Source organism: Cottoperca gobio, chromosome 21, assembly GCF_900634415.1.
Source record: "Cottoperca gobio chromosome 21, fCotGob3.1, whole genome shotgun sequence".
NCBI classification, from domain to species: domain Eukaryota; kingdom Metazoa; phylum Chordata; class Actinopteri; order Perciformes; family Bovichtidae; genus Cottoperca; species Cottoperca gobio.
Window position 1 is genome coordinate 19,643,541 of NC_041375.1, and position 123,548 is coordinate 19,767,088.

At 41.7% G+C, this 123,548-nt stretch overlaps 4 protein-coding genes across 4 annotated transcripts; 2 read left to right on the plus strand and 2 right to left on the minus strand.

Moving 5' to 3' along the window:
• Positions 1–21,647: 21,647 nt before the first annotated feature.
• Positions 21,648–25,902, minus strand: zic2a (zic family member 2 (odd-paired homolog, Drosophila), a). The gene is made up of 3 exons (XM_029459636.1): positions 24,218–25,902; positions 22,861–23,024; positions 21,648–22,662 (listed from the first exon to the last, which is right to left on the minus strand). Exons 1-3 carry the CDS (start codon positions 25,188–25,190, stop codon positions 22,462–22,464), a joined length of 1,338 nt encoding a protein of 445 aa, XP_029315496.1. The 5' UTR covers positions 25,191–25,902; the 3' UTR covers positions 21,648–22,461.
• A 4,641-nt stretch (positions 25,903–30,543) lies between these two features.
• Positions 30,544–34,574, plus strand: zic5 (zic family member 5 (odd-paired homolog, Drosophila)). The gene is made up of 2 exons (XM_029459738.1): positions 30,544–31,748; positions 33,084–34,574. Exons 1-2 carry the CDS (start codon positions 30,704–30,706, stop codon positions 33,518–33,520), a joined length of 1,482 nt encoding a protein of 493 aa, XP_029315598.1. The 5' UTR covers positions 30,544–30,703; the 3' UTR covers positions 33,521–34,574.
• A 15,309-nt stretch (positions 34,575–49,883) lies between these two features.
• On the minus strand, positions 49,884–105,254 carry clybl (citrate lyase beta like). Its single transcript, XM_029459113.1, has 8 exons — positions 105,210–105,254; positions 75,720–75,930; positions 65,199–65,387; positions 57,368–57,469; positions 56,379–56,472; positions 55,632–55,799; positions 51,558–51,682; positions 49,884–50,199 (listed from the first exon to the last, which is right to left on the minus strand). The coding sequence occupies exons 1-8, from the start codon at positions 105,251–105,253 to the stop codon at positions 50,095–50,097; spliced, it is 1,038 nt and encodes a 345-aa protein (XP_029314973.1). The 5' UTR covers position 105,254; the 3' UTR covers positions 49,884–50,094.
• Positions 105,255–119,197: 13,943 nt separating this feature from the next.
• On the plus strand, positions 119,198–120,762 carry LOC115026589 (G-protein coupled receptor 183). The gene is made up of 3 exons (XM_029459459.1): positions 119,198–119,546; positions 119,853–120,367; positions 120,445–120,762. Exons 1-3 carry the CDS (start codon positions 119,198–119,200, stop codon positions 120,607–120,609), a joined length of 1,029 nt encoding a protein of 342 aa, XP_029315319.1. The 3' UTR covers positions 120,610–120,762.
• The last annotated feature ends 2,786 nt before the right edge of the window (positions 120,763–123,548 follow it).

Below are 123,548 nucleotides of genomic sequence, written 5' to 3' on the forward strand. Positions count from 1 at the left end.
ATAATGTTGTCGGTCTTAAATACATGCCCTGCTAACCAAAGCTAGCAGTAATTATTTTTCAGATAATCAAATGACATATATATTCTTAGGAAGTCTGCTTTTGTATAACTGCAACTTTACCTGCAGGAACTTGGCTGCATCCGTGATAAATATGCAATAATCCATAAGCATAAAAAAGCTTTTTTGAAGTGTTTGAAAAGCTAATATTTGGTGGTGAAAAAAAGCGACAACACAAAACATTAGCGGTTTTCAATTGATCCGAAATGTGGATATTCTCTGTTATCTCGCTCAATTGGTTCTCGGTGATGAGGATGTTTTTCTTCATACGCCACCATTGTTTTTAACCCATCCCCCATGCCCGAAATAAAACCATCCTGCAGGCCAGAGAACAGAACTCAGTGGCATATTCATATGGATGAGTGTTGCTAACAGGTGATGAATGTCAGAGCCGCTGGAGGCCTATTGTCACCAGGGACAAGGACAATAAGAGGCTGAGATGGAGAGGTCAACACTGGGATGTCTGCAGCTAAAGTTTAAGCCGTAGCTGACTTGTGTCATCCGTCAATGCAGACACATTAAAAATAAGGCAACAGCTCCCCAGGCTATGATTAATTCACTTATGTCTACATGTGTAAAATGTGCTCTTCAAACTGACTTTACACATGTGACAAGGCTTCCAACGATGGCATTTTATAAAAGACACATTTTGATGGTATTTCTTTCCCATTATTATTTTTGTGATATTTCACCGGATGCGTTATTTTTAGTTTGTTGACGTGAAGCTGCCGAAGGGTCGAGTGTGCCTGAGCACAAACACTCCTGGGGATTCTAAAAACAATGCTGCGGTCCCGGGGAGTCACAGAGCTGCTAGAGCTGTCAGGCCCTTTTGTTTCAAGGGGCCACTCATTACATTACAATCCCAAAGATAAGGCTCTTTCAGGAGGGTTACAGAAGGCCATGGAGGAGGAGGTATTGTTCTTCACTCCATGCACACCTCTGCTTTTGCCAACCTACAGGAAGTCTTCTGAGATGAACGGAGTTTTCAAAAGGATAAATGCTCTCAATAAGGAGGATGTAGGCAAATGCTCACCTGGTGAGGGGAGGAAGAGAGGAGAAAAGAGGAGGAGGTGAAGAGAAAGAAAATAAACTTAGCTTTTTAAGCTGCCATTTTCATAAAGGTGATCATTACGCTGCCAGTAGGAAACCTGTGGGATGAGAGCTAAAGGCAGAACACAAAGCTCTCATTTGAGTTTGCTTGTTCTTTACAGAATGCCTATGAGTTTTGAGGAGGAGGTGAAATGAATGGTGCTTTTGGGGGGCTTGTTTGGTGTTCAGGTTTGACTGCATCTCACACATCAAATTGAAGTGTAACATGTGAATGTTGTGACAAATGAGACACACATGACAGAAAGCAGAAGTAGGTGAGAATTGGAAAGTGAAGGGAAGGCTTCCCTGGGGAATATGTGTGAGTGTGTGTTTATATAAATATATATATGTGTGTGTGTGTGTGTGTGTGTGTGTGTGTGTGTGTGTGTGTGTGTGTGTGTGTGTGTGTGTGTGTGTGTGTGTGTGTGTACATGTCCTGCATGTATGTGGAAAGTTAACAGCCATTATAAATTATTAAAGCAACATACAGGGAAGCATTGGGGAGACAATTGTAACATTTAAAGAGTTCTTCCTGTAATCGTAGTAATAGTATTAATCATCTTTAAGAATTAACAATCCAAGTCCCTAACTCTTTAAGGTTACATACTCCATGAAGACAATGGAGCAAGAAGTTATCAGCTGTTGGCACATTGGCTGTGAGGAGTAAAAAGCGGATCACTTCTTCTCTATTTGGCAATGCTGCTGAGAGAAACCCTGTCTTCTAGAAATGGCATTTTAATTCTACTCATTTGTTTATCCAAATGTGACAGTTGGACAGGAATGTAATTGCTGCTTGGATTATGTTTGGAGGCACTTTTTTCTTTGAGTGAAGTAAATGCGACAGCTCTGTCATAAGGGGGGAGGCCGAGGTGAATGACGTGCGTATGAAACGCAGGACTGTGACACAGAGACCTGGGTGAGCATCCTGAGAGCAGTGTTCGCTTATGTTCAGGCAACAGGAGCACATTAGTGGATGTTAGGAAGAGATGGGTTCAGTTAAATGTAATAAAGTGCCAGTGAATGTTTTGCAGAATCTTTTGATTGGCAAATATGTTGAGTAAAAATGTTTGTTGTTATTAAGCTAGCAAAAAATGCTGACAAACATATTTTTAGTATTATATAAAATGATTTCTTGGAGACGAAGTTGCTGATAGTGAAAGTGAGTACAAACGGTGGGAAACTGAGAAGTGACATCTGGCTGGAAGTTTATATACCAATGCAGACAAGCATGCTCGTGTATGTATACATGGTCGAATAAATGACAAATTGCTAGGTGTGTTTTACTGAAGAGGAGATAATGAGCCTTTTTTTATTTTACTTGCTTCATGTTGTGTTCATCGTGAAAAATCCCAGTTCTCATCGTATCTCTGTAGCTGCTGAATTTGCTCATCTTTGAGGAGGCACACATCTGCTGTAGAGCCTACGCACACAGTAAGTCCGCCGTGGCCCTTTAACTCAGAAGTACAAATAAAGTTTAACTCCTAACATCCCCATTATTTCACCTTGAAAATAGAAGTACGCCACAAATGCAAAGCCTGTCCAGTTATACATATGTGTTTATTTGAACAATGAGGAGATGATATGGAAATGTAAGAAACGGACAACATATCAGTGTTTATAACACGGCGGTCATTATGGTCTAAAAGATCAGTATCTGATGAAAGAGGGTGAAGAAATATAGCTTCGTGCTTTGAACAACCTGACTACACTTTCATTAGCTCCCTGTCTCTTTCTTTTTGGCGGCCCTTTAATGTTCCACAAATGCCACCAAGACCATCCTTTACCCAAAGATAAAAAATGGACACGGCTATGAGAAATGTTTGATACATTGATCTTTTCATTTGATACATTTGTTTGAGTCTGCACGTTGGCCTCTGTAGGCCTATGTGATCTCTTCTGATATAACGCAGCCAATGGATATAGTGAATGTTAAAGATATTGCATTAATGGTTGAATAAAAATGTTATTTGTTTCGCGTGACATTTTCATTATTATAGAATATGTAATGAGCTTGAAAACTCATTTTACAGCTTTTATAACTTGTTTGTTCTCGTCATACAGCGCAAAACCCATTCCTTTTCTTCCTTTTCTGTCATTAAATCTGCAACACGACATGAGACGTGGAAAGGTTCTTACTCTAGACACTAATATAGCTTAAGTTTGCATCTTCCCTCAACAGGGAATTAGATAGGGGAATGTTGAGCCGAGACCAGCAGAGAGCCTGAGGGTGTCCACCTGAGGAAAGGACTGCTTTCCAAAAGTTGAACGTAAAATGTGTCTCAATAGCAAACGTGTTGGCCTGACACTTTTCTCTCCACCCCTCGCTCTGCTCTGCTTGGACGGCCATTTAAGTTGTCTAATTATCCACACAGAAATAATTGGTCCTCCTCCATGTACAATGACCCTTGTGTTTTGTGCATATGCGTGGGCAAGCACACACGTGAACGCATGTATATGTGCAAATCAAGTTTTCACCCTGACAACCACAGCTTTAATTAAATTAAAGCAAAGGTGTTAAAGCTGTTGATTGTCAATGTGAACGGGTGAGGAGAACATAATACAATGCATATCAATGCAGCCATGAGTGACTGCAGTCCCCCAGGTGTCAGCCAAATGAGTGTGAATATTCAGCTTTTTCCCCTCCACTTAACTCTCATTTCACTCTGATGACATTTTATTAGCCTTCCCTTGGCAGTGCTGGTGGGTAAGCGATCTGCAGAAAACAGCTTCTTTGTACTGTTCATCCCGTCCAAATACAAAAAGATGCAAACACAAACAAAAGACGAACTTCCGTCCGGGCTGGCTGGCTCATTTGAGCATTGTGTGACCAGTGGAAGAGAAATATAATATATTCCAGATAATAAATGGAGCATCTGTAAGACATTTTCATTATTCAAACCAATGATGTTAACTTGAAATGTCTTAAATGAAGGCATCCGTGAGTCGACGCACTTTCCTCCCTCCGCCTCTTCCAGCCGTCGATGTTCAGCCGGTGTTCCTCGTGTCGGGCACTCACTCCCGATGTCCACTGCCCTCCTCAGTCGACTCCCTTTTTTTTTCACTGTGTTGCATATCGATTCAAATGAAAACAAGTTGCCAATCCAAATAAACACCGTGTCAAGGAGTCATCCAAGCAGACAGAAATATCTGCCCAGCATGATACCATAGGGCAGAAGACCACAGGGGCACTGGTGCTCCTGACCTCACGGGGGGTCCGCAGAGGCTAGTGAGGTGTGTGTGGACACATGCGTACACTCATATGGGCATGGATGAACATATGAGTGGCTAATCATGTGTGGGCTTGTGACTCTATTCAAGACATGTATCTGGTCAATAAGCGCTATCAATGTTATTGCAGCCGCTGCATTGTACCGTAAGCAATTCTGAAAAAGGCTCTAATATAGATTTGCTCATATAGAAAACTACCGCTGACCAACTTCCATGTACCAACTTATGCCTGTAACATAATATGAGGATAATGATTTCTCAATTGTTATGACGTGCCATGTGATTCAGGCATCAACCTTTATTGAAAGCAAGGACTTTGAGCATGAAGCTTTATTCTGGAACTTCAACCCTGTCTACTACAAATGATGGTTTCCCAATCATGTAGAAAATGTAGTAAAAGCAGCATTGAGTTTCTTACAGAACGTATATAATGTTACAAAAGATTAGCACAGAGTTGTGACATTTAGAAACATTATGTGTAAAAGGTTCAGGCGTCTTCTTACAAGTTCTTTCATAAATTTGAGTTTAAATTATTCCGTCACAGGAGGCTAACATTATTATTCTGCGCTGAAGGCGAGCTGCGAGCATTTATTGCTAGCAAGTAATTTCAGGGACGTTACAACGGGCTGTGGCAACCCCTTTGGTGCTTCGGAAAATACAATTCAAAATGCCTTAGCATGACTCAAAGTGGAGCTATCAGCTATACAGCTCAAATTTGAATCTAACAGCAGTCGCCTCCTGCGCTTCCCATTTGAGTAATGATGATTTGGGGTTAGAACACAAGGAAGCTCCCTCAAGGAACCTAGGGAACCTATGACCTCTACCTGTGTCCTGATGTGGTCCCTCAGGGCCCCGTGGAGCAGAGGGGCCACAATAATCGGTCGGACCCCACTGAGCGTGAGCATAGCCACGGCACACCGGGGTCAGAGAGAAGGACAGGCAGAGCCAGTGGTCCACAGGGCAAAGGGGAATGTGCGGGGGGTGAGTGCCAAGGCTCTCATGGTGTTTTTAAGGTCATGCTAATTGCCACAGATGTACAGCATGCCTTCAGTTAGCCCTGGCTCTGCTGAGGAGGAGGGGGTAAAGGATGGGGGTTGAGGAGGTGGTGGTACAGGTGTGGACCTTTAATTAAATACCACTGCAAAGGTTAATGCAGAGAACCAGGAACTGTAGCCACCGTGGCTGAGAATATGCCCCACACTGTGAGTTTGTGTGTGTGTGTGTGTGTGTGTGTGTGTGTATGTTAGTGTGCGCGCGTGTGTGTGTTTGTGTATGAGTACATGAGTGAGAGCAAAGATGGAAAAATTCAAAAAGAGCAAAATTCAATCCATTATCCTGTGGAGGTGCAAGAAGTTGAGTGGCTGACATTGCAGTATAATGAAACGTGATAGCGTTCGCACAGAGATGGAACCAAATTCAATATATCGAGGGCGAGTAGTTAAAGAAAATATCCAATGCTGTAAATTAAAAAGACTGCTAGCTTGCATTTTCTCTACAGTGTGATCAACTAATTTCCTTCTCTGTTACGTGTGAACTCTGGCATCTGCAGAATCTTTTACAGAATACATTAGAGGCTATATTAGGAGGTCTTGTCACCATATGAATAACCTTAAACACTTTGTGTGTGTGTGTGTGTGTGTGTGTGGTGTGTGTGTGTGTGGGTGCATGTGTGTGACCCTTGATAATTAGTACCATCTGCCATATTAGAACACCTCTGGAGAGACAGGTTATCTTCACAGAAGCAAGACGGACAATTTGACGAGAACTTCCCTGCTACCGACAAAGACAACAACGATGACGCTGGCTTATCACTGAGGAATTTGACTAAATAAAAGAGGCAGTCTACCTATGCAGAGGAAAACTAAATGGTTCACAGCTGTACATGGAATCCTCCAATGTTCAAATCACTCAAAAAAACCACCAAAGATGTCTGACCCCTATTACAATTTTGGCTCAAAATCAGCTGCAGAATTAAAAGCATTCGTTCACACAACTTGTTCCTCAGAGTTATCGCCAGGAAACTGCAGACTGGAAAAAAAAAAAGAGCTTAGGGACCATTTGAGCACAACAAAGATATTCGTAAAGCCAAAGAATACACACAGCCCAAATCCACCAATTCAAATATGTCCTCCTCCTCGGAGAGAGAGAATGCTCTTTCATCTCGCATCTCAAATTAGACAAAACACACGTCTTTGCAAAATTTCCACGTGAGGCACTTATCGTGGCACCAGAGTGGTGTCGAGTCTCTGCAGTGCACGAGCCCCCAGTGTATGACGAACCGTGATGAGGCCAAGCAGCGACTTTGGTTACTCCAAACCTACCCAAACATGCTATTAGGCCTTCACTCGCGTGCACTAATTGGGTATTCATGTGGTGTTTTGTTTGTTTATCACCGTGTTACCGCCACAAGTCTTGGTTCAACACATCTCATTTTCATCCTCTACATGAAAGACAGAGACAGTGGAAATTCTGCACTGTATTTTAGCCACGGAGCATAATCTCAGTTAACACAAGCCGGTCCCAGTTCTCTTTTGCTTTGAATTACCACCCGCAGTGGTTTTGTTGTCCCCCCCCCACCATCCCCCCATGTTTTGTTAAATAATTTATTCTCCCTTTAAAATTCACTCATAATATATACCTTTTTGTATGCAGAGGAGTGAGGAGCATAACGGCAAACGTGCTCATGAGTCTTTTGTAATGAGGAGGTGGCAGTGGTAGGCTTGACGCATGACTATGTGGTAAGGATTTCCATTTGACTATTTTAATTTTTTTCACAGCTTGTGCTCCCCTCCATTCTCCTCCTCCAGCTCCTCCTTTCGCCTCCACCTCCTCCGCAGCCTCCTGCTTCTCCGAAGCGTCCGTGTTGTGGCAGCCACGAGAGGTTTTTTGGGAGAGGGCCAATCCCAGCAATCATTGCCGCCATTTTCCCAACCACTGAACGTGATGTCCATCATACATTATGTATGTGTCAAAAGATTACTGAATTCTATTGCAACTCAATTGCAAATTTATACTTCTCATATTCAGTTTTGACTGAAACATGCAGCTGCAGCCAGAACCAAAAGGCATGAGTGTACATGCAAACTGTCTTCATGTATTTCAGGGGTTCTACTTTGAGTTTAGGGTGCTACATACGACACTAGAGGCTCTCCATGCACACGCCTCTCACCTCTGACATCATAAGCAAACACGTGGGGTTGGCAGAGCTGAAATGGTGGCGGCTAGCAGTGCTAGCAACGCTAATGATGCTAACAGTGCTTACAACGGCAACTGTGCTGACAGAGCTAACGCTGTTAAATGAACAAGTGGGGGGGACACACGCACTAACATGCACGCACAGCCGGCCGGCCCGGCTACCGAGACACAAGGACAGAGAAGCTTGGATTACAACACACACAGAGAGAGAGAGTAACTTCATTATATATGGACATAATTACAAGTGAATGCCGTAAGATGAACGTCATTCAGATTCAGTCAGATATTATAAAAGAGGCAGCAGAATGCGTTCCGCAACTGTACGAGAGGATCAACTTTGAGAAGAGGTGACGAGCAAACAACGGTAATTAATTACAAAATACGTTTTAAAATCCATCAGTGATGCAGCCGCGCAATCATAACATTTTCAACTCACTCATTTACGTAAAAGTCACGATGAATTAAGCCATCGATGTTATGTATTCCATGTCTGAGAGGAGCTTTACTGTCTTTGTTTCACTGCAGTTCAAGATCTGAACTCCCGAGCAGAAAAATAACAGCTTTTAAGTGACGAGAAAAAGAGCTCTTGAACTCACTCATTTTCACTCACTTCGCCACTTTCACATCAAACATTGTGCTTGCTGCTGCCTATGTGAACATTACTGTCTAGACTTATTACCTATTTGATTTGTTTTTCTGGAATCTAATTTGGTTTAGGTGTGTACACGTGTGAACTGAACTGAACAGCGGGAACACACAGACGTGAAATACAGACAAGAGAGGAGGACTGTATGATCTCACGTATGTCACAAAAGATGCTAACGCAAAACAAAAAAAATCTTGTCACTGATAAGTGTGAAAGCAATGTGTTTTACTACATCTAAAAAGAACTAGGGGAGCCTTTTAATGGTTACACGCTCATCTCCTCTCCACACTAATCCCAACTGCTGTTTCCTCCCAATTAACAGTGTTTGTGGGGAGGCCTCTTGCCATTTACTCAACACGTGGATCAACTTAGTTCTCCAAGAAAACTTAGCTGCTTCTTCTTGCACATGGGATCACACAAACACACATTCAAGTATATGTAATGTACCAGTCTGATGGTCATCTAGGCTCCTCCGGGCTGCTGACATTGTTTATACATGCAGATTGAAGAAGCAAGATTCAGATGCTGCTCTGCGCTGGCACCCTGGGCAGAATGGCATAATTAAATGAATTGACTAAAAGGGATGCAATGAATATCCCAACACAGTGTCAGGTCAGCCTTGCTCACAAATTAAAGCCAGGAGCCAAAGAGGGTAAACATTAATTTATCTGAAGTGAGAAAGCTGAAAAAATGCATCCAGGCTATGTTTCATTAACTGCATCCATGATATTCATTCTCATGGAATAACTTTGATTTGTTTCCGTCAGAAAGCAACATGCCTTCTGCATTGCGATTTTTGCTCAAGATCTGATATGTTTCAAAATGTTTTTGTGACAGAAAATATGATTTTAGGAGTGATTTACACACGGGCTCATTTATTCAATTCTCGAATAAGATGAAACGCCTAACCGACGTTCTGTAGTCTCGCTTCCTTTTCACACACACACATAAGATACACATAAACAAATATAAACACAACAATTACAATTTACAAAACGAACAACACCTGCATTTGCTTTCTCAGCTGCATATGCACACAAACACAATCGCATATACCTGAGGAGCATGTGGTGCTAAAACTGGAGGCTAATTAAGTGACAGACAACAGCACGCGGGGGAGGCATATTCTGGGAATCCTATCACCTATTGCGTCAGAACAGCAGCAGGATTATAGTACGGAAGCTTTTTGAGCCACTTGTTGTCAACTTGTCTTTTTACTGAGCACTTAAATATTAAATGATATTAAAATATTTACTCTGGAGAAGGACTATAGGGACGTAAAGTCATCCTTGTAGGTACTGCACAGGAAGCATTATGAAATAAAAATCAACAGACTTTTTCATGGCCAACATGATCTGTTTAAAATAAGATGTGTATCTAATAAAAAAAGATTTGGACAGTTATAATTTATTAATATACACAATATCAAATAAGATGCTCTATATCTATATAGTATATAATTTATTTTAGCAGGTTCTCCAAAACTTAAAACACCTGCATATACATGCTTATTTTGGTGGGAAGAAAAGGTATTATTAAGTTGCAGACTCTTATTTATTTATTTTTCAACAGCCGTCCTTTGAGCTACATGCTAACGTCATCGTGCTCACAATGACTATGCTAACATGCTGATGTTTAGCAGCTAAGGTTCAATATGTTTAGCATCTTTGTTTAACATGCTAACATTTGGTTATTTGTACTAAACTCAAAGTGCAGCTGAGTCTGATGAGAGCTTCATTAGTTCTGCAGAAGTGCGATCATAAACCAAAGTTTTGGACAAACTACACTGTTAGCCTCGTGGCGGCACTAGAAGAAAAGTCAAATATGTCAATCCATCCAAATACGTTCAGATATTTTACAGAATGAGTTGAACATTTTGACCTGCTAGTGGCGCTACAGGAAAAAGTCAGGGTATGATCAAGGTTATTAACATTCATCCGCCGGCCACCAGGGGTCCACCTCATGGTGGGCTTGAGGAAAGGTGAGGTTCATCCTCTGGGGACCATAAATGTGAAACGAAATCATGTAAAATAGTCCCGTACTTGTTATTGGTGGACCGACCAGCTGACTGGCATTGACATTCCTAGAGCCAGTGGATGCATGGATAAAATTGAACATAACTATACTCAAACATCTTGCAAGCATACACATAATGATCACAAATAAACTCCTCCTTCATCTGTATTAAAATGCCATCCAATTGCTATTAATCGAATTTGACAAAACAGGAAGCAAAGCAGAATGTGACACGTTGCTCCACTAATTGTATCGCTATCTGAAGAGTTCCTAAATTCAATTCAGTTGAATTAATTCACTTCATTAAATCAAATGTGTTGAAGTCAATACGAAAAGCTTTGCATGAAGAATGTGATTAGCTTGCAGATGACACCTCGCATCTTGACACCAGGCCAGCTACACACTTCAACCTCACAGTAGCTGTAGCTACATAAAATGACCAAACACAGCAGTATGTTCTGGTGTCTGATTGATAATGACCCCTTCTGTGAGGGTAAACTGGTGCTCCATCTGTGGCAGGAAAAAAAATAGCAACACAGCGTGTTCTAAAACACTCCCCGTCTCCACGCGCTACAAGAAAAATAAATTTGCATTGTGTGCCCAACGATGGCTGTATTGTGATGTAAATACTCCTGTGCATAGACATGAATCTAAATCCAACAACAGGCAAATTGTCCAATTCCAACTCTCTTACAGTTTTGCATAGCTGGTGATTTAGAAAGCATCTGCATTACAAATGCTTTGGATTGCTCAGGTTAAGAAACACTTGAAGCACTTCTGGATTACTGTCTATTGTCGAAGTCATGCAGTTCCCTATATTCAGCCTGGCCCTATAGGTCAATAGAAAAGTGTAGAAATGTGATTTGCTAGCACACATCTCCCTCCTAGACTTCTGAGGCCCTATACTGTAAGTGTCCCATTAATAGCTCCTGTAGGAGATTGGCGATATTGGCTTTCAACAGGTTCCCTTTGTGTTTCTAACCTATGGCGTTTTTGTTGGCTTAGCTAGAAGGTAATATAAGACGTGGCAAGGCAATCAAAACAATCAAGCGTTCAAAAGAAAGATAGATAAAAGAAGCAAATACTTTACACTGTCTCTGTAGTAATAAAAAAACGGAAATTCAATCAGACAGGATATGAAAAAAATAATGAAATATCTTGAAGCGCACGTAGCTCTGACCGGAAGGTTGGATTTTAGAACGTCAAAGTGAAGAGGCTGGTTACAATTCTATTGTGCGTTAGGCATGCCTCTTATTGGTGAACAGAGCCTCTGCATGTCAGGCAGAGGTGGGGCACTGTCCCTGGAGTCCACTATCACAGCAGGTTAACCTGGCACTGCTTTTCTAAGGACTGATTGCCAGGCCCCCTGCAGCTCGAGGTAAACTGACAATTTTCCATCAGCAGGGAACATGGCTTTATTAGTAAAAGTAGGGGGGATGGTGGGAGGTAAGAGAGAAAAGTGAAATCAAGTTCACGGAGTAGCTGTAGTTGTAATGTAGGAGAGCAATAAAGTGTGATCGTAATCGTAAAATTAATTGTTATATCTGTGTCTAATGTAAAACAATGGATGGGTGGTTTCGGAACAAGATTTCACACGTATGACCTTTAAATAAGACAATAAAAAGCAGCTGACAGTAAGGCTTCCGTACGGAAACACTGACTTCATGGAGATTTTTTGAGAAATTGTTGCAAATAAGCTCTAGGGTATCTTTCAAAAGTAGTCAAATAAAACTGTAAACAAGTCTGTGTGACTTACTTTATTGTCAAGCTTTACTTTCTGACAGGTGGGAAAACATTCACCTGAATAAAAACTGCAGGCCTTGTATCAGAGATGAGACAGACTCTGCAAACAGCAAATCAATATCATCCCCAGGCTGCGTGTGAATATAGAAAGGGCCAACTCTGCCAAAGATATTACATTTCTAAACAAAACACAAGTAAATCTACAAACAAACACAGGGCCAAGAAGGTATGGGTACAAAAAAAAATGCAACTTAGAGGGCGAACAAGCAGTGCCTTATGGTTTTCAAGGTCTCCATTTGTTTTTCCGTGTTCCACTGTCAGGTGCAGGGAGAGGAGAGAGCAGTGGAGAGAATGGTGAGCCATAGAGGGTTAAAAGGCCATGGCTGGGATTATAGCACAAGTAAGGACCCCATACTGTGGCCTGACATGCCTACCAGCTTACAGTGCATTTTTCTCTGACAATGCAGGGTCACACACGGTCAGAAAGCATGAAATGTTTTCACACACATGTTGAAAGACAAGTGAAACGCTCAACGTTGACGAGCCTCCTTCCCAGAGGTTATCTGTTATCTGTTAGCATTATGCTTTTTTTTTTTAATAACAAAGTCACGTTACAAAGTCAAAATCAAACGGTGGAAAAGGCGGGTTTTTTTGTTGTTTTTTTGTGACGTGTGACCTTAAAAGGCAGTGTTACGAAAAGTTTATGATTTATGCTTTTTTTTGTGTGCATGACTGTCAAAAGAAAACGTCAAAAATGTAAAAAAAAGAAAAGAAAAGCCACGTCATTCATCACTAGGCAAATATTTCATCATGCAGGATTCACTTTCAAATCATTCTGAAAGAAACTCTATATGTACATAGACCAGTACTGTCCCTTTACTTTTAATGAGAGGCCACTGTGCATGAGGACATAGTTAGGGCCGGGTGGTAGTTACCGATCAGCATGGGGGCTAGCTACCCTGCGATTGATGAACTCATCTGTCTGTCCACTCCACCCTCAGACAAGTGCTAACATGCCATAATCGGCATGATTCTTCTCTTGTCATGGGCTCTATCATCTCAGCCACCTGATTAGAGCTCGAGTCCCAAAGGTATCGGTGTTAAAGCTTTAGTAATTCCACCCTTAGCTTCACACCAACCTGTCTGTAGCCTTTCCATTAAATATAGCATATCTAAAATAAGGCAGTGAGAGAGTAGTGTTAAAGCACAGGGAGGGGAGAGGGGCTGTTATTCTCAGCGAAGCTCTCCGTACATCTGACAAAAAATAAGGACGTTGCTCGATGTGTCATCTACATTGCTACCTGATGCCGCACAGGATTGTCTTTTATAAGCAGCCAGCAATGGCACTTTCCAAATATTTAACTCATGGGGGGATTTCTCATTCAATCTGAGAGTGTTTAAACGGCAAACTGTTTTCTCCTTCAAAAAAAAAATACAAATAAAAAAAGCCCCTCCTCCAAATCTTATTTTTTTCCTACCAGCCGTGAAAATATCTGTCATGAATACCGCTCTTTTCATGTAATTCCCCATCCTCCTGCTTCACTGTAAGCGGCTGTCAACAGTGTGTCTGATTTATTTCTCAAGTGTTGGTGGGACAGGGTCTCCCGCATGGCACTCCTGGACCAGGAGGAGGAGGAGGGGGGAGTTCCAGAGGGGCAGGCAAAGCCTCCGTTCCCCCCCCCCCCCCCCCCCCCCGACTCAGGAGACTCTAGGTGGGAAGTAAACTTAGCCAACACTCCTAAAACAGGGGATCACACACCCATCAACGCCTCCTTTGCAGGTGAGTGGAGAAAAGCAGGAGACAGGAGAGGATGTCAGCCTGCAGCGGAGCACTGAAAGGAGCCACGCGTGAGGCGTTTTTTGGAGTCATGTTTATATTCATGTTCTGCAAGACAAATATGGATCCTTTTAACAAATATATGCATAAACCTGTCATTGAGAAGAGTAAAAGCACACTGACGATGTGTGGTACCCTGACACTTGTGTATCACACAGACATAACACACACTGCTATCCATCAGTGGGATGCCACTCAACTTGTTTGGCCTCAGCTATTGTAACTGGCCTTTCACTGGGAAAAAAACTTGTCTTAAAACTTTCACAAAATGAATTGCAACTTCTTTTAAGGTGCATGTTTACACTTAATACCTCACTAGCAAAGTAACCAAGAGCATTTGCGAGTACATTTTCGAGTCTCGGCTCAAAGGAGAATCTGACAACCTTTATCAACATGAGCTTTTGTTGTCCTGGGGGCACAGGGGAGGTCAGTTGACTTTGGTTTTACATTTTAGTAGATTAAATTGGAGCCGGATGTAGGAAAAGTAACAGCTTTGCATTACAAAGGGCAATCAGGGTAGCAAATCTCAACAAAATGCGCATTTGTTATTTAACCTCCTGCACTTTATTCTGCTATCCCTATAAATAAATGCCAGCTAACTGAAAGGAAAATAACAGAACAAAATAACTATTAATGTATCCACTGTAAAAGTCATGCAGGGTAAAATCTTTAGCAGCATTACACAATGGATAACCTGTTAGATTGCTGGCGAATAAATCAATATATATATATAGAAACACCTAGAATCTAACAGGACTGGACTGGGCATTGACATGTCAGGTGCTAACTGACTGCCAGTCAATACACTCACTGACCAGAAAGGGCTCTGACTGTCAGGGGACTGCCAGGTGTAAGGGAGAGAGAGAGTTTTTTAAATCAAATTATCTCCTTCCAGCCCACTAAACTGAAGAACTAGAGGCGAGCAACCAGAGTGTCTTGTGAGAGAACTTACCATGTCTATGGGGTGCAATCTGAGCGGCACCCTGCGGAGAAAGGCTAGCACTGATGAAGATGGAAAAAGAACTGCCTGACCTCTTCAGATTTCCAATCAAATATAATATTCAGGAATATTTAGAGACATATAATCAATAGTGTGTACCAATCTAGTGACCAAATGCTGGTTTTCAATGGAAATCTGACGGGGGGGGGGGGGAACTTAAGCGCTGCTGATTTGCATGTGACAAAGCCTCCACCAGTGTGCTATTTGTTTGTCTCTCCCCCAGAGAATGAAACCCTCTGGAGAGAAGCAGACAGTGAAAATGCTGTTAGGATCAGAGTGATAATGATTTGCCGAATAAGAGTCTGTATCATGGGGACTGCAACTGGTTTGATCCCTGTCCTCTTTCATTTCTGTCTCATTAGATAAACCTGTGGAAGTCAGACAGCCTTTTACCACTGATGTGTTTTAAGACATTAAACATTCGACACAGTCATGTCACAACACATCATAAATTAAATCATCTCAAAGAGTGAAGGGAGATTCACAGGAAGCTCTTGTCACTGTTTTCCTTTAGATTAAGCACGTGTCAAGGGTTGTCTTGTAAGATTGTAGAAAGAAATCAATAACAGTTTCTGGAAAGAAGAGAAAACAGAGCAGGTGACAGATGGGAGGCTAGTGTGTGTGTGTGTGTGTGTGTGTGTGTGTGTGTGTGTGTGTGTGTGTGTGTGTGTGTGTGTGTGTGTGTGTGTGTGTGTGTGTGTGTGTGTATGTGTGTGTGTGTGTGTGTAGGGGGGGGAGTAGTAGGGGGCATATTCAACTCATTCCTGTGTCATGTCATATAACTCTATTTGAATGTGAGCAGTGACTCTTGTTTTCTGATCACTCCTGAATTTAATGTGAGTGACAGCAGAGGGGGGCGGGAACATCACGCTCACACTAAGGTTCACTGGCATGAATGATAAAAAAAAAATCAACATTCAAACAGTCCTTCTGAAACTTTTCTAATGTGTCACAATGAATGTTCAGACAGAAAGATCAACCAGGAGCTGATTTGCAGATTACATTTTCACATCTTTATAAGTGTTTTGTTGTCACTGTCAGAGAAAACAAATCAGAATGCGCTTCGCTTTGTGCAACATGCATGATGAAAAAGCACACATTTGCTTTTTTTTTAATGGGTTTGATAAATCTGTCTTTTTAAATAAAGATTTTGACTATGATCACATTTTCACACAAGAATGAGCCAATACTCTGTCAAAACAAAGCACTGGTATTCACACTTCATTTTGTTTTTATTCTTATTTTGCTCTCATACATTTTTTTTTTCAACTTTAAGAAACTGTTTTGCCAACGATATATTTTTCTGACTGTGTTAGTCTTTTATCCATATTTTTAGTTTTCCTGTAAAGCTGAAATTATGGCTTTGGAGCTAAAGCGATTTGTAATTTAGTTTCCAGTGATTTCCATTTTTTGAACTCTGAGCCCTGACGTCGCTCTTGTTTGGGCGTCGTCTGTGGTGGCCTTAATGATGAAGAATGTATGGCAGACTTTTTTCAGCTTGAGCTTTAAATATGAAATGCAAAAATGGCCAAGAGGTATGTTCCATTACTTTCCAGCGTCCCCATAAAACAGAAAGCACACACCACCCAGTCACCTTTCTGCACTGTGTCCCCCAGGGCACAGCTCTGGCCTGTTTGAAGATCAAAGGAGCTGAGGTAAAACAGCATGTTGACAGGTGTTAGGAAATTGAAAATTTCCTTGGCTGAGTGTGGTTTTGAATGGAAGAGGAAGTCTACGCTCTTACGTGTGTGTGTGTGTGTGGGGGGGGGCATGTTTTCTTATATGTATTTTCAGCATCTGCACTCTCAAAACAACTTGTCACACGTTCCACATTCGGTTGGCAAAGATGTGCAGAAAATGTGAACACATCAACCGAAAGAAAGCAAAGCGATGATATTAGCCACTGTGTGCCAGGTTGGTTTTGTGTTCTGCTTGCAGATAATTGGTCTTTGATGGTACACCTGCTCCCGTCTTGAAGAGCCTTGGCTGCAGCAGAAAAGACTTACCTGAAAACGCCTCGTATTAACAGCGCATTACCCATTGTGGCAAATACAGAGAATTGGCAAGGTGTTGTGTAGGAGCCATATTGAGAACCTCACTGCAAAAGCAACAGCAGGGGAGGATGCTGAGTTTGTGAGGGATTAGTTGAATTCTAACACTTTTTTGGGGGAGACCACAACAATGAGCACACCTCAGTCAAGCTTGAGTATGTCATTTACTCTGCACCTCTCCACTTTGTGTTACTCTGTGTGCATGAGAAGACCAGTCATGCCAAGCTTTCTGCATGAAAGGGAGAGTGTTAAGCTTTTGAGGCTATTTGTGCTTCTGACTCTGTACTGTTTGTGTCCGATGGGAGGTGCCTGCGCCAGCTTCCTTAAAGGAGTAGGGGGTTTTGTTTGTTTCTCTGCCGTGCCAGGAGAAGTGACAGCCATTCCGGCTCTTTCACAGAAACACATTCATCTGTGTGAGAAAGGCGGCCGCTGAACTCAGATGAAAGGCTGATGGGGGCTGCGTTGCACAGGAAGGCAGACTGTACATCGACTTCAGTACAAACACAACACAAGCCATGTCACAGACAGACAGACAGACAGACAGACAGACAGACAGACAGACAGAGAGATGAGTGAAGAAAGAAAGAAAGAAATGTTTATTGTTATAAAAGAAACAGACGCAAACAATGAATATAAGAAAGAAAAGACTACAGTTATAACACTTAACTAAAGTTAATATGTTGTTATCCTAATTATGTATCTATTTCACTAAGTAAAAAGCTTTACTATACTGGTCTGCTCACTGAACTGACAGAAGTAGAGATATTATCATGAAGGCCACAAACAGCCTACTTTAAAGTGTGCATGCATACTCATCAAAATCAACACCTGGCATCAACATTACATTAAAATAATATCAAGCCAAAAAAAAAATCAACATTTTCTTTTTAGTTTTTTTTATAGATACTACAGGAAAAAATATTCTGCATTATGTTTGTAACATTTTTTAAATGTAATTTATATTTGAATAGTTTTATGAAATATTTTGTAAAGTGTATTAACTATATTCAAACAGCGTTTTGGGGCGAGCAGGCCCGCTATTTGATGTGATACTTGTATACTATAAATAACAAAGGCCGGCGAACGGACACATTCATTTCATTAGAGCTGTTCAAATTCAATTAGAGGATATGGCGTTTGTTTTAAAAGTGTTCTTTCAATACACGGTTGCCGACAAACTCTTCGCAGTGGCTCTGTTATTTCTGCTGAGGAGGCCCATTTGGGAAGTATCACATTGAGAAACGAATTTGGAAACATGTTTTCAAACTGCATCATTTAAACGTTATTGACATAATTCATAAGGGACGCAGCTATTCATAAAAAAAAAAAGGCCTGTGAATAGTGTGTGGATTTAAAAACGTCTCAAACATGTAGCAACTACTTCACGTGCAATGTAATCAATTAAAAAAAGAAAAGAACAAAGCGTGTCCAGAAGAAATATGTAAAGGTTTATGTGCATTATATAGTTTGTAGGTATTATTCCACATGATGTTTTGTATTTGTTGATGTGTTGTTGACAAGTAAATCATTTTTGTTGGCCTTTACAAACTTGTAAGCACAGTTTATTGTTGTTATGATGCAATGTAGTCCGTTTATTCATTTACTAATTTATGTATTTACATTGTAATGATTCTTACATCGTGTAAATATAACATAATAATTATAATTCTACAGCACTATTTTGATTATTAAAGTTATCTGTCATTTAAAAGTCCAGCAGGCCTATCTAGTCCTTAAATACGGCCTTCATAGTGCGCATTATAACACTTCATACCTCAAAGCAAGTCTGACGTGGCTGTCTAGAAAAGGTCAAATATCATGAAAAAAAAAAAAAAACAGAAAACAAACAAACTGTGTTCCTTTAACAATATTGAAAAAACAATTATCCTGCCATATATGATTCAGAACGACTAAGAGCAATAATCTATGCTGGAGGTAAATTAGGCCTGCTGCTGGTGCTGTAGTTTAATCTCTCCAAACATTAATCGTTGAAATGAGGAACATGTATGCAAAAACACGCTTCTTTTTTTTACAGTAATATATCAATATGGATTTGTCTTACGTTACAAAGAAAAACAAGTTAGCCGCAGTGTGTGTGTGTGTGTGTGTGTGTGTGTGTGTGTGTGTGTGTGTGTGTGTGTGTGTGAGAGAGAGAGAGAGAGAGAGAGAGAGAGAGAGAGAGAGAGAGAGAGAGAGAGAGAGAGAGAGAGAGAGAGAGAGAGAGAGAGAGAGAGAAAGAGAGAGAGAGAGAGAATGAATCCATTATTATAAAAACACAGCCAAAACCACACTGATCACTGCTGATGCGAACATTAAGCCATTACAGCAGATACATTCTCCTAAAATGACTGACAGGTCTGATATGTTAGTAAATCCTGGGATATGCACACACACGGGCGCGCGCGCTCTGCATGTGCAGCATCCCTTGAACGCACTGATTTGATTTGATTCCCTGGAGGCCTACAATCATAAGCGCTTATTTCTTCGCCCTGTTACTCAAACTCCAACCTCACCCCTATTGATAAAAACTATTTCAGCTCGTCAAGTGAACTACAACTACAGTGGAGCTTTATTTAAACAATGTTGTCCCACATATCGACATGCTGGCCCCTTGATAAAGAAATGTGCTCTCTCTCTCTCTCTCTCTCTCTCACACACACACACACACACACACACACACACACACACACACACACACGCACCATAATTTGCTCATGCTGTACTGAACAAGTACACACTGTGTCTCGCTATAAACTGTTAATGAATTGTTTCCATGAAGTAGCGAAGGCTACATCATAACTCCAGGTAAAAAGCCTGCTGCTTCCCTGTTGTATTCCTCTTATTGAAATAACCGCTCATAAAGTATTGGGCGAGAGAGAGAAGATAAACATCACTCTTAAATTTGCATCCAATTACTTTTGTTTTGCAAATACAAATGTGGATAAGGTAAGTTTTCACGCAGGTTGTCCTCTCTTACCCACCTGCAGCATGCGCGAGCAAGAACACCACTTTATATACGCTCGTGCAGAACGCTTCAAATTGGTCAGTGAACTTATTACGTGATCTCAAAGATTTATTCCTGAACTTTGCCCTGAGTCCAAGTGTGACTCCTGATGAACAACACCTATAAGCCCAAGGCCCAGTGAAGCAGGTTGGGTGTGATGCGTCAGTATAGTAGGCTACCCTTACAGTACGGGCAACAATGTACTGAGAAGGAATAAAGCGCTTCCTTCTCCGCGGATCAATATCAGCGCAGCTGGAGCCGAACAGGAACCGGCATCGACACACTGTGTGGAGCTGACCTTTTCCACTCCCCACAGGTCAGACCTTCCTCCGCCGGAGAGGTCACTGGGCCAGCCACCGAAGGGGGCATTATGAAGTGATTTCAAGTCGTAAATAAGATGCACATAAAGCAATATTTATTTGAGACAGTACGATAAACTCATCTCAGTGTACACACTTTTGCAAAAAACAAAGATATTAGCCTTTACCACGGGAAACGAGCTCCCCCCCCCCAAAAAAAAAAAATATTTTTAACGAAGGAAAAAGGTTTTTTTTTATTTACTGTAACATTCTGCGAGACAATTAATGTGAGCAGCCTGTACAATAAAAGATAACGTTTCCTGCAGTCAAAGTAGCTCCAGAAGACAGACAGACAGAGGGCCACTTGCTGCTACAGCGGAGAGTCGGCCTGCGGCGGATATCCAGCATCACTAGCAAGTCCCACTACGTGTGTTCTGTGTTCATGGACGTCTATGAAGCACGACTCATAGAAATACAATAATGATAGAAACGTATTCACACACAAGCATGCGCAGTGAGCAGAGGCCAGCACCTCGCAGAAACAACCAAGCAGCTGACAAACAATTGTTTTAATTTTTTTCTTAAGCCTATTTAAATCATATATATCTATATATATATAGCCTTAATTATTTATTCTTCAAAGAGCGTCAGATCTGTATGAACAATGCAAGATATCTACGCCATTTTCTGTAACTTGCAGCACTACTATGTGTCAAATTAAAAACAAACTACGCCTGAAGCATGTTCTTAAAAGCATCGAAATTGATAAGTGAACTGCAGAGACATATGGCCAGCTCCCATCACAGGTTACAACTCCAGCACGAAGAAGCTTTTCCCAGACTATAGGACTAAGCCGAGTCAAGTTCAAGTTCATCAGCTCCTGTGCAGTGAAGAGTCCAGAGAGAAGGGGGGGAGGGGTCACGTTTACGAGCTGCGTTTTCAAATAAACTCAGTAACTGATCCTTGGAAAATATATAAAGTGACAAGATATGATGTATGGAGGAGAAAGCTTTGCCGTTTTTCTCTCAATGAACACACTTGCAGAATGAAAATGCTTAGTTTGCTTGATTCAAATATGTGAAACTCTGCTCCAAATGATTTGAACTAGTTAGAATTCACTTCTCCCTTATAGGGTAGGCTATAGCTTATCTTCAATAAAATTCTGACTGTGTACACACTTCACTTAAATTCCCCCAAATCTCCTTGTTTGATTTAGCACCACAAACAGCCACATTGTTTACTGCCTGCTTTAAGCATGCTTTGCAAAGCTTGAGGTAAAACACCATATGTCCTTCAGCCTGAGGAACGAGAGCTGAGTGCACGAAGAACACCTCGAGAGTAGGTGGCTAAGTTATTAAGTCTGAGACATGAGATGATTAATTCCAAAAAACAAAACTACAGCCTGTTTCCCAAAACAAGATGCAACTCACTAAACTGCACCAGCAGCCAAACAAAACAGAAAGCATGAAAAAGCAAAGCAAATATTTAGCACTTGCAACACCTTTTATTATATTTGTATGCAGTAAAATTCTTATCACAATTAGGAAGAAAACACCTCTTAAAACTTTGAACAAAAGCACATAACGAAACAACTGCCCATGTTTAGCTCATAATTGTACATATTTATAGTAAAGAAACATTCTTTATAAATACTGTTTCATCTGTAGCAAGTAAATACCATAATTTAATTACAAATGGATAAATATGGCAGTTGATATTTACAAAAGGAAGGGTGTAGTTACAGAAAATCGAACGGCACAACGTTTATTTTCCTCACAATCTTCCAGATAGTATTTCACAATTCAAACTTGCAAAGCACAAAACATCACAAGTTAAGCCCAGCAAACTAAAATATACATTCACAAGCATAATATTGTGGTCTGTTTGAGTTAAATGTTAACTTTGGCACTCTTTCCAGTTTATAGATGTTTAGTATAGTACAATCAATTTGCCTTGGGATCACAATATTCAACATTATAGTACAATTTTATCGTAATATGTGCACTAAAAGTCCAGTTAGAGAAATAGCTACCATTGAAGGAACATCTATACACCAAAGACTGACAAACTATCACAACCAATGGGAAAGTGGGCTTTCAGTAATTATTTACAATATGAAATACACCTCGACTATAATACATATTTTCCTCTGTTGGTAATCGTCATCTTCCCTGGCGAATCAAAAGTAATAAAATAAAGAAATGTTTGTGTGCCTCTTGTGTGCACGTGTCCCAATCTCCTGCTGAAAGGTCCAGTGCTGTGAAATGAGTGTGTGTTGCTTCACTTCAGCTTAGTCCTAAACATACCATTCACTGAAATTGGAGGATAGGCCACTGTGGCTGGTGGTGTTGTGCACAGCTGAGGCTGGGGACAGAGTGGTGTTGCTATGGGTCTCGGTGGTGGGAGACACCAGGCCTGGAGGTGTGGAGGATTCATAACCAGAGCTGGCTGCTGGTGATGAGTCTGATGGTGGTGGTGGTGGGGAGGCTTCATGCACCTGGAGAAAATAAGACAAATAAGTATTTACAATCCAAAAAAAAAGAAAAGAAAAGCCTTTGAATTTAGATGAGAATAAATGATGCACAATATAAAACATAATGAGGCCTGACACACACACACACACACACACACACACACACACATACATATATATATATAACTATTCAGCACACGTTTCCTGACACAATGCATTTACCTTCATGTGTTTTCGTAGAGAGCTGGGATGAGTGTAGGACTTGTCACACATTTTGCAGAGATAAGGCTTGTCCGACGTGTGAACGTGCATGTGTTTCTTTCGGTCGCTGCTGTTTGCAAACCTTCTGTCGCAGCCCTCAAACTCACACTGGAACGGCTTCTCTCCTGCAAGGAAAAAAAGAGAAGAAGAAATGTATTCAGATATTTTTTTTTCTTTTTTTTTTTACAAAGAAATGCCTCGGGCAAGGAGATGTGCGGCTTATTGGATGCGTGCAATTCAAAATGCAAAAGTTGGGTTTACAGTGATGTAACGTGTTCCCTAAAAAATCACAGCGTTCATTAACAATTTTAAAAACAACGATTAGCATGATCCCAATTGTTGTATTCAAAGTTTACAGCTTTTTTTTCTTCTTTTTTTTTTAAACGAGATGGGGGAGTTAATAAATAATGCGCATAGTGATTTGGAGGGGGTGGGAGAGGGGGGGGGGGGGGGTAAGGCCGTCCTCAGTAGGCCTACAGAAGGCGTACCATTTGCTGGGGAGACAATAAAAATCTAATTAGCACCTGACCAATTTCATGGCACGGCACCATAATGTATTTCCCAAGAAAATAAGTCCAAATGTGAAAGGCTGGTAATGGCCCTGTCTAGCACCTTAGCTCCTTATAAAAAGGGACGCATGACAAAACAAAAGACATTCCTCACGCTTAAACAGTACTACTGCTGCTGTCCTCGGCTAAACCTACACCACAACACACAACTTCTAAACAAACAGGAATTACTAATGGATTAGAATATTTAGTGTGAATAATTGTTAAGGCCAGAGAAAGGACAACCTATATGAAAGGGGAATAATATGAGCGATAAAAGCTCACTATGGAGAACAAACTATACATTTAATCCAATTGATATGATTTACTACACCAGCCTGTCTGCCCTACGATGCACGCAACGCGCTCCCACTGTCCCCTTTGACCCATTTTTAAAGTTAACCCCAAACAGTAAAACACCAACAGAGGCGGTGAAATTGTTTTCTACACGTTTGGAAAATGTTTTTTTTACGCCAGAAGAATTGTAGCCGTGTAATGAAGAATAAAAAAGTATTCCACGATTATAAACCAATTTGCTCTCTCCCTTGGATTTGATCCTAAATCTACTTGGTCTGTTTGTACGAATACTATCGACTTTAGCAGCCGAAAATAGCCAGTGATAATTAGATCTTAATTCGTGTTTGCGCTTGGCAAGGCACATGTTTACAACAGCGAAATAAATGCACATACCGGCTTAGTAGCAGCAATAACACCGATCTTATTATTTAAATAAAATCAATAAAAAGCCTTCACAGAGTTTTGATAATTACCTGTATGTGTTCTCTTGTGTATCTTCAAGTTTTCCGACCGTGCGAAGACCTTTCCACAGCCTGGGAAGGGGCAAGGAAAAGGCTTCTCCCCGGTGTGCACCCGAATGTGGTTCACCAGTTTGTATTTCGCCTTGAACGGTTTGCTCTCTCGGGCGCACTCCTCCCAGAAACAGACGTGGTTCGTCTGCTCTGGTCCACCGACATGCTCCACTGAGACGTGCGTGACCAACTCGTGCATGGTGCTAAAAGTTTTGTTGCAACACTTCTTTGGGTTGCTGAGCTGCTCGGGGTCGATCCACTTGCAGATGAGCTCCTGCTTGATGCACTGCTGCCTCATGTAGCGGAAAAAGGCACCGGGGTGGTGGTGGGCTGCCATGTTCATCCCCATGTTCATATTCATGGAGCCGTACTGGTTGTGGAGCTGCGCGGCCGAGTACGGGTCGGTCCTCGGGCTGGAAACCTGGTGGTACTGGTCGGAGCGTCCGAAAACTTCCCCGGGTAGTCCGAGCCTCATTTGCCCGTTCAGGACGTTCGGGGATCCGTGGGACCCATGCTGGTCGTGGATCCCGGGGAACAGAATGTGGCCTTGAGTGTCTGTGTGGGAGTGATGGAGGGTTCCTGCCGTGGGGCCAAAAATAGTGTGTTGGCTGCTCGCCGGAGAGGATTCTCCGAAGCCACGACTACGAAAGAGAAAGTCCCTGGTTGAGTTAAAAGGAGAGCTTGCATACGACGTGACATGGGCGGCGTGAGCACCCAAAGCCGCAGCGGGGTAGCCGGGCGCCTGGGTGGTGAAGGCAGAGCTCTGTCCCGGAGAGAGATCATGGTTCAGTTTAAACGCACCCATGTGTGCGGAGTCTACAAAGCTATTTTGTGCCAAACTCAAGTCTCTCTCCTGCATCTCGCTCGCTGAGTGATGCCTTGCAAATGACCCCACTCCCAGTCCGGGGAACTGGTGACCAGCATCCAGTAACATGATTTCAGTTAGCGATTTTTTTCTTCTTCTTCTGTCTGTTTGTTTAAATTAGCACAGGGCTACAGCGAATAAGTTAAAGAACGAAATCAAATGTTGATGCTGGCAAGCAACGATTCAACTTCCAACCTTGGAAACACCATATCAGACGTGATTCAAAACGCTGCTCCGCTCCAAAAAAAAAAAATCAGCTCGGTTTATCGAACACTGGATTTACTTCTAGTTAAACTTGTGCCGCAAAAAAATCCAAATGTAACGAAATGGAGAGTTTCATTGACTCCTCTTCTCTTGACTGCGACAGTTGGCTGCGTGAAAATGCACTCGAAGAATTAAATAATTATCTTACTATGTGTCCTCTGCGTGCACAGAGCGAGAGTAGCTGGAGCATCTCAAAAATCGCTGTTCCGATTGGGTATGTATTTATTTCTCTGGCTCGCCTGTGTTTATCGCGGAGGGTCCCTGTTTCTCCGTGGACTGGCTCTACCTCTTCTTCCGCCCCCTTTAACTGGAGCCCGTTCATTCATTCCTCGCAGTCTCATTGGCTACTGCGCCTCATCAATCCCAGGTGGCCCTCCAATAGCAGGTAGCGCTTTGGCGACTTAATAGCGCAACGCCATTTTCCACTAATAATTACCGCCTACTTTTAGGAGAAGATTTGGGGGGTATATACAAGCGAAAGGATCACGACCAGAGAGAGCAGAGACCATGTTTTTGTTGCTTGTATTCCGTAGGAACCAAGATGCAGTTTAAATCAAATACATAAATGTGGCATTTGTTGAGAAATAATAAGATTGGAGATAGATACACATATGTAGATCCGGGGAAAGAAAGAGAGAATATGCTACTGGTTATTTACTTAATTTAAATATAAAGCAACAGCTCTGTGTATTTTGTACATTTGGAATTAAACAGTGATCACGCTCCTTCATCAGTCCACACAGAGCCGTGCATTTAAATATACGAGTAGCAATTAAAACACCGTGATATTTAAAATCACACTTTTTGCGCAAGACGTTCAGTACGCATGCCAGTATGACTGCAGAAGAGGGAAGAGTGTACAAAAAGGATTTCCGGGCATCTTATATGGCATCATGCATTGATTGACTATTAAATCATTTTATTGAGCTCCAAAGTCTGCAACGGGTGCATTAATGTCTCTGTCATAAAAAGAAAACACGCTAAACATAAGGAACTAATGCAGAACATTACTTGTTGTTTAAATGAGCTGAATGTAATGCTGTAACACACACCCCTCCCCTTTTAATATAAAAAAAAAATCAGACCGATTATAATAAATTGCCACATTTGTTCAATTATACATTGTATATGCTGATATAATATTGTAATAATCTATCATTAGGTGAAGATAAAGTTCACAGAATCATTCAAATCTGACGAATCTCTCACCACTTAATTCCCCACAGCTGAAAAAGCATGTGTGTCTCCATATGGAGTGCAGTGGTTTTTCACTGGTTGTAGAACCACAACTGGGCCTTTCGCGGTGCTGCAGTGCTCACACTGGCAACCGCCACTGCTTGTTGTTGGTTCTTTTAATGGTCCCATATGTCGTCGGTTCGGTTTCCTCGGTGGCTCTCACATTCACCGCAGCAATTAAGTTACATGTTATGGTGGTGAACTGCGCTTAGATCCAAGTTAACCATTAGTGACCTGTAAGGTCGAGCCGATGCTGAACTCACAATCATAAAGCGTGAGCAATAAAAGTCGCATGTTTTTCAGTTGATATTGTTCTCTATGTGTTTTTGTTTTAGCCTCACAAACGATGCAATCATAGGCAAACAATAGGCTGCAGCCACACAGCCACTGTTTTTTTTTACACTATTAAACATAATGTTTTTCTTAATGAGATTTCACTTTTGGTTCTCTTACAGTTATAAAAACAACAACACGTATAACTGACAGATGGAAGTCATTTTTTAAAACAAGGATTTGCTTAATTTACTGGAAACTTTTCATTACAAGCACACACTGAATCTGTGTTCAAATGTGGATATAATGCACCACAGCTGCTCATTCACGTACAAGTCAAAGGAAGTTTACTTACAGTTTCACCATATCAAAATCCCATTCCATTACACGACACATTTCTCTGTCTGCCTCAGCTCTCCGGTGCTATAGGCGACACATAATTGAGAAGGCGAGGGAAGCGTTTAAAAACTTTTTGAATTTGTGTGTCTCTTAGCTCGGAGTGGGACAGGCTGAGCGTTGTGTGCCATTCTTCCAAGTCTATTTCAACCCGCACCACAGGAAACGCAGGAGCTGATCCAAGTTCAAAGTCACGTCTGCCGACCCCTATAAGAAGTTCTTTATTTCTCTGGAAAAACACAAAACCTTCCCTAGATAGAGAGAAAAGCAAAAAGGGAAAAAAAAATCTATCGGGTAGAGAGGCACATGGTTGAGGGTTTACCCTTCTACTTCGAGAAGAAAGGGGGTCTAGCCTATTGAAAGTCCCCCAAAGACCACTATTTCAACAGGTTTTAGGATAAGCAATACGCATTGAGACATGGCCCACATATATAAAATATAAATAAGATGAAATGTCTCAGAGTGGGATCTGAAGTTACAGCTTTTACATTGTAAGTATGACGCACAACTGATCAATAAAGTCAGTAGTGTTGATCACATAAGGGAAATGTGCCTGTGTATCATAGTGGGGGCCAAAGGCGTATTTCTCCTTTCTGTTATCTGACAATATCAATATGTTGACACACTGGAAGGTTACTTGTGTGGCTTCCGTGACCTTGTGTTTCATGGATGTTTGACCTGTGAACCGTTAAGACCACATATGTTGGCCTCTTGACTCCCTTTGGTAAAATAACCCTGTTTATGACAAAGCGTCTTTGTTTTAAAGAGAGAGAGAGAGAGAGAGAGAGAGAGAGAGAGAGAGAGAGAGAGAGAGAGAGAGAGAGAGAGAGAGCTTTAAGATGTCCCCCTCTTCCGTCTGAGGCATCGACAGCTTTGGGTAATTTGGAATCTATAAGTCAATAAAAAATGATCCAATTCCTTCAAGAAAGTTCAAACTCGAGGTTTCTTCTATTAATTCAGATACATGAAATATATGTGTTTTACGCATGGATTTCCATTCATTTGACATGGCAGAATACGATGGATGTTGGAGAACTCGGCAGGAACGTTCGACTCTGTGACCAAGAAGTATATTTCAAAATGTGCACGTGGGTGATATTCACAAATTGTCACGGTTAGGCACCACGGGTAGTAACTTCTGCTACCACTTTCTCAGCAAAATTGTAATTCTTGTTGTTAATTTTGTGTGGATTATGTCCCATTTAATGTGGTGTTTAATTTAATGTGTATGAAATAGGAGCCCTTAAACAAATCATAAACAGTGCACCCACTGCTCTTTCTGTGTTTTATGGGTTTCCAGAAGCTCCCATTGGGGCTGAGCATATTTTATTTATTTAACTAAATCCCCGAGACAACGATACACACATGTGGACATGGGTGCATTTTTGTGTGACTTTTAAATTATGATAAAAACAAATATAGATATGACACAAAGTCATTGTAAGATAAGGTCAGATAGATAAATAAAATGAAAAATAAACAGCTGTTAACACACAATAAAAAAGAGGAGCAGACAGAACAACCAACATTATACCAGGAGACAACCATGAACTGTAAATTAATACAAATGTATTATTTTTATTTTATTTTTGCAAGACTACAACACGTTAAATATCAATTGTAGAAGTTTTGACATAGAAGCTCTATTCAAAAACTTTGTTTCAGTTGCTGATTATCAAGTTCATAAATCAGCTTCAACAGAGAAGCACGTGCAACAGGGCCATAACATGTAAACCCTTCCCTCTTGGAAATCAATTATAGAACATGGTCAGAAGGGAGGAAATGTGGTGTTCCTTCATATATTTTAAGATTTATATTTTTAAAGCCAACTCCTTTTCAAGTTACAAAAACTTTGATGACATGATAATCTGTAGTGTGAGGCCATGCTATCACAAATCGATTGGAAAGGTGTCTGAAATGAAGACATATCAATGACAGATACACGTCCTGCTGTCATCAGGGACTATTCAAATGGAGTGATCCGTCATAGTGAACTAAAATGCAGTTTAACAAATACCTGCCAACTTCAATTATAACCCAGATTACAAAAATGTGGTAAATTATGGTTAGTGAGAATACAAATCTATGACACTTTGTTTTTACAGATCCTGCCAAGACATTCAACTGACATGAAATAATATGTTACGTTGTGATACCTTTGTGTTAGTTTACTGTTGGATGTGTATGACTCAGCCTTAACTTGTAACTTGTAATTTAAGATAAAATAAATGTATTTAATGCGATTTGTTTTGAGGCGTTATGAAAAATGCCAGAGCAAAAAATAATTTAAGATATTTCTAATGTTTTTTTTTTATCCTATTATAGTATGATTGAGACAACAACCTACTACCTCAAACTCAACTTAAACATTCTTTAAATGTAAATGCAGTCGTCATATTATTGCTGTTAATATACGGAAAAATGAATCATATTCATATACCAACTGCACAGGCTGAATAGGGTTGACAAAAAAAACAGCAATCCAGACTCAACCCTATTCCTCTGAACATTTTATTGTATCTCTCTAATCCTTATTTCACGGTATTTTATTTTCCAGTAAAATAGTAGACATTTCGCCTTTCATTTGATATTTTCCTGCCAAATCCGGCTGCATGTTTTCGAAATACCTCATGAAATTAAATATATAAAAATATCTGCATGCCAAATAAATACACTTTGCTCCATCACTGTTGTTCTCTTTTACACTGCCATACATGACACATCTATAGAGACTGACCACATCGTTTTACACTAGTCACATACACACACACATACATACATACATACATACATACATACATACATACATACATACATACATACATACATACATACATACATACATACATACATACATACATACATACATACATACATACATACATACATACATACATCCACCAGCAGCGGGCTCTTTTTTTCAATGGCGACATCAAACCAACAGTAAGACACTTTACCACAGATAAACTATGCTGCATTTGCCACATAAATTGACATTTCGATCATTCACATGCGCCAGCACCAGTAAACAGAAAGCCGCACAAACAGATCTGCTGGTAACTTTGTGAGTACAACTTTTTGGAGTCAACAGCGATAAAGAGAGTGAGGGGGCGGAACCCTGCTGAGCCCCTGCGCTGAACGACAGCCAATCGCTTCGTTCTCCTAACTGCCAGTCACCGAAATCCGTCCAATACCCGCAGTGCCATTTCTAAACTGTATTCCCCACTGTGTCCTCCAACTGTTGTATGTTCTGCCAATCGCTTGAGGACAGAGTGGGAAAAGGAGCAAGCAGAGTTAGAAGCCGGACAAAAGAACTTATACACCCCTTATATACATATTTTCCTAATGTTTTAGAGAGCGTGGTGTAGTGAAAAACAATTGCGGTGAGTGCGGATGGACTTGTCAGTGTAGTTATGGAACCCCCTTTAAACAAGAGGAATCCGGCGATAAGATTAGCGGATTTGGCAGCGACTCAACCCCATCCTCATCAGAATATGACAGGCTTCCCGGGGCTAGGGGGGCATCACCCTCTCTCCCACCATGCCCACCTCCACCCTGGGGAGCTGGGCAACGACCCCGGAGTGGCACTCACTCCATTTGGACCAGAGCACATGGCACAGACAAATGCTCTCAAACTTAGCCCATCTCAGCACATTCAGAGCCATCACGAAGCCCAGACCGCGGCATCTTTCACTTCTGCTCAGACCACTGTTGGTTTCCCCGTGGCTCACCCCCACTCAGGCTACTCAAGCAGCAGGGACTTCATCCTCAGGAGAGAACTCTCAGCCTCTGCTATGCATGCACTTGGCGACCAGCATAGTTCCGCCTCCTCCCCTCATCACCATGGCATGTTCATCTCCCCAACAGGTGCTTATGGACACGCGGAAAGTGGGGCCCATTCACTTTTTACTGGACTTCACGACCAAGCGTCCCAAGGTGCCCACCATCACCATGCCCTCAATGGGCAGATGCGCCTGGGTATACCGGGGGACATCTACGGCAGGCCAGAGCACTTCGGGCACAGGCCAGAGCACTATGGACCCTCTTCTATCCACAGCTACAACTCCATGAACCTCAATGTGAACATCGCTTCTGCTCCTCACGGAGCGGCGGGGGCGTTTTTAAGATACATGCGGCAGCCCATAAAGCAGGAGCTGATCTGCAAATGGATTGACCAGGAGCAAAGTCAAAAAAAGCCTTGCTCTAAAACTTACAGCACCATGCACGAGCTGGTCAACCACGTCACGGTGGAGCATGTCGGGGGACCGGAGCAGAGCTCCCACGTCTGTTTTTGGGAGGAATGTCCACGGGAAGGAAAGGCGTTCAAAGCGAAGTACAAACTGATAAATCACATCCGAGTTCATACGGGAGAAAAGCCCTTCCCGTGTCCTTTCCCGGGTTGTGGAAAAGTGTTCGCTCGATCGGAGAATTTAAAGATTCACAAGAGGACTCACACAGGTCAGTACTTCTAAGTGTGCACTTTGAAAAATTACTCGATCGTAGAGCCTTAGATTCTATCCGAGGAGACCATGTGTTGTTATTCGCATCCTACATAGAGTGCGACGATGCGTAATTGCGCATACAAGCGAGCAAAAAAAGTTGTATTCAGTGACGCATTCTCACAGTGAATAAACGTGTTTCATTTCCTTTTCTTAAATGTAAACTTTTGTACCCGAGACGCCTGCAGTAGGTGTGCGAGTATTAGGGCATATGATTTGTAAAACGTGCTTACGTACGTGCAAGGACAACGCTAGAAGTCGCGTAAATGTAATTATCCTCAGGCATAACCTTCAGAAAGTGAGCTATAGCCTTTAACATCTGCTCTACTGTCGAATCTATCCGGATATACTGTCCAAAACAAAACAACTGCATCGTGTGAAATGTTGGTCAGAGTTGCATAGTTCTTAAAGTTCAACATAGTGAGTCTTAGCAGGCTAACTTTCCACAACGTTACAATCTAATGAGTAGGCCTTCTCTTTGTGAGAGCTGTTTTTGTGGTCTGAGGCTAAGAGAGATGGGACAAGCATCGCCAGGCCTCTACACATTACTGAATGATGCAAAATCCCCAGGGAAATAAACTAGTCATCCCCCAAAAATATAAGTCGTCACAAAGCCCAAGTAACACTTTCTCATTGCTTATATTTTTTTTTAACGAACACTGCTCTCCATCCCACAATTGTACATTTAGCCTGCAATACGCATGCTGTAGTCCTAATTTAAATATATATATGTTTACCATTTAAGGGAGACAGTGTGTGTTGGTGTGTGTGTGTGTGTGTGTGTGTGTGTGTGTGTGTGTGTGTGTGTGTGTGTGTGTGTGTGTGTGTGTGTGTGTGATGAGTTATAACCAGAGTCCACCACGGTACATGAACGGCTGCCGGTGGTCTCATGAGTGCCCCCTCTCCCTCCACATACACACATACATGCAACCAGAAGGCCTAAAGGCATGTTACACGTGTTAACACAGGGAAAATGCTTTGGACAAGTGGCGCTGGAGTAGTGTCTGTATGAGATGTTTAGTGAATAAGCTCTAGTGAAGAGCAAGCCCCAGTGGATTAGTATAGGCAGCGACAACGAGCCAATAATGAGGAATGTTGTACATGTTGTGTTTCTTAAAGATATAGATGAGAATATATGGGAAATTAATTTCCAGCTCTAATCTTGTGATGTGTGTAAAAAAAAACAAAAAAAATGTAAACACCTCTCACTGGAGACTTATCCATGTTTGTTTGTTTTGTTGTGAAGGTATTCTTGCACACGACACTGACCCAATCTGTTTCTCATTTATTCCAGGAGAGAAACCTTTCAAGTGCGAGTTTGAGGGCTGTGACAGAAAATTCGCCAACAGCAGTGACCGGAAGAAGCACTCTCACGTCCACACCAGCGACAAGCCTTACTACTGCAAAGTGCGTGGCTGTGACAAATCCTACACACACCCGAGCTCACTGCGGAAGCACATGAAAGTGCACTGCAAGTCCCCGCCGCCCCCCTCCACCAACGTCAACTACATTTCCTCCACAAACCCACTCGGAGATTCTCTTTCTCCCAACTCCGAGCCGCACAGGAACCGCTCTGCGAACCTCTCCCCTCAGGTCACCAACCTCAACGAGTGGTACGTGTGCCAGGGGAGCGGAGGACCCAACCACCTCCACACCCCCTCCAGCGATTTGCCAACGTCAGATTCAGACGAGGACTCTTTCAGACATTCAGACCCAAGGACGATGCTCTGATGCCCCGTTTACAACCACGTGCCTGTCAAACTTGGCATCTAGCTGACCCGTTAAAGTGTGTAGATCCATGCTGGCCCGTGCGCTCGGAGTATTGATCAGTTGTTTTCACTGTAGTATTATTAAACGTGTGTGCTAAACGCAGATCATTCACTATTATGGTGGATGCAATGCAGGCCTACATGAGCAATAATTTCTTTCTGAGGTGACCCCTGACCTTTCTTAAAATTGTAGATCAAAACTGTCAAAATGAAACATTTGACGCTGAAATTAAAACTGAAATTTAAAGTTTTAGTCTTATTTAAAGGACCAAAAAATTTAAAATTAGCCAATTTCTGAATAGAACTTTTCAAAAATGAATAATCTTCTTTATTTTCCTTTTTTTTTTTACATGAGAAATATGCAGGGTTTAATTAACTGCATGGCTTAAGACTCAACTGGTGTGCAGAAATGACATCTTTCATGTGACCTCCCATCACCCCCTTCTAGTTTAATAACTCGCCTGCTATCAATCACTGTCATATTCCAGACATTTAAGGAAAACAAATGGTACTGCTTGTAACCCCACAAATGGCAACAAATGTTAATGGGTGGAATCTAGAAGATGAGACTTTTTCTTTTTTAATATTGTGTGATTTCTTTAAGATGTGGTACAAACTTTGATAAACCAATAAGGAAAAAAAAAAAAGAGAGGAGGCAAACATCTGATTGTCTTAAGGGTTCTCATTTACCTTTTCAGATTTATACAATACATGTGTTTGGATGGAATTTTGTAATATTTAAGAACTATTTAAGACTATATTTTATGCAAAATACACAAGTGTTATGCTCGTTAAAGAGTACGAGTAAGTCCATTGAGACCCTAAATGTCTACACTGACAGGCTTTGACCCTGTAGGATTTGTATATATGTAATTGTACTGATGCTTGTGAATGTTGTGTAGTTTTAATTACAAAAAAAAATGTTGTTTTGTACATTGTAATTTATTTGCTGGTATCAATGTTGGAATTACAGGAACACCAAAGAATAATAATATCAGTTTTGGTGATGCATAGTACCCTGCTGATGTTTTTTTTTCCATGTTAATTTTCTGTTCCCTTTTTTCATTTTTTTATTGTGTTCTGTAAAAGAAGAAACATTTACTTGAATAGGCTGTGTAATGTGAAAAGTCCCTTTCTCGCATGCCTTTTGTAGTGATCTGTCTTTCTCTTTGAGGTGCATGGTGCCGTTGAACATGATGGATAAAAAAAAAGAGATGAATCAGCTATGATTGTGCAGACCCTTGTTGTTCAAAATTAAATTTACAATATAAATTTCATGCTAAAAACTAATAATAAAAAAAAAAACAGGACATATACGTTAAATAATTAACAAGTGTCAAATTATTATGATCAATGAGTGAATTTGATTAATAGAGTTTGGGAAATGATAGCATCACAGTGTATACGTGGATTGGCTTTACATAAATTCAGCTGGACTTTGGTGATTGTGAGATTGTTACTTTTTGTGAAATCAATTTCAGGAAGCTGTGAGATTATTGTCATAATTACCTTTTATTGTGAAATGTAAATAAGAGTCAGCAAAACATAAACGTCATCCTCACCTGGAATGAAAAAAAAGGAGAAGTGCTCACTTCCTATCCAGACATTTCTATTAAAATATTCCCTAGTATCTCAGAAGAAGGCCTGACGGGCCAAGGAGGCTGGTATAAACTAATCACTGAGCTAATGGGAAAACTTATAGCCCCCTGATGGCGCTACCTCTGAAAGGCGCGACAGCACAAAGCAGCCGAGGCATGAATCATTCATGGGAAAAATAAAAGATAAAAGATATCTGACAATAAGCAAGGCCTTGTATAGAGTGTATGAAACAAGTTCCCCCTCTTATTTCCTCCATTAAAACGCACAATCTCACTTTCAAAGAGTTGCCTGTCCAGTCTATAGAATTAAAATTGACCAACGCGAGTCCTGCACCACTTCAAAGGCTGCAGCTTCTGAGAGGAAGGCTGGCCGCTTTGACAGTCTTCATGGTGCGTTAGGATTTCTATGGCAATTGGGTAGTGAGACGCTCACATTTGAATGCGTCTGGTTGAAAAACACTAACTGCCACTAAATGAACTATAATCAAAGCTCAGGATGCACCCTCTCCAGAAATGGGAGTTTGCACAAATACACCGTTGGCAGGTAGATGAAACGCAAGCTGCAGACACGCTGGTTACATGTGCCAGCTCAGATTTGGACAAATCCAGGAGGAAAGAAAAGTACAAATTGAAACCTTGTAAAAAAAAAAAACACACACACACACACACACACACACTGGAAATTATTTTGAGCTTCCACACTGCATCAATTAAGACACTTGACTCAGGTCAACCTGGAGGATGTTGGAACTGTGGCCATAAAATACAAACACTTCATCAGAACAATCTTAAATATTAAGCACATTTTAAGGCCTAAGAAGAAAAAAAGAAACTCCACTTAAGTAGCATTAGGAGGCTTTTTTCTCTCCTCTTTTTTCTTTTTAAAGGCAACAACTGCAGGTTTGTTTAGTTGTAATGGGGCTTTATCAATTTTATAGCCCTCTCAGCATTTCTAAAAACACTTTATCTGCTGCTTCATTCAAAGAATAAGCACTTGTGGGCCTCCTCGCGGACGTTTATATGGGTAAGGGCCCAAAGAGTAGCCTGCTCTTGTAGGTCCTGTTTGGAAACAAGAGCTCAATGAATGTTACAAAATAAACACGATGAAAAATAACCAGAGACAGTTCCTTCGGCATTAAAAGGAGGGAGACTTAATAAAAGGAGTGAAGCAGTCACCCTTCAGTGAGAAACGCTTTGAAGTAGAACTTATTATCTGAGAAATACTTTTTGGTTGTCCTAACGACGCTGCTGAATGGGAAATGCACTCCTTTGTCAGCGATTTGTTCTCCTTTAGTGGGATGCCCGTGGAAATCACTTACACGGGCCACCTTTACATACTGCCTGCAAATCAGTAACTGGCAGAGTCAGACATGCAGACGCCACTTTGGAGAGGACAAAGCAAAAAGTCGCAGTGAAAACGTCGCTGCTTCTCAATTGCGCCCTTTAAAGGGGTTGAAAGATAATTTCTCAGACGAGCGTAGAACCAAAACAAATGCTGTCTTGTCAGACTTTACAAGCATTATCCATCTCCTGAATGTTGATGGCACAATGCGCACGAAAATGGCTTGTGAAGTGATCATTTTGGTCACAAAAGTTAAGAGGCTCTGGTTAAAAGAAGAAAGAAAGAAAGAAAGAAAGAAGAGAAAAGCAGGTCATTTGATCCGAGCACCTGCGCCTGAGACGGCAGTGTGCTTGGCTCACCTTGACAAGCGACAGGAACGTGTTCAGTAAAAAAAAGAAAAAGGAAGATTTTTATTTGTATTTAACTTTCGCAGTGTGGAAGCAGGTGTGAGGAAGCAAACAGCAACCCCACCTCCACTACAACACCCCCACCCAGAAATCAAATATAGCAGAACAGCAGCACCTTGTGACAGCTTTGGCTGCTTTACGCTCAGTTACAACATTACAAATCACACTTCTCGTGTCCCTAAATATGACAGGTGAATAATAAGAAGAGGGTGATAGACGTGAGTTAAGAAATAAGAGTGTAAGTAAATAAAGGGAGAAGAAAGTGTTAGGCATATTTATTATATTTAGTAAAGGCAAAGTAATAAGATGGACACTGTATTTAAATATTGCCCTTCTTAAAGAGGGGGGAGGGGGAGATTTTTATGTTGTCTAATGTGGATAATTAGGATAATTATTTAAATATTCCGATTTACACTGTATACAGTAAACCCCCAAATTAGGAGCGTTTTAATTTAGTGAAACAATATTATGTGTGCACTTGTAATGTTATGTAACGATCAGAAGTGATGTGCAAAAAATAATCACCAAACTACAAATACATTTAATGTCCAGTCATTTACATTAAAGTGTAAAGTAAAGTAGTTGCCGCCCAACTTTTACACAGTGTCCGTGTTTTAGCTTCTCTGCTTTCTTACAAACACACATTTGAACGGCCACATATTTGCTCTCAAGGCATTTTGCCAACTTTTTCCCCAAGCTCCCTACCTGCCTACTGTCTTAAGTTTCATGATCGAGTCAGAAAACATCGCAGTCCAGTTGCTGCTGCACCTCTGCCCGGTTAACTCGAGGCTCTCAACTCCAAAGACTGCCTTCGGAGCTGAGTTGTATTTTTTTCTTCCAGTAGAAGCACGCGCACATACTCGCTTTTATTCTGCTCTGCGGACAGTATAGGTTTGTACAGTAAATGCACTTATGCCTGCAGGAGACACATCGGGAGCAAGTTTAAGGAGCGACTCGAAACTTATGTTTTTTGTTTGTTTGAGGAAGGACTCTTTCCTCCTGATTCATGGATTGCGGAAGCTAGGGGGGGGGGGGGGGGAACTCTAAATTCTTTGTCCGGGTTTTGCAGTCGGACTGTCGGACGACAGCAGGGGGAATGTCGCTCCTGTGCAGCCCAACTTCAGCAGCTGTGCTTTCACCTATTAGCCCCGATGTCTTTCCCAAAGGAGTGCGGGAGTTAAACATCTGACAATGGGCGCGCCGGGGGGTTACTCAACTGACCTGTACTTGGTTTTAGTTTCATAGGAACTTCATTAAATTAATTACCCAGTGAGCACATCATGATTTTTGGATTTTAACGACGAAAATGTGATTTTTTTTTCTACATTAAAGCAGCAACCTATGATGTCTTAGTGGTTTCTGTAATTACATATAATCATAACCTGCTCAGAACACTGTGTGTAGTGGAGGAAATTGGTTTAGTTTTGCTCTGACATTTAGACTAGTTTATTTCTCACCTTCCATCTCAAGTGGCATTAAAGATATAGAATACCAGCAGTGTTCCTGTTTCTGAAACCAACTTTCAAATGTTTTTTTTTCTTTCCTTAATTCAATGTATTTAAAAAAAGAATAAAATAGAATGTTTCATGAGTTAAAGCATACCTGGAATATGTTTCTCCAAAATATCTTCAAAAACATGTGAATTATTTAACCATCCAGGAATCAATTTGTGTTTTAAATGTAAAACAAATGTAAACAGACAGAAAATACAGTTGCCATAAGGCTGGTGTAGATGTCTACATATTTGCAATAGCACTAAAATATGATGATGGTTTTTTTTTGCGTGAGATTAAATACATTGAACAAATATTTCATGTACCAATTTGAATTACACAAACAATATTTCTGACATTGAAATAATTATTTCACTGTAATATTTAAAGTTCCTTCCTCAAAAAAGAAAATGTTCTGAGTTGACAACCTCTGACAGATCAGAGCAACACCATCTATAGCCATAATTAAAACATTATAACTAAATCTTTTAGGGATTTGTGTTACTTTACTGATTTTCTATGTCGTGCACTGCTATTCAGAAGAGCGAGATACATCACTCAGAAACTGACATAATATCTGGTGGCTCAGTAACATCTGTGGGGGTAGAGACTTGGTGCCGGTCCAATGCCCCATCCCAGGACTGGGAGCCACTCCAAGGCAGAAGGTGAGGAGAGCAAGGTCGTCCACGGACAACCGCATGAGCCAGGCCTTGCTACCTGTCCCTTGTACAGCCCACCGGCCAGAAAATAGAAACTAAAGTGCAGATAAGCGCGAGCATGCTGCCCCAGTAGTCTCTTATTGAATGACAGGGCTTTCCTAAAAGCCTCTAAATGCAGGATGAAGGCTTCTTGGAAACCAGGGCTGACAGGGTGGAGGGGAAATGGAACTATATTCTCTATCAAAGAGAAGCAGATGGACTTTGTGTGGGATCTTTTTTGATTTGTGAAGAAACAGCTTCATCCCTGGCACATGAAGAACATCCTGTATGACTCTTATGCTGTTTTACTCATTTTAAAATACACATTTTGTATTATTATGGGATATGATATGAGCACAAAGACACACTGCAATGCACTCCATAATGTGGTCTTCTTTTCACGTGTTGTTATTGAACACATGCTGACACTTATACACTGACCTGGGTCATAAACACCAGATTGAGGCCTCCGGTGATTTATATATATATATATATATATATATATATATATAAATATATATATATGAAGGGATTACTTTCACCACCACGATCCCCACTAATCAAATTCAAATCCATCTCCCTTCAATTGGAACCTAACATATCTTAAAAAGCTATCTGTGATACATCAAAATGATTTCAAAAGCATAGTGCCAGTCCACTATTTTAATCCACCCCCATTCATTTGCTGCCTCTTTCTCACCATCACTTTCTCCATTGTGGGCGAAGATTGGTATCAGTACCACATTTGTGCAGAACTATCACGCCTGCAGCATCAGATGGTGGGCCCTGAATGCATCTGGTTCTATTGTAGAAAGGTCAGCATTGAGAGTGAGGGGAAATCTCAGCTGGGGAGAAGGGGCACACTTGGAAAAGAGAGGGGAGAAAAGGAAGAGGGTGATGTCCAGGTAAGGAGAGAGGGGAGCATGAGCAGACAAGAATCAGTCTTGGCAATAAAAAAAGAAAAGAAAAAGACAAACGGTCATCTGTGCCAACAACAGATAAGGGTTTGACTCCTGCTCTGCCGAACATCTGACCGTCTCCGCATAGTTATGTTCATCATGCGCAAACTGGTGAAGTTGGTTACCAATCATCCTCAGCTTCCAGTCTCACGGTAGGAGCTCTAATCCAATGTGATAAGCCAGTGCACAAGCAGTAAAGTATCCAGGGTGGAGGCACCACTGCCTCCTCAACCATGCAGAGCCAAGACCTCCCTCTGACTTCATGGAGGTGTCTGCGTGGATGCCAAACATCACAAGCCTCACACCCATTCTCTTTAACAGACTTGGGTTTGGAAATGACAGATATGGCTCTGGATGGGCAGAAGAAAATGTGGTGTCTTGATGTTTCCAACTGACAAAGGATAAGCCAGAAAGGATATATGGCTGGATAGGCAATGAGATTGAGATATGGGGGTATCCATCTGACCGAAGGCTTCAAAGAGATGTCGTGTTGGTGCACTGAGGCCCCAGATGAGGCTTAACACATAAATGATTGAATACAAAGATGACCTACGGTATTAATGGTGTCCAGGAAACCGCTCTTCGTCCACTTTCCCATTCTTGCTTTGTACCGCAGAGGAGATGTTCGGCCCTGAGTGGCGCTCAAGACATTCAGTTCAAGAAACAGAACATTTATAACGTGTTTCATGAAAGGAGTCACAAACCGTCCACTTCATCTAAGGACATAAGCAGCGCTCTTATTAGGCTGAGCTCTTTTTTTCTTGCTGTGAAGATACTGATGACAGCCTTAATGTGTCTGGTTGTCCCGCAGGACACTTCGCTCTGGACTGCCCCAATCACAAGACTAATTGTATAATTAGGCCAGCTCCGTTGGGGACGGTCACCTTTTGGCCCTTCCTAGACACTTGCCATGGTAAATGACAGTATATCTCACAAACTATCAAAGCTTATCCATCTTAGTGACACTAAACCATGAGAGATGGAGATATTTTATTAACATGACTGATAGTTCGGCCAAAATCTAAAAAACAAAAGATGTAATCGCTGTATCACATAATTATTAATGTCCAGCTGTAAATACGCTAACCTGGCACGTTTTGATGATATTACTTTTTTAGTTTGAGTCTTTTTATTTTATTTTATAGCAGACTTTTGAATATAAACTGTTGTGTGGATGATGTATTCATGAGTTCAGTGGGAGGCTGCAGAGTGGTGCTTTTCTAACACAAGTGAATTGGTCCTGAAGAGAAATGCAACGGGCCCCTCCCCTGTTGACACGGAGAGTCCTTATTTCCCTACTACAGCCCCTCCTTAGATTTTCAGCATCACCATGCACATCATTATCGTTGTCAAAAGTTGCGCGCGGAGTCTGAACTCTCGGTGATGGGGGCTGTGGCAGGCGCTGCCCGGGGGGAGCCGGGAGGAGGAGGGGGTGACGCGCAGGTGTCGGTGCTTTAGTTCTGACCGGCAGTGGCGAGGTTAGGACACCTCTCCATCCAGGAGGGCCCCATAGGTGCCCTCATTACGCAGGCCCCCGTGGCACCGAGCGGCGTGCGCATGGCGAGGAGAGGTGCGACTCCTTACGCTCAAAGTCTACCTCTCACACCTGGCCTCTGTCTGTCTGTCACAGCTCCTATAGGGAAGACTCCCAATATGAATTATAATAAGCATAATAACAACCTTGTGGTTGCAGGAACACTGAAAGGGTAATGGTAATGGCGCATTATTAGAGCCAGTTAGGCAAGCATCAATTCCACAACGTCTCTGAGATGTCATATAAACTGAGAACAATAAACTGAGTCATCACAAAAGTTAGCTATTCATGTGCTAATCCTCCTCGGTGCTGCTCTCCTTTTTCATCGTAACCGCATCCGCTGCAACGATCCAACATTTCATCCTTTAAAGCTTTGTGGAGCAATCATTGCAATACATCTCATCATATTTTATGATGCTTGCCCGAAGTTTCACCAAACTTCCCCGCTGCACACTGTGACCGAGATCCAAAGGGCAAGTGGTGCTTCATTAACCGTATCCCCATTTACTTTAGATCCCCCCTGAGTCTCAGAGAGAGCGGATTAATGTCAATTACCTGTCATTTTGCAACATCTACAATATGTTATGTCGGCTCGAGGCGCGTTTTATGTAACCACGTCACCTTTTCCTCAAATTACGAATTTGCGACAATTTCTACAGGAACAAAATCAAACTTTACAGGCCTTTATATTTTAAAAGGATTTTACTTATTATTTTAGGTTTTGATCTGCAGTCGAAAGTTTTACTCGAAATATTGTTTAGCTGTCATTTATCCCAGAAGTTGCACTGAACACCGTGTGTGTGTGTGTGTGTGTGTGTGTGTGTGTGTGTGTGTGTGTGTGTGTGCGTGTGTGCGTGCGTGCGTGCGTGCGTGCGTGTGTGAGTGTGTGTGTGTGTGTGTGTGTGCGTACGTGCGTGTGTGTGTGCGTGTGTGTGTGTGTGTGTGTGTGTGTGTGTGTGTGTGTGTGTGTGTGCGTGTGTGTGTGTGTGGCAGAGGGGTTGGGGGGGTGATTCAAATTGCGGATTGTGTGTTATCGGTCTTTCTTTTTTAGAACAGGCGCAGGACTAATCTGCTTAAACCAATTAAACAAACAACTAATTAGGCACACTTTAAATCACCAAAAAATGTAGTTTAATTGTTTCCTAAATCCCAATTAGCAGGCTGTTTGGATTACAACAAGTTGTAACTACTTAACGAGATAATGAGAGTAGTTGTGATTATTTATTATGTTTCAATAAAGTACATTCTTCTCTGATGCAAACTAATAACTGTCACCAGCTCAGTGGACGTGATTCCCCTTTAAAGACCTAAAAGAATGGACCGCTATGCATGATGACCGAACTAAACAAAAAAGCCAGAGTACTGGACAAAGAAAACACCATCCAGCTCGAGGACCAATGAGGGGTTTCTTTCACTTTTCAATCACTCCTAGTCGTGCCCGGGATTAAGAGAGGGCTCTTGACTCTCTCTTTCACACAAAACCAAGAGTGCTTGTCAGCAACTCGAAGAAAAAAGGAAGAGAATAAAACGTGAGTCCAGGGTTATCGTGTTTAATTGGATTAGATGGTGTCATGTTGAAGTCCGGAGCATGACAAAACAAGAGATAGACGGCTTGGATATATACATCCTTGTCCCGATTGGAAAATATCGAATAAAAACAAATGTTAAAGATATTTTATTGGCTTTTTTATTTATATAGAAAACAACTGAGAAATACCGCAAATTCAGTCACAGAAATAGTGCAGGTCTGGGTGTCCCTCTATTAAAAGAAGTGGATCACACTGAGGCTGAGGGCTGTGGCACTGGAGAGGTTTATATTGTCGGGATTGTGTTGTTGGCTGTGTGCTGCGCTCATCTGTGCGTCAAGCAGCGGCAGCAATAACAAGGTGCGCGCAGCTGTGTGTGCAGGTGCGCGGCCTCCACCTGCTCAACGGCACAGAAGAGAGAGGGAAGGGTAAAGAAAAGAGAGAGAGAGAGGCAGAGAGAGAGAGGCAGAGAGAGGGGGAGGAGGTGCAGATCTAAAACTTGGTTTTCGATTGTGCAGAGAAATGGGAAATGATCAGTTTGTGTCAACCTTTAAATGCGCAAAAGAGAGCTGACAATACTTCTAACTAGGCAAATACATCACAGGTGGAAAGTTTAAGAGGAACAGCATATATTTACTACTTGGTTCTAAACGTTGAACTGTGAAGCCTGAAGTTGACACACCCTGTTAGTAAAGCACTACATCAAAAGTTCTGAATGTGCCAACAAAGTCAAAGGGTTTCGCACTATTTTTGCTAAAAAAGAACATCATTAGTAAATCGAAAAAAAAAAGTGATGTTTAATGCCTAGTAAAATTGCCCAGGTAAATGTGGGAGAACAAAGAGAGCAGAGCGGGACCAGACGGACACACCAGATACTTATATAAGTTAAAGCTAAATGTTTCCCAGTCAAATATTTCCGCCTATTTGATCATTTGTTGCCAAGAATGCTTATTCGCATTTTCAATTGGAGGAAACTATGGAAGCCTTCGTTCATTTGGCCCTGGTTTAACATTTTACTGCCTTATTAGCTGCTCGAGGCAGGTGTGAGATTTGATCTCATGTCTGTATGGCCACAGACCTCCGCAGACATGTTCCTTTTTATGAGGTGCTGTTACTTTTTTTTCTCTCCCTTGAACTGTCTGTGTCGGTCGCGTAAACTTTCTATTGGTCTGTCTTGTCTGGTACGTTCAGGGACAACAAAGAACAAACAAACAAACAAACAAACAAACAAGTAAGCAAGTCTAGAGGTAGGTGCAGTTGCATAATTTAATTAAAGTGCGTTAGTTGTGACATTAATGCGCGTGTTTATATAACGCCTTTAAACATATACATACATCCCATTTAAGTTGTGGAACCGGAACAAATACATTCTGACATACATATATATATATATATATATATATATATATATATATATATATATATATATATATATATATATATATATATATATATATATATATACATGACAGGTTATTGTTTGTACTCCAACATGTAAATCCGCTGCGGTAATCCACAGTAAAAAATAACGTAGGCCTTGGCTAGAAGTAAATTAAGAAACGTGTGCAGCAGTGAAGTTAGAAATCTTTCGGGTAACTTGAGACGCAGATATGACGACAGATGGAGACTTGGGGTAAAACACGAAAAAAGTTGCAGGGACTTTTTTCGTCGCTCTGTAACGAGTCTCATTACCATGCCACCCCCTCCTCCTCCTCCTCCTCCTCCTCCCTGACACCCTTCCTCACTCCTAGCAACAGCAGACAAAGCGGGCGGATTTTAGTGGTCTCCGCCGGGGCCGGTCAGCCTTTGATCTGAGCCTGTTAAGGAGAAGGGAGTCTGGGGAGAGTCAAAGCTGAAGAGGAAGGTAAAGTCACCTAAAATATTTTTGACCTAAATTTAAAAAGGAAAAAAAACAAACAATATGTAACTAGAATTTGTGTGGGACAACATCATTTGAATAGGAGACAACAACCTCTGAGGGTAAGATGTTACCAACCAGAAGTCTCTTTAATTTCTGTGACGTTATTATTCTTTACCTTTCTTTTCTTTAACTGCAGATGATATTAATCCGCCAGGTAAACACACCCCGAGCAGCCTGGACTTTAAGAGAAACGGACCTCCAAGAACTACACTCTGCAAGAAGCATGAAGGGCCTTCAAATAGAGAGAGAGAGAGGAGAGAGAGAGGAGAGAGAGAGGAGAGACAGAGAGAGAGAGAGAGAGAGAGAGAGAGAGAGAGAGAGAGAGAGAGAGAGAGAGAGAGAGAGAGAGAGAGAGAGAGAGGCCTGGGCAAGTTTGGTGGGTTAAATTAAATAGATGGACGCCTCCCCGCTCGTCACCTTTAGGATACACCTATTGCAGGTGGGCTGCAGCTGCAGAAGCATAATATTTACACGTCTGTCTGGTGTTGAAAATTAAATCTGGCAAAAAAAAGCCAACCTATATAAACACATTTATTGTAGAGAAAATGTAATTGGTTTAGAAAAAGAATAGAATTCAGCTTTACACGAGGCCTATTGAGGGTGTGTTTATAGTACGGCAGGATTTACGTTACAATATGAAGGTGGAAAAAAAAATAAAAAGTTGTGATTTAACATCTCTGATTCCGGCTCCGTCCCCGCGCACTGCCTCGATGACGGAGACACTCAGACAAAAGGTTTGCTCAAATGAAGTTAGTAATGGTCCACATGTGCCAGATCACTCAGGCAGGACAGATAGGCCGCGGTGAATTTCATATCATGCAAAACACAGTGAGGGAAAAAAGAAAAGAAAAAAGGAGGCTGGACATGCGCCAGTCATCAGGGGGGGAAATAAAAGGCTCTGCGTCTAAAACAAATAAAATACAGACATTTTCATTGGAAAGCAGTAAACAAATATTCCAACAAATATTTCTAAACATGCGTTTAAATTCAGAATAAAGAAGCAGATAATACTGAATTAATCCAGTGTGCAGTTAGAAACGCTCGCCTGTCTGTGCTGCTTGTAATGGATCAAACAAGATGAATAAAATGGAAGTTTGAAGATTTTTATTAACAGAACATGTTTTGGAATTAATTAGCCTTTTATTTATAATTTTTTTCTTATCATTTTATAAAAAGAAATAATAATAAAAAAGGTGTAATCAGTTTTCTTGCAGCCCCTTTATTTCACATGTATTTTCAAATTCTCAGAATTCTTATCTCAAAAGAAAGTATGAACTAATTCATTTGTAATTTAAAGCATTTTTAATATTATTTCTGAAAGTAATAATTGATCGTTAAAACATGTTTTGTTGTCTGCCTCAGGGGTGGGATATCCTGAATATTAAGAACTGAACTGAACGGAACTGTAATAGTTCTGTCACAATGTCTCAGAAGATGGCCTATTGGAGCCACTTTGAAAATGTTCTAATTTATTCAAAGAGTATTACTAAATATTGAAACACAGTTAATTAGCCTAAACTAAATGTTTTATGTTGATCAGCTCTGCACACGTTACATTTCAAGCCATTTTTGCTAATAGGTTTACACTTCTCAAACTGTGCTGCAGCTACAATAACGAGGTATTTTATTGCTTTAGAATAATCTTTTGCTGCAATTACTTTGTCATATATCGTCATTAGAAGTCTATTAAAACATCAAGTCATTATTTGGGCATCCCCGGGCGGGGAATTAGAATAAAACCATCTTTGCCACACGGGTCCCATTTAGATTAATGGAAAAATATGTAAAACATTTCGTTTTAATTTTCCTCTGACAGTGTTTTGCATACATGCATTTTCTCCGCCTGCGCTGTCCCTCATAATTTATGAAAGCAATCTCGACCAACACATTACCGGGCTATGAAATACTGCTTGCAGCCTAATTGATTCCCGTCACAATTTTGTGAGGTTATAATCGTGTTAATTGTAATTTACTCTCTCAGGGAATACCAGAGAGATGTATTTAAATAAAACTGCCGAGCGGACTGAGAAGATTATATCAGCTCTACACATAATAGAAATGTCATGTAGAATTACACAGCGGAGGCAGACAGGGACGCATTCCTCTAATCTACAGAGATGTCACTGAAATATTTTGCTTTTTCATTCCCAAATGTTATTGAATTGCAAAGTCGTCAAGGTGCAATGAGAGCTAGGTAAAACGAGCTCTATAAAGAGCAAAGGGCTCCGTTTGTTTTACCTAGAGGGGGAGGGCTGAGGAGGTGTGTGTGTGTGTGTGTTAGTAGACATGACACATAAGAGCATCGTTATTAGACGGAACGAAAAAAAAAAAAGATAATATATGTGGCAATCAAAACACTCAGGGGATGTTGTGTTTTGTCAGAATATAAACTGGCCAAATTATTTCCTGATCATCCTCAGAAGAGTTGCCCTTTTTGCTTTGTCCCTGCATGATGCCCTGTGCTGCTTCCTCTGCTTAGAGACCTTCCTTCCTGTGTGTGTGTGTGTGTGTGTGTGTTGGGACACCTGTTGGTGCAGAGCAGCTTGGAAAAAGCTAAGTTGTCCTGTCAGACTGGCCTCCTCCACCACTAAAGTCACCTGGTGAGCCTCTTTTCAACTCGGAGTGCTGCACATGTGTCTAAGAATGACTTTCTGCAGCCTATTATGCACTTCTACTGTACTCCGACTCAATAGGGACACAGCTGTTGTATTCAACATGAGAGGGAAACAAGTTTAATTTGAAATGTTCCAATTCATTCATCTGCAGTTCATACACTGAAAACTATACACAGGGTCATACATGAAATCAGACTATTAGGAGAAACCGTCAAATAGCTCTTTATTTGTATTTAATCATTTTAACAATTGAAAAGACACATTTGAATAAACTTTACTTATTTATAAACAAACCAAAGTGGATTTTCTTCCTGCAACTTGTTCTGAGAATGTATTGTGACAAGACTTAGCTGCAATGAATGATTATGACAAGTTGAAAAAGTCAGTGTTTCAAACGTTCATCAAAATCTGTATATTAATGACATAACCCCAAAAACAAGACACAATATGATACAATACACAATCAGCACAGGTTACTCACAATCAGAAGCACATTGTTTCATTGAACAAACTTCTACACCACAACATCTATTTGGAAAGATCTGCAGAGCCTTGCAAAAAGGCTCCATACCCAAATAATGTTTCATATTTATTTAATGAAAGTTATGCATAATAACAGTTTTGTTCTGCAACCTCAAGGTAAAATGCTAAATTGGGAGAAAACAAACAAACGCGTTGGATGTGAATTCCCGACAGAAAGAAAGTGAGCTAGGGGTGAGAAGAATATGTGGCCAAATGCCAAAGAGACAGCTTACTGTTCGGGTCTTTGGCTGGGCGCAGGAGTGGTTTCGATCTTTTTGTCTGGCCTGGCACAGATCACAGTCCTGCCCCAGACACAATAGATCATACAGTACGGGAGAGCGAGAGATAGAGGGTGAGAGAGACAGAGAGAGAGAGAGAGAGAGAGAGAGAGAGAGAGAGAGAGAGAGAGAGAGAGAGAGAGAGAGAGAGAGAGAGACAGAGAGAGAGAGAGCAAGAGAAAAGGAGAGAGCTGGGGACAGAGACAGAGTAGAGAGGGGAGAGAGAGAGAGACAGAGAGAGAGACAGACACAGAGAGAGAGACAGAGACACAGAGAGAGAGACAGAGAGAGAGACAGAGACAGAGAGAGAGACAGAGACACAGAGAGAGAGACAGAGAGAGAGACAGACACAGAGAGAGAGACAGAGACATAGAGAGAGAGACAGAGAGAGAGAGAGAGAGAGAGAGAGAGAGAGAGAGAGAGAGACAGAGAGAGAGAGATGAGGTGGGGTAGGGGAGGTGTGGTGCCTTTCATTACCATGGTCACCAATGGCACTATTAACCATTCAACACCCCCCCAATTATCCTCCCATCCACACTCAGAGAGACAAAGCCTCGGTCCTGGTCTGCTGGAGCAACATGGCCACTAATCTGTCTCACTCCAACATCACACCCACTTCACTGTCTCTGGAAGTCAGACGTGCACAAGCTCTCCACAGAGCCCCATTGTACTTTTATTTGTGAGAGCACAACAAACGACTTTACTGAACTTGTCGAGGAGTTCATTTTTGTACAAAGTGACCGTTTAAAAACTGGATACGAGGAAAAAGGTTTTGAAGATTCTGAAAAAAAGAAAAAAAAAAAGAAAAAACCCTAATCAAGAACGTTGAACTTCTGGAGTTAAATAAGAGATCAGGTAAAGACGACTGCCACAGCATGTGCATGTATGCAGTGTTTTACAGGTCATGGTGTGTCTGACGCCACACGCCTTCTCCATCAAGACCACAGGCTCAGAGCTGCCACAGGGCGAGCTGAATGTCTTTACTAAGGAGACTGACACCAAAAAGCTAAATCGTGAGTTTACGCACTTCCATCTGTGTTTTCTTAAGCGAGCGAGACTTTGATGTGTGTGAGTCAGGCCCTGGGCAGGGGGCTGAGGCCTGACTGGAAGACTGGGGCCTAATGAATAGATCCACAAACAGTGGCTTGTTGTGTTTGTTTACCCTTTCGCCCAGCTGCCTGGATCCTGGAGATGGGAGAGCATTTATCATGACCCAGGAGAGATGGGAGGCATGGGCACACATACTGGAGAACGACATGATGGCTGCACACACTGCAGAGTGTGCCAACAAAGTGCCCACAAAAGGGCAGTAATCGTTGAGTCTCGGTTTCAAAAAGGCTGATATCTGCCGCTGCTACTCGCCATGTGCACATTTTGAGCAAGTCCTAAAACATGACACGGACGACAGCAGTAAAAAGAACAACTTCACCGCTAATGCAAACACATTTGTTTAATCAAAACACATCAACAATAATTCAAAAACTTAAATTAAAACCACAATTTCCAGCATCTACTCATGTCAGGCAACATAGTTTACAAGCCTTTGAAGAGCTATTGTTGCCACGGAACCTGCAAACAGTCCCAGTTTCCTTTGACCTCTGCCAGTCAGGGTCTAGTTGTGCGTTTCCTCCCGTTTCTTCTCATCAGTCGTGTTGTTTCTCCGGCACCGCTACGGAGAGCGTTATGATGTTTTGCGCCTGCTTCACCGAGGGTATGTCAATCATGCAGCCGCGGAAGGTGAACGCGCCCTGAGCAGGTTTAAAGAGAGGCGAGAGCAGAAAGAGAAACATTAGATCAGACGTACGAATGCACTTTCTCAGATGAAGGACGGTGCTCACAGATGCAGGAAGTAGATTACTGTCGAAAAAACATAACATGCTACTTTATGTGAGCCGTCATGATACGCATTCTCTGTGTGTGTGTGTGTGTGTGTGTGTGTGTGTGTGTGTGTGTGTGTGGAAGTAGCATAACAAGTGTGGTTATCAGACTTGTTATGCTGCAAAGTCATTAATTATAGTGAACAGGAAGTTGCAGAAGACAAGTAGTCACACACACACACACACACACACACACACACACAAAGTGAGCCATTAAAAACCACCAAGAAACCACACAGGAAGAAAAAAAAAGGTCTGAATTATACATTAGAAAATGCTGCTTTAGAAGATCTCCAAGAAACATCAAGTCAGAAAAATGCAGTGAATAGCTGGAGGTGAGTCTTATGAAAAACAAGCACCTGTCGTGTTGTGAGACAAAGGGACTGACCCTGCTCGCTGTTCAAACCCTCACTCTCTCTCACACACACACACACACACACACACACACACACACACACACACACACACACACACACACACACACACACACACACAGCGGCAGAGGGATGGGTAGGATATGAATCCCTCGGGCGATGCTTAGTAGGAGCAGCCCTGGCAGGGAGAGAGGTGCGGGCAGATTGTGTATTACCTTAGCAGATAGCCCACAGAGCTCAACACACAGGATCCAACCATGCACTAAATTAGGAACAATAATATTGTACACTTAATTGCCCCCCCGCCACACACACACACACACACACACACACACACACACACACACACACACACACACACACACACCCCTCGTCCCCTATGTATCTCTGAGAGTCACCCAGGGGTGTACAGTATGTATTCTCTGGAACTACAGAGGTGTGTGAGAGGGCACACAAAAGGATCAGGAAGTACATTTCAGGAAGTTTGTATAAAAACAAATCCCCTAGTTTATCCAAGATCTCTCCCGTCTTCATTTGTGAAATCATAAAAATAACAAAAACAATGGTGGTTTTGTGAAGTGTATCATTAAAGTGAATTTGGAAAAGTGCAACAAGACTAAAGAACTAATGCAACATTTTAATAAGGTTGTCGCCCGAGTTAAATTACTAACAAACTATAGAAATGATAAGAGCATGTGGGCAGTGTGCCTTTTTATGAGTTATCTGTTTGTTTTGCAATGAGCATCTATGGTTAGCATTGTTAGACCAAAACACTAAGATGCGAGACATTATTATTGTTTTTTTAATACTGTAAATTAATGCGATTTTACTTTTGGAAGAGGACGTTGACGTTACCTTTCCCTCCTCTTGGTGTTGGTCAAAAGCAGCAATGAGCTCCTTGGCCCACTGGAGCCTCTCATGACTGGGGGAGAACTCTTCCTGTACAGCTTGGATCTGCCCTGGGTGGATAACCTGCTTACCTGCACAGGAAACACGCACGCACGCACACACACACACACACACACACACACACACACACACACACACACACACACACACACACACACACACACACACACACACACACACACACACACACACACACACACACACACACACACACACACACACACACACACTGAAGTGAAATATGCTAATGAAAACAGGAAGGCTAGCTGTGGCTTCAAAATAAAATAAAATACAAAAGCAATTTGTGCTGAAAAACTATGTTTATACTTGTTGGCACGGAGCTATCAATAACACAGTTTATGCCAATTACACTCCCTGATTATAACAACATTTATCTTCTCCTGAAAGCTGTTGAGCAAACTGCTGCACGGATGGGAAACATTAGAAATCTGAGAATTAGGACGGATTGCAGATGCATGCCACTCTTCCCGAGAGAGAGAGGAACCACGACACAGAGATGCAATGAGACAAGAGAAACAGGAAATACAGAAGACTACATTTCATGCGTGTGTGTGTGTGTGTGTGTGTGTGTGTGTGTGTGTGTGTGTGTGTGTGTGTGTGTGTGTGTGTGTGTGTGTGTGTGTGTGTGTGTGTGTGTGTATGGGTCCTATGGCAACACTGACATGAGTCAGACTGCCAGCGCAGGACCAGAGGACGCTGTGCCGCGTGAAGGACATCAAGTGTCCCTCTTCTGCTTGCTGCTCTATCGTCAAACTTGTCTTTGGACTTTGTGATGTGACAGAAGTTGTGTGGAAGAGAACACTGCTGACCGTCTGACAGAACCTTAGCAGACATACGCAGTCCAGTGAATCATGACAAGACACCCGGACACAAAGTATTATATTTATAACCATGTCCTAACACATATTTAACAAATGTTCTCATGCGTCGTTACTAAAGAATATACTGTATAGTGAATATGATTTCTTTACATAGTCAGTGGCTGCATACCTTTCAGAAATCATATCTTACATGCAACTGAAACACGAGTCTAACATGGAGTCAAGTCTCTGTCTGAGACAATCCCCCCCACCCTCCCACTCCCTCTCAGTTAAATGTGGGCTAACGCCACAGACATAATCCCGTGTACATTTGCAGATCAAACTTGTAGTGATAAGTTAAGGTTATGAAACGTCTGGTGAGAACGACGGCTCAGCGGCAGCCAGCAGGAACTCGACACTTTAGGGCTAAGCTTTTGTCGCCGACAACAAATCCTTCAAGGTGGCCGAGCAGGCGGGCTGCACGCGCGGAAAATGTTTGCCCGGAGGAGAGGAGGAGAGAGGAGGAGAGGAGGAGAACCCACTCCCTTCCTCCAGCTCTGCTCACCCCAGTTAACCTCCGAAAAACACACACAGCACTTACGCAATGAGTACACTGTAGTTAAGGGCTTGAACAATTACTAATGAGAACACAATTCATTGACTTGCAACTTATGATTAATAGATACCTTCGAGGGAAATGTGCACACTACAAAATATGACATTTGGCACTTGTTAGCGAGTCATTGGGAATTCACAAATGCCTGTGTGTTTGTTTGTGTGAAGCAGAGAGACTTTAACAGCACATTTTCTGTTGGACTAACAGCCTGAGGACTCCCCAGGGCCAAGCTGGAGATGTGTAGGAGTGTGTTGGTGTGTGTGTGTGTGCAATCTTGTGTATGTTTAGTTGCGCGTGCCTGTGCACCACCTTGTCTGCAGGACTAAAATAACAAGGGTGCTTTGGATCTTATACCAATATTGTGAATCTGTTTTTTTGTGTGCATGCGTGTGTGTGTGTGTGTGTGTGTGTGTGTGTGTGTGTTGCATTCTATGAGTATTGATACGAGAGGGGCCTGTCCTATGCCACCTGTTTTACGTCAGGGCTAAAGACAGGACCGTGTATCTACACTGAAATTGGCAGGTTTAAATATACTCAAAGATGGTGTCTCTTTGTGTGTGTCAGTGTGTGTGTGTGTGTGTGTGTGTGTGTGTGTGTGCGTGTCTCTGTAGGGCAACAGGAGAATGACCGAGAGAAGACGAAACAGACAGGGTGACTCAGGTGCCCTCAGTTACAACCCATTGGTTCTCCTAAAATGCATCATTCATTCCCTTCAGCCAATCCCAGCCTGCCATGTGGTGCTGGCATCTCATTGGAGGATTGCTATTTAGTAAAGTGCTCTCAGGCGAATGATGGGCAGGGTCCCGGGGATGGAAGTGAAATGCCGTCCCTGAAAGCAGAGTACAACCGTTTTCTATTTCTGGGAGGCGAACCCTTTTAGAAGGATCATGGAGTCTTTGCAGCAACATGTAGTTTACGGCACATAAAACAAGGTGCTAAACAATTAAATCCCCAAAATGAAGGACCTTCCACCGCACCAGATTTCAAGGTTTCAAGGTGTCAAGGTTTTGCAAAAATTTAGCATGCCTGTCCTGTGCACCAGTAAGAAACACTGGGTGTTTGTGCTTCGCTAGTGTGTTCTGTGCTCAGTGCTAATGGGTGCTGTATGCAGCTTAGGTACTGCCAAGGTCAATTACTGCACAGGTAGAGGCTTTTGGCTGCCCCGTATTATTGCTTAAGCACACTGGGGCCAGTAATAGCTACTAACTAAGATTATACAGAGTGCCCATGGCTTGTAAACCACTAATCCAGTGCTTTGATGGGTCTGTTCCATATCAAATCTGACCATTTATTTCATCAACCTGCTGCTTCCATCACGTATCTTTTACCTCCATTAAACACCTCCAGCTTTCTTTTAGGAACAACCGTTTGCTAAAACAAAAAAAAGAGTCGAAAATCATTTTTGATTCAAAACAAAAGCAAACCATTAAAACAGATGATGATACATCTGCATACATTTGAGGAACATACTATGCAACCTATCAAATCACATGGCAAAGATGAATAATTCTGATGGACACAAACACACACACACGCTCCCGCAGCAGTGAGAATAGAGGTTGCTGTATGAGGTCATCCGGAAAATAGGTGGCTGTATGAGACAGCAAGAAGCTCTCCTACAAAATGATTTGATGATGTCAAGTGCAGGTAACATGTCTCTGAAATGATCTCGTCTTCAAAAGGATGAAGACACCAGAATAAATTCATTTGCTGCAACGAAGGAAACATGACTGGAATATGCACTTTGGAACAGAATGTCCAGCCTTCTGTGGTTTGTTACGTGCAGTCTGCCGGACACACACACACACAGAGCGTTGCCTGGCTACAGACACACACAGAGTGCTGTTGAAGTAGACGCTACCACTACTTTAACTCCCTTTGAATCATCATTTTACACACACACACACACACACACACACACACACACACACACACACACACACACACACACACACACACACACACACACACACACACACACACACAGCGTTGCCTGGCTACAGACACACACAGAGTGCTGTTGAAGTAGACGCTACCACTACTTTAACTCCCTTTGAATCATCATTTTTTACACACACACACACACACACACACACACACACACACACACACACACACACACACACAAATGTCAGAAAAGCATTTAAGGACAGCAGCGTTGGTCACGATTCACTTCAGCAGCACCTGCTAAAAAACAACTCGTGGTCATTTTGAGGTGAGATCATTACCATGAATCATACACGTATATGGATTTCAAATGAAAAGCCAGATGTTCTGCATCCTTTCATGAATCCTATTCTAACTTGGAACACAGGAAGAGCAAGACAAGAGTAACAGAGGGAAGAAGGAACCACAAGTGAAATGCTGGACTGTCTGAATGCTGCTTGCAACAGGAAGCTGAGGGAAGTCTGTTATTGGGCCACGGGGAGAAGTGAAGAATATATTGTACACAAATAAAGAGCAACCACTGAACCATGTGAAGCAACTGCAGAAAGCAGGAGATATACAGGGAGGTCAGGACTTCAAGTGACCCTAATTAATGAGATAGGGGCAGATTTGAGACCCGGATAGCAGGAACTTTACCTGTAAAGCCCATGAGAGCTCCCTCTCTGGCCTGCTGCCTCAGCCCCTCCACATCTTTGTAGTCAATGTAGACCAGGTCGATAGCCTGCAGCCCAAACGCTTTGGTGGTCACAACCACCTTCTGCCTCGCGTAAAGGAGCTCCCTGGCATCTTTAGTCCGTGTGGCACCTGGAGTAAAAAAATAAAGAAATAAATACGGGGGTACACTCACATCATGTCGGTCACATGTCAGTTAAGGATCTCAGAGAGAGGCAGGTTCACAAGCAAAGTGAATAAGAGGTGCAGAGGCGGTGGGGTGAGGGTTGTGAACAGATATGAAAGAGACAGAGAGAGTATCATACCCTTTAAAACAGACATAACAATGGGTTAAACTGACAACAAACACAGTTTTAACAAACAGATTTAGGTTTAAACACAGCGTCCCTTTGTACTTGTGGTAAGTTGGAATTCTACACACTGAGGTGTTTAGAAAATAAAGGACTTGGTAGAAGAAATGCATCTTAAGCTCCATTCATCATTTTTTATATATCACTCAGTATTCCTACATCCACAGTAATCCTTTTATGTTAAGTGTACTCTTCCTGCAGTAATAATCATCAACCTTGCAGCGGGGATTGACCCATGCTTTTTACACACAGGCACATTTTACAATGCCAACATTCTCTGCCTCAAATCCAGAAAAAGAAAAGGAAAGAAAGAGAACAACACGTGTGTAGACGTGTGTAGAGCAGACGGTGTAATATCTACCTATACTGGCACAGAAGTCATCAGAGCCGAACACCACGCCGTCATGGTGGAGGCCGGCCTTGGGAGCGAGTCGACGGATTTCCTCACACACCGCCTGGAGAGAACGAATGAACGCGTCGGTGTAACACAGGCCGACTTTAAGCGACACAGATGTAAAGCGGTAGATGCATGTCGGACATATTGGCGTGAGTAAAGTTTGAGTGTCCTTTGCGGGCAAAAAGCATCCAAAAACGGTCATCGTCACACTACGTTCTCTAACGATACATGAACACATAGTCAAAACCTGCAGGCACGCGTACTGTACATAGTAATAGTGCAATGTGACAGTCTGTGGTGAAGAGTGTGAAACAATAGGAAAGCCTCTCCTGGCTTTTGTTGGCCTCCAAATTAATTTCCCCACTAGCTGTGCCACTGCGATTGTTTTTCATGCTTGTAACCCTGGAGTTCAGTCTGGGCAAAGATACAGGGTGTCCTCAAGAAAGCACAGAGGCACCCCCTGCCATCGAAACACACACACACACAAGTGCACACTGACAACCACAAACATAGTCACAGAATTGGAGTGAAGAAGTAAAAGAAAGAAAAAAACAAATCAAAAGAAAGAAGGCCAGCTTGTTTCTCCCCAAATGCCCAAAACCGTGCACTTTACCCCATGCAGCTGAAGGTCGTGCTGTACTATAACAGGAACTGCTTTGATGCCTGCCAACATATCATTAAGAAACTTTCCACTATGATGATATTAAAAACAGTTCTAATTAAAAAATGTCAGCGTGTCTGGAGAGGGAGAGAGAGAGAGAGACGCACGCAGACAGACAGACAGGAAACCAAGGCTCATTTTGAGAGACCGTCCGAAAAGCTTTTGAAAGCCTTTCATTTTGGACATGTGGAGTGTTCCGCTCGCTGACGCCGTCTTTAATCTAAAAGTGAACAATGGACAAACGGCAAAATGTCTTACGCAGGCAGTTTTGGAGGTTTGTTTGAAATGTTACCTTAAAATTGAGCAGGCCCACAGCGGTTTCCACAAAGGTGACCAGGCGAACGGGTTCTGTCAGTGCCCGTCCTTTCAAGTGGTGCAGGAACCTGTCAACAAACTAAGCACACGGAGACAATCCCGTGTACGACTCATTAACAACACCCACTGTTTCTGTAAGTAGAAAACCATAAACGTCCAAAAACAATAACAATACATTCATTTGTTCTCACTACTTTGTCTCGTGGAAGTCATCACTAGATGCTTTGTTGGAGCACATATTGCACATTCTCTACAGCATTTGTTATTAATTAAAACATATATATATATATATATATATACTTTTTTATAATAATAGGGTTAAAATCCATTTGTGATATTGTGTATAATATGCACAGAGCGTCAAGGAAATATTATGTTCTGGTGGTCTCCATTGTTGTTCCTGTGTGGTAAAGTGCAGCTGCCACCCTCAGTGCACTTAGCGATGCATTATTAGTTATATGAATGAGATATTGAGCCATTGAGTCGGAGTGAATTTGAAACTGAGAGAACAAAATCTTCAGCAGTAAAAATACATAAATGATATGACACACATGTTTCACGATCCACTGTGGGGGTAAGAGACAGAGAGGGAGAACAAAACAATCTTAACGTGCAAAAACTCACTTTTGATATGAATCTTGACACCTTTATTACCTGCACTGTTCCCATTTCAGTCCTTACTCAGAAACACTTCTGTAAGAGTTCAAATGGCGGAGAGAGCGAGCACGGGAGGGCAACAACAAAAGCGGGTGAAATGAAATATTTTACATTATCACCGGGGTTCCCCCTTCGTCTGAAGTCTTCTGCTCTACCTTCTCTCACAAGCTCCGCACAACTACAGCATGTGCTCCCCCGAGAGAGTGTGCACACACATGTAAATGCACACGGGCACGCACGAGCACGTGCGTACACACGGCGAACCAAAGAAGAAACAAAATACCGAAAAGGGGAGAAGAAACAAGATTTGGGATGTCTTTGAGTGTGTTTTACTCCTACATTATTCTGTTTTGCGTCCCCCCCCCCTCCATGGTAGGGGAACAGGGAGAGCGGAGCAACAATCAGAGTGTGATGTGACACTTTGCTGAGGCCTTTATTCTGCACGACTCCTGCTAATATGCAAGCTCACCTAAGTAGGGCTTTAAAACCAAGTTTAATTCTTTGAAGACCAAAGCATTTCAATTTTTTCCAACAGACCAGTTCACAGCTAGCCCTGGACTGCCAGTGGGGTAGCCCAAATTCCAAAATCTATCATCTGGAAACACACAAAAGCCCCCTCCGTCAGATATTTCCTTTCAAAGCCAGTCGGAAAAAGAAAAGAAAAAGAAAATAGAGGGCGCAAAAGCTCAGAGTAGAAATGTCTAACTCCATGTCCCCCCCTTTTCCTCTCCTTTTCCCCTCGCTCCCTCTTAGACACACCAGGACAAATTCAGATATAAATAACCTCAGGTACAGCGCTGCTATGTTTCTAAAACGAAGAGCAAAACAACCCCGCGCTCGCACTCACCACTCCTGTTCTGAAAAGCTGAAAGAGAGGGCCTCCATTGAAGGATTTCAAAAATAGGGGCAATTTTAATCATCTCTCCATTCAATCTCAGTTGGATAAATCATATCTGAGAGATTTGCATAAATACAAACCATCAAAGACTTTTCATCTTCAAAGAGGTTTTCAAGACCCAATAGGCTTTGTACTGTAATCATCTGAGGTCACAACCCTGTGGGAGCAAGGCTGCTATGGCAACATAAAAACTAACGCTGGGGGCTTAGCATAATATCCCCCCCTCCTTCGCAAACACAGGAAGGGGTGGGGGGTCAGAGAGGGAGTGTGAAAAGAGGGTGTAGATAAACCTATTTCTGTGACAGAGGAAACTAGATAGATATGGTCCGTTGTGGGGAAACCTAGCGGATGTTACACACAGAGATTACCACCAGCGACACTGTGCCACGCAAACCCTGACAAGGCCGCGGCGAGCCGAGCGGGCCTTTGGATTCTGCTGAAAGAAAACAAATGACAGCTCAATGCGACACCGCTGGCTGAAGAGCCTCCTCGCCGCTCTGATTACATGTTTCTGTCCTTCTGCTGTATTCTCCTCTTCAGCTCTTGTGCACTCTGAGGGCCTGATTTACACTGAAGAAGAGGTGCTATAGTGCTTGTTCATTGTTCCTCTGTATGGAGCTCAATCCAGGACAAAAGTTTGGATTATAAAAAAATAAAAAAATTGAAACTGAAATTCAACTTTAGAGCTTAAATTTTGAAAAATACAATCATTTATTTAAACTAAAAATAAGAGTGTGAAAAGTTGTTTTCAGGTTGAATATTATTTGGGTACAGTTCTGTAATTCTTTGGAATAAATTATTTATTTTTCACTTTCGTATATATTTTGATATTTAACTTATTTGCAGATTTTATGTTTTCAGATTCAGATCTTATTTTTTTTTACAGTTTCAGACTTTTGGCCCTGATCTTGTGTGTGTGTGTGTGTGTGTGGGGGGGGGGGGCGTGGCTTTATCTGAGAGGGCCGTTGACATGTGTGTGACAGCAAAACAAAGAAGGCCAAGGACCTTCCTCAGTCATGTTGTCTTTAGGAAACGTAGGCACCGCGAGAAGTACGACTCAACACTTTCTATACACCATATTCAGTAGAAAAACTGACACCAGTGACAAAGTTCCATTAAGCCAGCTGTCTTATACCGTACTCGGTACCAATAGCAGTATAAGAGCAATAAACTATGACAGATTGTGCAGTTCAACAGCCACACTTGACATTTCTCACTTCCTCATAGCTCTGTGAACGCAGCGTAGTATTTGTCTGGCGCTTGCGACCGCTCCACCAGGACAACCTGCTCGCTATTTTTAATAGATACTCTGGGAAATGATCCTAAATATTATTTCTGTAACATAAGGACATAAAGGGAAAATATGTTTTTAGGGTGGGGAGTTAGCCAAATCTGGAAATTAAGCAATGCATGAACTAGCTTTATACTGTTAGCTATAGTTTTAGTGAATTTTACACACTTTACAGTATCCAGCTCAAGTTTCTTCCTTTAGCGTGTATCGTCTTTGTTATCTGTGTGTGTATGAGTGTCTAACGTTACTATATTTCAACAGCTGCAGCTGCACAGAGCTTTATAAATGTGTTCACAGAACCTCTCTCTAAATATTATAATAAATAATAATAACTAACGTTACGTTATTAATGTCACCTTTTCAGAGAGTTAGTTTACATGACCTCTGTTAAACACAGAGCAGAACAAAACATCAGATCCTCCTCAACCATGTTGCCTTCAGGAAACGCAGTGGTACCAATAGCAGTAAAAGAGCAATACATTCTGACAGATTGTGCAGTTCAACAGCCACACTTTCGGATATGACGTTTCCCACTTCCTACATAGCACCGTGAACGCAGCGTAGTATTCGCTTGGCGCTCTATAGCTGCTCTATACAGCTAGCCTCCCTTCAACACACATTTCAACAACAACAACAAAAAAAGTATTTTATTTTTTCCTCATCGTTTGAACAAATCATAAAGTTGTCACATCGAAAATAATGATCTATAAAACATGGACAGGCAGCGAGAGAGTGGTGTCACTGTTCTATAAGCGCCGACTACTGTGTGTGTGTGTGTGTGTGTGTGTGTGTGTGTGTGTGTGTGTGTGTGCTCAGCTGAGAGGTCGTGTCCTGCCGAGTAGAGAGCAGATTCTTCACTCTTCTTATTAAAAAAATAGCGAGCAGGTTGTCCTGGTGGAGCGGACGCCATCACAAGCGCCAAGCGAATACTACGCTGCGTTCACGGTGCTATGTGGAAGTGGGAAACGTCAAATCCGAAAGTGTTGGCTGTTGAACTGCACAATCTGTCAGAATGTATTGCTCTTATACTGCTATTGGTACCACCGTGTTTCCTGAAGGCAACATGGTTGAGGAAGGTCCTCAGCCTTCTTTGTTTTGCCGTCACTCACATTTCAACGCCGCTCTCAGTGGAAGCCACGCCCCTAACGCCAGATCAGGGCCCAAAAGTCTGAAACCGAAAGAATACGATCTGAAATCAAATCTGCAAATGAAAATGAACTCAAATACCAAAATACTTCTGAAAGTGAAACATTTTAATAAATGTTTTATTCATAATAATTACAGAGCTGAGCCAAAATAATATTCAACCTGAAAAAACACAAAAAAAATATTATTGTATTTTTTTTTTATTTAACATCTAAACTTGAACTTTTTTTAAATGATCAAAACTTTTGGCCCGGATTTAGCTCCATACCTCTGGCGCACACAGCAACCATTAGCAGTCAATGGCTCTCAAAACTAGGTCCCGTTAAGATGTTCACTACTGAATTGCACAAGTAAGGGACAGAGAAAAGAAGAAATAACACCTCTTCTTGCCATTCAAAGCCACGCTACAAACAAGCCCTCTGACAATTTCGCCACCCAATCATGAAAAGAGAAGGAGGGAGAGATGGAGCCAGAGAAAGGAGGCTATAGTGGGACAAGTTTCAATTAATTTTCTTCAAAAGGGGGCCAGATTAAATGTTTCCGGCCTGCTGAAGTGTTCATTTCACAGAGGGGAAGCGGAGAAAGGGATGAGGGGAGGGGACAGGAGGAGGAGTAGAGGAGGAGGAGCGGGACAGGGTGCGATTCTTTCGGTCCCAGTGCACACCAAATAGTGTGGTGGGCAAAGAATGCACATGGCTCCGAATCTGTGTGAGAATTGTCCTCAGACAAAGGAGGGAGTTACGCCTGTTATACCCCAATAAGGCCTGTCAGTCACACAAGGGCTGGGGGAGAGGAGAAAGGCAGAGCTAAAGATTTCCACACAAAGGGAAACAAGCAAGTCCATCTTTTAGCGACAAATCAGTCTGGAGGTTCCTGTGCTAATATCAATAAAAAAAAAAGAGGGAGAAAAATAAACAAGTGAGGGATTTACTGCGAAAATCAGACACATGCTTACAACGCAGACGTATGAATGCACACACAGAAAAAGCGTGTGTAAAGAAGACACAGAGAAAGTTTGAGGGACAAAGATGAGATTAGATGAGCATACACAAATGAATCAAGGACCCGTCCGGAGTTACAGAGTAGACTGTTTCAGGAGCACACATGCACCTGCTGATGCCGAAACACCCTGACAAACACACTGTAAATCCAATGTGCAAACAGATTTACAGTGCACTCGATGTGTTTCTGCAACAAAGCTTTAGTATGAAAAGAAAAGAAAAAAACCAGGAAATGATTTAATCATTTTATAGCTCTCAACGGGATGACTGCGATTTAGGGTAATAATAATAATAGCAGTAGATGGGTTTTTTTTTGGTGTGTTATTTCTTTTTAAAAGGAAATTAATGCAGAATAAAATTGACTTAAGTGAGGAAAAGTAGCAACGGCTGAGCTAAGGGAGAGAATTAGTGAACACCTGTCAGCAATTATACTTGGAAGAAAGAAAGGGCAGCAGGAAATAGATGTGTTCTAATTAAAACCACTAGTTAAAAACTTCCTGCCCCAAGACCATGTATGAGTGTACATATGCGTGTGTGCGTGTTGGTGTGCATGGGCGTAGCAACACCGAGGGAAAACTCAAACAATTCTCTCTCTCTCTCTCTCTCTCTCTCTCTCTCTCTCTCTCTCTCTCTCTCTCTCTCTCTCTCTCTCTCTGTAACCTCTCTCTCTCTCTCTCTCTCTCTCTCTCTCTCTCTCTCTCTCTCTCGTAATAACCAAACACAGTTCTGCATGTTTATAGCTTAACATAATAATAAACACTTTATTTAAAAAAGTGAAATGCTTAGGTATGCGCACACACGCACACACAGAGACAGAGACAGAGAGAGAGACACTCAGAAAGACAGACACAGAGACGGAGACAGAGAGAGACACAGACACACAGAGACAGACAGAGAGAGACGGAGAGAGACAGAGAGAGAGAGAGAGAGACAGACAGAGACAGAGAGAGAGAGACAGACACAGAGACAGAGAGAGAGACACACAGAAAGAGAGAGAGAGAGAGAGAGAGAGAGACACACAGACACACAGAGACAGACAGAGATAGAAAGAGAGAGAGACAGACAGACAGAGACAGAGAGAGACACACAGAAAGACAGACAGACAGAGACAGAAAGAGAGAGACAGACAGATAGAAAGAGAGAGAGAGACAGACAGAGACAGACAGAGACACAGACACACAGAGACAGACAGATAGAAAGAGAGAGAGAGACAGACAGAGACAGAGAGACACAGACACACAGAAAGACAGACAGACAGAGACAGAGAGAGAGAGAGACAGACAGAGACAGAGAGAGACAAAGACACACAGAGACAGACAGACAGAGACAGAGAGAGAGAGAGACACAGACAGAGACACAGACACACAGAGACAGACAGACACAGAGACAGAGAGAGAGAGACACACAGACAGAGACACAGACACACAGAGACAGAGAGACACAGACAGAGACACAGACACAGAGACAGAGAGAGACACAGACAGAGACACAGACACAGAGACAGAGAGAGAGAGAGAGACACAGACAGAGACACAGAGACAGACAGACACAGAGACAGAGAGAGAGAGAGACACAGACAGAGACACAGAGACACAGAGACAGAGAGAGAGAGAGAGACACAGACAGAGAGAGAGAGAGAGAGAGAGACACAGACACACAGAGACAGACAGAGATAGAAAGAGAGAGAGACAGACAGACAGAGACAGAGAGAGACACAGACACACAGAAAGACAGATAGACAGAGACAGAAAGAGAGAGACAGACAGACAGAGAGAGACACAGACACACAGAGACAGACAGAGATAGACAGAGACACAGAGACAGAGAGACAGAGAGAGACTTTCGCACACACTCAAGGAGGCAGAGAGTAACCCTGGTTCCTCTTTGTAAGTGAACCATATGGAGCTGATCAGAAATGCCTGAATTAATGATGTCACTGTCTCATGACCTTTCGGGTCCTGACATCCGTACAGCGCCCCTTTATAGAAAGCCAGAGGGATGGCCAAGCCCAGACAAACACCTCTTAACTAGAGCACAGGCCCAGTTAGTGTGGACGAATTGCAATTTATAAGAACAAAAATTGTAATAATAATTTCGTAGTCGTCCAACAGTTGTTTCATGTGCGCAATTATCAATTACCATAGTAAGCTCGTTATGTTGGACGTCAAATCTGGTCTCTCAGGTTGTGAAACATCTCTGATCTACTTTTGATCTTTAAGTACCAAGTCAAAGGTAACTAGACAAGAATATTCAAAGGTGTGCGTGCATATTCGTTAACCCTTACACCCTGTGTGGTGCTTTAAGTTTGAGAGGATTCATTCTAAGCCACAATATTAAACCGTTAAAAGGCAGTTTCAAGTGAGTTCAGCGGTGGCAGAAGGCACCGTAGTGTTGTTACAGAAAGCTATCGGGCTTCTGAAGCTAATCCGAAGAAATGTCATCCGTTTCTTGAGCAGCGGCCAAGAAAAACAGTCCGTCTGTCCCCGAGTACTGCCGCAGGGATCGATTCCTAGTTTTACTGGGAAATGGAAAAGTTTGTTATGATTGCTTTGAAGATTCCCGTGGTTTCCTCTTACTTCATGAGTTTGTGTAAGAGCACCACTGTGTTTTTTAAGAAGACACCCAGAGGTGAAAGAGAGAAAAGTCGTGTTTGTTTTAGTCCAGTTTAGTTTTTGCACGTATTGCAACTGTGTGTTTTTAAAGGAAGCGGTGACACATGGTTCTGTAAAAAAAAAAAAAACTCTTTCAGTTTACTCCATTTGGGCTTCTTTGACAGGAACACTTCTAAGGTGGGCCAATATTTTTTGCAACTTACCCACTGCACTTCCTGTGTGTCCTCCACTTTGGGCAACATGATGGCAGGAGGGAGAACCTCAGCCTGCAGGATGACCTGCAGGTCGGCCTCAGCTAAGCCGCTGGACACAGAGTTCACCCTGACACACTTCTCTGTCCGGCCCAGGTCCAGTTCTGCTAACATCCTGGGAATGGTCTCCCTGGCCTCTGTCTGCAGCACAGGAACATAACACACACACACACACACACACACACAGAGAAATCCTCATTATTTCATGTTCTGCATTTGGTCAGACTGCACTTTTGAACCACTCAAAAGACTTTTAAGTTTTAAGATAGCGTGATAGCTTTTGAAACAGAATATTTTAAAAGCCATCAATGTAACTGCGAGAGATGCCTAACCCAGGAATATACGAGAAAAATGCTATACAGATGATGCACTGGTGATATGCTCTAGCTCTATTCAACATTTACAACACTTGCATGAATGCAAATCTGTTCCATTTGCCAAAATAGTACGGAATGAATTGTTGCTGAAATGTTTACAGTGGCTACAGAAATTATATTTACCATTGAGCATTATCATACAAATAAAAAACGCATTGCCGAAACTAATAATGCGTCATTGGAGAGGAAGATGGATAAATCATCAATCTGAAATAAATAATACAAAAAAGAAACTTTGACTTGAATAAACACCAAATACCACAGTGCACCTGCACTCTCCTATATACAGTACGCCACAGATCAACAAAACAGACGCTGCACACTCAACTTTGCTCTCTCAATGCAGGCATTGTATAAGCTGAGCAGGAAGAGAGAGAGAGAGATGAGGATGGAAAAATCAAAAAATCAAAGAGAAGTCTACAGTTCCAACTTCTATCAGTAACACAGTAGCACACGTCGTTATATTCAAACCAGATGCTGGGCTACGAGGAATGGAGAGAAAGAGGGATGGAATGGGGAGAGAAGTCCGGCTAGTGAGAGGAGAGAGGCTCTCTGGGAGAAATGTGGTCCGAGTTAAGCAGCATGAGGAAACGGTAGCTTAGGAGTTGTCAGGTTAGTTCAGAGGCTGGAGCCTTTGAGTGCTTGTGTGTGTGTGTGTGTGTGTGTGTGTGTGTGTGTGTGTGTGTGTGTGTGTGTGTGTGTGTGTGTGTGTGTGTGTTGTGGCGATGTTCAGATTGGGACTTTTTTCTCCCTCCGGTTTCCATTTATAACCACTCAAAAAAAAAAAATGATATCAAAAGTATACATACTGATACCGATGACTGGATGTGCCAGGACACTTTTGGAGATTCATTCATACATTCATGAAATTAAAAATGCGGGTCATTAAAACATGGCACCGAAAGTTGTTGGCATGTGTGGCATCATGTCATGTGATGGCGAATGCTTTGGATTTACTGCAACAAAAAAATCATCCGAGTGGAATATCTAAAAACAGAGGGATCATTAGTACACCCATCACGGGAAATAATGGGAGTGTGTGCATGAAAGAGAAACTGTAGACAGGTATAATATGGAGAGCCCATACATCACCATCTCTTGTAAAAACTACAGTCAACTTAGGTTCAGTTGTATGGGAGCTTATGGGGACCCCTCAAGGGTCACGGGACGGCTTCTGAGACAAAACAGCCCTCGCTCTGATCTCCTGGAATGCAGAACTGTACTTGATATTACTAACACTCCTCTAGTATCAATAAAATATGGTATCAAAGTACATATCAAAGATTTGCTTGGATTTAATAGGGGTCATGAGCGGGCTGGACTGCTGTGTGTCATCCATGTCTGACTTTTGCCCCATTCAATGAGACGAGAGGGATTGTCACAGCGTATGACGAGAGCACTGTGATCTTTGCTGCAGCCTCTCTGTTACTCTGTCTTACTGTCGCTCTCGTAAGCCAAGATAGACTGTACCGTGGTAACTTAAAACGGACGGAGCGATTTACGCAGCCATAATTCACTATTCATAAACCTGCTACTTGGTGGATTAAATTCTGTCTGTCCCTCCGCGGTTCATGGTGACTGGAGAAAATTGATCTGTGAGAACCGCTGGCTGCCTCATAATGCCGGGAGTGGCATTGATCCCTGACCAAACTAAAGAAATGGCGATGCAGAAATGATCAAAAAGCAGGGTTTGTAGCATTCGCAGATCAAATAGACTGGAGAGGGCCGAGTCTCCCGCTCCAACCTCAGCCTGATACTAGCAGCCTGCGTGTAACAAACTATTTGAATGTAACCATTGCATGTATTGTCTCCTGCACTTTTCTCCCTTTTGCGACGTTATTTCTGAAACCATGACGCCAGGAAGGTCGCCAGGAAGGCAGGAGAAGGCCAGGTCACTGTGCGCTCTCTTTTCTTTCATCTCTATTCCTCTGTAAAGTGAGAGAGATATTATTCCGCCAGACACCTTGACCCCTATGGGCTCCGCTACTCCGAGCTTGAATAAAGCCCTTTGAAAAGGAGATATTTTACATTAATGGACAGCCATCCAACAAGTTGCTTCAAAGCTCCCTCCCCAATCACCTGGTGTCCCATGGAGCGCTCGCCCCAACGTCAGCTCCATCTCCTCTTTGATTCCCTCCATCATCCTCATCATTAGAAGCTGACACACAGGCAGGCGGGCGAGCTGTTGGCCAGGCAGGCAGGGCCGTCGAATGCATAGATGCACACGAGAAGCTTTTCAAGTGCAGAGAGGCTGACCTTCCGAAGAGCGAGGTCAGCTCCTTAACACACAGCCTGAGCCTTGACGCTCGGGATCCTACAGAGTGCTGTGTATACATGACACAGCATGGCTACAGCCTTGTAGACACATCAGACTGGAGAGAATGTGTGTACAGTCCACAGCAGGACGGACATCCTCTCTAGCATCAGATCATGGATGTCCAGCGCTGCAGTCATGCAGCTTGAAACAAGCAACGTTAAACATCACCCCTGGACAGACTCTGGGTTTAGACTCACACTCTGTCCCTTCATTCAACTGGAACTAGCTCTCAGGGGAAGAGTTGTTACTGGACATACTAGATAGAAAACGGGGGGAAATAAGTTATGCGTGACATGAAATGTGTATGTGTAACTGTGGGCATTAATAGCCTGAGAAACCGCGAAATACATAAAAGACTATTGATATAAATTAGAATCATTTACAACATTAACAAGTCAGTGTCACTGTCAAAGAAAGACTGCGCGTCTGCATCCTCACAAACAACTTGTACCGTGTGCAGATTGCACCGTTTATCATAGAAAAACGCCTCGAAAAAAAACAGCGCCGTTTCCTTTTTTATAGAAGTGTATATATATTTATATATATATGGTTTAGTGTGAAAGAGTAGGAACTCATGAGTCATAATGAGCATTCTTGTTTTTCCCAACAACAGAAAAATTACCTTTTGAGAGCTGATGTTTTGCATCCTGCTGTGCAACTCTGTCTGTGTGTGTGTGTCAGTGTGTGTCAGTGTGTGAGTGTTAACAGGCTTCAAGTCATCGCGGATGGGTTTTGACAAGTGGCACGCTACACTCCAGAAAGCTGGAGTGAGATGACTGACTAATTCAGGCTACATTGATAACTGAGATGTAGCAGGAGGAGACTCAGGCCTTCACTCTTGTCAGTTGGAGGCACACTGAGCTATCAGTAATCCCGTCAGGGCAGACAACAAGACATAACTAGCAGGATAGAGGAGGAGAAGGAATTTGTTAAATCGTGAAACCTGCTCGTCATTGTTGGTCAGAACTGACAGCCTGAGGTGGAAGACCAGCTTACCATTTATTCACTTTAATTAGCCATGAAAAGATCTCATTACAGTCCTTTGGTTACAGTTCATTACAAGCTGCATTGCAATGTTTTGGGGGAATTAATTCCCAAGGCTATGTATCCATTTTGTAGGGAAAAACGAAGGTAAGCCTCATCATTCCGTATCGTTACATGGATAATATATTCTCCGCATAATTCTAATTATTTCGAGTTTGGTTCATTAGTGATTAGGCATCAGATTTATTTCTCATTTGCAACTCCCAGTACAGCTGTTTCCACCAACACAGTATGTCTAATCTACTGTTTGCCCAGACAACTAACACAGGCATAATTATGCTCAACTTAATGTCTCTCTATTAGCTCTTTGAAATCTATGATTGGTTTTAAGTGATTATTATTAGGGTATCTAAGTGACATTTAAGTTACTTTACTACTGAGCTATGAAGCTTGTATGAGCTGGAAGGCATTTTCAAATCATGCTCAATTAATGAGAATACAGCTCAGCCCAACCATGACTGTGCCTGCTGCAACATAAAGGAACAACATCATGTTTAAGTGCAGTACATTCAGAGGAAAGTAGAGCATTTTACAAGCGCAGAGGACCGTTTAAAAATGTGCAAATCCGTTTTCATGACCTCGAGATCACAGTCGTTTGTTACCATGGAATCTGCTATAAATGTTCTCGAGTGCAAATGAAACCGAAGCTGTACAACGTGGGAAAAGATGAGTCTTGGTAGATCCTTGGAAGGATGGATTTCTTCTCAACTTGGTCTCAACTTAATGTGATCAAGGTGCTAATAAGAGGAAGAGCGTGTGAAAACACAACGCGTAAACTTGTGGCCACTCGTGAACTAAGTGCATTATGACAACAAAAGGCCAATGGCAGCGTACTGGAAGGGTAGACCTGCACACACAGTTTCTGACCAATGCTAAACATGGTGCTTCTTTTTGGTAAGAAAAGAAAAGAAAATTCTAGATTTTATATTTCCATTGGACCTTGGACGAACGCATTAACCTCGACCTTACTTTATATTAAAATCAAATCAATTTCACTTACAAATGATATAAGCAAACATATGTTCCTTCTTCACTTTCATCTATATCGTTTTAATTTGTTTTAGCAGTATGGTTTTGAATAGCTAGCTGGGGTGCGATTACTTTCTTTTTTAAGTAAAGTTCTTGCACAATAAGGGAGGTATAGCGTTGCTTCCCACGCACAAACATCTGCTTCATTCCTTTCCTCCTCCTCCTCCCTTTTCTTTCATGTTTTCCTCTCCTTGTCGCCTTCTCCATCATCACTCCTCCTACTGGGGTTACTCTCCAAGTGTTGCGTTGTGCAGCCCACGTAGCACAGAGCGTTTGGGGCTCCGGCTCTGCCAGTGAAAACACAAGAGTGTAACAGGATAATAAGAGAGGGAGAGAGGGCCTCTCTGTTCTCTATGTCTCAGCAATTTCCAATCCCTCGCTCGGCCTCAATCCCTCGCCCTTAACCCACGGTATCTGGATCAGCAGCATGAGTGCGTTTCCAAAGATACTCAAAAGAGCCGAGAAAGCTCATGTGTGATCTATGACTTATATTGATATCTAAAAAAGACGCACGCGAGAATAAATGTTGAAATCTTTCACTCCTTCAAATCCCTCCACTCGCGGTGTGCAGCGTACGAGCCCACTCCACTTCTGAGCAACGAATGCTAATCACAGCACTGTCATCACTCTCCTACGCACCCTGACCTCTCGTTCGCCTATCATACCCTCCCCAAAGGACTCCAATCGATACCCGACACATGATGCCTGACACACACTCAGACACACTCACACACACTCACACACACACTGTGACAGACACACAGGTTTGGATTTGAAGGTCTTTCTGATCTGGCGGGGACAGGGTCTATTTTCTGGCTGAGCGGCTCGCATCCCGTTTGTGAGTCTTGGCAGCCTGACTGGGAGCGTCTCCTGGGTCCTCTGAGTTGTTGAGCGCACAAGTATACAAACACTCGCACACAAGAACATGCATCTACACAGATGTAAATACACGCACACACACACACACACACACGGGCACACACCAAATACATATGCTCAGTATTCATAATTCAACTGGCTAACATTATTTCCCAGGAGCTCTTTCTGTCAAGAGTTTAGTCATTTGAATCCACTTAGATAGAGAGCAGATCTTTCAGTGTCCTCTGGAATAACACAGTGAGCATTGGACTGAGGTCATGTATCCGTTGACAGTTGGCTGCATAATTTATGTTAAGTTGAGTATCTCTGGTGTCAGACACAGTTCATGCAAAGACTATAGCTCATATATTGACTGCGCGACAAGCAGAAAAAAGTTAATAAGACTGTAATAATGTTATCCACTCGACAAAGTGCCATCTATTCTTCCCTCAGCTGTTCTCACTGCAACCGCAGAGGTCCGTCTCTGGACCAGTGGCCAGTGGTGGGAAAGGAGGTATGCACATTCACATGACATAATGTCAAATAGCCAGGGTGAACAGTTTACATTTATGAATGAACCACTACCACACACACACACAAGTTAAAAAGAACTCAAAGTGAAGCCAGAAACAGAAACGCCTTTAGTAAAGAATGTGGACAACTAAGGTCAAACTCAAAACCCAAAAGCATTCAATTGTCAACTCAATAGACCGGATTTAATCTTTGCCCACGATCAGCTTTTCTTGAGAACGTACTCAACTCCTGTAGTTTAACAGTAACTGGAACACCTGTCCCTTTAAATACTATAGACCTACAATAAGTGATGAAGTTTATAATTATTATTCTTTGCTGGGATAGTAGCAGTGAGGTGTTGATTTAACTCCCAACTAATTGCTGAAGATGTAGTTTGTCTCTCTGCAGAGGATTGGATTATATTCTATGGCGTTATGTGGTCTTACGGTGTATCACAGTGTATCTACAAAGGCTTTTACTTTATGATCAAAACAACTCATTTCTACACTTTGCAAAGTCGTCCCGCGGGCCGCATGTTTGACACCCCTGCTCTAAGATGTAATTTTGCTAACAGGAACCATCAAAGTAATAACTTTCCACAAATGACATCAATTCAACATGGCGAATCATGTAAACCTGATGGTTGTAAATCACATCCATGTACTCATAAAACTGGAAAATCTCAGAGTGACAGGTTTCTGGCTTCCACATGGGCCCAAGATAAAAGCTACTGAGGGGGTTGTTCATTATTAGTTATTTTAATAGTGCCAAATAGTGGTGCAAGTGCAACCACTTCTTAAAATATACTCATAGTGGACTGATAAACAGTGAACTGCAGACTGCAATAGGTGCTCGAGTGCATGTGCATTTGTGTGCTTATGTCTGTCCGAATGTGTCTACATGTGCACACTTGCCTGTGTGTGCATGTTTGTGTTCTACATGTCGTGTGTACTCGTGTGCATTTGCAGGCGCGTGCTGGTGTGTGAGAGGTGCTCCCCGTCGTGTCGGCCGCGCCACCATGCCATCTGGAGAGGAAATCGAGTGTGAAGTACAGTATAGTTTGGGACCAAGCTCCGTGGCAGCGGCTCAGCAGTTAGTTCATTAGTTCCAAACTTCCAGGGATTAGGAGAGAATCTCTACGGCAGGGACGCAGGGGGGAGTCAGGGAGGATGGAGGGACCCATGTGGGGAAAAGAGAGGGAGAGAGAGAGAGAGAAAGACCGGGAGGAATACTGGACCATAGGGCACTAAGAAACAGAGTGAGAACACGAGAGCGAGAGATAAACAATCTTAACCCTTAGGACCCTGGCGAGGGGAGATGAGCGAGAGAGAGGGACAATGAAAGAACAAGACAGCGAGGGAGAGAGGAGGAGAGAGGACAGGTGTAGCCGTCAGTTCCGCTCCGGGGTTTCAACCTGCCCTCCCTCTTCCTCCACCCCACTGATCATACAGATATGATGATATGTGTAAGAGTGTTAGAGCAGTCAGCCTTGTCTTCCCTCCCCTCTCTCCTCCTCTCCCCTCTGGGTCTGTGGTGACAGTTAGCAAGCTCTGGGTGGCTGCTACCCTTTACTCCTTTTCTCATCTCCCTGCCTCGTAAGCAGCCAGCATTACTGCCGAGATGGAGCGCAGACATTTTTGGAGTCAAAGCGGGCACTGCCGGATTTCAATTTTCAAGGGGAGGGGGTGACCTTCAATGGCGTACCTTTCTGTCATGAATATCCTTCCCCGTCTTAAGGTGAAGGTGACAGATAATGAAAAGAATACATTAATGAACACATAATAATAGGAGGGTGGATGTGGGCAGTAGCCTCATTTAAGGCTCATCCATGCATACTCAGTAGCTAACCTCGCACTTTACCCGTCCCATTTTTACCTTTAGTCAAACAGTGGTTCAGGATGGCAAGTAGAAAGTTCAGTTCCTGAGCAGACCTGCGTTACGAGACCATCGTTAAGGCCTGGCATCTCTTGGCAAACACACAGTGTCGACTGTGAGGCTGACATGGCGAATATCAAACATCTAAAATATGAACTACTGACAAAGAACACAACAAAACATGAATTTTAAATCTATCGCATGAAATTCATTTATTTCATTATAAAAGTATATCACAGCATCATCAAATATGCTGAGTATACAGTGATGTTAAGTTTCTTACCACCTCAGAGAAAGAGAGAGAGAGAGAGAGAGAGAGAGAGAGAGAGAGAGAGAACAAGATAAAAAGAGAGTGAGAGAGAGCAAGAGATAAAGAGAGATAAAGAGAGATAAAGAGCGAGAGAGAGAGAGGGAGCGAGAGAGCGAGACAGAGAGGGAGAGAGAGAGAGCGAGACAGAGAGATAGAGAGAGAGAGAGAAAGAGAGAGAGCAAGATAAAAAGAGAGTGAGAGAGAAAGCAAGAGGTAAAGAGAGATAAAGAGAGAGATAAAGAGCGAGAGAGAGAGAGGGAGCGAGAGAGAGGTAGAGAGAGACAGAGAGAGAGGAGAGAGAGCAAGATAAAAAGAGAGTGAGAGAGAGAGCAAGAGATAAAGAGAGAGATAAAGAGCGAGTGAGAGAGAGAAAGAGAAAGAGAGAAAGAGAAAGAGAAAGAGAAAGAGAAAGAGAAAGAGAAAGAGAAAGAGAAATAGAAATAGAGAGAGACACACAGACATATTTAAATATGCTTTGGGTTGAGGTTAAATGCAAAAAGCATTCAACTTCAATAGAAGCGTATCAGTTCCTGTGAGACTCGAGTAAGAAGGACGACTTACAAACGTGTCTGAAACACCGACCGTCTTTACTTAGATGTTAAATTTACTTGCCAATAATTAAATCAGGTGGAGCAGCCATTTGTAAAAAAAATTCCATTCTTCACTCCATATTTTGCGTCTCCTACCTCCAACACCATAAAATTATTTTTGATAATCTTTGGAATTTTTGAACGCAGAGCAAAAAAGTGAGAGAAGAAAACCTATTATGCCTAATTGATTTCAAAACATGGAAATTAATATCCAATAACACACACACACACACACACACACACACACACACACACACACACACACACACCATGGATTTTCAATCGCCACAGTGGAGAAAGAAGCTAAGAGTGTGGGATGTGAAGAAAGGGTGCCAGTAGGAAAGGTGCTTTATGTTATTGAGTAAATAATACATTTTTATATTACACAGTACGACCTAGCAAATACATAATGGGTTAGTGGATTTTTGCCCACTGTGTCAGACTCTAACATGGACATGATAGTGTCAAGAAATGGCTGAAATCTGATGCAATGGTGCTACCAGTGGAAGACGGAGAGGTCAACCTGCTGAGGGATATGCTTTTACATAAAAAGAAAAAAGGGAATAAAACGGCCCTGTAGCTTATGTCAGCATATACCAGGGCTTGAACGCCGTCCTCTAAAAAAGGTACAACCCACCAGCTAATCGCTAACAGAGGGTCTTAAAAAATGAATCACATCGCATTCAAAATTCCCAATTGTTTCCCGCAATCTCAGACTTTAAACCTTAAAGTCGTAAAAAATATCTTGCGTTTTATATGAAATGAGCGGCTTGGTGAACGAAATAAGCAGGATACGTTTGATGAAATAAGATAGAGACATGGACCGGTCACATGCTGACAGGCTGACATCCAGTGTCTGAACCCTCCTCAAGCCTGAATGGCTGCTTCAGAGCTGCATTCCTCACCACATTTTCCCTCTAACACATAATAAAGACAGAAGCTCTGACATCCACCAACTCCATCGCAGGGTCACAGTTTAGCCCGTCAGTCACACAGGCCATCATCTTATTGTCTTTGTCTACTACAGGAACAGCCTCCAGCCATATCAATCATCTTTATTATCATGACTTAAAAACCTTTGTTTGTTAACTTTTTACCCGGGCCCCTTCTTTATCCCGCTCTCCAATCACAATTTCATGGGCAGTTCAGCAGGGCCAATGGGGAGGTTGTGTGGGTGGGGGAGAAGGCTTTTAACCTGCTGCATCTGGTGCTTTCCCGCTGCTCACCCAGTGGGACATGGTCACCTTGTATTAAAGGACTCTGATAGGGGGCCACCACTTCCTTTATACCATCATAATAGGGTGAAATGTGCTTGTTTTAAACATCTCACTTAGGTAGTTTTCCTTTCAGTGATTAGGACCGAGCACCTGTCTGAAGGAGGCAGATGTAATTAAAATCATTCAGGATTACACAGCTGTGTGTGTGTGTGTGTGTGTGTGTGTGTGTGTGTGTGTGTGTGTGTGTGTGTGTGTGTGTGTGTGTGTGTGTGTGTGTTCCTTGCTGACCTGTTCATAGGAAGCTGTATTTATTTTATACATGTGCATCTGTGCATGTATGTACCTTTTTGCTGAGGGCTACGCCATCCTCACAGTCCAAGACGGCACAGTCGACGTCCAGCGAGGCTAGCTTCCTCAATTTTCGCTCATCATTGCCAGGGCAGTAGAGAACCGCCCTGCGGGGTATGTAGCGCGGTGAGGGGCCTGCCGAGTGATGGCGATAACGCCCGGCTTCACTATACTGCCATGCTGCGGGCAGGAGCCAGCCGCTCTCCCTGTCAACACAAATATAAACAGATACATGAGTTTGAGTACATTTTAAAAATACTAGTACAGTCCCCATTCAAAAACGGGCCTGTTCGGAACAGGCTGATGGTATTTCTGTTTGAGAACCGCTCATCCAAACAACAGACACTCCTTCCTTTTGAGTTAAATTCACTACACTCAGAAATAATGTAGAAATACACGTCTTTGGTGTATACTTTACTCAAAAAACACAGCATCAATACAGGGCTAGGGGCAATGAATAATTAAAGGTTGTTGCTGCATTCATCTTCATAATATCTACAGTGTTTATATTATACGTGAGGATGCTGAAGGAGGCCTCTTCTTCCAGACTCAAGCGAAAGTCTGGAAACGTTTCATTTTGGGAGTTCTGTTTGCCCTTCAGCTGTCCATTGAAGTGAATGAGAGACGTTGACCTGTGCTTTGGCGCCCTTTGTTGAGAACAAACTCACCCAAACACTGAGCCACTCATATGCTAATGTTGCCACACTGCTGAATATCTAGGCAGGGCAGGAAGTGAATGAGTAGGGGTGTCAGCAGTGGCTGGAGCTGAGTCATGGAAAAATTAAACTTAGCTGTGTTATTGTAGTTAAAAAAGGCCAAATTATGTCCCTTCATTGCTAATATAGGTGCAAAACTATTAGCATATCCATTAGCCACTCAATGACAAAATGGATAGATCATTAAAATAATAAAAAATGCATTTGTGTGTTTAACATGAGTAAAATAGTGATACATTATTTAGCAATGCCTTCAGAACTTGTCAAAAGCTTTTTTACTGAATTTGTTTTATAAACGGTAATCAAGCCATGAACAAGATTCAGTTACATAAAATGAATTAAAACATTCAAGTTACAATACAGAATGGTAAATGCAATTTATTTTTATTGCCAGGGTGTTTCATTTGTTAACTAACAAGTAAAGTCTCAGAAAACCTCTTATTGTTTTATTTAAGTGTGTAAAACAACCCTTCTCTGAGTAAAGCTTCACAGTATCAGTTACCACTTTATGGCAGTTTATATTTCAGAGGATGCTTCTTACAAGTTTAGAAAAACATGCAACGCATCTTTGTTGGCTATTTTTATTTCTTAGATGCACCGACTGAGCGACTGTGCGCTGCAGCAAAATAAAATGCAAAACGTGAATCAAGTTATTCATTAAATGAAAATAATTTATTTGGATTGCCACACAATGAAGTACCAGGTTGACCAGTTGTCGACTTGCTCATCATCAAGACATCTACAATGCAAAGTCAATTTGTGTCAAAGGTTCACACAGTCACAAAAAACACGTGTTGAGTTTGGCTTGTGTCCCTCCCCCCTCCCATCCACACCTACACAACTGTGCACACCAATAATCACAATCATTGTACTCGCGTCTTAATTATTTGTTCTGTCAATCTGGCCTCTGGAACAACTGGCCCTAATGAATGGCTAAATGTTTGGGATTGGATGCATCTAATTACAGCGAGAAACAGCTTCTCCCACCGCCGACTCTCGCTGGGTATCAGAAGCCCTTCGAGGGATCATATTAGTAATTAGTGTCCTTCTTTGCCTAAAGAAGACAAGAGATGAAGAAGGGGGCTATTCCTTCTGCTGAAAAGGGGTCTGAATGATTCTCTTTTTCCTCTCTTAAAAAAAAGGAGCAAAAGTCGCTTCAATAGCCACTTAATCCTGTCAACTACGCTTCCACATGCCCTCCAGTCCCAATCAGGCCTAATCTGCATTGAGATGTTGCGGTTGTAGCAGGCAGTTAAAACCAATTCAGGTTGCTTGCAGCATTTTATTGCTTCCAGGTACATAGAGCCTATATAGACTGGGAACAGTACACACAAAAGGATTAGGGAGAAAATATGACAAAGGTTGGGGGAGAATACTATTGCACACCACCAGGCATATTGTAGACCAATGAAAAAGGGATGGGCTCACAGTTATTTAAGGGACAAAAAAGCGTCAGGGCCCAAATTAATAGGGAAGAGAAGAACAAATAGCAAAAATAGAAAGGAAAATAGAGAATAAGAGGACGGAGGTGGGAGTGTTGAGTGGTAGGGGGCAATGGGGGCTGTTGAGACCTAAATTAAATGAGTATTCTGTGCATATCACTCAGGGGGAAATGTTTTAAATCCATTCTAAATGCCTACTTAAAAAGGCAAATATATTATAATATAAGTTAAGTACAAAAGAAATAGTGTCTGTAATTTAAGAGTATAGGTTTCATTATGAAGGAAGAAAACTGGGAACGGGCAAAAGGGAGTGGAGGTGCCTTGATGTTGGCTAGAGACACGACACCAGAAGCAGAGGTCAAAACCAGAGACCAATAATCAGCATTTTTTCCCCCCTTAATTCCACTGTGCTACCTCTTTCTTCTCTTCATAGCTTGCAGGAGGTCTCATTTTACAGTAAACTGGCACTAAGGGGTGAAGATGGAATAAGACAGGTCATTGTTTTTCATCCTGGCATTGAAATAACTGCAAGAGACAAAAGTCTTCTGAACACTTTGTTCCGTTCTCCTTTTTAAAAAAAGTAAAACAATATCTGAAAACATATGTAAAGGGCCAACAGGGTGTAGCTTACCGAGTCCCGTACATTACAGTAGGCCTGCAACCATAATGTCAGAAATCAACAGTATACAACAAAATACTGAGAATTTACAATCACAGAGACAAAAAACAGCAGAACATCGTCACATTTGAGATGCTTGAACCAGAGACTTCGGCATTTGTGTTTTTAAAATTAATACAATTATTTGATTATCAAAATAGTTCCCGATTATTTTTCTGTCAATCAGCAAATTTTTTGATTGATTGTCAGCCTTATATTAGAGACATGATACAACGATACATTGTGGTGTTTCTGTTGCCCGTTTGGACCCCAGCAAAAGAGATTGTGTTGAGGTAAAGAAAAAAGTGATGTAGCTGAGCTTTACATGAAAGAAGAAGATTAAAATCATCTAATAACAGGAACCAACTGAATCAAAGTGTAGGTTTTATAATTATATTTATGTTTAAACAAAAACTCTCAGACAGGTGGTCTTGCCTTAGTGACGTAATACTGCTCTGAAGAACTGTAAACTACTGTTGAACGTTGTCTTTGGAGAAACCTTATTCTCAATGTGTCAACATTTCCGATCCATTTTTCCAAAGCATTTCTTTTGTTTTGACAACCGTAACTTAGTTTCCCAAAGTATTACAGTTACAGAGCTGTCAAATTCTCCACTGGAATTAGTTTGTAACCTTGAATCCACAATGATGTCAAAGCCACATATTGTTAGGTTCCACTCAAACATTACATATTTTCTGTCAGTTGTCGCCAAGATTGTGTGGACAGAAAACTAAATAAAGGTGTAGGCCTACATGCAACGATATGTTAAGTAGTGTACACCAAAAATCAATTGAGTTTGTTTGTACTGTGCATACCCGAGAAAGATATTTTCGATCACTTCTACACAATATTTTTACTCACAATCTACTGGGACAATGACCAAGCAAATATTACCACATCTATCAGCAGTCTATTTGCTTTATTTCCATTAAATTGACTTACTTTTTGTTTTATCTTGTCTTGTTTTAGCATTCGGGTTTAAGAAATAATAGATAAAATGGCGGCTAATATTTAACATTTCAATTTTCCCATAAAAACCTTCATTAACCTTCACCGTCATCAAATATAGACATTCGGAAACATAAATGCAACATGGATATTTTTAAATTACACTAACCCACATCTGGTGGTCATTTTGCCATTAACAGATCACTAAATACTTGTGTTCTATATATTTAAACAGTCCCCAAAGTACCATATGCACCTACGTTACCAATTAATTTCCTCTACTCCCTTTTCCTTCCTTTTTTTTACATGAAAGGTTATGATAACACAGGGCTGTGTGGCTAAATTAGCAGCTGTAAAGTGGTGAGACATGGCCACAGTGACTATGTTTACTGGTCTGAGATCAGAGACAAGTGTGTGTTAGAGGGTTTATATGGTGTTGGATAAGACTGGTTCTCATTAGCCGAGAGGCAGCAGTTAGACCATGGCCCAATGGCATTAAAGGAGGAGGCTGAGGACAGGGGGGTGGAATGTGGTAAGAGTGGTGAGTTTTGTGTTGGACTAGACATGGGCCTTTCTTGGGGAACGTATTTCGCAGACCCAACAGTACAGCGTGTAATATTTTTGACCTGCTGCGTTAACAAGTAGGTATCGTCAAAAGCCACAAAAAAAACCCTAACCCTAACCCTAACCCTATTTTTCTCTACAGCACATGTTACTTCTCCATGCTGGCTGAGCAGCACTTTACATGCAGATTTGTGTCCGTCTTCCTCCAACCCCAGAGTGTATCTTGGACAAAGCAGTTCACTGGTATAGAACTATCAACTGATCTTCAATCCAACAGAATAGCCTCTGATGATCTGACACTCAATGTGCGTTTCTCTGTAGAGTCTAACTACAATAAATCCACCTTGAACCACATATCCTTGAACTACACATCTTATCTCTCACACAACTATGTCACTGATGTACACGTTTTCCACATTCAGCTCCTGTTTTCCGCCAAGTTTCATCTTGTTATCTCTGCAATCCCCCGTCATGTAATCCGGTGCACCAATATTTCTCAAGGTAACGGTGACACGCTATTACCCAAGTCCTAAAAAACATGGCAAACTGTGTAAGAATCTGGGATCTCACGCATACACCTGCTTCTGGCATTTGGGGGTTCCGTGAAAATGTAGAATTCAGTATAAGTCAAGTGATGAAGCCCTCTAGCAGGCGCAGTCATTATGACTCTCGGTGGGAAGTGAAGGAGGAAATCAGATTGTTATTAACACAATTTTGTTCCATCTACAAAATGTACAACAAGTACAGTATAGAGCCTTATGGAAACCAAAATGAAAAAGAGCTATGTTCATAGTTACATTAAGGTATTATCATTAGTAAATGAAAAAAGGCAAGTTTAATGATCTCCCTGAAGAAAAAAGGCTTTGTTTGTTATATGATTTAGGGTTAGATCGAAGATGTCCAGTTCATGTTTTATTGCACATTATGATGTAAGAGCTTGAGTTTTTCACAAAATGTCAAATTATTGATGGAATTATGTTCTTGCCTGACAAAAGTCTCAATATTGGCGAGATATTGTTGGTGTCTTATGCAGTGAGTCCACGTGGGCTGGGCACTTGTATAAGCATGACAATAAATAACATCACCAACTAAACACCAAAGACTAGACCTCTTTGGCTGCAGCGTACCACAGAATAGAAAGTAACAGGGAAGAAGAGTATATTAGATCTTAATAAATATTCAAATTGACATAAGATCTATTTCATAACATCTAGCTACTACAGATTGCGGTCTGGTAGTCAATATTGTATTATGAATATCCTGTAGTAATTGCTTCATTATCATGACATGATGATCACTATTTCCTGTAACACTACTGGCCTCCACCTGGCAGCATAATAGCCTAATTCAGGTGGTAATATTCATCCTACCACATGAATTATAGAAGATAACAAGAGGCCCACTCCAAAACAGACCCTGACGACAGCCACCCTCTCAATATGTAGATTTCCACAATTATCTCCAGCGTGGTGGTGCAGGCAGGAAGCTGTGTCTAAAATGCACAAAATTAAAGATCTGTGTTTCTACCCGACAATAATCAGCGACTTCTTAATATGCAAACTACATTTTCAGGTATGTGGTGCTTAAGATTCAAGATTAAATTTGTTGAAAATAAAGATGAATAAAGAGTAGGGAGGAAATCGATGTTCCTGAGGGATAAACAGGCTCTCCGTCTGCAGAAAGCTGTCTGCGGGTGGGAAATAAAATGGTCAAAAAGTCATCAATATTTACGTAGCTTCATGTCCACCTGCCTGTCTGACACATTTTAGTTTTTTAGAATGAGAAAGAGAGCTGAAACATTCCCCAAACACGGCCCTGCTCTCAGCATGATGCTGTATGTGTAGAGGCTTTTTTTCTTCTTCTCCACACTGCCTCAGGTCTGAGGACACAATTGGAAGGCAGAGAGATGCTGAAAAATTAACCAGAGACACCCAAGACAGGGAAAGAAAAGAAACACTTTTGTTCTATGCCCCCCTGCTTTCTTTGCTTGCCCTCCAGCAAGTTGGAGCTCGGGATGAGCAATCCTTCCCCCTCCAGATTAGGTCAGATGGGGGCTGCAGAGTTTACTGGCTCAGACAAAAGTATACTGGATCTGCTAACATTATTACTGCATTGACTGTACTGGAGTACTGTACTACTAAACAAACAATTAATTTAAAAAGAACCAACAACAGACATTCAATTTGCTCTGAGCAGTTATGAAAGCAACATCATAAAAATGCAGTGCCATGCTCCTACATGGTAGAGCCAGTGATCATGATTTACCCACTCCAATCTAAGTCGTCAGCAATTTAACTACATTTAGAAATTCAATTTGGCGCAGAGATTGGAGCATCCATTTTTTAAATCTCACTTCCTCAGATAATATCACATTTGGTCCCACATCTTCCTCTTCTCACTTTAAAAAGCTAATTCCAGTGACAATGATGTCCCTAACCATCAACAATACCCCTTACTCCTCCTCCCATCCATGTCTTCTCACCCTTTCCGGTCTCATTAGTTTGGGTTTTATGCCTTAATCTACACAATGAGGATGAAGTCATGGCGGTTATCTTCAGCAGCCAATGTCTGCCTACCTGTAATCCTTCTCAAAGTCCCCGGCTTTCTCCCAGCTCACAAATCGGCACACAATGCTTTTATGCAAGGCCTCTGCCATAATGCCCAGAGACGACTGCAGACTTTCTTTGCTTTTCTCATCCCTCAAAATAAAACTAGTTAAATCCCACTCCTACAGAAAAACAGAGATGTCTTTATCTAGGTCTCAGGACAGGGAAACGTCAGAATGTAAAAGATAAAAGAGCTATTCATTTGCAAGAGATTGAAGCTGGTTTTGATGGTAGCTGGATGGTGACTACCATCCAGCTACCATCAAAAACAGCTGTCTCTCTTTCTATGTGTCATAAACCACTCGATAAGTCAGAATTGATTATTGAGTAGCTCATGCTGTATATATAAATAAGCAGTATGGGCTAAATTAATTTGAAAAAAAACTAATTAATAATAAAATGCTACTAAATGTGGGCAGAATTCTATAGTTTGGATGACAAACAAAAAAAAAATCAATGAATTTATCATTAAAAGTTAATTGAGAGGGGAGGTCAAACAAGTCGCTCTATTTGGGGAGGGCATAAGGGGGTTAGCTTTTAACTTAGCATTTTTATTGACTCTGGCAAAACAAAATGAGCGGGCTCTGTAGGATTGTGCACTCTGCATTGGCCATTCAGGCCTTCAGAGCCCCATTGTAGTACTTTGAAGAGAATGAAAGGAAACCCCACTGGTGGAAATGCAGTGGAACAGCCCCACAACAGGCCACAACTGTTCCCTTATGCATGAAAGGAAGGGACATAAAAGACAAGATGGACTTCTGAGGTAGGGCCAAAAACAAAGGCAACAAAAGTGCTGATCACGAGGGGATGACACGACTCGTCTCGGCAGAAGGAGCAGGGAGAAAAGGGGCAGGGGACAATAGCACTCCTGGCCAAATGACATGTTGAAGAATTGAAAAATCCACAGAAGAAGTGTCTTCTCAATTCACTAAACCCACAAGAGCTGGGTGACTGTCGGCTGGACCCTGGTCAGTCTGAGGGTGGTGGACTATAACAGCCCACAGCTTTTCTCTCTCTAACTTTCTTTCCAAAATCTTTCCCTTTTTTGGCAAGCAACTTGGCAAGGGCAGAGATGGACTGGGGTGATGGCTTTAGTCTGCACACACCAAACCGAAACCAAACCAAACCTAATCAAAGCATGGTGGGTTCCGCTCCCGCAGCTTCCGTTTTGATTTGTTGGCTGTCTGTGTGTCTGATCTGTTTCTGTTTGTGCCCTAAACACAATTATGCTACTGCCTAACCTCCATGGAAACAGTCAGGCGGACAAAAACATGTTTGCTCTCATTCAAACAGCATCCTTTTTTTTTAGTGACAGTGTAAAGGCTGCTGATATTTGTGCCAATAGTTCAGAAGTCATACTAAATAAAGCTTCATTAATAAGAACACTTCCTGCTGCTTTTCCCCCTGTTGGCTTCTGGGCTGGGACCAATTGTGTATTTTTTAATTTCCCATTGGAAATAAATATGTTTTTCAATATGCGGAAGCACACACAAAGCTATGTTTGCGTTTGTGTGTGTGATACCTTAAATGGATGGTTAGGCTAGACTCAAATTTAAATTAGTCTATTATGTTCTCTGCACCCAGGAGAGGAAGTTGTGTGAAAGAACCGCAATTTAAGAAATCAGCTTCATTTTGCTTACATTGATAAATACTTTTTTACACAAATACACAAATGAATTTCACGCATTACATATGGAGCAAAACATATTTCCTTGTGAATAAAGAACCTGCAGATGCCTCTAAAGTAACAGCTAGGACTACTTGTTGTAAGCCAAATGCTGAACAGTACACTCCACAGGTGAAGGCCCTCCTCCACGATAGCCTGAGGCCTATCCCACAATTCTTCACACATACCCATGGGCCCTTTCACTGGTTATCACCCTGTCTGATTAATGGATCGATGTGGTAATTGATTAGTGAAGAGGAGGTGGGAATAAGAACATAGGTCAAACGTCAATAATGTCCCCCTGACAAAAGGTGGAAGACGTAAAATGTACCAGTGATAGCCTGCAGCCAGACCTCTACCCATCAAAGCCCTGGCAGGGCTAACATAAAGGCCCCGGCCCATTCTCAAGCCTGCCCTGCCCTCCCTCCCCAGTGCTCCTTTTCTCTTGGTAATGCTGTCTGTTTAAGTGACAGGAACCATTCTGGGAGCTGCTTGTCAGCTCACCTTCATAAAACAAGCCGTAAAGCAGCAAATAACAGGCTTATATGGCTTCATTATGCTGCCGGTTCACAGTCCTGGGCTAAGGGGTGAGGGGGGTGGTGCTGGTAGTGGAGAGGCGGGGAGAATGTTGGCAGGACAGCCTGGTTCTCGTGGAGGATTGTTGTCCCAACGGCTGTCACCATGTCCATGTTTGCTCAGGATAGAGGACCACTTGACCCCCTTCAACCCTGTATTCCCCGAAATCCAAAGCAGGGCAAACAAAGAGGTATGACTGACTTTTGAGATGACTTTGCCAACATGCTAAATTACATTACATTACAGTTCATTTAGACTTACAATAAGTGCAAAGTAAGTAAGTAAATACTTCATCCTAATGAGTTTAAATCACAAGATGCTAAAGTTAAAAGATCATAATTTGAGCCATGTAACAAATACCATCCATTATCAAGCATGATGGTGTATCTGAAGAGTTAAAGAGTGGAGATGAGGAGAGCGTGGCCAGATGGAGCATGCATCTGTGACAGTAAACCTTTGGCCGTGGCAGGGCTGGACGTGAGAGAGATTCTCATTTATTTCATGCAAATATCTTTGGGCCGTTTCACAAGCTGACAGTGGGGGCTGAGAGGTGGTCAATATCTCAGGTTGTGTCTCAAAAAACATTTCCCCCACGTTTTTTGGAGTCAGCCACGTGTGCCTGGCAAAGAAGTCAGCAGCAGTGAATGTGTGCACTTGTGTGCTTACCAATCCGTGGCACAAATAAGGCAAGTCCCTGCTCTCAACACAACTCATGGTATTTCCCCAATGACTTGCTTCAAATGGGAATTAATCCGTTTCTTGGGTTAACAACTAAAATATTAATTTTCCAAAGGAGCAACATTTAACAGAGATTCCTTTTATGTACATAAACGATGTGCAATAATGACCTTAAATACACAATTATGAGGTCTTTATTAGGATTTCAAAGCCTCAGATCATACTATAAATAGGCTGCTGATATTAGCAAGTCAAATATGAAGCATAAAGCTTGCAGAACATCTGGTAGGCAAGCTTACACTGTGTTCACCAAAAGTAACTGTCCTTTTATGTGCTTATCTGTCATCTGCCCAGTCCCAGTCGACTTGAGATCAGTCACTTATCTCTTTAGCAAGGCTGTGAGGCAGCGGTACAAACACCATCACTGTGATCATTGTGTAGTTAATCGTCACCTCCATCAACATTAGCACTTTCTAACATGCTAACCAGAGGGGGGGGGAGAGGGAGCGAACGCACTATTCACACACGCTCTATTCTGAGGCTGACATTTGTTCTCTGAGGGGCGGTTTTCGGTGTCAGGATTACAGTGCCTGGGAGAAAAGAGGAGGAGGAGAGGTGGGGAGCTTTCTCCACAACTCATGTCACTGGGTCTGTCTGCAGTGGCAGCAGAGGGAGGAAGAGAGATGAAGAGGGACAGGGAGCCAGGGCGGATTGATTGGTGTTTACTTTTAAGCAGCCGCTCAACCAATGGCGAAGCAAAGAGTCACGCATGCACGGGGGGCCCCGTCTTCTAAATAATCCACCGCCCACCAATTATGTCTGCTTGATACAGACAATATAGTCACATGACCGTACACTGGTCACATTACCTAAATAGGCCTTCTTGGATATAAACTCCACACCAAAAAAACACATACAAGGTTGAAAAGGGTTCACACACACATACACATACACACACACACACACACACACACACACACACACACACACACACACACACACACACACACACACACACACACACACACACACACACACACACACACACACACACACACACACACACACATTTGGCACTAGGCCAGAATGATTCTAATGTGTCACCACCGAACCATATGGATACACATATCCGTGCCTAATTTAACAAACACTGCAGCACATACACACATATTCTGGACTGCACACAGACACACACATCCGGACTGTAAAACAGCATTGCCATCTTGAGCCCCCTGGATCACTGGGGCCATCTGACACTGTGGAGCCTGAATGCATTAAGACTGGCAAGGTGGCTGCACTTTCCAGCTCACAGTTACATAACCCTCCATGATATGAATGCGTCAACAGTAATAGTTCTGCAGGTGAGGACACTTCTCGCTACTCACAAATGGTACTGCCTCACATTTACATAATAGATAATGTTGCCGCTGGATGTCAAACCAACTTCCATTAGGCAAAAAAACCAAAAACAAACAACTGGTGATACACCCTCAAATCTGACCGTCATGGGAGAGCATCTAAACAGGAGGCAATACAAGTATTTGCCCATTTTGAGGACGCTTTCACTGCATAAATCAACTGAACTAGGTTTTAGAGTTGAAGCAAGGGAGACTCTACAGGTGTCAAGGGTCCTCTGGTGGGAAAGAAAAACATTTGGGAAGAGAAGGTCAAAGCAAATGCATTGATTAGGTCTGAAGTAGAGAGAGAGAGAGAGAAAACAAGGAATGGGCAGACATGGTTGCATGGGCAAGATAAAACAAATGGTCTTTTAAATTGCACGAGATGGGACAATCTGGGATGGGGTGTGCCTCGATGAGCCCTGGATATGGATATGACTTAGACAGTAGATCAGATGGTACATCAGACTATTAGGATATTTGGCCTGCGATGTGATATGTACTGTGTCTGATCTCTTGCCCCCACCTATCCACCCACCCGGGCCCAGACACAAACACGCCCCCGTACCCCTCCTCGGACCTCAGAAAAAAGTCTGACAGATGGGTGTAGTGCAAAGATCTACTCAGGAGACCAAAACATACTAAGGCGCTGACTGTCTGACTGTCTGTCTGACGTTTGGATTTAGAGGGAAACAACCAGAGAAAAACAGGACAGAGAAAAGGGGACATCTGTGATATTTGTCTTATTTGTCTTATTTCCTCTCTTGTGGTACATGATGTGTCATGAGCGAGCACAGTCTTTTGGATCGTATTCCGTTTAATTAATGAACCCAAAACACACAAACACACACACACCCAACATTCACACTCCAGCTCATGGCTCCTCATCTCTTCCCTGTAAGTTGCCTGTGCCCCCAAGTGGTTGAAAATGATAACTGCATCTGTTTTAAACTCGTAACACAACTGCTTCATGAGCTAAAAAGACCATTAAACTCACACATTTAATGTCAAAAGCTTCCAATACTCTCGCGCTACTTAACAAGCAATGTGAGAAAGTTACTATAAATAGAAAAGAAATGCCTGCAAGATAGTGTACTGCAATAAATCCTTTGTATAAACTCAAATATCTTTATATAACTCAAGCATAGAAGTATTTGGAGAAGAGCTTTCTCACAAAAGAATGAGCATTACTTATCTTTCTCAAGTTCTTGAGATCAACTCTGCCTCTTTACAATATGTTTGTGAGTAGAAGCGCTCCCGAATGCATAACAATCTGCGCTAACTGCCAATTTAGGGAGTTACTAGATGGCAGAATGATATCTAAAGTGGGTAATAATGTAAGGACAAAGTACTGAGCAATTTATTCATCTTGAATACGCCACTTTTTAGACTTTTTTTATTTTATTTATTTTATTACTACCATGGTGCTGCTTTTCCCCGCTTATTTATAGCGGGGAAAACAAAGATATAGTTAAACCTTCATTTGCGTGTGTCTTCATTGAACGGTCAGACTTTTTAAAGAGATATTTTAAGTAATAAAGCTGATGCTCCCTATAGTGTTGTAATGACAGACGCTTCATTCTTTTAACCAACAGGGATGCCTTTTGCCCTCGACTTCTGCCCAGCCCCAAGCTTTTAATTAAGACTGGCTTAGGCCCGATTGATCCTGACACACCAGGAAGTTTCTTGAAAATCTGACTGCCAAAACCATGGAAGTATTATATAGGCCACAACCCCCCATAGCAGCCCACAGCCCCTCCTCACACCCCACATAAAAAAGGATTGTAAGCTGAAGCCCTTCTAGTCAGTCCATGAGACCTTACATGATTGAGGTATGCAACACATTCTGCATTAACCCATAGCTACTACATTGTCTGTTATCTACATCAATTATTAGAATTTGTATTACCACATACAAATGGCAGGGGTTTACATATATTCCTTATCCCCTTCTTATGAGGGCACACACACACACACACTTACTACTAACTTTGTTATGCTTTATACATCAAATACATTTGGGAAGAAAATACAGCGAAACGTCTCCACAACAGACCTACACATCGCCACATCATTAAATCAACAACACATTTCCTGTAGCTTAAGCTGTGATGCAAATAGGAAACTGGGATTGTCAGAGTGTCAGAGCTCTGTGTGCTGCGGGTGTTGTGCACCACATGGAGAGAATTTGTGTACCGGCTTTCACCGCAACACAGCCACTGATGTCCATGAGCCCCATGAAAGTGCAAGAGCTCCACAAACACTGCCTTCGTTTCATGGTGTTCCAGTATTCAACAGGGCAGAATTCTTTGATAGTGTTAATGTATGACACTGTCAAATAAAATATGATGTTGAATAAGGGAACCTTTTGCACCCTGATCTTTGTGTCAGATTTTAGGACATTGCCAAAATGAGTCAATGCAAATTTTAGATCAAGTCTTCGCAGTGTGACAGAGCTGAAGGGGCTTGGACGCGTCCAAGAGGAGGAATGAGATGAGGAGTTTAGAGTTAAAGACTTTGACCTGCTGGGGGACAAATCCAACCAAACAGCCAAGCGGTTACCTCCAGGGGTGGACAAAACAATGCCAACACTTGTACAATGTGATGGAATCAAGTAGCCATTCATACTACATTTGCAAATATACAAAACCATGCAGCATTGGGGTAGAGACCTGGGTCGGATAAGGTGTGCTGACCCATTCACATCAACAGAACATTAAAAAGAATTCCCATGCAAAACGTTGTGCCACTGATGTGAATAGATCCATGATTCTTCTCCCAACATGAACCTCACGAAGGTCTGGGTTACTTTAGTTAGTCAGTATCAACCAGTATATAAACTACAGCAACAAAATGACCACTACTTTCAATAAACAACTTCCTAACATACCATCAACACAAATGGGTTATTATTAGCTTCTTCTTTTTTTAAAGGGTAGTAGTTAAGCTATTAGAAATATTGCAATTGTGTTCCTGTCTTTAGACAAATTAAGTGTTTCATCAACATCTTATTTATGTACTTATGCTAAGATAGAACCCTTATTACTGAGCAATTCCTGAATATGCCAACAGGCACTTGTGTATGCTATGCTCATGACAATTTGATGTAAACCACTATAAACAGAGCTTTATGTATTTAGTTACAAGAAATACCACTGCGGACAATGAGAGTCCATTTCATACGCTACAGTGAGATCGTTCTAGAGAGTGACAAAGGTCGACAGATGTTGGTCTAATAATGAACTGAGGGTGTTATGTCACATTTCCTGTAAAAGCTGACGTAGCAAATGTAATGATGGTGTGTTAGTAGATGAAACATTCAGAAACAAAAACACAGACCCAACCGCAATGTGGAAAGTGACAACGAAAGAGCAGGACCCTACTTCGGCCTATTCCTCCATTAAGGGTGTGGTGTGGGTAGGGTTGGGCAATCACCAGTGCCCCCTTCCTTCCCTTACTGGGAGGATCATGGAAACTCAATGACACATTTTCAACTTGTTTGGCACCAACACAATCCAGGACCAGACTTAAATTATGTATTGAAAGCATTCAATACGTTGTGACTACCTTGGCAATCAAGAGTTTTGAATGTAGAGAAGTTTACTTTCTCAATAAAGAACTACGTTACTACAGATTTATACAACAGTTGCATATGTGTTATGCGTCTGGTCAAAGTTCAATATGGTGTTGATACTGTTAATTGCCAAGTAGGTTTAAGTAAATGCAAGGAATTTGCTTTAGTGTATAATTGGTGCGTAGACAAGAAACAGTTTAGCCTAACTTTATTGGATTTAATAAGTTTATTCTTCTTAAATCGGAGCAACAAGTTCCACTTTATCATCATTAATTATCCTGTATTTTACCATCATGTTCACCCTTTCATAAGTAAAGCCTTAGCAATCAAATATCAAATACAGGTTTCTCCCAGGCTGCAAATGTGAAGGAAGTAAAAGTACCTTTATGTTTTTATGTTCATCTTGTTCCCACTAGGCCTAACACATATGAGTATATAAAAAAGGCACTTACACTTTATCCACGCTTATTCAGAGATTTGGGGAAACCTGTGGTGATGCACAGTTTTGACATTACTATGGAATTACAACAATAAATCTATAATTACCAACAATTATTACGTACATGTTAGAAGCTCTCAAAAAACCTGAACTTGATTGTAACTCTTGAGCTAATGCACGTTTCAGATGGTCCATCACATCATTAGCAAAACAACATAAATGACGGTAAACGGCGCAAACCTCCTAAAGCTTTCCACACAAACTTAAATCATTGCTCGTGTGCGTGTGTGTCTCCCATACTACACTGAGCTGACCGGAGCGTGGGCACTGATATTATTCTCAATGTTGATTGCTGAACACAAGAGAAATACAATGTCAAGGTCAGTCAAACTGGTCCGTCGCTAGAATCCAGATAGCGATAGTATAGGCATCAGGTACAGGAAGTCATTAAGAAGATTCCATTTGGAGTTAGTAAAGGGTTTCCTGAACAGAGTGCAGAATGGGTGTTGGCATATTATTGCTGGAAATGTCTGCTGATTGACACAGGGCATGACGGTTGACATGCTGAAAACTGTTTTGAGTAGAGTGGCGCCTAATTTTTTAATCAAGGCACACGTAAAAGTTTCATAAATAAGAACACGTAGGATTTTTATCCAACTGCTATCAGAGAGAGACATTCTGCATCATATGGTTAAGATATTCAGAGGATATCTCAAAACTCTTTAACTAGAAACGTGGACTAAAACGCAAACTTGGAGGCGCAGTAAAGTCAAAGATAGCTGGCTGAGTTTTCTCTCCAGTTTAGCAGCTGTGTGTCCCCCTCTCGAGAGCCTTATCACTGTCACATTCTCTCAGAAGAGAACACAGTAATGGAGACCGGATGCACGGGCTTACGCTAGGTTAGGCTAACATACGGAGAGGAGTGAAAAAATGCTTTGAATGTTGCCTTGTAAAAAAGGGAAGAGCTCCTGTATGGACTTCCTGACCTTCGATCTGTGCATCCTTCCTGAGAAGTAAAGGAATGCTGTGTCAGGTTTTTATAAATGAGTAGGAACTAATCACAGAAGTCACCGAATCAACAAGAACTGAAATCTAGAGGACTATACCTCTAAGAGAATTCAACTGTGATATTACACTGCAGACCTGCTCACATTAAATTGAAATTACATACTGCAAATGAGTCTATTAAAAGCTGTAGATGTGCTATAAATACACACTTATTGTACTATATTTTGACCACCCTATGCTCCACATCTTCTACAACGATTCCTTCTGAAGAAACAAGCAGTATATCATTACACGGCTAGGCAAAGAGGAGTTTAACAGGAGTTTATAGCTTAGATTCTGTTTGTATTTTCATTCCATTGTGTACAACATGCAAAGAGACAAAAAACATTAGAATGCATTTGATTCTTCCTCTCCATGTTTTCTTCCTACATCTCTCCAGTTCTCTCTCATCCATCCTTGCTAAGGCTAACTCAGTCTAACACAAAGTCCCCACTTTGACTGTGGCTTCATCCTGTATTTTCCAATTATCACCTTTTAAAGGCCAGCTGGGTGCATTCCAAACCATCGGGGGGCAATTCCATTTGCATTGCTCTGAGACAAAGTCATGCCCAAGTACTTTCATGCTAAAGTTCATAACAGACGGTCTAAAAACAAGCTATAGCTGTAGCTAAACAACGTCAGTCGGATAACATACATCAAACTGATAAAAGTATGCATTTCTCTTTTGAAATCTCAACATTTTTTAAATCAGGCCTACTTAGAAAGACGAGAGAACTTGAAAAGCTGAGGTAAGTTGCTGGACAACATGCCCGAGCTTTAAGGTAACAAGTTTACTTAGTAAACACAGCGAGCAGCTTGACCCAAACTTTCTTATTTCAGACCAATCAATGTAGCTCTCCTGTGAGTGTTCGGCTCTGTTTACAATTACTGCTCATTATGCTGATTTTATTCTCTGTTTTTCAATAACTTGACTTTTAAGCAGCTACAGGAATATTTTACCTCTATTCTATTTAGGTCAATTTGTTATGCCCATTGAAATTCCCTGCAAATCAAATGGCTCCTCTTTTGAAATGACCATTGCATGGGTGTGTGCGTGTGTATAGGGGGGGGGGGGGGGGGGGGGATAACTGTTCCATTTGCTTTGCACATTAATGAACACTGCCTGCCTTTAGGCTCTCTTTCTTAATGCTGGGAGTGTTCACTAGTGTAAACCTGTGTTTGATTTCTCTTCTCCTCTCCCTCTCGGACTGCATATAGTAGCATTTAGCTGTGAATTAATTTTCATGTTTGGATATACCCTGCTGAGGTGTGATGCCGGTGGCGCATAATCAAAGTCTGCAACACTACATATGGGTAGATAGGCCTTGTGGGTATTTTCACAGTTCAGATCTGTAGCTGGGCGGGGGAAACTAAATGCAGAGAGAGGGGTCAACGGGCAACAGACAAAACAGAAGTCAGCGACGGGACAATGGGATATTTGACACAAAAGAATACGTCAATTGTCTTATAGAAGGGTACGGAGGAGAGTAGAACTTTTGTGGTGTGGTGTTCAGCTGCGAGTGTGCGTTTGTGATAATGTGCATGTCTCTGGCCATGGGACAAGACACGCACCCAGAGCCACAGCTCAAACACCAGCAGCCCTTAACACGGTGTGTCTAATGCTCCTATTTAGTGTTTGGGGTGCAGCGGCGCGTGGCCTGAGTTTTTGGGTTTTTGGGAGGGGAGTGTGGATAGCACCTAGCCTGACAGCTGCGCCCCAAACTGGAGACAAAAGCCTGAGGAAGTACCGCATCATCGAAGATGGGACTAAAAGGCATGGCAATTTGCTTGTGGTCTGGCCCATACCGCTGTCTGATTCAGTGCATAGTCCACTTGTGAATACGGCCCGATAGCAAAACACTCCTCTTATAAAGCTCATCGCGGCCATCATGTGCTACACTTAGATCAAAAGCAGAAACATAAACTACTAATTCATAACAGACTTCATTTCAAAACACACAAACAGGAGGAACATAGGCCACCTTTTGTGCATCAGTCTTTTCATCGGAGTTTATTTGTAATCCTTTGATAGGAGGGAGTCTTTTTGTCAATCGGGATACATCAAAGATAAGCCAACTTACCATGCTGCTTGTGTTTGTGTGTCTATGTGTGCACGTCTGTATTTTAGTCTTTAACATCACAGCAAGGCATGTTTTTTAATCTATTGATTTAATAAATTTAGGTAGCAGGCCCTTGGCTAAACAAATGAACCAGTCGTGAGGTGACACAAGAAACCTGGTGTGTGTTCGTGATGTTTGATGAAGAGCTAATAGAATTTACAGTAGAGGATAACCTACCTTTCTGTGCAAGAAAAACACTAAGCATTTTTATAAACATTCACTCACACACACACACACACACACACACACACAAATTCTGAAGTTGTCAGATCAAGTTAGAATCCATATTAAATCTTCAATTTTCATAAACGCCAACCCTTTATTACCTTTATCTCTTTTCATTGGTCGGAAGATCATAATTACTTGTTTGTTGCCACATCAACTATTGGGTGATAATTAGGCCTAGGCGTGAATTTTAACTCTTTTAAATGGTTTGTTTGATCTGAACGCGCGTTCCCAGATGGATGTCGGAGTATCCTGCATTAATTATTATTGCAAATTAAAAGGCCAATCAAGCAAGCAAAACTGGATCAGATGGTTTAATAAGCAGTCCTCCTCACCACCGACTGAACACAAATGGCACTCACATGCATGTCTTACAAGAAAAGGTGAATTGTAATAAGTCACATTTCTTTTATGTTTTCATGGCTGTGGAGGATCTGAGTTTTGGGGTGAATAGATACTGTGCTTTACTTGGAGACCAGAGAGAATGAAAGATGAAACATCAGTAAATGTGCAACTGGGGATCAAGATGTACTCACAAACGGGTGGTGTAGCCATTCCTGGCATCCATTACATGACTAGCCTTGTTATAAAATGGAAAACTAAATATTTATAATACATCTTCACAGCAAAATAGGAAAAACTATCCATCCCTCACATAAAGGAACATCCTATATTATGCCCCTGTGTCCACACGCGCACACACACACACACACACACACACACACGTCAGGGGATTGAAACGGCTCAAAAATATCCACTGGTTTAAATTAGACCATCAAACAGCCAGCTGCTGAGTGTGTGTGTGTGTGTGTGTGTGTGTGTGTGTGTGTGTGTGTGTGTGTGTCTGTGTGATGGTGAGTTGAGGGAGTGTACTGAGCAGGTTTCTGACCTCCCATGGGCGCAGCAGTGCGAGTGCAATGGTGTCAGTTCACTAAAACAACAATGTGTGTAACAGAGGGTACTTCATGATGAAACACAAGTCTTTTATAAAAACCTGCTTACAGTAAATTAACTTACTCTTGTGTAACAACATCAATGCCCTCCTCCAGACACGTTCCAGTATTTAATATACTCTGCTATGATTAATGAGATGAGGAGTCTGTTGTGCACAAAAATCGCAGAACTAGCAGACGTATCAGAACGGTAAGTGTAGTAGCATATTTTATTAACTAATATTGTTAGCTTGTAACTGACATACTGTATAAATGTGTTTCCCACACAGCCTGTTGCCCAGGTATATTAACCGTCACCTAAGTATATTTGGTGACACATTTTTTTTATTATGATCTTGATTTTCATTGGAGGGAGTCTTTAATAATTTGGAAAAAAATGAAAGAAAAAAGGGGTGTCATAAAAAAAAAATCAAGTCAAAGAAATGAATGAAAATAATATTTATTTAATGTTCTTCTGTTCATTCATGGTGACTCTGCTGACTCACTATCGTGACTTGTCAGATGTGCTGTCATGGTAAGGTTTCTTTAAAATGCATTTGCATATTACAAAGTGAACATTACAGTTCCAAGTGAAATCATAGAGAATAGAGAGAAATAAATAAATATTTCCAGCAGCTACGGTATACACACTTCCTATGTTTGAGTCAAATTAAGACCACAGTTTGGTTTAACTACACTGGGGTATTCCCATAAACACACAGATGTTGAACAATAAAGCTGAATGAATGAATGAATATAATCCTACACACACTGCTGTTGAAAAACACAATTCACATTTTAACGTTTGGGTTCCAAGTGGACCTTTACACACGATTCACTGTAATGCAGCGAGAACCCGTCTTGAGCTGCATGCCAGATTCTGAGGTAATGGAGCTAAAGTTTGGATAAGCTCGTGAATGGAAGGTCGCCAGTTGGAGTGCAGTTTGTTAATCGCATTGAACTGAGTGGTAACGTAAAGTATGATGTAAAAACAAAACCCCAATCTTCAAATGATAATCCCTCAAAAATATTTCCCATCAGATTTTGAATGTGCTCGTTATTATCAAGTTAAAACTACGCAATTGTAATTTCATCACGATATGATTCCATTGACAGATAATAAATCAGATGCTAAAACACTGCATATTAGGTTAATAATACTAGAACAGTAGAAATACTTTGTTCATGCAGGGCTTAAGTCATGTTGACAGGGCTGTGCGTTGGCACTATGATATGATTTGCATCATGATAAAGGGGTTACACTTCAATATAGTACAAATATTGTAAGAATGGCCATATTTTGCGATTTCTTAAAATGTAATTTTAGGAAAAATCCGTCATCCTATAAAGAATACACCACCATATGTATAATATCTGAGTAAAGTTGACTTTTTTAAATGTATTTCAATCAAAGCTGTGGGATCTGCATGTGCGTTTATCTGCAGCGTATTTGTGTATTTATTTATAACAGCCCGAAAGTTTTACTTTTGCATTTATAATTTACAAGCTTTATCTCTTATTTATTTTAGATTTTTTTACTTTTTAATGGAGGGAGGGGGAGCAAATGTGTAATGTCATGTGTCTTTTAAGCTACTGGATGCCTACATTTCCCTCGGGATCAATAAAGTATCTATCTATCTATCTTTCTACCTACCTACCTACCTACCTACCTACCTACCTACCTACCTACCTACCCATCCATCCATCTACCTACCTATCCATCCATCCATCCATCCATCTACCTATCCATCCATCCATCTACCTACCTATCCATCCATCCATCCATCTATTCATCCATCCATCCATCTATCTATTCATCCATCCATCCATCCATCCATCCATCCATCCATCCATCCATCCACCTATCCATCCATCCATCTATCTATCTATCTACCTACCTATCCATCCATCTATCTATTCATCTATTCATCCATCCATCCATCCATATATCTCAGTCCCTGCATCGTCCAACATCATAGCACGACTTTGAGACGGACACTCTTTTCTGTTTTCTTCCAACACTGCTCATTTGACCACCTTTACATACAGACAGAATATCATTGCCTGTTATAACTGTTACAATGCACACCTAGTCTATACCCCCATTATTGCTCCATGATGTTATTATGCAGTTGCAAAGAGTCTGGCATGATGAAAAAGAGCAGACCCTCCTTAGTGAGAGTGGCTGTGTCCTTAGAGGGCATTAGCACAGGCATTATCTTGTTGTGCCAAACAGTTCACTAGTAAACACCCTGGCAAAAGACCTCATAGTAAACTCTGATGGAACGGCATAGTAGAGCCGGAGTGTTGTAGCCGTCCTGGCACGAAGATATGGGTCATGCTAGGCTGTCCTCTCCCTCACCCCGGCACCAGAGCCCAAACCCTGATGAGATTAGCCGGCCAGCCAGGCGCTCAGTGGTGGTAAAACACAAACACCAGCGATTACGTGAACATTAAAGTCCGATCCCCTCACACTTCAGCTCGGATCCCCTTGTGCAGGGTCACAAGCGGGTTAGTATGATGACTGCGCCGCCATTCCCAACATATATTGCAATACTACCTCTGTCTGCACACACCATGGACCCCGATAGATCCTTGACAAGCACATGGTGATTAGAGGTGACGTCGTTTGAGACACGTGCTACTGTATGAATGAGACAGTGACACAGCTGGCTTCCTGGAATCCTCCGCAGGATACTTTTTGCTTGAGTAAATGAGTCTGCCCAGCCAACTTATTTGTTACAGAAACATGAAGCCAAACAGGTTGACATTTCCTTGCAGTTTGTTGGAGTAGGTCAGTGAATGCAGTGCCTTGGCCACTGCTACTCTGTGTTAAATCACTGCTAGAAATGGGATTAGGCATGTTGGAATGCCAGGGTAATCACTCATTCAGCAGCAGCCAGGGGAAAAGGCCTCCTTAAGGAGAAGGGGTGGGTTTTATATAGCTGAGAGCTTTGATTACTGCTTCGTCTTAAAACCGCATCCGATGAGTAAAGACATGCACTGGTCCTCCCCCACATTTACTGGGCAAGTCGACCTCCTGTGTTCCTGTAAATAAGTGATGTCACAGCGCTTAATGATGCCCAGACTGCAAAGTCCTGAAGAAGAAAAAAACACACACACACACACACACACACACACACACACACACACTACAAGCTTCATCACTACTGTGAGCACGCTGCCTAACCGTCATGTCAACAAAGAATTACTTTTGCAAACTCTATTTCTCTGTGGGACTGCTGATGCTGCAGTCGAAGTTTGGAGGAGTGAACACAGTCGAGGGTTTTCTCTCTTATTCTATGCACCCAGTGAAGTTCACCCTCTGGGAGAAGACACAGTGACTGCTGTGTCACTAATGAAGATGTTCAGATGTTGAGTGCATAGAAAAATAGACACTTTTTCTGGGCTTTCTCCTGCTCTACCCGACACAGACTTGTAGTGACAGTTGTTTCCAGTTGCTACATATAAAAGGGCCCATCATAAAGCCTGGCTAGAGGAAACAGGATAAGCGCTTGAGCCAAGGCAGTAAAAAGCTCTCTGGAAACTTGAAAGCCACACAAATGAAGTCTGCGTCTGCCATCTGGAAACAATAAACAAACAAAACCCAGCAGCCAAACAAACACCACGAATGGCAGAGAGAGAGAGAGAGAGAGAGAGAGAGAGAGAGAGAGAGAGAGAGAGAGAGAGAGAGAGAGAGAGAAATGGAAGCAAAGATTGAGTGTGTGAATGAGTGATAGGGAGAGGAGGGTGTCAATGTTAAAAACGTGTGCAGCATGCATCATTAGCAGACACTGATGGGAAGACAGACAGAGACAACCCTTTGTATAAAATCTTGTTTGATGCGAGGGAGATGGCCCTGCTGTTTGTATGTGTGTGGTACCACTGAAACCTGGTTCTAATGAAGTGTAGCGCTAACACGAGGCTGCCTGTCTGCAAATTGTGCCAGTGATGTGATGAGAAGTTATAAGCCAGTTCCAAATACGGCAAAATACCAAAAGAACCCAGCCAACTCTTCTCTGTACGCCCAGATAGAATCAGAAATAGGATTTTTATGAATTCGGACACTATAAAATGATAGGATTATCATAGTGATTTCTCCTCAGGGCTGATTGACCAAATGACAAACTATCGGCGAACACACTTTGTAGTACATTCAACCCGCTCCCTCCCCTCCACCATGGGAAATCTAGTCTTATTAGTTGTGTTACAATAGCTCACATAATGCACATCAAGCAGTAATTGTAAGCTAACGACAGACACTGAATATTATGCTTCTATTATTGAGTAAGAGCAAGACAATAAGAGCTGCAGCTGGAGAATACCAACTTACCCATTGATCATCAAGTGTGTATTGACAGATGCCCATCACAACTACCCATGTATTGTCTTATAGTTGCTTACTCAGCAGTCAAACAAAATGTCACATTTCAGTGAGAAAACTACATCGAGCAGCTGTTCACAGACAATATTTGGTACTTTACCTCATTTTTTTTTTAAATAACTTACTTAATAAAAAGATCTCAACAATTAACTGGTTATTACATTTGTCACAAATTAATTTCTGTCAAACGACTTATTCATTATTTGGCTAAATCTTTAAGAATTAAATGTAATTAAAGCAGTTATTCATTCATATTACTGTATTAACACTACTACCAGTACTTTTTTTTTATTCTGGTGTCAAGGTGTCGCTCACAAGAGGGGAAAAGGGCAGCACAACTTTATTATGCAGACAGCTGTTGATATTCCAGATGAAGTTTCCTGGCTGGTCACTCAGTGATAATATGCATGGGACTATATTTAATGAGGGAAAGTCATGAGAGGAAACTTCCCTTGGTACTAGAAGGAAAACATCACAAGTCCCTCATCACAAAGCACACTGTCAATACTGACACCTAGGGGTCAGACCAAGAACTGCAGCCATGTGGCTGCAGCGTGGACCCATGTACGATTATATATAGTCCCACCTATAGGTGTGCATACGCTTAAACAAACAAGGCAGAATGGCACAGAGAACCACACACACGCACATGCACACACACACACACACATCCCTCCTGCTGTGCATGGTTAACAAACACTCTGCTATAAAAGCAGGCCTCTTACTCATTAGGGTGCTGTGTACAGGAAATGCTGGGTAAATTACACCTCATCGCCCGGGAACTAGCCAACCATCACCATGGCAATGAGCCAACCTCAGTGCCGTGAGAAGACCAACACACCATCGTCGCAGAGGAGAAGTGGAAAGGACAAGACACGGTCTCACCCTACTAACTGATAACACTGATCTGATGCACTCCTACAGGCTTCTGAGGTGTACATTGAACCCAAATCTGTATCTATTTAATATCCAAAAGAACCCCTTTGGCTTTCTGACAGTGATGCTGACTCCAAATCTGGAAGCAATATCCTGCCCACACACAACTCTAACGGCTACCCCATTAATGCTACATGTGCTAAACTGTACCAGCCCCAACACACTCTTTATTAGAAATTGTTAGTCATGCCTACAGTAAATGATTTAATACAGTTCAATAAATAGATCAACACAGGCTACAAGTTGTCATGACAATCCAGAGGGAATTGGGTGGTCTTTCTAAAGGAGGTATATTTGCAATATGTAAAATTATTTGATGGTTGACATGATCATAACATGTAAATAGATTAAGGAAAAGGAACTAGCCGTCTGTGTCGGAATTAACAAGGAATTTGATTCTCTCACACACACACACACACACACACACACACACACACACACACACACACACACACACACACACACACACACACACACACACACACACACACACACACACACACACACACACCTTAAAAAAGGATCATTTCATCACTGGCTCACATTTGCAAAAAGCATAAACACAAGTATCCCACTCATGTTATCATTAAAAACAGAGAATATTTCCCCAGCTTCTCATTCAATCTGACCACCACGCTCAAACTCTAACCACATAAACCACTCGTTAGCCAAGTCCACCCCACGTTTCGAGAACAAAATTCTTTTGTTGCATTGTTCACACATTCCTTCCTGGCCGTGTTTATACAGATGCGATTCCATGTGTGTTTTGGGGTCCAAAAGAAGTCTTACTCTGAAGCCAAAGATGTGCTGCTGATCAAAGGCTCCAGTGCTCGAGCAGAGACACTTGTTTTGGTTGGGGAGGGGGGGGTTTTCTATGGGGATATACAGGGTAACGTATCCATCTGTTGGCCGCATGGATCCACCTTGGTGAGTGCTGGGACAAGTGTAGGCCGTCTCTCTTCTCTGCCATCCCACACCGCTCCCTCGACCACGTTTACTCAGCTGGCTGCCACGCCAGTCGGCAGAGCTTTGTTTTCACACGGCAACATGTGTTAACTTAATGCTCTGTAACAAGTTTCAAAGGCAAGACTAGCTGGGTCAACAACAGGTAATAGAGCGATGTATTGATTCATTGGCTCAAAAAGAATCTGTAGACACTGGTGATGAATTCATCCACAGGCACTGATGACGTCAGGGTATAGATTTTCTTCACTTGAACCCCATTATGTATGTTGCTAGTGTGGTTTAATTCAGCTTGTAAAAAATAAAATTGGCAAAATAAAATAGGCTACGGGGAAGAATTCATTTTTCTAGTGCAAACTTTAGTACTTTGAGGCAATGGCCAAGAATGTGTCTAGAAAAGAGATGAGATAAACTATTACATAGTTCAAGAAGTGCTTAGAGAATAGGGTTTGGGCTTACTTGGCCAACCTGCTCACCCTCCCCAGCTGAAGAATTTGGTTACACAGTCCCCATGATTGTTTTCCTGCTTGATTGGATTATGGCCACACACACACACACACACACACACACACACACACACACACACACACACACACACACACACACACACACACACACACACACACACACACACACACACACACACACACACACACACACACACACACACACACACACGGCTTCCACCTCCAATCAATGAGGAAATGAGGTGTCAACACATTGGTGTTTATTCAACACTCATTTATTTATCTACCGGAAGCCGCAGCTAGCTTGACCACAGAAGACACCAGATGATTGAAGGGATTTTCTTTGAGCATTTAAAATTATTGTTTGATTCTATTAACATTACAAAACAAGGGGTTTGGTGTGCAAGTGCCAACAAATAATAATATGCTTCATTTCATTACATTTTTAAATTGCATTACATGTAAATTCCTCTTGTATTATAGGACAGTTTATATGTAAATGTGCCAATTTACTTTGAAATAGCATTGGCATTTATAATGACACGTTGTGCTAAAAAAAAATAATAAGTCTGTAACATTACAAGTATATACATCAAAATTCCTTCTGGTTTTCTAATCTCTTTTACAACTGAGAAGATATAGCTTTTAAACTTCAGGCTGTGCGTCCATATGACCAAGCTGAAGGAACTGGTAATGGGAAGACACCAGGAAGTCTGTAATGCTTCCAATCAGCATGAAGTGCCATCAAAATAAAATTCTGCACAGTAGCTGCTGCTTTAAAACAACTGGGGCAATTGAAAATTCCCCTCCCAATTTATGCCAAATGCCACTTTATAAACATTCTAGCATGCCTGCCAAGTGTCTGCACTGCTTTATGCCCTTTCCCTTAATTGAAAACGTTATAGGGGTGCATTACACTTGGGGTTTTTATAAGCTGTGCTATAAAGCCCTAGCAGGCCCTGGGAGGGGAAACTGCCCATTAACTTATAAAGGTCCAGGCCTTGGCTCTCTTAATTGACAACCTCTAGGCTACTTTCATCACTTGTCGACTTCATAGCGGCAGTCAATGCTTCCTCCAGGATGCTGTTGCATCTTTGACACGAGGGTGTTTGTGACAAAGAGCAGTCTGCCGCCAATGCCAGGGCGAGGGCTCTAGGCTGTCCATAAAACAAGCACACACATTCCTCTCCTAGTTCCAGCCATCTGAGAGGGCTGCATTTAACCATGTAGGTGCTGCTTCCCAGAAACACCAGCCAGAATTCAATAAGAATCCCATTAGGAAGGTAGACTTTTTATATGCTTATGCATATCATAAAAGTCTTCTCAAATAACCAGAAAGATACGTAATGGAACAATTAAAATTACTGCAAGAAAATCGTTATATGCTAAGTTAAAAAAAGGGATTATTGAGAATGAGAAAATGTGTTGTTTCCAATCTGTTTAGCCTATCCCCTACAAGCACACACAGACAACTGACTGGTGTGACAGTCACTTCACACTCACAATTTGGCAGGATCATCAGCTTTGTGCCTCTGGAAATTCATGCGCCTTGAATTAGAGCCACATGTCACAATGTAGTTGACCTGTATAGACACATCGCTAGAATATTAAACTCACTTAAAGTTCTTTGTAACTGACGTTCAAACTGTCGGACGTTTCTCATTATACCTCGTATGAGACTTGTGTGACAATTTACCAAACAAACAAAAAAATAGGTAGAAGAGCACAGCTTTGACTGCTAACCATCTGTCAGTGAATCTCATGACGTAACCGTCCAGACATTCACACAACACTAACATGCATGCACGTGCCTGTATTCTTAAAAAAGGAGTAGACCAGCAATTAAGTATTGCACTTCCATAAAGTTGGGGGACTTACAGATGGCAGATGTTTAAAAGAATGGCCACATTTAAAGCAGCAGAGGCAAGAGTCAAGCTCCAAAAACACTGGATCCTACATTTGACAATATTATTAGGCAATATACTGTAGGACAATATGAATGCGTCTACCTTAGGACAGTTTGCAGTACCGTTTATAGCAATTATCCCTTAAAATGTCAGACTGTATTAGACCATTGCGTGCCATATTTGAATTTTTAGCAACGCTAGCGGCGTGGATTACCTTAAATAACCTTGGTGATGCCTTTCAAACAAACTAAACTAAGACGGTGAACCTTATAGCTGCTAAACATCAGCATGTTAGCGTTACTTTAGCCTTAAAGTGCTTCTAGTGTGGCTTTAGACTTTTAGTCTTGTTATAGGATTATTTTTGCATTAATGTGATAAAAGTACTCGGAGATGTCAGATATTGAAATCAAGTGTAAGCATCAAAATAGTTTGAAATATAAACATGCAGATCGTATGCATTATGTGGAAACACATTAGCACAATAAGAAAGTACATCACTGTGACCTCCGCTTGAAGTTCCAGATTCAACCCATGTTTGGCACAATTCTTAAATTGGTTTGGTGTTAAGTCACACATGTGAGCAACACCAATAACCTTAATTAACATAATAATTCAATTTAGTGTTGTCAAATGCAGTTACGCAAACATTAGACACTGTTGATAGGAAAGATTATGGCCACAATAGTTCCAGTTGGAAATGTGTATGTGTGCAGAGAGTGAATGAGAAGGTCTCTACAGTGGACCATGTTAATCTGAGAATCCTGTCAATATAGTTTTTATAATGTAACTCTTTGATAGTTAGGCTCTAATAAACTGCCAACTGTATGTATAAAACATTAATAGAATAAAAGTATGCATGACAATGACCACTGAAGTTTCATAAGACAATGTCAGACAATACAAGACAGATCAGCCAGGTGCAGTGACTTCATTGAGTCTTGTCATCAATAACGTAATGCATATCATCTCCATTCAGAGCCACAGCAGCTCAGTGTGCAGCTCAGTGTGCAGCACGGGACACCGCAGAGGTTGTCAACACAAGCTCTGTGCACATACCCAGCTCTTCTAAGCTCTGTGCAAACAAGTAGCTAACAGCCAACAAAACAAGAGGCATTTGACCGTGACATGAAGGCTAACTTATCGACCGAAATTAGCCCCGTTACATTTGTGGGGTGGGTTTCTCTTCCGGAGACGAAGCACATTTAGGAGAAAGAGAAATAAAGAACATAAACTGACTTACTGTGGAAGAAGTCGTTTCACAGCTCTGGTTATGTGCGCCGCCATGTTTCCTTTGATGACGCGCTAATAGAGCACGCAGCAATTGGCTGCGGAAGTAATTCCCTCTTACTGCTCGAGCTTTGTGATTGGCCACAGCATGGAGAGGGGTGGGCTCTGGAGGACTGCTCGCACATGGGAAGGTAAACAGCGAACAAGTAGTGGGATGCTGCTTGTGGGGAGAGGAGGAAGGGCAGAGGGTGGCTTCTATTTTCAGAGGGAAAATACCCAAACAGTTATGATACAATTACATTTATTGAACAAGATAATTGAAAATAGGTAATAGAAATGACTGAATAAAAGTTATAGCAGGATTTGTTTGCCTCACAGATGGTCTCTGTCTACAATAATGTCCTTCTGCTCTATGAGACAGAAGAGATAGGCTGAAGCTTGACTCGGAGAGAAACAGGGGAGGAATAAAGGGAACGAGAGAAGAGAAGAGAAGAGGGATGAGAGATTTGAGCACAAGACACGTCACCCCAGGAGTTCTCTCTCACAGCAGTGGTGAATTACTACCACTAACATCAGCCAGGTCCTAGTGTTGTGTACAAATGGCACGCAATATTTGCCACGATTAAGTCAGCAGGGGATTTGGTCCAAATGTCAGCATTTAGAGGACAGCCATTGGGCTGTGGGTGTATTCAAATGTAAATGTGCTGCTGAACGTACTTTATTTTATGAAGGTTGTAGAGCCGAATGTATTCGGTGGTGTACCTTGACTAGAAATAGAGGAAAAGTGTCAAATCCATGATGACCATTTCATTGTCTTGCTTCAGTTGGAAATGTCCTGCCTTGACTTCTCAGATCATAAAAAAGAAAAATAAAACGTTTTTTTAAACCTATTTAAAGCAAATGTAGTGTTCTTACTTTTCCAAAGACCAGAAAGTGTATATTAATAGATTTAACAACAGTGGCTTCATTTGTATAATGCAGTGGGTCAGGACCCCCGCAATAGGTCACTGAGGGGTCAAGCTAAATTGAACAGGGAAAAAAACACACAAATTATAACAGCAATTATATTAAACTTACACAATCTGAGGGGGAAACATCAGTCTGTAGTTAAACTGCTTGCAGCTCCTGAGACCATGATATGGAACCTGTAACAAGGGGTTGCATGTAGACACTGCTTCACTTTTAAGGGTAGAAAGCCAAAATGTTGGGAACCACTGCACCTGTTTGCCATTATCTTCTCTCTCCAGGTCATTTTAAAGATGACAGGTATTCTTATTAATAGATGTTGTTCCCTCTCACATGCTCACAACATCTAAAATGACGTATAAATATAAATAGGTCATTATTCTTTATAAATTAAATCTTAAATATATCTCCGTGTGCATGCTGCTTCTCCAGTACATCCATGATCAGATGAGAAAACTTGGATTCTTTATACAGAGTTTTATCCCTAAACAAAGGGGGCTTATGTGCGCATCCATTCCTACATGGGATAAAAATGCAATAGAGTTGGAAAATTCCATCCATGGGTTACTTAGAAACTGCTTCTTGCCCTCCCCCTTCCGTTCATCGAACACAATTGTTGTCTACTAATCCAGTTTTGATAGCATTTGGCACACTTTCTTTGGATCACAGCAAGATGCTCAACTTCCATTCTGGTCTCCCCTAGGAACCTCTGAGCCCAAGAAAGCAGCCGACACCAGGTCGCGCCAGAGCAGGAGGGGGGTTCTCTGTATCCTCATAAAGCACAGAAAATTATTTTTTGATTCAAGTCACCCCTTGCCACATGCACGGACACGCACGCACGCACGCACGCACACACGCACACTCACACACACACACAGCTCATCAGTCCGGTTGTTAATACAAGATATATGCTGAATATGTGTTTTTATTTATGTCAATCTGTTATGTTGTTTAATGTTGCAATCACCTAATGACCCCCCTGTAAGGTAATAGAATGTAAAATATTATGTCAAAGGCGAAAGCTTTTCGCCTTTGTCCCCCCTCTGTACTGCCTGATCCAAATGGACAATGCATCACTAGGCCTGGATGCCTCAGAAGTCTGGGTTCATTAAAATCTTGAATGAGTGCCAAAGCTGTAGTCATAGATAAAAGGAATATGAAAGGATAACGAAATTTATGGATGGCAAGTCACCACCTCACCCTGGCATTTATAATAAACAAATGGTTTCTGTTTCCAATTTAAATTTCTCATTATACTGTGACTTTTGGAAAATGTGTTTTGATTTACCAACATTTTATCTGAAAAACTGTATAATTGATTAGATTTACATGGCTCTGATTTTAATGCTGATCGCCTGCCTTCCCCAACAGCCCCCACCCCGGCCAAACACTCACCAAAAAAGAATGATCTGAACTGCTCCTGAGGCACATTAACATCATATAAAACAAACCTACATATCAAACAGTTTTTTTCTGATAAAATAATTGGCTTTAACCAGCATAGAATCCAATTCATCCCTTTGAAATAAACTTCTGTGAGGGCACCAAAAAAAATGGTGAGATAGACTTCACAGCCCGAGTGAGATGGACATCAATGCAGTGTGCCAGCAATGGCTATATTAACCCATGGCTAAATCCCATCACACAAATGTCAGTGTATCCGTTATGAAACCATGACATTTAGATCCAAGGTCTCCATTGTGGTTTTAGAGGGAGTTGATGTTTGTCCATTCTTTGCATCCATCAAACCCACACACAGTCTCACAGCCTACTGTACTCTTAACACAGAAAGGTTAAAGATCATAAGGGTTTATGTATCTAATTTTATTGCATAATACAGTGTGTGGTTTATGTCATTTTTATGATCGCACATACTGTAGTCTGTTATCCTTGAGTTTTTTAATACAAAATGCAAGATAAAACATTTTGTTTTATCTCAAGTATGACCAATGCACTGTACACAATAAAGGATTTTGATTAATAACAATGATGGAATTTGCCAATATAATGCCAAATATAGAATAATGTCATATAATAGTGGTATATGAATTACATTTAAATTAATGTATTATCCTGAAATGTCCATTTATGTTATTTTATAATAAAAAACATCTTCTTTCAAAAGTATTATTTTAATAAATAAATAAAAATGTTAATGATTATTATCATTTTCATTATTATAATGATTTTTAAATCAAAGTAAATGTTTTCTTTTTTAAACAAAATCATAAGTCATGTTGATATTGTTGCACTAATTTTGCAAAAAATGTCCAAGCATCCTTCTGAGCAGCTGTAATATTTCAGAGACCAACTTTTAATTTACCCTGTCCAATCTCCCCAAAATCACCTCTATCACCGCAACACACCAGGAAAGAAAGGCCCAATCTGACACATCACATCCACTCATACGTCATGTGTAATGAGGAGCAAAATCCACATTGAAGAACCGGACATTGTGTCATAAAGCCCTCATGTTAAGAGTCCAACACCTATAACCCACTTGGCTGAGAATCACGAGATGTTTAATTATTGCCGTCTTACATTAGCTTGAATATCCCCCCTCAGGCATCCGTTTGGGGGTCAGGCTGTGGGGTGGTGGAGATGAGAGGGGGCCGAGACTGGTGGAGACGGTGAAGAGGAATAAAACCCCTTCATTACCAGATCTCTGTCCGACTCTCTATCTCTCTTTCTCCTACCAACGGCAGTCCAGATCAGGAATTACAAATGATATCATGACAATTTTTCACGCTTTTCAAACCAGTGATGTTTTACCGACTCATTTGCTATGATACCTTGTTACGGATCCAGCTGTGAATCAGGGACGTGTCATGGGGCTAGAAGCCCACCTCCTGCTGAGCCTGGCCAATGACCTGGAAGGCAATAGGCGATGCCAGTGCCTGCAGCATGTGCTGCACTGACAAAGCAGCAGGGCACCGTCAAAAACCCTCTCATACAAACTTTGCAGATCACTCCGTTTTTAACAGATGAGTAAGCACTGGTGCTGAATTTTTTTTTCGCTGCCCCAACACTAGGTTTATGGATTTCCCTTCGCTAGTCTGTGGCCCTGGTTGACGCAGAGCAAAACCCCTGCCCACGAGGCGAATGGTGTAGTGGTGGATCTTGGATAGAAGGATGCAGATAGCATGTGGCAGGGTCACTGCACAGGTTAAGCAACAATTCAGTTGAGTGCCTGTAAAGGAAGTGGAGTATGGTTGGAAAAGACCAGCACACCAGCTCCAAACTAGATTAAACTTTGGCCTTTGAGCGTCCCCTGTACACCTTTCTGTAGTGTAGGTTTATGGACTTTAACATGAGCAAATATGATTGAATTCCCCGTATCTCTCTCATCATTATTTGGGAATATTTGAGAGATATTTCTCCAAAAGTACATCAATCCCAAACAATGTTGTGTAATCCAATGAGACAAAGTAGCAATTAATCCATTCATTAATTTTTGCATTCTTCAACAGGAATTCAATGAGGTTAAGGTTGTTTGGGTTTCCAGATGAAAGCCCTCACGCAATCCCAGGCCCTGATGACTTCTGCATTACTAGAATGATGTGGCCGGGACTGATGGAGCTGAGAGTGTCAGGAGGCATTAGCCTTCACAACCCAAAGCTGGTGGACAAAACCAGACTGCGCCCCCTGACCCAATCCACCGCCAAGTGACTGACCCAGCAATCATGAGAGGAACGAAGAGAGAGGGAAGGAGCGACGCAATAAAGAAAAGAAAAGTGTCCAAAGACCAAAGTGACAAAAACAAGATGAATCCACATTCCCATTGAGAGAGAAAAGGCAGAGAACAAGAGTAGAAAAGACAAATATTGAGCCTCTGACTTCTCTACACATTTCCCAAATCATAGAAAATGGTTTTAAGGGCTTTTTTTCCCGTTCGGTTCACTCTGATTCCCACTCTCTCACTTCATTTAACTAAATTAATGAGCAGGTCCAGCCAGAGCACTCCGAATATTAACTTCTCGGGCACCCGCTATTTTGTTGAGGGATTGAGCTTTTGTTGTTGAATGATTATAGGGGTAATTCTATAAAAAAATAAACATGTTTACTTTGGTAACCTTGCAATGGATGTCTGTCCAGGACTAAAATATGACCTATAGGAAAGTTTAGGATGCAAAAAAAACAAAGAAAGGTGAAAATCATAACAACGTCTTTCAAGGTCTATAACTTCTAGTGTGGGCAGTGACTTGCTTGGATGTAAGATTATGAATGAATGTTCCCGTAGTACTCCTCTCAGCACACTGACGCTGAACAAGCACAGTGGGATGGTGGCCTCGCAACACGACACTGGCGGACTGAGAAACACCTACATCAGAGAGGACCTAAAGCTGTGTACACACGGTTCACCTCAGGACAGACCTGCTTACAGCACAATGTCAATGTTGGACTCCTCCTGTGCACTCTGTTGAACGCACCTCTGTGATGGTACAGTAGACAGGGTTCCCATAGCATGCTGCGGGCTATGTCACACAGGATACAGCATTATAGCAGCAAAAGCGGTTTAAAATGTGCCGCTCTTATTTAACAGTGAAGACCCAGTGGCAGGGATATGCCTGCTTATTTCCATATGTTGTACATCCCATCTGATTTATGAAATGATATGAGTTCATTCATTATTCATATTGGTAGTGGAGTTATTACCATTTTCCCCGTCAGGCTTGCCACTGACACCATAAACATTATGAAATCACAGTTTGCCCAAGGCGTTGCTGCTGCTGTGAAAAGTGGTCACAATTGACTAGTTAGCACGGGCATGCAGTACACTGGAGACAAGCACTAAATGCCATACAAGTGACCCGTGAATTTTTAATACAAGCAAAGTGGTGACAATAGACAAGTGACAAGGAACTGAATATTACTGAGGCATGCTCTGCTTAAAACTCCGGGCCAAGTCTTATTATTACTGCGCCCTGAGCAGAGCAACAGTACATTCAACCTCGATCTTAATGCAGTCCAGCTCCAGAGCGTACTGTAGTCGCACCCAACATGTAATCAGCAGGTGCCGATTGCAGATGTACTACTTTGACGATAAAGCGAAATTATTTTTAAAATGAATAAGAGACTTACTTGCAGACTTAGTTGTAAGCTAATTTGTCACAGACTTATCAAGGCCTATTCATCACTGATCTACTAATTACCAGAATGAGCTAGGATAACCCCCCCCTTGTCCCTCCTCGTTTCTCCCCCTAGCGATGGTCAGCCTGTAAAACCAGGATGTGTTGGCACCTTTATGATATAAATACTCACACACCCTGGGCATAAGAAAGCTGTCAACAGAACATTTGTTTTCCATTTTTCACCACCCAAAGCACTTCAAGCTGAGGGGGGAAAAAGGAGACAAGGCGTTAAAAGTGTACCGCAACACTAACTATTTTGCCCCTTGGTGAATTTGGGTGCTTAAACAGATGGGGCTCCAATTGATTCCCTTTTATTTAGTGCAACGGGATTGTACCAAATTTCTATTCAACACGCTCTCACCTCCACACATGCTTGGTTTGTGGTTGGCACATGCAGATTAAGGGCATAAACACGCACGCAGTACATTCACACATGCTTGATTATGTGTGCTGACACACAGAGCAGCTGCTATCGCTGTTCTCTCTTAATGCCCATTCATCACTAAACTTTTTGGTGATTGAAAAACACAAGTGCATGTCAAGTGAACTGAAAGACAAGGGATGTCAGAGGTGCGTGAGCTGACCCACGCATGGTAGTAAGCTGTTATGACCCCCTCCCCCCCCACTCAATCCACCCTACCGTAAATAGATCAAAGCACATCTGTTTCTGTGTCCAGCAGCCACACATCTATAATTGCAAACTGGCCTTAATGGCTTAGAGCGACCCATCAGATGCTAAGCAGTTTGGACACAGGAGATGCTAAAGCATATGAGCGAAGTGCAACCAGCAGTAATCGGCGGACAGGGAATTCTCTGGAGCCACAGTGGCTGCTGTCTGGTCTCTAGTGGACTGAAATAGATATCACAACTCCGCCCAGGGACGAAGGCCTTGAGGGGCCGGAGCTGACCACACAGCTGTGGAGCAGGGGTAGACCGGTGGTCAGAGGCGGGGATAGCGCTGGAATCAAAGATAGGTGTGGAAAAAAAGTTGGAGAAAGATTTAGAGCTGGCTGGAGATTGTTTATTCAAAGGTTGCAAGAGAAGAAGTTCATCACTGTAGCACACACTTATCCTAAAAAGAGAAGCCAGAACAGCTAACGTTTCGAAGTGAGGTCTGGCAGAGTCAGAGCTGGTCCTTTGGCTGAACGGAGTAAGTACTGAGTGACGAGAGAAGCCTCAAGTTGGCCACTTGTCACAGTGTGACACTGATTCAGCCTAATGAGCGTAGTGCTGTCACCACACATCTGCTTCTCATTCACTTGTAGAATCTGGCAGACTCCAAACCTGCTGGAGTCACTGCTAGATGCTGGAACTCGAGACACTCACACTGCATCAGCCCTTGTTGCCAGAATACAAGGTACCTAACCAAATAACTTGTACTGGTAGCACAGAATCCAACATAACAACCTCACACACACACTTTACGCGCCTGACATGACGCACAGATGTGACAAGAATTAAGTTGACGAGCAGTAAAAAAGTTTGATTGACTCAAGAACAACATGAATTGTCTGGAAATTAACAACATCATATCGCTTGTCCAGCTTGGCCAAATTCTCAAACTGCTCGTCACTAATGTGTTCAAAAGGTGTCCAGACTTTTAACACGTTATTTGAATTTACTTTTTTAATTGCAAACAAATCATATTATATATTTTTTTTCTTAATTACTTATGTTTTTTTATGACCCACATAAACCTAATTCTTTTTTTCAGTGTGACGTTCTCACACCACTATTACATGACGGGTACACTTTCACTCAAGCTACACCCGATAGGTATCTTTATGATAACAAATGCCACATTGTTTTTGACTCGCTCAATACGATTCAGTAGATGAAATGTTACAGTAATGGAATTGGAGTGCATGTGGTAGATATTAGCCTTTCTATTGATCAGAAGAGACAACAAGACAAGGAGAAAGACTGTATGTCCTGCGTGTGATGATGATTAGGTCGTGGTGTCTCTGATCTGCAGAGGACAGCAGTCCTCCCATCTGTCCTGACTCTGAAGGCGTCTCTGTAGACCGAGCAGCTACTCAGAAATTCCTCATGGGCATCCTCCTGGAAAATAGCACAAAGGTTTACTAAACATCATTGTGGCGGTGGCACCAATTATTGTTAATATACATCAAATAGCCTCAGCCGAGTCCAAGAAACAGACTGATCACTCCAATGACGGCAACTGTCAGTCTGCTCCCGAATGAAGAGAGCTGTTGAAATAATTAGTCCATGCCCTGTGAATAAAACAATAATACAGCAGACGAGATGACATCCAAAATATGCACATTGCCTCTGATGACCTGAAAACCTGCCACGGCACGGACCGTGGAACAAAGCCACATCTTCAAATGCAGCTTCAGTCACTGGCCACAGATGAATACCGGCTTTGTTTATGTGAAGTATGTACATGCTGGGGAAACATTAGTGAACAGGATCAGTGACGAAATGCAGCAGTTGTTGGGACGTTTTTTGTTTTGACTTTATGTTCACGGGTTTCTATCTATGAACACTGCGGCCTCTACGCAGTCATGAAGCTATGAGTTAAGAATGTGCTGCACTTTAATCTTGCTTCATGAGATTTGCTGTTTTAATATCATTGTTTTAAAGATTTAAACCTTGAACACCTAATCCAATTAGAGAGAATATGAAAGTACAATATAAATCCAGATCATATATATATAATGTGAAAGAAAGAAAAAAAAAAAAAACACCAGGGAAGAAGGAAACAGCAGAGGCCAAAGGTCAGCGCTCAGAAGGATCATTTTACTGCAGATCCTGAAGATGGTGCTGCTCTGCTGCATTTCCCAGCTTTTCTTTTTGAAAATAATTTTAGCAGAAGTACACAGTTATGGAAGACATCCTGTCTGCTGGTTTCAGATCCTGAATCGGCAAAGTGTCTGCGCTGCTTAGAAGTTCCTGAATAAACGACTAAATCCTTACCAGCCCCAGGGGTGCAGTACTGAAGCCGACCTCTGACCTCTGATTCACCTATGGAGGGGAGTGGGCTAATTGGCACGAGGATCAATGATGTATCACACTCTTATTAATCACAAAGTGACCTAAAACTGATTAAGGAACTCAAAAACTACAAAAAGCTTTGTGTCCGTGTCTGCAATATGTGTTTTTGTTGTCAATATAATTACGACTATCAGGACTTGATTGTGCTGACGACGACTTCAGCCCTGTATTCATTACACTCAAAACACTCCATTGCATATGAACTGTACATGAACTGTGCATGTAGTAATTATTTTGTTTTATCATCAAACTACATATCCCAGCAACTGTAGCTCTATGGAAGTTATGTCAATCATGTGAAAGAGCTTCGCATGCAACTCACCTAACATATATTCAAGAGTGGTATTTCTTTTAAACATATGTTCATAAGCCATGTCTGATGGTTTTGTCCATGTTTTGTTGTCTTTTGATCTTGTCTTTCTATTTTTAATTCAGTACATTTGATGTTTTTATGGCCACTGCACTAACACATGTAGTGGCGTGATTAGTAAAAGCAACATTGGAAGGCAATAACCTTCCAATGCTGTGTTTGCTATATTAGCCTTTGTGGTTTTTAATGTACTTTTTATACTGCGGTGCAATATCGTTAAATGAAAATCCCATGTTTTGGTTCCCAGCAGTGGTGTAACCTGAAATGCTTTCTATTCAGAATTTGGTCTTCAATTCTTGACGTGTGTTTCATTGTGCTGCATCGCTTTTTTGTCTGAAGCTCCAACAAAGCTTTTCTCTGTCACAATGTTTTTTTGATAAAATGCCCAAGACCCAGGAGATACTTCTGAGGTGCTAAAAAAGATGCCTCTGGCACCGATGATCAGACCACTAAAAGTCATTGAACTTAATCCTTTTTCAAGTTTTAACAATCAAGAATCCCTCAATATGTGTCGGCCAATCAGAGCTTGGGTGGGTGCTCTTGTGAGTTGTGTATGTGTGTGATGAGCCCATTAAACTGAGGAGTTTGTGTACCCGGGGATTTTCCTAAATGTGGGCAAAAGGCGGAGTTCACAGCACGTTCACGGGTGTGAAGTCACGAGCAGTTCAAACGGACACCAGGCACAATGAGCTGGTGTGTGTTTTTCACAACCAGCTACACTAGTGTCAACGCTGTGGCATGGTAGATTAAGGAAGACTCACTATGAAGTAAGGGACCGTGGACATTCTTTAAGATGCTGTCCGTAGACACCTGTGACAGGACGCTCCTTCACACACTCTAAATCAGCACAGGAACACTTCTCTCTTCATAGCAATGCTCTTGTTTGACTCCCACACACCGAATAAGACATGCAGAGTGAAGCAGCGTTACTCGTCTCTGCGAAGCAAAGGGTTTAAAAGTGTTTAAAAAAAACAAATAGCTCATCAGTGGTAAAAGTGACAAGCGTGAAGCAAAGTGTGAACTGAGAATCTTCACGCGAGCATGGTGGAGCAGGGGACAGGGCCTGAGCGGGGCAGGCGGCGGCTGATGCATGGGGGGGGGGGAGATGGTGATGATGAGAACAGACACGAGCCACATGAGGCCCCCTGACAAGGCAGGAGTCCCCTGCGGTATGTCCAGCAGTCTACTTATGCACACGCACACACACACACACACACACACACACACACACACACACACACACACACACACACACACACACACACACACACACACACACACACACTCAAATACATAAATACACACAAGCTAGCACATTTTAACACGACTACACCGACTGTGTGTAATAGAAATATTCACAAAAGCGAAACGCGTAAATGTACATTTAAAAAAATAGTTTTAAACCTTAAACATTGGACTCAAATAAATGTTGTTCTTCACTATAGAGGGCTCTGTATTATTTTCTGTTTCTGATTCGTAATGATTGCACCCCCTCTAGTGGTGTTATGCTTTATAGCAGGTAACTCTGGAGGACTGCTTTGCACCTGTATATACTCGCATACAGTTTTTACATATTTATGTATATGTGTAAAACCATTACTAAAAACGTCCTTGTCCATCACTACACACCAACTTAGCTTTTCTTTGGCTGCTGACTGAGTTTGACAGCAGCACAGGGAAGTTGGTTTGATAAACCAGACTTAAATTTAAACTGTGTGGGGGGAGTTTCATACACAATTCATTTTGGCAGCGAATAACATCCTAAATTTGGTTAGGCATCGTTTGTGGAACCATGCTGGCTACTCCACACATGTTGTGGACACCAGAAGTCATTCCCAGTTTGCCTCACCAACACACCACTGGTCCCCCTCCACCATGAGGGTGCCTTTAAAACGATATGCCTTCTGGGGTGTTCTTTTATGGGCTGCAGTTGCACCATTGACTATTGTATAATTCTCTTCAAATCAGTTTGTTCCCCCCCCCACCCTTTTTTTTTTTTTAGCCCACCCCTGACTTAACAACCAGAAAAAGGTCACATTTCTGAGAAGTGACTTCCATGCATGTTCCATGCTGGGTCGTCACTTTCAATTTCCTAAGACCTTTCATGTCACACACCCGTCAACCCAGAAAGCTGCTAACACACTACTACCGCTGCTATGTGCACCATTCTTACGGTGCTGGTGACATGACATGGAATACTGTAAAACTAAATGTGACATATTTTAAGCAGTCCTTTTAACTGGATTACTTTTATCTTTACTTTAACAGGAACAGGTTATTCCAGATTTGTATTACGCTTGTGAATAGAGAGGAAAAAGAGGGGGTTATTGATGTGGCTGTTAATAATCTCCAGATGTGTTTACATTGCTTAATGTTGGGTATGGAATATACAAAGGGCAAGCATGAGCAGAAGTGATCATCTCCTTCTTTCCAGGTCCTTCTACGCTCCCGATGTATTTACCACTGAGAGACCCTCAGGACACCTAGCGAGCTCTCAACATACGACTTGTCTTTTCCTTTTCCCGGCGCACCGTTCAGATGGTACGAGATGTTTAACTTGGCGCACACAAAATTAATGGAGCATGAAATTTAGGCCTGAAGTGCAGCAGGCTCCTAACCTGCAGGTGACATTGTCTACATGAAGCTCTTATTGTGACCTAAGTGAGCTGTATTATAACCGCCTTTGACTGGTGACAATTAGTGACCTTTTGCCTTTCCAGCAGCCATCCATTTCAATTACACCAACCTGGAGAGCTTCGGTTGGCGAGCAAGACGAGATAGCCAGTGTGCATCTACTGTACTTCTTTTGTTAGCTGCGGCCACTTAGTCTTACGGCATTTTGATATGATTAAGCACACTGTTGGAACATATGTTGTATCGAATTTGTATTTTAGTTGAGGTTGTTATGTTGCGCTCTTATTTGCTTTAACGTATTTGGAAGGTTGTGCCAACAAAGGTTTTCTTGGTCCATTAGTGGCCATCGCTGAAATGCAAAATAATGAGTATGAAGTAGAGTTTGTGAAGCTGCATCTATCTTTGCTGAAGCAGATTTACATACCTACTTACTGCCACATTTATAACACCATAACTATTCTCAGAATTTAACACCACGTTGTTCTTGTTTTTGGTGGTTGAGATGCATGTAGATGTACAATTCTTCAAACAGTTAGCGATTGGTGCACACATCACAAGAATGTGTCAGTGTCTTTCTACAAGCACCAGCAGCATGTCAGCTTCCTTCTACATCTTCCATCAGCTGCCTTCATTTAATCTACGTGGAGTACAAACTTGAGAAACCTCAGAGGCAGGAACATATGATAAAAAAACCTCACACTTTATCACTTCATCTAACCTTTATCAAGATATATGCTGCACCCACTGAAATCCGCAGTGCAAACATGTGCACTGCTTTAATAAAGTCTAGCCACCGTGCAGAGGCTTCAGTCCAAAGCAACTAACAATGTTCCTGTTACATCGGAAACATGGATACTTTATGCAAAGTGTTCAACATTAACACAAACAGTACACACACACACACACACACACACACACACACACACACACACACACACACACACACACACTCACAACAACTACATTGTGGGGACTGTGAGGTTTATGCTCACAGTATGGTGAATGGTGAATGTAATGTGGGTAATCATTAATATTTAGCGTTGATACTTGCTTTAGAATTATAGTAACTATCGTCCAATGTCCATGTACGTAACAAACACATGTGGCTGTGTGTGGGTTTGAGTGTTCATATGAGCAAGTTGTGCTTATCATGAAGAAAGATGTCATCAAGAGCTGTGAGAATGTGACGAATGGAAAAGATGAAGCATTATGATACGGTTTAAATATTAATATACATGTAAATGCATCAATCAAACTTTATTTGTGTATGAACTGATACAATTAAATGTCCTTACCAGGTGAATAAGGCAATACAAATTGGAAGCTAATTAATTAAATATATATATATAGAGAGTGAGAAATTAAAATCTTAACTAAAAGAATTCAAAGTAAAATAATAAAAACAATAAAAAAGACATTGAGACAATACATGATACTGTCTTATGAAAGAAACAATTTGTATATTCATTTATTTTGTGATCAATCTTTAAAGTATTAAAAATGAGTCGACTATTTATCACATTATTATTTCAGCATTGTCAATGAACGGCTATAAAACAGTTTAATGTGCGCAGTGCATCAACCAAAACATGTCAGTGTTACCATGTTTGACAGACATGTGATGTCAGGAGGAGAGGTGGGATTTGAACTCTGCATCCAACCTTTTTTTTTTTTAGAGGTATTTCTTAAGTTTCGCAGCTCAATTTACAACCACAAGCTCCAGATTCAAGAGTGTTAACAGCAAATGAACTTGGGAACCCTGCCTCATGTTGTAAGTATATGATATGATCTGTTTCTGTAGCTCAGTGGTCTTGTCTTCCTTTGCGTATGCACACTTGTTTTCTGCCTGTAATGATTCAGGATTTTCATGATTTTCTCAAAATGACAGGTAAGATGGCTGTTGAAAACATCACCCTGAACTCTCCAAACCAGAGCAGCTGCGATTTGTTTGTCTACCAGAGAGCTGCCGTGGTCCTCTTCCCTATTTTCTACTCTGTTGTTTTCATTATCAGCGCCATTGCCAACAGCTTGGTTCTCTATGTGATCTGCCAGAGGAAGCAGAAGTTCAACTCGACCTCCATCTATCTGGTCAACCTCGCACTATCGGATAGCCTGTTCACACTGACTCTGCCCACCAGAATTATTTACTACATCCGCCATTTTAACTGGCCCTTCGGTGACCTTCTCTGCAGGCTGACCACAGTTCTCTTCTTTGCAAATACTTATACAGGTAATATTAGTGATTATGTGGCATATATATATATATATTTTACATGTGTACACATTATGCAAAACCAGATCCCAAGTTTAGTTCAACTTTATTTATTTTTTTCTGAACTTGGTGTGAAGGAAGAAGAAGAAAACAATAGAAGATTTAATTTAGAGCACTTCCAGTATATGAAGTATAAAAAGCTTGTAAAAGTATCAGAATGGGACCAGGATGGTGAAAAAACTACAAAGTCATAGAATGAAATTATTATTTTGTTCGGCTTGTGTTAAGTATAAACTCTATTGCATAATCATTGCTTTTCACCAGGTATCGCCTTCATGACCTGTATCAGTCTGGATCGATACCTGGCCATGGTGCATCCACAGCGGCTGCAGTGTTTGCGGAGCGTGAAGGTTGTTCGCAGAGTGTCCTGTCTGGTCTGGGCTCTGGTATCCCTGGAGGTGGCTCCTCTGCTGTTTCGCAACATGCTGCGTGAGCACCAGGGAAGACAAACCTGTATGGAGTACTTCAACTTTGAGGGCTCCCGCTTCACCCCGTACCTCCTGCTTCTGGCCTGTGTCATCTCATTCTGCTGCCCGCTCATCATCATCATGGGCTGCTACGCCAAGATCAACCTGAAGCTGCGAGCTGCAGCCAAGCAGAACTCTGTAACCGGTCGATCAAAGAGGAATCATAGGGCCAACACCATTATTCTCCTCATCCTCATCACCTTTATCATATGCTTCAGCCCTTACCACCTCAACGTCATGCAGTTCATGTTCAGAAAGATGCACCACCAGGCAACCTGCGAGGAACTGAAGGTCTTTAAGATGTCCTTACAGGTAGGAAAAGGTTTGTTTGGTAGATTTAAACATTCAGTGTCAAATGTTCCTTTTCATAATCCATCTTCTCCCTGCAGATCACAGTTTCACTAATGAACTTCAACTGCTGCTTGGACCCAGTCATCTACTTCTTCGCCATTAAGACCTACAAGAAGCGGGTGTTGAGTCTGTTTAAGGACTATCTGTATACTAACGGAGCCTCCTCCAAAATGACAGCTGAGAACAGCAGCAGCAACACCTGAGAGAAACCACAGCACAGCTTACAGGACATGTACAACCAGCGTCACAGAGACCTAGTTTTAAGAGGACCTCTCTCTTCGACAAACAAGTCTTTCATGTGAGATATTGTGGACATTGTGCGTGTGCATATGCAGTAGTGGAAAGATCCAATTTAAGGGGGGAAACTATGTGCACGTTGTTAAAGTGTTGGTCACAATGATGTTTGCTTAAGAACACTGCATTCAATGTATTACTTACATATCTATTCTATTTTTCTTTCTGCATGAATCTCATCGCTTTTGTTGTTGACATGCGTGTGCGATTCAGTAACATTAGCGTCATAAAGTAATATAAAAATGTATTTTGGCTCATCAGTTTGTGTACTTTATCTGATCGTGTGTGTGTGTGTGTGTGTGTGTGTGTGTGTGTGTGTGTGTGTGTGTGTGTGTGTGTGTGTGTGTCTGTGCAGTGTGAAGGAAATGTCCTAATCTAGATAAATAAAGAAATGACTCTGTAAAAAACGGTCATTAATCCTGTTCAACGACAACTTTTATTTCCTTTAGTTTAGAGAAACACATCTGCAGGCCAAGTCATGTGACAAAAAATGGAGAAAAAAAAAAGTAATCTACTAAAGAGTGTAAATGGTAATTAGTTTATTATTGGACACTGGAGCTACTAATACAACAATCTGTATCGGGTGCTCTCAAAACATTTTTCATATGGTCTCCATAGTATAATATGCAAGAACTTTGAGTATGCTAAAATGAGAACATGTTACACATCTCTCTTTCACACCCACATCTGAGTTCTGTGTGGGAGTGCGTAGACCTTCACCACTTCCTCACCCACCTTTCCTGCTCGCCCCCACATGCCTCATTCCAGCTGGGTGCCACATATTGTGGAAGGGCTGCTGTGTGTTTGTGTCTTGCAAATGTAAGCAGGTGCACGCTGCCTTTTTATAGTGCAAGAGTGGCATATTTAAATTGAACCTTTAACATTTCCTGAGTTTTCAGAAAAAGCCACCCCATGATTTTTGCATAGAGAGTAACGTGTAAGTTGTGTCGTGAAGAAATGTTGAACTGGTTTGAATGATCACTGATGTGTTTCTATATTATAGTAAAATTGATTGATTTGTCAAGACACAAGCAAGTAAACACAACTAGATATATCAATTATGCATTAGGGGTCCCTGGACGTCAGATATTGAGTCCATAAGAGACAATAATGTGCATTAGATAACAAACAATGCATGTAGTTGTTAATGTAAAACTATTGAATACAGCAGCTTTAAATCATATTGTGAGAATAAAGCCAAAGGTATTAATATTAGGTGACAGCATATTGATATGTTATATATATGATATCCCCCTTTAATTTTGGGGTTTCTTTTAGGAAGTTTTTCCTTGTGCGATGCGAGGGTCTAAGGACAGAGGGTGTCGTATCCTGTACAGTCTGTAAAGCACACTGAGACAAATGTGTCATTTGTGATATTGGGCTATATAAATAAATCTGATTTGATTTGAGTTGATGTTTCTTTTACATATAATATGTCAGCTTTTGTAACAAAGGAAATAACCCAAAACAACTCTAACCACACGAGGTGTCAATTTATCAAACAATGTTTTTCATGCAAACACTCACAAAGCAGTTTCATTTCCTTTAGACCGGACTAATCTCCATACTGGAGTTTTACATTAGCATTTACAATTACAAAGATGCTGTTATTGAAAGCAGTCCAGGGATTTAGAGACTCACCCGACGCCAACTCATTACGCTTCACACCCACCTTCAATGAAACATCGTGTCCATAACATTATTTCCACATTATTCACAAAGCACTACTGTGATTGGCTGACAGTGTCACTAGCCCACTCTCATATCTAGAGATCATATCCATCAGTATGTGAACCTGATACAGACCTGATCCCCAAATTAGAGAGATAGAAATAATGTTTTTCATTCGATACATGCATTATTATTATTAGTATTATTCTTATTATTACATGTTTCTCTCTCTTACTACTCTTCTTCTTCTTCTTCTTCTTCTTCTTCTTCTTCTTCTTCTTCTTCTTCTTCTTGTTATTTCTCTTTCTTTTCTTCTTGCGTAATATCCATGTAAAGCACATTCGGTTATCCCTAATGTATGAAAGGTTCTACATATGAGCACCCTTAATATACATACTAATTACAATTAGTATAAAATACTACATTATGAATTATTTTAGCAGATCTGTACGACATACTATATAATATTACTGTTTTACGACATTTGTATGACATTTTTGACATTCTATACTTTTTGACTTTTTTATGACGATTTAATGTGACAATTACACTTTTTTATGACTTGCTATATTATGACACTGTGTTGACACAATCAAACATGTAAAAAGGATATTGCTGATGTAAAACTAAATCGACACTTCAGTGGTCAGATTCCTCCGTACAATCTATCCATCTAGAGTTTTGGCGTTGTTGTTGTTTCTGTATCTCCTCTCGCATGTCACTGGAGACACAGCAGAAAGGTGAAGACTGCAATCGGGTTGTTGTGGTTTGGTAGACACAAGGCTGCTGTTCAAAAGTTCATCTTCTTATCTTTGTGGTTTATCTTAGTTGCTATGAAAATTGGATTTTAGTCCAGTTACTGAAGAAGGAGATATTGACATGTATTGCCCAATAACATGAATAAAGTAATGTATTAATGTATAGTTGTAACTAACCAAAAGGCTAGATTTCTCAGATAAACATGTTGTTGTTAACACACACATAACATTTCCAATGATTGCAGATGATAACCATAGCCATAGATTACCATAGATGATAGATCTATGTGTTTAAACTCCATGTGGAACATCGATCAGGCCTTAACGTTTGTCTGCAACACTGTTGTGGTTACATTATAATGGAAACCTGACAGAGCATTACTGTGACTTACAGCACTCTTAGTATACTGTAAGCAGGT

Bases quoted from the DNA above. Each gene is read 5' to 3' on its own strand.
- zic2a (XM_029459636.1), bottom strand. From the start codon at position 25,190: ATGTTACTGGATGCTGGTCACCAGTTCCCCGGACTGGGAGTGGGGTCA. The intron at 23,025-24,217 runs GTAATTATCAAA...TTTTCCTTGCAG, and splicing joins ACACAAGAGAACACATACAG to GAGAGAAGCCGTTCCAGTGT. The intron at 22,663-22,860 runs GTAAATGCATTG...TATTTTCTCCAG, and splicing joins CTCTACGAAAACACATGAAG to GTGCATGAAGCCTCCCCACC.
- zic5 (XM_029459738.1), top strand. From the start codon at position 30,704: ATGGAACCCCCTTTAAACAAGAGGAATCCGGCGATAAGATTAGCGGAT. The intron at 31,749-33,083 runs GTCAGTACTTCT...CATTTATTCCAG, and splicing joins TCACAAGAGGACTCACACAG to GAGAGAAACCTTTCAAGTGC.
- clybl (XM_029459113.1), bottom strand. From the start codon at position 105,253: ATGGCGGCGCACATAACCAGAGCTGTGAAACGACTTCTTCCACA. The intron at 75,931-105,209 runs GTAAGTCAGTTT...TTGTGTTGACAG, and splicing joins GTGAAACGACTTCTTCCACA to GGAGAGCGGCTGGCTCCTGC. The intron at 55,800-56,378 runs GTAGATATTACA...TTTTTACTCCAG, and splicing joins TGACTTCTGTGCCAGTATAG to GTGCCACACGGACTAAAGAT.
- LOC115026589 (XM_029459459.1), top strand. From the start codon at position 119,198: ATGACAGGTAAGATGGCTGTTGAAAACATCACCCTGAACTCTCCAAAC. The intron at 119,547-119,852 runs GTAATATTAGTG...GCTTTTCACCAG, and splicing joins CTTTGCAAATACTTATACAG to GTATCGCCTTCATGACCTGT. The intron at 120,368-120,444 runs GTAGGAAAAGGT...TTCTCCCTGCAG, and splicing joins TCTTTAAGATGTCCTTACAG to ATCACAGTTTCACTAATGAA.